Source organism: Argopecten irradians, chromosome 4 (assembly GCF_041381155.1).
Source record: "Argopecten irradians isolate NY chromosome 4, Ai_NY, whole genome shotgun sequence".
NCBI classification, from domain to species: Eukaryota; Metazoa; Mollusca; class Bivalvia; order Pectinida; family Pectinidae; genus Argopecten; species Argopecten irradians.
This window is the reverse complement of record NC_091137.1, coordinates 12,756,804-12,866,997: the sequence shown is the minus strand read 5'-3', so window position 1 is coordinate 12,866,997 and position 110,194 is coordinate 12,756,804. Positions and strand designations below refer to the sequence as shown.

Sequence of the window (110,194 nt, the reverse complement as noted above, 5' to 3'; positions counted from 1 at the left end):
ATGGCGCATGTAGCTAAAAATAGACATGATTTCAGGTGGCTCCTAATCTTAATTTACCTATAATATATTCTTTTCTTCAATCAGAAAACGGCAAAACTCAGTCATATTGTTTTTATTTCTATACTATCTAGAGCACTACCGCCACCTAATGACGTCAAGAGCAATAACTTCCTGATGAACCCTATTGAAAAGGGCCGTTTTCGATTTCACGGTTTAACTGGTTGGACCAAGTTGTTCGTTTATGAATTAAAGACGGACCTGGTGATTTTATACAGTTTTCAGACGAGCCTCTCACAGGCCTGTAGTAAAAACTGCAGGTCTGTCAGGATTTATACAGGAAATAATGTCTTTAACAAACGGTCGAACCGGTTGTTCCGAATAAACGAAAACGGCCAAGATCATATTCATAATGAAAAGTGATATTCAGTCAGTGTTCGGTTGTTCTGTATAATCTGATTCTGCCATATCGAGGTGTGTCAGGCAGGATAAGAATATAGTAACCTTTCGAAGAACTTTTGTTTACGAACACAAGGTCACTAAACTACACGTAACACATAGTGAAGGATTCTAACATACATAAGTTTAGTGGGACGATGAAAGGTATAAGTAAAGGAATTTCCACAACATCTAAATCGTTGATTCCTAATCTGTCCTTGGATTCATCTGCTAGTTCTCACGCGTCATACCCACGTGATTTACAGATAAGGAAGGAAGAGTTTTAAAGCAACAATACGCGTTAAAACTTCAGTCGAGTTCTACGTTTTGTGAACCAAATCATAAGAGAGAAAATGTTGAAGTATTTAATATGTGTTTCTTTGTCGGTGGTAGTGAGTGAGGCCATCCAATGTCTACCTAACGCGTGCGCCACAGTCAGGTGTGCGGCAGTCACCGAGGACACCTGTAACGGACTTTTTGTGCCAAAGGGTGGATTCTGCGGTTGCTGTGATTCGTGTAAAGAAGTCCTCAGTAAGTACACATTTACTTTTGTTTTTGTGAAACTGTTTTTCTAACCTATAAGTAAGTGTCAAATACCGTTCCCAATCAATAGGCGGAACTACACATGCACAGGAGATGGCTGGTAAAGAGGGACCTAAAGACTGTGTTATAATTTAATAGTCAGACGAACCTAGGGTTACTATCACCGTTGTTATATCCACCCCTGGACTGTCTCTGTAAAAACCTAAAGACAGTTCAGGAGGAAAAATGATCAATAACAATCCCTAACAGAAACTTCTTTTAAAGAGTACGACGCCCAACTTCAAAGCGGCAAAGTCAACCACATTGTAACGTTTTTCAAATCTTTTGAAAGTATTGAGAATGGTGATAGGTTTTCTGAACCAATGGTATTGTGTCGCCCTTTACCCCAACCTAACCATTCACTCTTTGACGCACCCCAGCCAAAGCATATAACACATCCCTGCTGTCAAAGGTGCGATTTTCTACACTGTCACACAAAGAACAATCCTAATACCAGAATGCAAAACAAAAAATTGTTGATCAGAAGATTTTTTAGTTTTTTTCTTCTCGCGCATTGTTGCGTTTAAAAGTCATTGGAAAAGCTTAGCGCCCTTGTTTAGAAGGATGAAAGGGTTTTTTGGGAAAGAAAGACTGTTCGTTTATATGTATTTGTTGATAAAGGCAACGAGTGAAAAGAAAGGTAATTGTTGAGAGCAATAGAGTTGTAATATGCAGGAGCTATTGTTGTATAGGAAAAAACATCACTATCAGTTTCAGACTGAAAAGTCTGACTAAAAAGATAGCCAGAACATATCTTCCGCTTCAACAGTAGCTACAATGTACAGATGTTAGGGACGTCTGTACTGTTAACCTGTCAGCTGGGACACTTCAACGATAACATGTCAGTAGATAAGATAAAAATGACTCAGAAGGAAAAAAATACTCCACAGGAAAGTAGTTTTACGTAAGATAAAAAATGACTCAGAAGGGAAAAATACTCCACAGGAAAGTGGTTTTTCGTAGACTAAATGATACATGTTAAGATGTTCATAACAAAGCGCCTCACAACCAGTATGAATATCAATCAGAGGTCATACTTTTATATAATAACTATATGGTATATTTGTCATTAAAGTGGTGTTCTTGATTTTAAGTTTTTTAGAACACTGAACTTTTTCGCATGTCGGTGGGGAAGAAAGATCTATCGTGCTGTTACCATCATTTAAACAGTTACACATGTGGAATAATTTTTTGATTAAATTATGAAATAGACATCAGATTGTTTCTAGAGAATGGCGCTGCCAATGATAAAATGCAATTTCAAATGTTGTTAGTTACGTTACTGATGCATATAAAACACATATATATAACGGATAGAATACTTAATAACAATAGTATATTAACCCAGTGTTTTGTCCGCAGTTGAGGGGGCGTACTGTGGCTCCGGGTTCCTGTTGGGATTCCCCAGTAAATCTCAGTGTGGTGACGGACTCGAATGCGACATCCACACCATGAGATGTGTTTCAAGTAAGTAACTATATTAATGTAGCAAACAATGACTTTTGAAGTTCGTAAAAGTTATCAGAGAGTGACTGATTTGGAAATTTGCCATGAATGGAACAATGACAAAAATTACCCCATAATTGAAGTTTTTCGTGTATGTATGTGATACTGCTCCACGAAACCATACTAATTGGAGAAAACCCCTTGTAAAAGTGCACAACATAATGTCGACGAAATTGATAATTAAGAGACAAATTGTTATTGAAATTGTTGTTAAAGGTAACTCTGGCCAGAGAGTCATTACACTTTTGATAACCTTCTATTTCCAGAAAGTGTTAAAGATTAAGTCTTATCCAAATATTGGAATTTCTAACCGATTTCTTTATGATATCTTAAACGAAAAGTTGCAATTAACTGAAAGTTAAACTAAGATCTGATATACTCGACGATCACGTATTATATCAACGTTAGTGAAACATTGCTATAACTATTACATACGTTGGCCATAATACGTTTTCTTTCTTCCAGAAACTCGTGTAGCTCGCGAAACACGTAAGTCCATGTTTGATTCTGGTTTAACGAATAATAAGTTTACTCTGTGATCGAAGTCAAGCTTGGATTATATTATTATTTTGGAACTACTAGATTTGATGAATAAATATAACTCTATGGGCGCTAAAGTGTCAATTGGATTACTGTCAAATAATAGAAGTCTGACAAGTTTGTGAAAACAAACATTAACTAGTTCAATATAAATATACGCTTACATTTCTTTTTACTGAATTCATGTCTCACCAGAAACATATTACAATTGAAAATAATACAATATGGGTCGGAGTAAATTCCATTCTTGGGGTTCTCAACATCATATCCGCTAACTATTTGCTACCATGTCTGATTGCTCAGAAAAATCAATGTACTTTTTATGCAAAGCTAGCAGCTCTAATACATCATCAACATATGAAAACCTACTTGATATATATATGCCGTTCAAAGAATGAGCCCACAAGCGGTAATTTGATTTTGTATCTCGTTTACCAAAGAAACTGCTACTTGTGCCGAGGCCCACCAGCAGTACCTAGCCACCCAACAGCAGAATGGCGGGTTTGGACTTCTTGGAGCCGTGGAACCCAAATGCGACAATGATGGTTTCTACCAGGCCAAACAGTGCGAGGGATCAGTGTAGGTTTATACTCGATATCTTAGATTAGATTTGTTTTCAAATTGAAGAAGAAAAGATTTAGGTTAAAAATTAGGTTTACTATATTTTAAGAAAACCCAAATGATACAAATTCAAGAGGAGAACGTGGTTTGTAAGGTTTTTATGAATCATCTTCGCTAGCTAAGTTTTACGTTCGCTCACTCCCCTTAAGGAAAGAAACATGTCTTCTACTGCTATTCAAGAGAGAAGCCGGTCTTCTACTGCTATTCAAGAGAGAGGCCGGTCTTCTACTGCTCTTCAAGAGAGAAGTCGGTCTTCTACTGTTATTTAAGAGAGAAGCCGGTCTTCTACTCTACTGCTATTCTAGAGAGCAGCCGGTTTTCTACTGCTATTCACTAGAGAAGCCGGTATTCTACTGCTTTTGAAATTGATCTGAAATATGCGGATTGCAGAGGATTGTGGGTAATTAGAGTCATTGCAATACTACGACTGAAGCGCTTCTTTACACATTCACATTTTGATCACATAAACGATTTCTGAATGGCACGTCACTGAAAAGCTCCGGCGAACATTGTTCACTGGTTGTACTAAATGTTACACGATTGGTATACCAAGTTAATTTTCCAGCTGATCCAACTATTTTGTCTCTCCACGTGTAGATGTACCTGTGTATCCAAGGAAGGCAAAGACATCCTCGATTATCGTGCTGATATTTGGATGTCACAGGACATGGATTGTCGTAAGTTAAACAAACCACAACTTTGGTTTAATTTTCAATCTTTTAAATTAACAGCATCCTCTAGGAGTCAAATTGTCACCTTGAATCGCATCATGGCTTAATTAAGCAGTCAGCAACATATTCCCCGGTATATCCTTGTTAAACTGATACAATAACAGGAGTTATAGCGTACTGTGAACCGCTTAATATTTATGAGATACAAATTTTCGCGTAACATTGCGGGAGACAGGTATACATAATACACAGTTACACACAATACACAGGTATACACAATGCAAAGGTATATAAAATACACAGGTATACACAATACAAAGGTATACACAATACACAGGTATACACAATACAAAGGTATACAAAATACACAGGTATACACAATACAAAGGTATACAAAATACACAGGTATACACAATACACAGGTATACACAATACACAGGTATACACAATACACATGTATACACAATACACATGTATACACAATACACAGGTATACACAATACACAGGTATTCACAATGCACGGGTATACACAATACACAGGTATACACAATACACAGGTATACACAATACACAGGTATACACAATACAAAGGTATACACAATACACAGGTATACACAATACACAGGTATACACAATACACAGGTATACACAATACACATGTATACACAATACACATGTATACACAATACACAGGTATACACAATACACAGGTATACACAATACACAGGTATACACAATACACAGGTATACACAATGCACAGGTATACACAATACACAGGTATACACAATACACAGGTATACACAATACACATGTATACACAATACACAGGTATACACAATACACAGGTATTCACAATGCACGGGTATACACAATACACATGTATACACAATACACAGGTATACACAATACACATGTATACACAATACACATGTATACACAATACACAGGTATTCACAATGCACAGGTATACACAATACACATGTATACACAATACACAGGTATACACAATACACAGGTATTCACAATACACATGTATACACAATACACATGTATACACAATACACAGGTATACACAATACACATGTATACACAATACACAGGTATACACAATACACAGGTATACACAATACACAGGTATACACAATACACAGGTATACACAATACACAGGTATACACAATACACAGGTATACACAATACACATGTATACACAATGCACAGGTATACACAATACACAGGTATACACAATACACAGGTATACACAATACACATGTATACACAATACACAGGTATACACAATACACAGGTATACACAATACACAGGTATTCACAATGCACAGGTATACACAGGTATTCACAATACACAGGTATACACAATACACATGTATACACAATACACAGGTATACACAGGTATTCACAATACACAGGTATACACAATACACAGGTATACACAATACACATGTATACACAATACACAGGTATACACAGGTATTCACAATGCACAGGTATACACAATACACATGTATACACAATACACAGGTATACACAGGTATTCACAATACACAGGTATACACAATACACAGGTATACACAATACACATGTATACACAATACACAGGTATACACAGGTATACACAATACACAGGTATACACAATACACATGTATACACAATACACAGGTATACACAGGTATTCACAATACACAGGTATTCACAATACACAGGTATACACAATACAAAGGTATACACAATACAAAGGTATACACAATGCACAGGTATACACAATACACAGGTATACACAATACACAGGTATACACAATACACAGGTATACACAATACACATGTATACACAATACACAGGTATACACAATACACAGGTATACACAATACACAGGTATTCACAATGCACAGGTATTCACAATACACAGGTATACACAATGCACAGGTATTCACAATGCACAGGTATTCACAATGCACAGGCTTTTGAAAATAAAATGAAATTACTCTTTGTTCTCTGTTATACATGCACATATATCGACAACAAATCTTTGAGTCATTCCATAAGGTCTTAACATCATATGGGAATTTAATGCATTACTTTAATTTCATTACAAAGGTAATTTAATTATTTGATTGGCTACAGAATGTGCACGTGACCAACATGAGTACATGGAAACCGGTTTGATTGGTCGCTTCTTCTACTGCACATCTAATGGTAATTACCAGAAACATCAATGTCTTGGATCTGTCTGTCACTGTATCGACAACCACGGACAGATGGTCGGAACACAGACCGTCAGCATTGGGGACCTGGACAAACTACAGTGCTGATTTAATCATCAGTGACCCTCACTACCAAATGTTATGTAAAAGTTTTGTTATAAAGTGAATGGTAATAAATTGGTAACACCAGGAATCCTTTTGTGTTGTTGCTATTTTATATTAGAAAATTATAATAAGAAAGAAAGTTCAAAGCAATGAAGGTTTTTCAATTTGCAAGAGTTCTCTCTACTATAGACTGTATTTCTTCTGTGACATACCCTATGAAGTCACCTCACTAGTAACACCCATGTATTCTTCGCATTTCCAAATCGATTTGAATTTATATATGAATTTACACATTTTACATAAAAAATAAGATTGAACAAATCTTTTAAGTATATCCCGTTTTCCAATATGAAATGAAGTAAAACTGAAGGTACGATTAAGACTTTCAAGCTAAAAAAAAGAAATACTTTCAGCGGTCACTTGCTGCTTGTCATTGGAACAAACTTGGAATTCCCCAGATATGTAGTTCGACTATAGACAATGAACCATCACAATAAAGGCTCAGTGTTATATTTTATCGTTTTGGTATTCATTATTACATTTTAAATTCTGACTAAACTGAAAAAAATTAGAACTATCTTCAAGGAAGCCAACCCCGCTCCTTCGCTCAATTAGTTTTAGAAAAGGGGCATAACTCTGAAAATGGGAGGCATCTTCAATACATCTTCATTGTATAAGCCACAGACTTTCGTCGATATCACTTCGGTGGTCTATCATTGAAATTAATAGCAAGAACTCATAAGATAAATAACCAATTGACACACAAAGAACAACAACAATATGTTAGCAATATGAAAATATACTTTATTTCTGATGTAATATAGCGTTAGGATTTTGTATCAAACTGATGATGGATGCTACTCTATGACAATATCACATTTATAGATTGGCATCTTATACAACATTCTAGGTTAGGAAGCTATGGCAAGCATTTTACCTTTAATGACTTAAGCAAACGTGCAATATTCTGACAGGTAAACATCAATTACTTTAAACATAAAAAAATTTACTTGTGATATTTTGCAAGTAAACGTCGTTTACTTTGGGCTCTCATGTATTTAACCTGCCAATCGTCGGTATATAAAGCAAAAATACAAAAATTAAAATATCTTTCGACTTCAGAAACGTCAATATAAAACTTCGTATTATTGACCAATTGTAATGTAACAAAGGTTTTGCGTTGAGCATAACATGAGTGTAAATTGTCAATATTTTTTAAACTAAAGAATTCACCACCTTTTTTACAAACATTGCAGAGGAATCTTTGAATAAAAATAAAACTGTACTAGTTAATCCAGTAATAACACAAAAATCTTTAATTTTCCCCAATAAATATTTTTGTCAAAGAAGGAGTTATAATTGATTAAGTAAATTTCAAGTGTATATTCTACTGTAAAAACGAAGAACAGACATATTCATCTGCATGTGTGTATATGGTGTGATCTACGAGAGAGATAAAAAATTTATCTAAAATTTCGACAAATCATCATTTTATAAGCGCGCACGTAACGTCTGTAAATGGTCAGATGTTGATCTCTAAAAACTCCTACACGTGAGCGCGTGAGCTTACGCCAGAATCAAACACGCATTTATGTGAAATTAAAATGATTTTTCTTTCTTTTCCAGGCAACCCATTTTGCTGTGATTATGAATAATGAGCTATATTATCTCAATCAATTTCTGATGAATTATACAGTATTTAAAAATCATTTGGCACAATCAATGCATTACCATATATAGGTTTATCAATTGCAATATATTAATATATATTTATATATCTTCTAATGATATAAAATGTACAACTTTAGTATTCATATATATATAGTATATATTATATAACTTTGTTATATATACACAAAACATTATATACAGTATGATAAACAAATTTGTATCAGGACTTGTAATAGTATATATAAAGAACAATTACAATAAGTAGCCTTCTCTGAAAGCATTACCAACGTAATATTTCATAACAGTATAGATGAATATATGATGATAAAAATGATAATTCTTGGTACCTCAACGTATATGACGGGGGGATTGAAAAACTATTGGTATATATCTATAAGCACTTTTGAAGACATTTTCAAGAATAACATTATAATGTTATATCACATACATTGCAGGAATAACATTTCAACAATGATAACCACATAGCTGAATTTCAAGTATATAGAAAATAATTGAATTTGGAATTTAATGTGAAAGTCGAAATTGCAAAGACTTTCCAGTTTTCTGGAAGCTCAATTTGTGTTCTGTCCACATAAAAAACTGCTTCCATTTACTTTGATCGATGTCCAACTTGTCTACGATATGATTACGCACATTACCCATTGGGTACCTCCTCAAGCACATCCAAACATCGTCTATAGTATTTTATCACAATAACCACACAATGTTACGGATACTGTTCCATGAATTCTAAAGATTTTCAGGGAGCTTATGCCATCCTTCACGTATATCCTGAAGATAATTACGGCTGGATAACCATCTTTTAGGTGTAACGCAATGTCGTAATTAACAGGTTGTCTTGGCGTGGTATTTGGTCTTGTCTCATTTCGATAAATGACCTCGGTCAAAGGCCAGGCCAATGACACTGTGTCTGGTTTTATATTTAGTAACTATCGTCAGGTAACTGAAATGATAAACCAATGCGGTCATTAGCTTGTAATATTTGGTATTATACAATCATATTTCGTAAAAATAGTAATACTTTTAGATCATTCAAATAACCGTCTTCCTATAATCCAACAAATAAAAATCAAATACTTTTTATACACCATAAAAACTGAAACATCCAATTCCTTTCAAGGAAAATATATACGAGACCTTTTCACTAAAGGAAGACCTGCCGACAGTATTTAACATTTGGTAATTATGTTTACTTACATGTGGGTAGATTCTTTCCGTTTTGTAGATAGGTCTCCCGATGTTGAACTGGAAAGTAAAGCGAGTTTGTTAGTCTAAAATCAGTTAATACTACGTCTGTTCTTCGCGAACGATACATACTACTTAGTGGTATACTATTAATTTCACACAGCGTAGATCTAGAATTGGGATCTTATTGGGAAGAACTATATGTCCAATAATATTTCTTTAACGTCGCATATTATAATCAAGACAGAAAAAAATGTAGTATTATACATGTATTACCCTAGTGTGAAGGAGACATGAAGATTTGTTTCCCCGAGATAAATCATGTTACCCTAGGGACACATGGATTATCAAGTGTGAGGGAGAAACAAAGATTAGTATCCTGAGAGAAACATGAATTATCAAGGAGAAACAAATCTTCATGTCTCCCTAACACCTGACTCCGATTTCTCGAAACAAAAGTACAGACTTAAGTCAAAACTTAATTTATGTGAATAAATGTGAATAAAATTGACTTAAGTCAGTTTTTGACTTAAGTTTGTTTCGAGAAATCGGGGCCAGGGCAATAAATGTTTTATTATTCCGAAACTATAACTGTAATAGTGGAGCGGCTAAGCATAAACATCGCTCAAATTTTGAAGAAAGCATGAAACTTTGCATATGGCTTCTTTAGGACATAAGGTTTCAGGAAAAAATGGACCTCCAAAAATCACGGCCTCTGGAGGCCGCCATATTGGTTTTCAAAATGGCCGCCAAAAACCACCTTCTGTGACCCATATCTCACGTTCTATAACAGCTACACCCATACTTTAAACGTCTACACCTATATTATTGATACTTAGGAACATTCTGGTAGTGTTAAACGTCAAGTTGAACGACGCCATTTTGTATTTCAAGATGGCCGCCAACTTTGCGAGCTATATCTGTATATGATTCATTTAAATGATCAATCTGACCTCAAGCAAATAATCATCTGCAAATATAATGAGAGCTAGTATTTACATTTTGATAGTGTTTGTTACATGAATATTTTTTTCTTATTTTAATATCTGCCAATGACCGCCATTTTGAAATCCCAGATGGCTGTTTATGTCAAGTTGTTTCCGAATTTCACTCTGTAAGCGATCGAGCAAAAAATTAAGTTCCCATTCTTAAACGTCTACACCGATATTATTGACATTTATTTTTATTGATACTTAGGATCATTCTTGTAGTGTTTAGACCACCATTTTACATTCCAAGATGGTCGCCAAATTTACTACATGTACCTATATCTATATATAATAATAATAATATAATGAATGGCTTAGCTTACTATAAGCAAATAAAATACCTGCAAATACTGTGAGATTTTATATTTTTAACGTTTGATACAAAATAATTAAATTCTGAAATTCAAGATGTCCGGCAGCATTAGATTAACCGAAACGGCTAATAATTTCTGAAACATTACTTTAAAACATGAGTCCTAGATGGTATTAACTTCTGTAAATATTACACTTAGCATTATCCTCTGAACCAATCTGAATAGATGAATCAAATGCAAACGTTAATTTCCATAAAGCGGGTCGTTTGTGATCACAGACGTCGTCCTTATAAACACACCGTGCTTGACTTTCACTTCGGTTATTTAAAAGTAAATTTAAATCATTTCATCCTTTCGGACACGTAATGGACAATTAGCTCTTTCAATGTGCAGCAGCTTGAAAACATTCCTGTTTCACATATATTTTTATGCCTAAAAGATAATTTCAGCACTAGAATCAAATTTTACATGACACCAATATTGGTCATTCTGGAAAGAAAACTCATGCAAGAACTCAGTGGTGATGTTTTAACTCTAAAAAGAGGCATTGGCAGAGACTTTTTAACATAAAATGTAAGTTCTTATTAAATAGAGAGAAAATACAAATTGCTCAATGAAATGGTCTATACCTATCCCGAGGGAGATTTTCACTACATCAGCACAATGACCTATTGGTATACCTTACACTGTCTACAAATGTAAGATGTGCAAAAACCATATAAAAGATATTGGGGAGACTCATTAATGTCATCTGTCATTTCCGAAAGATAGAAACTGTAAACATTAAAGCAATTGAGGATAATCACGTTTTTGAATATGGAGTGTAAGATATTATTTGCCCGAAGAATGGAAATATTTATAACTGCTAACGAATATTTTTTGCTAAAGCAAGAAGCATTTAAAGCTTCAAATGTTTTTTATTACTGCAACTAAATAATGTATATGGATGATATCACACCTCTTTTTCTGACCACAGCAAGGAAATTATGAGAAAGATATCTAAAAGAAATCACTAAGGCAGTCATCCGAGAGAAACTTTGTATGATGGAGATTCATTTTAATATCAGACCTGCAGACAGAAGTACTAAATGCAAGAATATTATTTGGCATTCGTCTCCCAAGGGAGGCTTTATGGAAGAGATGGCCGATCTTATATTGCATAACCACGTTCATGCCCGGCCATCAACCGCATCTCAGAAAATTTGATGTGAATTCAGGGGAAGATATTCCCTCTATTGTCAATAATCAGATAAAATGTCAGGGAAATTGGTTCGATGCAATCCTGAACGTCTCCAACAACATCAGGAGACTCCACTTAACGAAGGACTTCGAGTAAGTTCATCGCAAGGTTTTGCCGCCAAAGCGTGGATGTCTACCTCGCCTGATATGAACTCTTGTGGTACGTGTATTAAACAAGTCCTTGAGAAGATAGTCATAAGTACCTCTACAAAATTTAGCTGAGCCTTCGTAGAACTTCCAATCACAGGGCATGAAGATGGCGATAACAAGACAGATTATAGTGTTGAATTAAACAGAGATGAAGCTTTATGCTTGCAGTGAAGTATATGCAAAATAACTCCACCTAAACACATAACCACCGCCAGTAAAACATGCATACGGCACCATGGACTGGGCGGAAATAAATTGCAGCGATGGAGAACAGAAGAACCGTAAGCCTTCAAACTAAGTGCGAACAATGGAGATGATAGAGAGTATAAACAATATTGGGACCACATAGACAGAAACTAACTTAGTCAGATATTGGTCATCCGGAACCTTGCCTATGACAAAAAGTGGGACCGATAGTGCAAGCTGCTGATTGTACCACCAGGAACTCTTGCCCACTAACCTAGCTCATTAAAAAAGTTGCAATGAAAAAGTGTTAAGTAAACTGGCAGAGAACCTAGCCACTAAAAGAAAATTGTTTAATCAGCTTTGTCAAAGGCAAATAGGGATGACAGACGTCAATATCATCTGAAGAAGGAATGCATACATACACACGAGAAATAAGATGGATTTGTTCTTAGACATTATAAGGTGATATGCGTCTAGATGTTCTGAATTATATTGATGACTTGACATTTCAAAAGGAGTTTCACTGTGAGGAGAAATTTGAAAGGAAGAAGAATAATAGAATCTAGAAGATTTAGGAATTATTTTTGTAGTGTTGACAATTAATGGCATCCTCGACAATAATCTACGCATGTATCGATGGCGTCATTGTCAAGCACGTGTGAGCTGTCTTTTCCCTACCTCGGTAAAAGACAGAGTTATCTTTTCCATAGCAACCGCGGGATAACCCTGTCAGGTATGGGAGAAATATAAGGTTTGGTAGAAGATACCAATACCCTAAAATGTAGGAATTGGTGTTCCCGTTCCTGCACGTTCCAGCAATGGAAGTAATGGTTAGTGACAAGAAATCAACTGTGGATTTACTGTCGTAACACAGGCGAGAAGGCGCCCTATTGGTCGCAGTAGAAGTGACAATGTATGAGTTGGGTGTTATCTGCAAATGGGCAGTGATTTGGTCAATCGCTGTTGACTTGCAACTTTGCAGATGTTCTAGTTGAGAGGTCGATAAAGCCCATGAAAGATGATCCTTCAATGACGCATGCAGAGTTATAACCCAGGACATCATTCCAATATAATTCAAGGCATGTCATATATATCAACATTTTAAAAGTTTTAGCTTGACTTTTTGCTCACTACAGAGTGAAATGCAGAAACAACTTGAATTTAAACGGCCATCTTGGGTTTCAAAGCGGCGGTCATGTTGAAATTAAAATAAGAATCAAATTATTTATGTATCAAACACTGCAACAGTATAAGTCCTCTCTCTCTATTTACTTAAAGTCAGCTTAGCCAAAAAGATGCGTTGTATATAAAGATATAGCGCACAAATTTGGCGGCTATCTTGAAATACAAAATGATGGCCCTTCTACGTGAAGTTTAACATTACCAGAATGTTCCTAGGTAGCAATGATATGGGTGTAGACGTTTAAAGTTTGGGTCTAGCTTGTATAGAACTTGAGTTATGGGTCGTTAAAGTGTTTTTGCGGCCATTTTGAAAACCAATATGGCGGCCGGCAAGCGCCGTGATTTTTTGGGGTCCATTTTTTTCCTGTAACCTTATGTCACAAAGAAGCCATATGCAAAGTTTCATGCTTTCTTCAAACTTTGAACGATTTGGCCGAAAAATCGACCTTAGCCTGAGCCAAAGAATGCATAAAACTATATAGACTACCTGTGTACAAAGAGTAGACTTAATGGACAGTAGTAATATTGAACAAAAAGGGGGAAATACAACATAAAGATTCTTCAATTATTTATTTTCAACAATTCCAAATATGATAAAAAGTTTTCAACAACTCCTAATCTATAACAGCACATTTCTTTTTGTCTGATATTAATCATTATGAAAACACCCGAGAGGTTCCGATAGGGATACTCGACAGGGAAAACGAAGGAAGTGGGTTCCGAGAGGGGTACTTGATTGGATTGTCTACCGTAAATTTTCTACTCCCCACTAGGCTTCGCTCCGAAAACACAATTACTGTTGTTATATTAGTATTTATGAGCGTAGCCTAGCGGAGAGAATTAATACTAAGGCACCTAATCCAGTCTGTACTCGATATTTGTTTCCCAGACACGTGACACTGATAAACCAATCACCGTTACTGTTGTATCGATGTGGAATAATAATGCTATTCATGATAATGTCCTACTGAAAATACTGATGGTTTGATTGTGTCGAGTATGCTGGTAAAGTAGAATTATAAAAAGTCACAAAGATATTTTAGCGCATCAAAATGAATACCTGCTCAAAGATCGATATACATTTTTTGGCTTTGTCTCTTACCTCCTCTTCCTGTAGAAGAACATTGTTGCACCATTCGGGAGTCGTATCTAAACCTGAAATTCATATATTTTAAATCAAATCACTGTCTTAATATATAGATAAGTTTATATGGCATATTAAAACACTCGAAATATAGGAAACTTTTATGAATTGTGGTTACCCTAGAAATCTCATATTTTTCATGTTGATGATAATAAAATGTATATATAGATCTACATATATGTGTGTTAATATAAGTTATTATGGAGAAATTCTATGTTTGTAAATAACTTAGGAAATGCTTAGAATTATCATTACTTTGTAAACCAGGGAATGCAAATGCAATTAGTTTTCGGCAGTGTTAGTGCAGTGCTTTAGGTATGGTGCCTGGTGCCATTTCTATCAGATGAAGGTGCACAATCTCCAGGTAACATATAGGTAGGAATGTTAGATTAACCCCCTAATGCTCAAATTGAATGTTTTCAATTAATGACACGATTTCTTTTCTCAAACCAGAATTAGTAACATAAAAAAAGTTAATGTCACATGTATTGCACATTTAAGACATAGATAAATCTTTAAAGCGGACAAAACATGACACATAGACCTATTAATCGTACATAAACAGCGAGAGCACATTCCGTTCTTCCCTTGTCAATATTAGTAAACATGCATTTTGTGTTTAGTCATCACAAACCCGGGACCTATACTATCATAGAACAGATGTCAACACGGACCCGAATATCGTATTTAACATGAATTATTTACTTACCCGTCTGTACACAAATAATACTAAATAAATAAAAATAAATATGTGTAAAAAGTTAATACAAGATAAAGAAAATGTTTTAACGCTCGAGTTTCTCTTAATAGTATCTGTCATTATGAGACGAGTATTAAAGAAAACATGATTTCACGGATACAGGGAAACACGTACTCGGATCGTCGAAAGAGTTGCCTGGATCACTGGAGTTGGTCTCGTTATCGTATGGATAGGATATCGGAAACTGTAGGGGGCGATCCCTGTGGACAGTGGGCGCTGTATCATTCCAGGTACTAGGGGAGCCATAAAATTGTCGCCAGTTGGTGTTAAACCGAGGCAGGAATATCGATGACGGTACTGCGTACGATCCTCGTATCCCGTAACTGAAAAACAAAAGTAAAATGATCTTTGTTTTGTTACAGGTTGATTGACTCCGAGGAATCAACTCACATAGGTAAACGTTGATCTACATGCATCATATTTTGAATTCGTTTAAAAAGAAACAAAAAAAGAACAAACGAACACATAAATAACATTACAACGGACAAGTCCATTTTACATCTACTTTGAAGGAGAAAACGTAATGAATTACCTATCCTGGTCGGATTCCTCGTCCAGACTTCGTTTCTTGCGTCTGCGTCTGACCACGGCCATAATACAACATAAAGCTGCCGCAGCGATTGCTAGGGCTGCTGCTGCTGGCAAGAGAATCTCCACCACCCAGTCTCCGTCTGTCGCTTTCGTTGCTGCCGATAGCTCGCACAGATCACCATAGTAACCAGAGGTACATCTGATTAAGTGTAAAAGTAATTCTGAATCAGGTCATGTCTTAGCTTTTAATACTTTCCTTCTAACATGTCGCTTTATTGTCATATTGCCAATCTGAACATGTAAAAGGCATAGATGTAACAAGGGTACGTTAAATACATCAAGCATGCGTTTTTAATCTTAATAGGATTTCGGTATCACCAATTTCTCTCTACTACAAATTGATCGTGATATGATCTCTCTTTTACTTACACGCAGATCGAGTCGTTGGTGTTCTGAAGTTGGCATGTTCCATTGTTCTGACACAATTGTGTGCCATTGTGATATCCACATATGTCAACTAGAAAAAAGACACACAGAATAATAAGATTTCTATGATAACACCATTTAGTGCACGACAGCTAACAACAACAAGCTTCACGTGTTAAACTTTTCGCGATTCAGACTAGAAACGAGGATATTCAATTATAGCGTTTTTTGATTTATTATTCATAAATTTTGTGACAATAGCAATATCCCTCGACACCGCGGACATTTCTACCCAGCTGTTCGGCTTTAAAGTGATAAGACCTGATCAATATATACAAAATATTGTACTAAAAACTGCTATTTTAGTGTAATATATTTTAATTTCTTTAAATCAGTGTACATTGTAATTCTTAATAGGACGCTAAACTAATCAACCAAATATAAAACATTGTAAACAGGTTCATTTTTATCATTTCATATTCATTGATACTACCTTGACTCCGTTCAGTGGTGGATGCTGGGATTAATGTTGTCGGTTTTGGAACTGAAAATGAAGAAATGAATGGTTTGTTACTGCAGAGGTTTTATTAACTAATTACATTATTCACAAAGCTGCATTTATTTATCAGCTCTTTACTTTATTCACCACTGAAACAATCAATAAACCACTTGAAAAATGACTATATTAACAACAAAATGTTAATTACACAATTGCAACAATCAATAAAATCATTTTGAACATGACAACTTACTTTTTACCAACCACAATGTGTTTTACATAACTGCTACAGCCAATCAAGCCAACATTTCAAATAACTACTTCACGCTTACAACCAGTCCGTTACAGGCAGTATAAGATTATCAAATCTAAACCAAGCCGAGAATGTAACATTCTTACCTGGATTACAAACGGATCCGTTCCATACAGTCGAGCGTGGACATTGACAGGTATAGTTACCGTTTGTATTGATACATATGCCTGGCTCGTTATCACAGATAGTCGTGTTCTCTAAACATTCGTTTATGTCTAAAACATATAACACAAAAATCAAAATGAACAAAAAAAAGCAATTTAAGAATAAAAATCTAATCATGAATAGAGCTGTTATTTTTCTGTAAGGATTAGTATGATGAGGATCAAAACTGTTGCTAGGTGACGAATTTTAACACAACGGAAATGGAAATAAAGCGACAGAAACTTTCGGATAAAGGTGACTTTAATTGGGTATCACGCACACATGTAATTATAAACGACGCTTTCTGTGCTCAAAGTTATTAAAAACAAACCTACATGCAATAATTTTTAAAAACTCTAAGGAGTAACCTAACACTAGTTTTGGCTCTAATGTATGTGAGCGGTAAAACAGTTATTCGTCGTAATGGCATGTTCAACTCATTACTTCTCTTTATGTGCACGATTTGCTACAATATTAATAATATGGAATAATATTCGAAATAGCATAAATTTCACGAAAACATAAACTGATATTTATCATGATTCAGTCGAGAAATTATCATCAACTAATTATGGTCAGGTGATCTGTCTAAATTTGGTAAAACATACCGAAACAACCGCCGAGAGATGATGTTCGGTACCCTTCGGGACAGTAGCTACACATGTATGGGTGTTTCTGATTCCTCTGCTCCAATGGGGATAAGTCAGTACAGTTCGAACCCCAGCTTACACAAGGAGCTCCTTGGCATCCATCGAAATCAAGCTCACAATGTTGGCCTAGAAGCAGATTACATATTTGTTGAAAAACTATGTGCATGTACAACTGACGTGTGAGTTATATATGTGTGGATGTGTTTTGATATTGTCAAACCTTTTGATAATTGACAAACTATATAACAAAACACACGCTTTTAGAGATACTACACAGAAACGAATAGGAAAGTAAAATAGTTCATACAAATAAGTCAAAACATAGCAGTTTACTACATTATGTTAATCAGTTTTCCTAGTTAGTCTAAGCTCGTATGAAATTATTTTGGGCGGTGCGTAAAAAGCTCTAATATAACAGTGCGCGATTGGATTCATTAATTGGATTGTATACATTGAATGAAAGTTCAGAAATAACCCAAGATTTCAAGATTTTAATTTTATCTCTCAGACACATAAAAATGTGTTACACGAGGACATCATAATATACTATAAGACTCTTTCAAAAGTGGATATGAAGGATAGGGATATTCTACCCGAGGGTCACAAAATATAGTAAAACCAGAGGCTTGCCGAGGGGTTTGCAACATTTTGTGACCCCGGGGGTAGAATATCCCTATCCTTCATATCCATTTATGAAAGAGTATTTTTCTTTCATATCTCGATGTTTTATTGCAATATCCCGCCATTTTGAAATAAATTCGAAGAAATCGACGACTGGAAGTCAATTTTCCATACATGGAAAATTACGTGTTATTTTCATAGCAAATTCCGTTGTTTGCATCCTTTATAGTAAAACCAGTCATATTTGTGAAAAAAATGTTAAACATTTTACCGGGGAAATAGAGATTTTGTTGACGCCGTGACGTCACGAGGCTTTATTGCATGGGAAGCCATGCAATACAGCCTCAGGAGACATGAGTGTATTGCCCTGGACCAGCCAGTATTACACTCGTAGGTATGAAAGAAATAAACATATACATGACAAGATAGATACAAAATCTACATGTACAAGGTATAGAAATACAGAAAGTTATAATTGTAAAGTAATATTATTACCTTTCTTAGAAAAATAGCAAACTTGTTCATAACTTTGATATAGCAAACATTCAATAGACGCTCTAATTTTAAAAAAAAGTAGGATATTTGGTGTAGTACTGAGCAAAATATTTTCCCTAATAGTTTTAATTTACCGTTTTTTTACATTTGAAAAGATAGTGAAATTCATCTCCGATATCAACATGACATAAATTACATATTCTATTCTCCTTTGGGATACCAAGCCATCGCCCAGTTTCAATAGGGAACTTTATATTTGAGGTACGAAATTTTGTAATAGTAATTCTGTTTTATTCCGATAACAGAACTAGTAAATATAAATCAATGATAATAGCGAGACATCTAATTTAATGATAATGATGTCATTCCCAGAAATATCATTGCCAAAAAAACGATTAAAATAATTTCTATATCATTAATTATTGATGATATTTCCCCCAACTTACCTGTCCATCCTATATCACATTGACATGAAGCCAAACGAAAGTTATCTGTGGGCTGTACGCTTGGGAGAAGTCGATCAAACCTGCATTTACCATTACCGGAGCAATCACAGATTTGTATCTCATACTCCAGAGTTTCCGATACAAGACCTGTATTATTCTCCACACCAGTGAAACTAAAACAAAAATCAAAACGTTGATTTCAATGACGACGTTTTCACCATTAGTTTTGATAATAAAGCCGCATTTTATTCAAAATGTTACAAATCGCAAAGAACAACGAGCGCGAAATTCCAATTGCTGCAAAAAATTAGGAATGCAAAAGAAGAACTAAAGCATTGTAACATAATTTGGTTAAGTTTTACGCTATATATATAATTCATTGTGATACCTACCAATGCAATTTGAATTTGAACCTTTGGTAATTATTACCATAATTGTTTTTTTGTTCATGAGATTGTCAAATGTCTTGGGCGTGTTGACCATGCAAATAAAGCGTACTAATCCGGAAACAATGAGTCTATTAAAATATATTTTATCTATATCGTAACGATTTGGAGTTCCGATTACGTTTTCGTATATAAATTATATCATCATTTTGGATATTCTTAGCATCACCAGTTGCTAATATTATATTGCGGTTCCCGCATGCGTGAACAACGTGAGGTGGATGACTGACCTGAGATGCACGGTTTCCAAGGAGACAGGAGTCCAAGTGAAGATTGCAAAAGTACCATTGTTTATACAGGTGGCGTTAACTTCAGTGTTACATCTCACGGTGACACTAGGCACGTGTCTCAGATAAAGCGTCACTTCCGTACCAACCGTCATATTTACGATTCTACTACCGCTTGCTTCCAAAGGTGGAATTTGTGTCTCTACAAAGAAGGAAAATTATCTTTCACTATGAAGTTTCATTTCTTATACAACTTACATTTTTTTTTAAATATTCTATAAAAAATGTATAATATTGAAAAGAAATCTTTAATTTTTCTTACTTAAAACATGCTTTTGGTCGGCGATTGTGTTTGCCAGCACTAATGCTTGGTTAGCTGCCGTTTCATCCTTAAGAACAAGCCTTTGATACAGGCAAGCTTTAGACAACGTGGAATCGGCCATCACACAGGCGTTGTACTCTGTTGAGTTCATGTCGTTATAGATGTTGGGATAAAGTTCGTCCAGGAAAAATGGCGTGGTATAAGTTACGTTTATGGTTAGGTTCTGGGGCATGGACGTGGTGTTGTCAGGTGAAACCCTCCCTATGGCAAAAATAAGAAAACTGTTAGCTTCCCTTTGTAACATAAGCCAACAATGATATCAGATATCTTTGTAAGAAATATAAATCAATTAGAATCAATTTTGAAAACATTGCACATTTGCAAGTACATGAATTATAGATTGTTGATTTATCCTTTTTATAGCTTTTTATGATTTAAAACCAAGAGGATGTCTTCTTAATTTGGCGTTTTCATATTGAAATATAAGCCTAATGCCTGAAGAATAACATAGAATATCCGTTATCGCTATTCAGCTTCAGTTATAAAAAAGACACTGAAGGGTTACATTTGCATCATCATTACAAATAAAGCCACTAAACGTCCCTTCTATCATGTTAATTAATAAAACGCAAATGACTTTAATTATATGACCTATACTTACAACTATGCATCTGTGTAAATATTTCTCTGTCGGTAGAATTTAACGGAAGTGGCTGCACAATTTTACCGCGCATGCTAAAATCGTCCGATGTGTTGTTGTTCGCTGTTCCTAGTAACCCGCTGGTGTTGCGAACAACTTCCGGAGGGGTGACAACAACGGCGGAAATGGATCCATCCGTATCACAGAATGTTGTCGAAAAGCCTACGAACAGAATTTGTCAACATGGAAACATTCACAGCATTATTATATCTATTAATTACAAGCGCTGTATCAAATGGGATATAATTATCAAAACAATACACGGGAAAATAGTTTACCCAACCTATGATTTACCTGATCTTCGTCTATTGATAAGCCATTGGCTTCTAGATCAACTTTACTTTCGACTTCTGTCGTGTAGAATTCATCGAGTTCACCCAATACAACGTTTTAATGGACCTAAGATATTCCAGTATCATCCCTGTAAACACTATATCACGTATCCTCTATAGGCGCTTAATCGAGGTCTCAGAACGAAAACGTACATGGTGTACTTATGTACTTATACAACAATGTTCAGATAGAGTATTTAAATCAGTTTCAGAATACAATCAAGACTTTTCAACGAAGCATGGATCATGTACTTTCATATCGTAATATGAAGCCAATTCTACACCGTACAATAATAAGATTAGCTCCTCCAGAATGCTGCAAAGATAAGATAGCGATACTAGTGCCTTATTTTTTATTAGGAACAGGGAATATCTTCTCATTATCAATCAAATTACTATTATCATAGTCTGATCTCGATATGCTATAAATTTTGATAACCACCAAAACAGTAAGAGGAAACAGAAAACCAAATTACAGAAAAATATTACAGACCACCGCTATACTTACCCGAAGTCTCTACTAGAGCCACACAATCTTCATTGTCCCTGTAGATAGTCAAATTTTTGCGTCTCTCCCGAAATCTAGAGTTTCTCTTAAAACGTTTAGTAATTGATACGCCACCAACAGATATTTCGAGACCTGAAACAAAGTGATAAAGTTTAAATGATTTCTGTATAATTTGTTTTAAATTCAGTTTCAAAACATATCTGAATTGACAACTATATAATTTTTCTCATTCACACTAAGTGCACATCAACCCTACCCCTAACACTTCATATGTGTTTCAAACAAAACATTTTGTATACTCTACAACTGCTTATCCCACTTGTCACGTTAGTGTCGCTGGTGTACTGACCAGTTTGAAGGCTAAGCTCCTATCTACCTGTTCGTTTGTCGTTCTGAGACACTGTCACGTTAGTGTCGCTGGTGTACTGACCAGTTTGAAGGCTAAGCTCCTATCTACCTGTTCGTTTGTCGTTCTGAGACACTGTCACGTTAGTGTCGCTGGTGTACTGACCAGTTTGAAGGCTAAGCTCCTATCTACCTGTTCGTTTGTCGTTCTGAGACACTGTCACGTTAGTGTCGCTGGTGTACTGACCAGTTTGAAGGCTAAGCTCCTATCTACCTGTTCGTTTGTCGTTCTGAGACACTGTCACGTTAGTGTCGCTGGTGTACTGACCAGTTTGAAGGCTAAGCTCCTATCTACCTGTTCGTTTGTCGTTCTGAGACACTGTCACGTTAGTGTCGCTGGTGTACTGACCAGTTTGAAGGCTAAGCTCCTATCTACCTGTTCGTTTGTCGTTCTGAGACACTGTCACGTTAGTGTCGCGGTGTACTGACCAGTTTGAAGGCTAAGCTCCTATCTACCTGTTCGTTTGTCGTTCTGAGACACTGTCACGTTAGTGTCGCGGTTACTGACAGTTTGAAGGCTAAGCTCCTATCTACTGTTCGTTTGTCGTTCTGAGACACTGTCACGTTAGTGTCGCGGTGTACTGACCAGTTTGAAGGCTAAGCTCCTATCTACCTGTTCGTTTGTCGTTCTGAGACACGTCACGTTGTGCGCGGTGTACTGATTAGTGTCGCGGTGTACTGACCAGTTTGAAGGCTAAGCTCCTATCTACCTGTTCGTTTGTCGTTCTGAGACACTGTCACGTTAGTGTCGCGGTGTACTGACCAGTTTGAAGGCTAAGCTCCTATCTACCTGTTCGTTTGTCGTTCTGAGACACTGTCACGTTAGTGTCGCCTGTACTGACCAGTTTGAAGGCTAAGCTCCTATCTACCTGTTCGTTTGTCGTTCTGAGACACTGTCACGTTGTGCGCGTACTGACTTGAGGCTGACCTGCAGTGTGTCGGGTGTATGACAGTTTGAAGGCTAAGCTCCTATCTACCTGTTCGTTTGTCGTTCTGAGACACTGTCACGTTAGTGTCGCTGGTGTACTGACCAGTTTGAAGGCTAAGCTCCTATCTACCTGTTCGTTTGTCGTTCTGAGACACTGTCACGTTAGTGTCGCTGGTGTACTGACCAGTTTGAAGGCTAAGCTCCTATCTACCTGTTCGTTTGTCGTTCTGAGACACTGTCACGTTAGTGTCGCCGGTGTACTGACCAGTTTGAAGGCTAAGCTCCTATCTACCTGTTCGTTTGTCGTTCTGAGACACTGTCACGTTAGTGTCGCCGGTGTACTGACCAGTTTGAAGGCTAAGCTCCTATCTACCTGTTCGTTTGTCGTTCTGAGACACTGTCACGTTAGTGTCGCTGGTGTACTGACCAGTTTGAAGGCTAAGCTCCTATCTACCTGTTCGTTTGTCGTTCTGAGACACTGTCACGTTAGTGTCGCGTGTATGACGTTGAGCTAGTCTATTCTGTTCGTTTGTCGTCTAGACACTGTCACGTGTCGCGTTACTGACAGTTTGAAGGCTAAGCTCCTATCACCTTTCGTTTGTCGTTCTGAGACACTGTCACGTTAGTGTCGCGGTGTACTGACCAGTTTGAAGGCTAAGCTCCTATCTACCTGTTCGTTTGTCGTTCTGAGACACTGTCACGTTAGTGTCGCTGGTGTACTGACCAGTTTGAAGGCTAAGCTCCTATCTACCTGTTCGTTTGTCGTTCTGAGACACTGTCACGTTAGTGTCGCCGGTGTACTGACCAGTTTGAAGGCTAAGCTCCTATCTACCTGTTCGTTTGTCGTTCTGAGACACTGTCACGTTAGTGTCGCCGGTGTACTGACCAGTTTGAAGGCTAAGCTCCTATCTACCTGTTCGTTTGTCGTTCTGAGACACTGTCACGTTAGTGTCGCCGGTGTACTGACCAGTTTGAAGGCTAAGCTCCTATCTACCTGTTCGTTTGTCGTTCTGAGACACTGTCACGTTGGTGTCGCCGATGAATCTATAAGATGTGAAGGTTGTCAGACTGCTGTTGGCCTGGTTTGGATCACCTCCTAACCAGATCGGTTCCATCTGGCTGTGTAACACGGACCCAGTGGTTGTCTCCGCCAACAAGTATGTTCCATTTCCACTAAACGTATATTCAAGTCCATCAAACGTCTGTAGATTTGGAGATCCGAAAACTGAAGCTGTAATATAAAATCGTGTCTCTTTATTATTTCTCACGATACATGATCGTACAATGTATCTAGGAATTATGATTACATCCACCATATTCTCAAGGATAGCATGTGTGGTTGTTAATATTGGAGTAATAAAAAAGGAGAAACTGTTAAGATGGATCAACGTAAATACAGTATCAAAGACAGAACGACTTGAAGTAATGCCAACAGAAACCGACCTATTTATAAGCAAAATATGAATCTTTTTAAAGTATCATTACTTACCAATGATGGGAGGGTTGTACTTGGAGCAAGAGGAAACAGCGCGCAGCGCGTAATACTGTTGGCATGTATACTCATCCGAACAGCACGCGTCACGTGCGCCAATATCACGTGATTGATGAAGGGCGGGAAAACTCTCTGGATGGTAACGGTAGAATGCGGTGGGGCCACGTGGCCCGGTCAGTAACGACCCTTTCACAGGCGTGTCTGTAGGGTTGTAGCAACAGTGCTAAAATAAACCGTAAAGGGTGGTATTAGATGCGCATCTCGTATAATGATCAAACTGGCCACAAAAGTTAGACCAACACAAGAAAATATAACACAGTCTCGTTGTTTTGTTCAATTATATTAACGTTTGATACAATGAAGTTTAACAAATCCTATATTGTAAGTTACAATCGATATATAATGATTTAAAAATGCTTCGACTGATTAAAATGTCCAGTAAACCTACCAATCCGTGTCCGTTTATCGTCGGAGATACGAGGTCAGCACAGAAGGTGGCGTTATCGAAATAGAAATTAGGGTCTGCAAATATCTGAGCTGTCGAACAAGGGCATGCTGGGATAGAGCTTGTGACGTTATCACGTGACTCCCGAGTCAGCCAATCACGACATGTTGCGGTGTCGTTACTCACTGTCGACTCGTTGTATAGTTTGAATAACCATTTGCCAATAAGACCTGAAACGTATAAAGAAACACTTTTGTATGTGAGATTCCGTTTGTGTATACAGAATGAAGGCTGTGCGGATGTTGAAATACAGATTCATTTGGTCTTTTTTCTACTATGGAATTAGCATTTCACTGATTCCGTGATGTTATGGTTAATATTGATTCATTATCAACATTCAATGCTTAAAATGATTATAAATTTCAATATCTTGGTAGAATACAACGCTCAAAGATGCATTTCTGCAATTGTCGTGTTAAAGTGACTTCAAAACAAAAGTTCGGGATTAGTTGTTGGAAAAAGTCTCATAGAAGAGGTATTAAATAACTACAGTATATATATATATGTTATTTCTCTATACCTATGTTCCCTAGAGTCGTGGATACGTCCACAGCCTGTGGTGTTCCGGAGCTATTGAAGAACGCGTTATATCCGTCTGAGCCGAAATCGAGGCCAATGACAGGCGTCCTTGCTAGGCTGTAAGGTAAGGTGTTGTTTTGGTCGTAATCGTAAACAGCCACGGTTCGGTCTCCGTCGGAAAACAAGACCAGTCGGAATGATGTGTTCTGGAACACGAGTATGTAGCAAATAAAGATGGCAAGTAGACATTGTTACTGGTCCTATAGATACTGGAGATAGTGTTACCACACACTCACGTTATTCTCAGTCAAATAGCAATGTATAACCAGTAGAAAAGCTACTGATCTTTGGAAACGTGCTTTACATTGATACTAATTCAGTAATGGAGATATCATACTTCTTGAATTGGTTTAAGTTTTACAGGCTATTGTCATTGAGAAAAATGAGTACCAAGATTTAATCTTTCCACTGACGTGTGTTGAAATTAGAAAAATGCAGAACATTGCAAAAGGGATAAAAAGTGTTATCATTTCGACTTTTTCCCGCCTGTTTTAAAACTCACTTCTTTTCCGTGGTAAATTTCTGCCGGGTACGGAGTGACGTGATTCCAATGCACATCTATCGCCCATGTTGGATTAAATCCGGGTTCAAAATGTGACAGCCACTCTTGTGTGATGTTCGTGCTATTCTGGACATTTTCGTACACAGTTGCGTAAACAGAAGAATCTGTCGTGTTCCGAATATCAAAGTCAGTCCAAAATGGCGCTAACAAGACAGTGTTGCTTGCTCCGATCGGTAAAGGCCTTGGGTTGTACCCAACCGTGTTGTTACCAAGGGATACAAGTCCATTAACACTTACCTACGGACACAAACAATGCTTCATATATCAAGTGTTCCAATATATGTATTCAGAGGATGAAGATTTACTCAATACCAACTTAAATGAATATCTTGATTATGACAATATACCAAAATTAATTTTTTCAGAATCCATTAGTTTAGAGGGCAATATAACTTATGAAGAAGCAGGTATTACCTTAAAAGAAAATGAAAAATAATAAAAGCCCAGGCTCAGATGGCTTCACCGTTGAGTTTTAAAAATGTTTCTGGAAACAGCTTTCAAAAACACAAAGGCAGGGAATCATAACTTGTTTACCAAAGTGAGATAATTCAAGGCAATACTTGAAAAATTGGAGACCTATTTCACTTTTAAATACTATATATAAAATCGCTTCAGGCATTATCACAAACAGAATAAGAAAAGCATTAGTCACCATAATCAATATTGATCAGTCTGGATTTATATTGTGTAGGTATATTGGGGGAAATACTAGAATCATTAACAATATAATGAATTGTGCAGATGAAATTACATACCAGGCATATTGTTAAATGTTGATATTGAAAAAAAACCTTTAGAGTCAGTCAGCTGGGATTTTATTGACAAAGTACTTGCATTTTTTCATTTTTGGAAATGATATACGTAAATGGGTTAATGTTTTTCAAAATGGTTCTAACTATGCAGTTAATCAGGGAGAAAATTTGTCTTAATTTTTTCTTATAAATCGAGGTTGTCGTCAAGGAGATCCTGATATTTATTTATACTTTGTGCAGAAGTGTTAGGAATTAGAATTCGAAATAATGTTAATATTAAGGGTATTAATATTGAAAACACCCCTATATTACTACCCCAGTATGCCGATGTCAATTATTCTAGATGGGTCAAAACAATCATTGAATGAATCAATGAGTGAATTAAAAAAAAAAATATGTAGAAATATCTGGCTTGAAAATAAACAAAAATAAGACTGAAGTAATTTTGATAGGGAGTAAAAATATAATGAGCAACACTTTTGTTCGGAGTGGAACTTGAATTGGGGAAAAACAACATTTACAATGATTTCAATGTAGATCTACATAGAATATTTAAATTAAATAATTGATTTCAATGTAGATCTACATAGAATATTTAAAGTGAATTATGCCAAAGAACTAGTCAAAATTTAAACACTTGAATAATTGGAATAAAAGAATATACTTACACCTATTGGTAAATTACAAGTTGTCAAATCACTACTTATTTCACAACTTAATCACCTATTCATTGCATAACCGAACCCGGAAATTTCATTTTTAAAAGCACTAAACTCAGAAATATATCATTTTTCTCTGGAACAGTAAAGTGGACAAAATTAAGAGAGACATTGTTATAAAAGAATATAATGATGGTGGTCTTAAAATGATAGATATATTGTCTTTTATCAAAGCTCTAAAGTTAACATGGATAAAAAGATTATATACAAGGTCAAGTAAATGGCAAAGGATTTTAGGTAAAAATATTGACATAGGCAAGCTTGCTAATTGTGGAGAAGGATATATTAAAGAATGTGAATCTAAATGTAACAATCAATTTTGGAAAGATGTTTTTCATTCTTGGAACTACTTTATTGAGAAAAAAACAAAGTTAAAATATACTCCTGAAATATTGAAAACACCAATTTGGTACAATAATGATACTAAGATGTACTAATTGACAGAAAAAGGGTATTCTACAAAGGCTGGTATCAAAAAGGTGTTATTTTTCTTAATGACATTTTGAAATATCCATACTAATTAAGTTTTTACAATTTTCAAGAATTCACTGATAAATTTAATGTAAATACTAACTTTATAACTTACCAAGGAATTATCAACTCTAATAGAGAATACCTAACACACAATCAACTTGACAATGTCAATTTGCCATATCCAATTATACCAAATAATTTCGAAATTTTTATTAAACATAAAAAAGGATCTAAAGAATTCTACCGTATACTTTGTCAAAAAAAACCACTATGTTCGCTGGCAAAAGAAAATGGAATAACTTATTTGAAATCAATGTTGAAACCTGGAAAAAAATATATTCTACTCCTTTCCCGAGTTAATATAACTTCAAAACTGCAATGGCTGCAATGCAGAGTCAACTAACACATCCTTACAACAAACTCATATTTATTTAAAAATTTTTTATCTAAAAACCTACACTGCTTTTTTGTGAGACAGAGATAGAAACAATAGCACATTTATTTTGAGAATGCAGCGAAGTATAACTATTTTTTGAGCACTTTGAATTTTTAGTTGATGCGTTACTTATTCCTTTTTTGTTCAATAAAGAAGTAATTCTCTTCGGTGTAACAAACAATAAAAACATGTCTTATATAATTGATAATCTGATTTTACTAATCATGAAACAGTACATTTATAGATCTAGGTGTCTTCAACAAAACCTGTCTGTAGCATCATTAAAATCTATTATAAAAGAAAATTATGATATTCAGAAATAAATTAGTACTGGTAAAGGTAATAAATACATAGAAAAAATTAACCATGATTGGAAAAAATGGATTAAACTTATAGAAACTTCACTAAATCCTGACAGTACGAGATAAAATATACTCGATTACAAAATTGTTTTAACACACTTGTCTATTATTATTGAATGCATGTTTTTTGGATGGGTGTGTGAATGTGTGAATATAGATGAGTATGTTAAATGAAAAAAAAATGAGACATGACAATAATGTGGCTGATGATGAAGAGGATGATGATGATTGAGATGAGGGCAATAATGAGTTTAATGACTATGATGATGATGATGGTGATGATGATGATGATGATGATGATGTAATATCACATTATTACATTTGTGTATATGAACACGTATTTTTGAAAACTTAAAAAGTTACAAAAAAGTGTTCCCACATACAAACACTGTAAATAGGTTTCAGTACAAAGTAATTTCAATCCTTCTTTACGATAATATACAATATGTACCTTATCTAATTCTAAATTGAAATCTCTTTTGCATAGTTTGTTTTTCAAATGTATTAAAAAATGATTTTATTGATTCAGGTGTTTTTCATTTCTTTAATACGGTAAAATACTCTGTTTTCGCGTATACAGTTAATCGCCTATTTGTAATTTTTGATATGTTCGGGAATACATAAATTTGCGGCCTAGCGCTCTAACTTTCAATCATGCATTCATATATATTTTATACAATAATTCGCGAAACGTTTAAATTACCGTCCGAGCTATTTCGTGAAATTACGCGAAATTTTATTTCACGAAAATGAAGTGGTTTACAGTATTTTCTGAGAAGTCTATAAACTAAATAAATTTATACCATTAGGTCGACATCATTGTTTTTTATATCGTTTTCGCGACATACCCAAAGTCTTCTAACGTTTATCCAATTATAATACAAGGGCGTTCGAACCTTTGTATACGTGAACATGTGATGTATGTAACTGTACGTACGTGAATCAATTTGAATCTGCTTCCGTACACTGGGATGCTGCCGCTCACAGGAATTTCTACAGACGTTCCATCATCCGTCTTATCCAGTAGAATGGTGAAAATGTTGGACAATATGGCTGTAAAACAAGTTACGATATATGTTTAACCATTACACATTGTAAAGTCAAAAATCTAATTTGGATGATTTTTTCCTAACCACACAGTTTGAAAGTACCTTTCCAACGATAACGTTTAGTATGCTAGCACTATATACTCGGGATTATTTTCCTGCTATTGCACGAAGTTCAACACGAACATACACTGATGCATTTTACAAACAAGGCATTCCAACGCAAATGGAAATGGATCTGTCTAAGACGCATTTAATTCAATCATACACACTTACCGGATGTTGTTGTCGCTGACATTGTTGTACCTGGTGAGGTTAATCTGGCGCTTGTTTGGTTACCTATAAATGAAAAGAAAACATATCGTTACTATTCAGCCATGTTTTATTTGGCATTTTCCTGAGATAAGAGTTTTGATATTAACTAATGCTTATTTAAACTTTACGTTTTTTTCTGACATTAAGATTAAATCTTGATGAATATTGACAATGATAATACATTTAACATATATTGAATGCATAATATAAACTTTAATTTGAGAAAGCAAATATTAAAAGTCAGTGATTTAGACATATAATTAGTAGCGCGTATTACTTTGATTATATCGAAAGCAGCTAGGTTATAATGTATACTGGGTTATGGAGTGGGACTATCACCACTGATAATGTATGACATCGTCCTGGCGTGCATTGGTTATATAGAACACATAAATGCCTTTATCCCATACCAGTCTCCATCTCTGATCAGGTTAAATACGGCGAGCAGCAACACATTATTGTAAAAAAAAAACCAACAACAATATGTATTGTGTAATACATTGTTATACAGTTATATACCATCACAATACTATTGCTTTATTTGTTATAAATATCGTCTCTGATGTTTCGTTATACAAAGTTACAGTGGTATACTGTATATATCATTATAATGCTACCATATTGCTTTATTGGAACAATTTACTGCAATGGTATTCTTTGTTACGTTGTTGTATATTGTTACGTTATTGTACATTGTTACGTTGTTGTACATTGTTACGTTGTTGTACATTGTTACGTTGTTGTACATTGTTACGTTGTTATTTATGGTTACGTTGTTGTACATTGTTACGTTGTTGTATATTGTTACGTTGTTGTACATTGTTACGTTGTTGTATATTGTTACGTTGTTGTACATTGTTACGTTATTGTACATTGTTACGTTGTTGTACATTGCTACATTGCTGTACATTGTTACGTTGTTACACATGGTTTTGTACATTGTTACGTTGTTGTACATTGTTGTACATTGTTACGTTGTTGTATATTGTTACGTTGTTGTATATTGTTACGTTGTTGTATATTGTTACGTTGTTTTACATTGCTACATTGCTGTACATTGTTACGTTGTTGTACATTGTTACGTTGTTGTACATTGTTGTACATTGTTACGTTGTTGTATATTGTTACGTTGTTGTATATTGTTACGTTATTGTACATTGCTACATTGCTGTACATTGTTACGTTGTTGTACATTGTTACGTTGTTGTACATTGTTGTTACGTTGTTACATTGTTACGTTGTTGCATATTGTTACGTTGTTGTACATTGTTACGTTACTTGTACATTGTTACGTTATTGTACATTGTTACGTTTTGTCTGTTGTGTTACATGTTACGTTGTTGTACATTGTTACTTGTTACATGTTACGTTGTTGTACATTGTTACGTTGTTGTCCATTGTTACGTTTGTTGTACATTGTTACGTTATTGTTGTCATTGTTACGTTGTTACATTGTTGTCATGTTATTGTTACATTGTTACGTTGTTGTACATTGTTACGTTGTTGTCATGTTACGTTTTGTACATTGTTACTTGTTGTCTGTACATTGTGTACGTTACATTGTTGTACATTGTTACGTTGTTGTACATTGTTGTTCATTGTTACGTTGTTGTACATTGTTACGTTGTTGTACATTGTTGTTCTTTGTTGTACATTGTTACGTTGTTGTACATTGTTACGTTGTTGTACATTGTTACGTTGTTGTACATTGTTACGTTGTTGTACTTGTTACGTTGTTGTTACATTGTTACGTTGTTGTACATTGTTACGTTGTTGTACATTGTTACGTTGTTGTACATTGTTACGTTGTTGTACATTGTTACGTTGTTGTTACATTGTTACGTTGTATGTACATTGTTACGTTGTTGTACATTGTTACGTTGTTAATTGTTACGTTTTGTACATTGTTACGTTGTTGTACATTGTTACGTTGTTGTACATTGTTACGTTGTTGTACATTGTTACGTTGTTGTACATTGTTACGTTGTTGTACATTGTTACGTTGTTGTAAATCGTTACGTTGTTGTATATTGTTACGTTGTTGTACATTGTTACGTTGTTGTACATTGTTACGTTGTTGTACATTGTTACATTGTTGTACATTGTTACGTTGTTGACATTGTTTACGTTTTGTACATTGTTACTTGTTGTACATTGTTACGTTTTGTACATTGTTACGTTGTTGTACATTGTTACGTTGTTGTACATTGTTAATTCGTTGTTGTACATTGTTACGTTGTTGTACATTGTTACGTTTTGTACATTGTTACGTTGTTGTACATTGTTACGTTGTTGTACATTGTTACGTTGTTGTACATTGTTACGTTGTTGTACATTGTTACGTTATTGTACATTGTTACGTTGTTGTACATTGTTACGTTGTTGTACATTGTTACGTTGTTGTACATTGTTACGTTGTTGTACATTGTTACGTTGTTGTACATTGTTACGTTATTGTACATTGTTACGTTGTTGTACATTGTTGTACATTGTTACGTTGTTGTATATTGTTACGTTGTTGTACATTGTTACGTTATTGTACATTGTTACGTTATTGTACATTGTTACGTTATTGTACATTGTTACGTTGTTGTACATTGTTGTTCATTGTTACGTTGTTGTACATTGTTACGTTGTTGTACATTGTTGTTCATTGTTACGTTGTTGTACATTGTTACGTTGTTGTACATTGTTACGTTGTTGTACATTGTTACGTTGTTGTACATTGTTACGTTGTTGTACATTGTTACGTTGTTGTACATTGTTACGTTGTTGTACATTGTTACGTTGTTGTACATTGTTACGTTGTTGTACATTGTTACGTTGTTGTATATTGTTACGTTGTTGTACATTGTTACGTTGTTGTAAATTGTTACGTTGTTGTACATTGTTACGTTATTGTACATTATTACATTGTTGTACATTGTTACGTTATTGTACATTGTTACGTTGTTGTACATTGTAACGATATTGTATATTGTTACGTTATTGTACATTGTTACGTTGTTGTACATTGCTACGTTGTTGTACATTGTTGTTCATTGTTACGTTGTTGTACATTGTTACGTTGTTGTACATTGTTGTACATTGTTACGTTATTGTACATTGTTACGTTGTTGTACATTGTTACGTTGTTGTACATTGTTACGTTGTTGTACATTGTTACGTTATTGTACATTGTTACGTTGTTGTATATTGTTACGTTGTTGTACATTGTTACGTTGTTGTACATTGTTACGTTGTTGTACATTGTTACGTTGTTGTACATTGTTACGTTGTTGTACATTGTTACGTTATTGTACATTGTTACGTTATTGTACATTGTTACGTTATTGTACATTGTTACGTTGTTGTACATTGTTACGTTGTTGTAAATCGTTACGTTGTTGTACATTGTTACGTTGTTGTACATTGTTACGTTATTGTACATTGTTACGTTGTTGTACATTGTTACGTTATTGTACATTGTTACGTTGTTGTACATTGTTACGTTGTTGTATATTGTTACGTTATTGTACATTGTTACATTGTTGTACATTGTTACGTTATTGTACATTGTTACGTTGTTGTACATTGTTACGTTGTTGTATATTGTTACGTTATTGTACATTGTTACGTTGTTGTACATCGTTACGTTATTGTACATTGTTACATTATTGTACATTGTTACACATAGTTACGTTGTTGTATATTGTTACGTTTTTGTACATTGTTGTACATTGTTACATTGCTACATTATTGTACACTGTTTTGTTACGATGTTGTACATTGTTACATTGTTGTGCATTGTTGCAATTGTTGCTGATTTATAGATATGACTACAGTTTTGTGATACATTGTTACAATGACTGTCACACACCCTGTTTAAAATTCATGATGTTATTTTGGTTTCTTACGTTTTGGAAATGTGTATGCTTAATCCTCATACTTATTTTTGGATTGTATTTGAATGATGATTCTATTGTTGTCTTTCCTAAAACTTTTAATCAGTATATTCTTTGATTGTATTTAAACAGGTATGTGGTTTTGATTGATTTTGTTTGGAATACCTTAAGAAAACTGATTGATTTTGTTTGGAGAACCTTAAGATAACTGATTGATTTTGTTTGGAGTATCTTAGGAAAACTGATTGATTTTGTTTGGAGTACCTTAAGAAAACTGATTGATTTTGTTTGGAGTACCTTAAGAAAACTGATTGATTTTGTTTGGAGTACCTTAAGTAAACTGATTGATTTTGTTTGGAGTATCTTAGGAAAACTAATTGATTCTGTTTGGAGTATCTTAGGAAAACTGATTGATTTTGTTTGGATTACCTCAAGAAAACTACTTATGATGTAGTATAACACATTGACATAAAGCGGTATTATTTCATTAGTACAATTAATTTCTTTTACACAATACAATCTGATTAAAACATCAGTTCATGGCTTTATGTTGCCTGGATATTTGTGGATACCATAATTAGGATAAAGTTCAGATGACCATACAGTCATAAATAAACATTTGATTTTGACTAATGAGATGCGAGATTTAAAAAAATGTATTTGACGTCACCTTTGAAACAAAAGAACGACATCGATTTCAATTTCAATTTCAATTTGTTAATCCTCCATGGCAAAGTAAGTTAGTTATGAAGTCATGAACAGGTTCTTTAATCAAATAAGTATAGTTATCAATTAAAACGACACATTGCAATAATTCTAGACACAGTATAGTAAGACAATTACAGAATATATCATATGAAATACAGTTACGCTACTTATTACAATTACAAAAAGAAAATTTGTAGCTGCAGCAACACTGTAATCATATAGGTTCATTGCAACAAAAAAACTAACTCATATTCTATATTTACTGAAAGCGCGCGCTATATTTTGCAGTTGTTTCGCTGATATACAGATTTTTGACAATATAGTTCCGTGTTTTTATTTGATCATCACAAACAAATACATGGGCAATGTGTTCTTTCCTTAAAAACTATCTAATTTTGTTATGTTTTTACTTAAAATGCTCATACAGCGCATACTCAGTTACAGCATGGACTTATGGCAAATGACAGGTGACACAAAGGACAATGCTGTAACACGATTAGTAATAAGGCGATACTTATACATTGCTACGCACAATTCTAACATTTACATTATGACAGAATAACAAGCGAGACTTTAAAACAAAAACCAAGCAAGCGTATTATTTCTAATGAAGAATCGGATATACCATAACTTGCTGGTTGATGGGTGCCTGGCAGTGGAGACAATGTAACACTGGCTGCTTCATTTGTTGTACTAGAAGAAATTGAACTCAGTGTCTTTGACAATAATGCCGTTGTTTCATCTGTTACAAGATAACTTGATAAGGAGCTAGATTCAGGACCAGGACTTGTTTTCATTGTACTAGTTGGAGTCGATACACTGCTGATGGAAGATTCACTTGATGGCTGTACTGCAGCCGTTGTTATTCCACCGTCAGTGCTATGAACAAAGGGTTCATCTGTAACATTTGTAGTGATTCCACTAGTAGAAGGCACCATGCTTTCTTTCGTACTGCTGGCTGTATGTATAGCTGTAGTTACATTTCCACCGCCCATTGTGTTCATAGAGGGAATTGAAGCTGATGTTACAGCAGGATTGTTCGAGTGTGTAGTCGAATCAGTTATGGTTGAACTCGATGCAACGACAGTTCCAGGTGTAGCAGAGCTCCCGGCGGTTAAACCAGTTATTGGAGTTGTAGCATTTGAAGAGGAACTCTCCGATGGGGTTGTCGTGCTAGACTTTGATGAAGGACTGGTTGGGGATATGGAACTTCCAGGTTTGGAACTTGATTGCGACGTTCTTTCTGAGGAAAGTGTTGTCTTCATTGTTGGTGAAGAACCACTGCTTGTGTTCTCCATTACTGTTGAAGTTGGGGATGCGCTAGTAAATGTAGAGCCCATTCCCGGCGCAGTGGTGATAGTTGACGAATCTGTTCCTGTCGATATTGTTTGTGAAGTGGTCAAGTGTTCACCTGATCCGCCTGTTGACGCAGTTGTACCCTCACTCAATAAAGTTGTTGATGGCTGGCCGGTGGATTGAGTGACAGGCAAAGACGACATAGTTGATTCGGATGCTTCAATTGTTGTACTGGACGAAGCTGAAGTTGGTGTCTTTGACGATAATGTCGTTGTTTCATCTGTGACAAGATTACTTGATACGGAGCTAGACTCAGGACCAGTACTTGTTTTCATTGTACTAGTTGGAGTCGATCCACTGCTGCTGGAAGATTCACTTGATGGCTGCACTGCAAACGTTGTCATTCCACCGTCAGTGCTATGAACAAAGGGTTCATCTGTAACAGTTGTAGTGATTCCACTAGTAGAAGGCACCATGCTTTCTTTCGTACTGATGGCTATATGTGTAGCTGTAGTAGGAGAAGACGTAGATATATTTTCACCATCCATTGTGTTCATAGAGGGAGTTGAAGCTGATGTTACATCAGAATTGTTCGAGTGTGTAGTCGAATCGGTTATGGTTGAACTCGATGCAACTACAGTTCCAGGTGTAGCAGAGCTCCCGGCGGTTGAACCAGTTATTGGAGTTGTAGCATTTGAAGAGGAACTCTCCGATGGGGTTGTCGTGCTAGACTTTGATGAAGGACTGGTTGGGGATATGGAATTTCCAGGTGTGGAACTTGATTGCAACGTTCTTTCTGCGGAAAGTGTTGTCTTCATTGTTGGTGAAGAACCACTGCTTGTGTTCTCCATTGCTGTTGTAGTTGGGGATGCGCTAGTAAATGTAGAGCCCATTCCCGGCGCAGTGGTGATAGTTGACGAATCTGTTCCTGTCGATATTGTTTGTGAAGTGGTCAAGTGTTCACCTGATCCGCCTGTTGACGCAGTTGTAACCTCACTCAATAAAGTTGTTGATGGCTGGCCGGTGGATTGAGTGACAGGCAAAGACGACATAGTTGATTTGGATGCTTCATTTGATGTACTTGACGAAACTGAAGTCGCTGTCTTTGACGATAATGTCGTTATTTCATCTGTGACAAGATTACTTGATACGGAGCTAGACTCAGGACCAGTACTTGTTTTCATTGTACTAGTTGGAGTCGATCCACTGCTGCTGGAAGATTCACTTGATGGCTGCACTGCAGACGTTGTCATTCCACCGTCAGTGCTATGAACAGAGGGTCCATCTGTAACAGTTGTAGTGATTCCACTAGTAGAAGGCACCATGCTTTCGTTCGTACTGATGGTTATATGTGTAGTTGTAGTAGGAGAAGACGTAGATATATTTTCACCGCCCATTGTGTTCATAGAGGGAGTTGAAGCTGATGTTACATCAGGATTATTCGAGTGTGTAGTCGAATCGGTTATGGTTGAACTCGATGCAACTACAGTTCCAGGTGTAGCAGAGCTCCCGGCGGTTGAACCAGTTATTGGAAATGTAGCATTTGAAGGGAAATTCTCCGATGGGGTTGTCATGTTAGACTTTGATGAAGGACTGGTTGGGGATATGGAACCTCCAGGTGTGGAACTTGATTGCGACGTTCTTTCTGAGGAAAGTGGTGTCTCCATTGTTGGTGAAGAACCACTGCTTGTGTTCTCCATTGCTGTTGTAGTTTGGGATGCGCTAGTAAATGTAGAGCCCATTCCCGGTGCAGTGGATATACTTGACGAATCTGTTCCTGTCGATATTGTTTGTGAAGTAGTAAAATGTTCACCTGATCCGCCTGTTGACGCAGTTGTACCCTCACTCAATAAAGTTGTTGATGGCTGGCCGGTGGATTGAGTGACAGGCAAAGACGACATAGTTGATTCGGATGCTTCAATTGTTGTACTGGACGAAGCTGAAGTTGGTGTCTTTGACGATAATGTCGTTGTTTCATCTGTGACAAGATTACTTGATACGGAGCTAGACTCAGGACCAGTACTTGTTTTCATTGTACTAGTTGGAGTCGATCCACTGCTGCTGGAAGATTCACTTGATGGCTGCACTGCAGACGTTGTCATTCCACCGTCAGTGCTATGAACAGAGGGTCCATCTGTAACAGTTGTAATAATTCCACTAGTAGAAGGCACCATGCTTTCGTTCGTACTGATGGTTATATGTGTAGCTGTAGTAGGAGAAGACGTAGATATATTTTCACCACCCATTGTGTTCATAGAGGGAGTTGAAGCTGATGTTACATCAGAATTGTTCGAGTGTGTAGTCGAATCGGTTATGGTTGAACTCGATGCAACTACAGTTCCAGGTGTAGCAGAGCTCCCGGAGGTTGAACCAGTTATTGGAGTTGTAGCATTTGAAGAGGAACTCTCCGATGGGGTTGTCGTGTTAGACTTTGATGAAGGACTGGTTGGGGATATGAAATTTCCAGGTGTGGAACTTGATTGCAACGTTCTTTCTGCGGAAAGTGTTGTCTTCATTGTTGGTGAAGAACCACTGCTTGTGTTCTCTATTACTGTTGTAGTTGGGGATGCGCTAGTAAATATAGAGCCCATTCCCGGTGCAGTGGATATATTTGACGAATCTGTTCCTGTCGATATTGTTTGTGAAGTGGTCAAGTGTTCACCTGATCCGCCTGTTGACGCAGTTGTACCCTCACTCAATAAAGTTGTTGATGGCTGGCCGGTGGATTGAGTGACAGGCAAAGACGACATAGTTGATTTGGATGCTTCATTTGATGTACTTGACGAAACTGAAGTCGCTGTCTTTGACGATAATGTCGTTATTTCATCTGTGACAAGATTACTTGATACGGAGCTAGACTCAGGACCAGTACTTGTTTTCATTGTACTAGTTGGAGTCGATCCACTGCTGCTGGAAGATTCACTTGATGGCTGCACTGCAGACGTTGTCATTCCACCGTCAGTGCTATGAACAGAGGGTCCATCTGTAACAGTTGTAATAATTCCACTAGTAGAAGGCACCATGCTTTCTTTCGTACTGATGGTTATATGTGTAGTTGTAGTAGGAGAAGACGAGATATATTTTCACCGCCCATTGTGTTCATAGAGGGAGTTGAAGCTGATGTTACATCAGGATTATTCGAGTGTGTAGTCGAATCGGTTATGGTTGAACTCGATGCAACTACAGTTCCAGGTGTAGCAGAGCTCCCGGCGGTTGAACCAGTTATTGGAAATGTAGCATTTGAAGGGAAATTCTCCGATGGGGTTGTCATGTTAGACTTTGATGAAGGACTGGTTGGGGATATGGAACCTCCAGGTGTGGAACTTGATTGCGACGTTCTTTCTGAGGAAAGTGGTGTCTCCATTGTTGGTGAAGAACCACTGCTTGTGTTCTCCATTGCTGTTGTAGTTTGGGATGCGCTAGTAAATGTAGAGCCCATTCCCGGTGCAGTGGATATACTTGACGAATCTGTTCCTGTCGATATTGTTTGTGAAGTAGTAAAATGTTCACCTGATCCGCCTGTTGACGCAGTTGTACCCTCACTCAATAAAGTTGTTGATGGCTGGCCGGTGGATTGAGTGACAGGCAAAGACGACATAGTTGATTCGGATGCTTCAATTGATGTACTGGACGAAGCTGAAGTCGGTGTCTTTGACGATAATGTCGTTGTTTCATCTGTGACAAGATTACTTGATACGGAGCTAGACTCAGGACCAGTACTTGTTTTCATTGTACTAGTTGGAGTCGATCCACTGCTGCTGGAAGATTCACTTGATGGCTGCACTGCAGACGTTGTCATTCCACCGTCAGTGCTATGAACAGAGGGTCCATCTGTAACAGTTGTAGTGATTCCACTAGTAGAAGGCATCATGCTTTCGTTCGTACTGATGGTTATATGTGTAGCTGTAGTAGGAGAAGACGTAGATATATTTTCACCGCCCATTGTGTTCATAGAGGGAGTTGAAGCTGATGTTACATCAGAATTGTTCGAGTGTGTAGTCGAATCGGTTATGGTTGAACTCGATGCAACTACAGTTCCAGGTGTAGCAGAGCTCCCGGCGGTTGAACCAGTTATTGGAAATGTAGCATTTGAAGGGGAACTCTCCGATGGGGTTGTCGCGCTAGACTTTGATGAATGACTGGTTGGGGATATGGAACCTCCAGGTGTGGAACTTGATTGCGACGTTCTTTCTGCGGAAAGTGGTGTCTTCATTGTTGGTGAAGAACCACTGCTTGTGTTCACTATTACTGTTGTAGTTGGGGATGCGCTAGTAAATGTAGAGCCCATTCCCGGTGCAGTGGATATACTTGACGAATCTGTTCCTGTCGATATTGTTTGTGAAGTGGTCAAGTGTTCACCTGATCCGCCTGTTGACGCAGTTGTACCCTCACTCAATAAAGTTGTTGATGGCTGGCCGGTGGATTGAGTGACAGGCAAAGACGACACAGTTGATTCCGATGCTTCAATTGTTGTACTGGACGAAGCTGAAGTTGGTGTCTTTGACGATAATGTCGTTGTTTCATCTGTGACAAGATTACTTGATACGGAGCTAGACTCAGGACCAGTACTTGTTTTCATTGTACTAGTTGGAGTCGATCCACTGCTGCTGGAAGATTCACTTGATGGCTGCACTGCAGACGTTGTCATTCCACCGTCAGTGCTATGAACAGAGGGTCCATCTGTAACAGTTGTAATAATTCCACTAGTAGAAGGCACCATGCTTTCGTTCGTACTGATGGTTATATGTGTGTAGCTGTAGTAGGAGAAGACATAGATATATTTTCACCACCCATTGTGTTCATAGAGGGAGTTGAAGCTGATGTTACATCAGAATTGTTCGAGTGTGTAGTCGAATCAGTTATGGTTGAACTCGATGCAACTACAGTTCCAGGTGTAGCAGAGCTCCCGGCGGTTGAACCAGTTATTGGAAATGTAGCATTTGAAGGGGAACTCTCCGATGGGGTTGTCGCGCTAGACTTTGATGAAGGACTGGTTGGGGATATGGAACCTCCAGGTGTGGAACTTGATTGCGACGTTCTTTCTGAGGAAAGTGGTGTCTCCATTGTTGGTGAAGAACCACTGCTTGTGTTCTCCATTGCTGTTGTAGTTTGGGATGCGCTAGTAAATGTAGAGCCCATTCCCGGTGCAGTGGATATACTTGACGAATCTGTTCCTGTCGATATTGTTTGTGAAGTAGTAAAATGTTCACCTGATCCGCCTGTTGACGCAGTTGTAACCTCACTCAATAAAGTTGTTGATGGCTGGCCGGTGGATTGAGTGACAGGCAAAGACGACACAGTTGATTCGGATGCTTCATTTGATGTACTTGACGAAACTGAAGTCGCTGTCTTTGACGATAATGTCGTTATTTCATCTGTGACAAGATTACTTGATACGGAGCTAGACTCAGGACCAGTACTTGTTTTCATTGTACTAGTTGGAGTCGATCCACTGCTGCTGGAAGATTCACTTGATGGCTGCACTGCAGACGTTGTCATTCCACCGTCAGTGCTATGAACAGAGGGTTCATCTGTAACAGTTGTAGTGATTCCACTAGTAGAAGGCACCATGCTTTCGTTCGTACTGATGGTTATATGTGTAGTTGTAGTAGGAGAAGACATAGATATATTTTCACCGCCCATTGTGTTCATAGAGGGAGTTGAAGCTGATGTTACATCAGGATTATTCGAGTGTGTAGTCGAATCGGTTATGGTTGAACTCGATGGCAACAACTACAGTTCCAGGTGTAGCAGAGCTCCCGGCGGTTGAACCAGTTATTGGAAATGTAGCATTTGAAGGGAAATCTCCGATGGGGTTGTCGTGTTAGACTTTGATGAAGGACTGGTTGGGGATATGGAACCTCCAGGTGTGGAACTTGATTGCGACGTTCTTTCTGAGGAAAGTGGTGTCTCCATTGTTGGTGAAGAACCACTGCTTGTGTTCTCCATTGCTGTTGTAGTTTGGGATGCGCTAGTAAATGTAGAGCCCATTCCCGGTGCAGTGGATATACTTGACGAATCTGTTCCTGTCGATATTGTTTGTGAAGTAGTAAAATGTTCACCTGATCCGCCTGTTGACGCAGTTGTACGAAACACGTACAGAAGAGCTTGTAGCGACATTGCTTCCGGGTGTAGTAGACCCTGCCGTGGTTGAACGCCGACCGAAGTTGTTGCAGTTGGTGAGGTACTCGCCGAAGGAAGAGTACTTGTTGAGGTAGAAATACCTGCTGGAGAAGTGGAACTTCCGGTGACAGTGGTCGACTGCGATGTTGTGCACAGAAGACCCAGAAGAACCTGTTGTCGCTGTTGGCCCAGATGAACCACTAGTAAAGCTTCCGGTCGATGTAGTGGACACTGGTGACGTGTTTTGACCTGTTGAGCCTGTAGATGAAGAAGTAGAAAACGGTCGACGACTCAGTTGCTTGACCAGTTGAATGTGAACTTACAGGTACATTTGTACTAGTAGTTACAGCTGGTATTGTTGTACTGCCACCAACTGTACTTACAGACGTTTTTGCCGGTTGATTGTGTGGTTGGAGAAGACAACAGTGTCGATGATGATGTTTCACTAACTGTATTAGACGAGGTGGTAATCGGTGTCATCGTTTCAGAATGTGAGGTTTCTGTCGTAACAACCGTGCTTGGTGCGGAACTGGAAATCGTGCCTGTGCTAGCAGCGACTGTGCTCTTCGTTGTCGCGGGAGCTTTGCTTGTAGACTCACTAGTAGACTGCATTGTAACAGTTGTGCTACCAGCTGTGCTACTTTGTACAGAAGAACTTTCCGTTACAGGTGCTGTACTTTCCGCTCGATGATGTTGACAGCGTACTTCCCTTTGTACTTGTGTCGGTCTGTGATGTCGACGGCTGGAAGGATATTGTAGCACCGCTAGCTGCCATTGTGTTTATAGCTGGAGTCGAAGATGTTACGACAGGACTTGTAGATTGTGTTGATGAAATACGTACAGAAGAGCTTGTAGCGACATTGCTTCGGGTGTAGTAGACCCTGCCGTGGTTGAAGTGCCGACCGAAGTTGTTGCAGTTGGTGAGGTACTCGCCGAAGGAAGAGTACTTGTCGAGGTAGAAATACCTGAAGGAGAAGTGGAACTTCCGGTGACAGTGGTCGACTGCGATGTTGTCACAGAAGACCCTGTTGTCGCTGTTAGCCCGGATGAACCACTAGTAAAGCTTCCGGTCGATGTAGACACTGGTGACGTGTTTTGACCTGTTGAGCCTGTAGATGAAGAAGTAGAAATGGTCGACGACTCAGTTGTTTGACCAGTTGAATGTGAACTTACAGGTACATTTGTACTAGTAGTTACAGCTGGTGTTGTTGTACTGCCACCAACTGTACTTACAGACGTTTTGCCGGTTGATTGTGTGGTTGGAGAAGACAACAGTGTCGATGATGATGTTTCACTAACTGTATTAGACGAGGTGGTAATCGGTGTCATCGTTTCAGAATGTGAGGTTTCTGTCGTAACAACTGTGCTTGGTGCGGAACTGGAAATCGTGCCAGTGCTAGCAGCAACTGTGCTCTTCGTTGTCGCGGGAGCTTTGCTGGTAGACTCACTAGTAGACTGCATTGTAACAGTTGTTCTACCAGCTGTGCTACTTTGTACAGAAGAACTTTCCGTTACAGGTGCTGTACTTTCACTCGATGATGTTGACAGCGTACTTCCATTTGTACTTGTGTCGGTCTGTGATGTCGACGGCTGGAAGGATATTGTAGCACCGCTAGCTGCCATTGTGTTTATAGCTGGAGTCGAAGATGTTACGACAGGACTTGTAGATTGTGTTGATGAAACACGTACAGAAGAGCTTGTAGCGACATTGCTTCCGGGTGTAGTAGACCCTGCCGTGGTTGAAGTGCCGACCGAAGTTGTTGTTGCAGTTGGTGAGGTACTCGCCGAAGGAAGAGTACTTGTCGAGGTAGAAGTACCTGCTGGAGAAGTGGAACTTCCGGAGACAGTGGTCGACTGCGATGTTGTCACAGAAGACCCTGCTGTTGCTGTTGGCCCAGATGAACCACTAGTAAAGCTTCCGGTCGATGTGGACACTGGTGACGTGTTTTGACCTGTTGAGCCTGTAGATGAAGAAGTAGAAACGGTCGACGACTCAGTTGCTTGACCAGTGGAATGTGAACTTACAGGTACATTTGTACTAGTAGTTACAGCTGGTGTTGTTGTACTGCCACCAACTGTACTTACAGACGTTTTGCCGGTTGATTGTGTGGTTGGAGAAGACAACAGTGTCGATGATGATGTTTCACTAACTGTATTAGACGAGGTGGTAATCGGTGTCATCGTTTCAGAATGTGAGGTTTCTGTCGTAACAACTGTGCTTGGTGCGGAACTGGAAATCGTGCCAGTGCTAGCAGCAACTGTGCTCTTCGTTGTCGCGGGAGCTTTGCTTGAAGACTCACTAGTAGACTGCATTGTAACAGTTGTGCTACCAGCTGTGCTACTTTGTACAGAAGAACTTTCCGTTACAGGTGCTGTACTTCCGCTCGATGATGTTGACAGCGTACTTCCCTTTGTACTTGTGTCGGTCTGTGATGTCGACGGCTGGAAGGATATTGTAGCACCGCTAGCAGCCATTGTGTTTATAGCTGGAGTCGAAGATGTTACGACAGGACTTGTAGATTGTGTTGATGAAACACGTACAGAAGAGCTTGTAGCGACATTGCTTCTGGGTGTAGTAGACCCTGCCGTGGTTGAAGTGCCGACCGAAGTTGTTGCAGTTGGTGAGGTACTCGCCGAAGGAAGAGTACTTGTCGAGGTCGAAATACCTGAAGGAGAAGTGGAACTTCCGGTGACAGTGGTCGACTGCGATGTTGTCACAGAAGACCCTGTTGTCGCTGTTGGCCCAGATGAACCACTAGTAAAGCTTCCGGTCGATGTAGACACTGGTGACGTGTTTTGACCTGTTGAGCCTGTAGATGAAGAAGTAGAAATGGTCGACGACTCAGTTGTTTGACCAGTTGAATGTGAACTTACAGGTACATTTGTACTAGTAGTTACAGCTGGTATTGTTGTACTTCCACCAACTGTACTTACAGACGTTTTGCCGGTTGATTGTGTGGTTGGAGAAGACAACAGTGTCGATGATGATGTTTCACTAACTGTATTAGACGAGGTGGTAATCGGTGTCATCGTTTCAGAATGTGAGGTTTCTGTCGTAACAACTGTGCTTGGTGCGGAACTGGAAATCGTGCCAGTGCTAGCAGCAACTGTGCTCTTCGTTGTCGCGGGAGCTTTGCTTGTAGACTCACTAGTAGACTGCATTGTAACAGTTGTGCTACCAGCTGTGCTACTTTGTACAGAAGAACTTTCCGTTACAGGTGCTGTACTTTCACTCGATGATGTTGACAGCGTACTTCCATTTGTACTTGTGTCGGTCTGTGATGTCGACGGCTGGAAGGATATTGTAGCACCGCTAGCAGCCATTGTGTTTATAGCTGGAGTCGAAGATGTTACGACAGGACTTGTAGATTGTGTTGATGAAACACGTACAGAAGAGCTTGTAGCGACATTGCTTCCGGGTGTAGTAGACCCTGCCGTGGTTGAAGTGCCGACCGAAGTTGTTGCAGTTGGTGAGGTACTCGCCGAAGGAAGAGTACTTGTCGAGGTAGAAGTACCTGCTGGAGAAGTGGAACTTCCGGAGACAGTGGTCGACTGCGATGTTGTCACAGAAGACCCTGCTGTTGCTGTTGGCCCAGATGAACCACTAGTAAAGCTTCCGGTCGATGTGGACACTGGTGACGTGTTTTGACCTGTTGAGCCTGTAGATGAAGAAGTAGAAACGGTCGACGACTCAGTTGCTTGACCAGGTGAATGTGAACTTACAGGTACATTTGTACTAGTAGTTACAGCTGGTGTTGTTGTACTGCCACCAACTGTACTTACAGACGTTTTGCCGGTTGATTGTGTGGTTGGAGAAGACAACAGTGTCGATGATGATGTTTCACTAACTGTATTAGACGAGTTAGACGAGGTGGTAATCGTGCCAGTGCTAGCAGCAACTGTGCTCTTCGTTGTCGCGGGAGCTTTGCTTGAAGACTCACTAGTAGACTGCATTGTAACAGTTGTGCTACCAGCTGTGCTACTTTGTACAGAAGAACTTTCCGTTACAGTTGCTGTACTTCCGCTCGATGATGTTGACAGCGTACTTCCCTTTGTACTTGTGTCGGTCTGTGATGTCGACGGCTGGAAGGATATTGTAGCACCGCTAGCTGCACATTGTGTTTATAGATGGAAGTCGGAATGTGATGTATACAGACAGGGATCTTGTAGAGTTGATGAAATACGTATACAGAAGAGATTGTATGTCGAACATTGCTTCTGGGTGTTTAGTAGTCACTGGCCGTGGTTTGAAGTGTCGAGTGCGCGAAGTTGTAGCCGAAGTTGTTGCAGTTGGTGAGGTACTCGCCGCGCAGATGAAGAGTACTATGTGTTCGAGGTCGATTATACCCTGAGAGCGAGAAGTGGAACTTCCCGGTGACCAGTGGTCGAACTGCGATAGTTGCTAACAGAGACCCTGTTTGTCCGCTGTTTTAGCTCAGGGTATGAAACCATGTAGGTAAAGACCTTCCCGGTCGTTTGTAGTCAAATCGGTGTACTGTGTTTTGTACCTGTTGAGCCTGTCAGAGATGAAGATGTTAAAAGGGCCGACGACTCCAGTTGTTTTGAGCCAGTTTGATGTGAGAAGCGTTTACAGTTTGAATTTTGTACTTAGTTGTTTACAGCATGGTTTTGTTTGTTACTGTATTCCACCTCACTAATGTACTCTACAGGACGGTTTCTTCGACCGTTGTGTCTGTTCGTGGTTGGAAGATAGACAACCGTGTTCGAAGGATGATAATTTAACTAACTGTATGTTAGTACCGATGTTGGGGTTAATTCCGGTTTTGTCTTCGTTTCAGAATGTTTGATGCTGTTTTTCCTGATAGTAATATCTAACTAGTGCGTTGGTGCCGCGTAAATTGGTAAATCGTGACAGTTGCGAGCAGCAACTGTGCTTTTTCTGTTGTTCGCGGGAGCGTTAGATTGTAGAATCCATATAGTAGGACTGCCTCATTGTTTGTAACTGTCTTTGTTCTTTTTTTTTTACCAGCTGTTGTGGCTACTTTGTACAGAAGAAACTGTTTTCCCTGGTTAATGGTTGAGTTGACCTTTCGCTCCGATGTTGTTGGACCTGCCGTACTTCCATTTGTAAACTTGTGTCGGTCTGTGATGTCGACGTTTGGAAGGATATTGTAGCACCGCTAGCTAGCCATTGTGTTTATATTAGCTGGAGTCGAAGATGTTACGACAGGACTAGTAGATTGTGTTGATGAAACACGTACAGAAGAGAGCGTTGTAGCGACATTGCTTCCGGGGTGTAGTAGACCCTGCCGTGGTTTTGAAGTTGCCGACCGAAGTTGTTGCAGTTGGTGTTTGGTACTCGCCGAAGGAAGAGTACTTGTCGAGGTAGAAGTACCATGCTGGAGAAGTGGAACTTCCGGAGACAGTGGTCGACTGCGATGTTGTCACAGATAGACCCTGCTGTTGCTGTTGGCCCAGATGAACCACTAGTAAAGCTTCCGGTCGATGTGGACACTGGGTGACGTGTTTTGACCTGTTGAGCCTGTAGATGAAGAAGTAGAAACGGTCGACGACTCAGTTGCTTGACCAGTGGAATGTGAACTTACAGGTACATTTGTACTAGTAGTTACAGCTGGTGTTGTTGTACTGCCACCCAACTGTACTTACAGACGTTTTGCCGGTTGATTGTGTGGTTGGAGAAGACAACAGTGTCCGATGATGATGTTTCACTAACTGTATTAGACGAGGTGGTAATCGTGCCAGTGCTAGCAGCAACTGTGCTCTTCGTTGTCGCGGGAGCTTTGCTTGAAGACTCACTAGTAGACTGCATTGTAACAGTTGTGCTACCAGCTGTGCTACTTTGTACAGAAGAACTTTCCGTTGCAGTTGCTGTACTTCCGCTCGATGATGTTGACAGCGTACTTCCCTTTGTACTTGTGTCGGTCTGTGATGTCGACGGCTGGAAGGATATTGTAGCACCGCTAGCAGCCATTGTGTTTATAGCTGGAGTCGAAGATGTTACGACAGGACTTGTAGATTGTGTTGATGAAACACGTACAGAAGAGCTTGTAGCGACATTGCTTCTGGGTGTAGTAGACCCTGCCGTGGTTGAAGTGCCGACCGAAGTTGTTGCAGTTGGTGAGGTACTCGCCGAAGGAAGAGTACTTGTCGAGGTCGAAATACCTGAAGGAGAAGTGGAACTTCCGGTGACAGTGGTCGACTGCGATGTTGTCACAGAAGACCCTGTTGTCGCTGTTAGCCCAGATGAACCACTAGTAAAGCTTCCGGTCGATGTAGACACTGGTGACGTGTTTTGACCTGTTGAGCCTGTAGATGAAGAAGTAGAAATGGTCGACGACTCAGTTGTTTGACCAGTTGAATGTGAACTTACAGGTACATTTGTACTAGTAGTTACAGCTGGTATTGTTGTACTTCCACCAACTGTACTTACAGACGTTTTGCCGGTTGATTGTGTGGTTGGAGAAGACAACAGTGTCGATGATGATGTTTCACTAACTGTATTAGACGAGGTGGTAATCGGTGTCATCGTTTCAGAATGTGAGGTTTCTGTCGTAACAACTGTGCTTGGTGCGGAACTGGAAATCGTGCCAGTGCTAGCAGCAACTGTGCTCTTCGTTGTCGCGGGAGCTTTGCTTGTAGACTCACTAGTAGACTGCATTGTAACAGTTGTGCTACCAGCTGTGCTACTTTGTACAGAAGAACTTTCCGTTACAGGTGCTGTACTTTCACTCGATGATGTTGACAGCGTACTTCCATTTGTACTTGTGTCGGTCTGTGATGTCGACGGCTGGAAGGATATTGTAGCACCGCTAGCAGCCATTGTGTTTATAGCTGGAGTCGAAGATAGTTACGACAGGACTAGTAGATTGTGTTGATGAAACACGTACAGAAGAGCTTGTAGCGACATTGCTTCCGGGTGTAGTAGACCCTGCCGTGGTTGAAGTGCCGACCGAAGTTGTTGCAGTTGGTGAGGTACTCGCCGAAGGAAGAGTACTTGTCGAGGTAGAAGTACCTGCTGGAGAAGTGGAACTTCCGGAGACAGTGGTCGACTGCGATGTTGTCACAGCGCTACTTCAGACCATTCTGTTCTTGTGTGATCTGTTGTTAGTGCGTCTGCAGTGTGGGTGGGCTATTGAAGCACTGTCTAGCTGCAACACAAGTGTAACTTAAGCGCGTTTTTGGATGTCGAAGCGGTGGTATCGACAGGTAGCGGGTAGAATGTGTTTGCATGTGTTAGGGCGTGCCTTTGGCGGTTGTAGCGACATTGCTTGTCGGGCGTGTAGTTGGGGGAGCCCATTTCCGGGGTTGCAGGTGGGGGGTCGGCGCGAAGTGGGTTTGCAGTTGGGAGTTACCGGTTGCGCCCCGCAGGGGAAGAGCTTGTTGTCGAGTTGCGAAATACCTGGCGGGTGGTGGCGGGGGGGGGTTTTGGATCGGGGCTGTGTTGGTGCGACTTGCGATGTCTGTAGCTTTTGGGTCTGCTGTGCTTAAAGTCAGTTAGGCCGGTGCGTGGGAACATTTAGCTAAAGTCTATTCCGGTCTCTGAAGTAGAACTAAAGCTCGCGCTTTCGGACCTAATTTGTGAGCCATCGGTAGATGAAGCTTTGAAATGCTTTCTGTGGACTGACTCGGTTTTGCCTGCGACCGGGTTTTGAAGGGAACTGTGTACAGGTTACATTTGTTACTTAGAAGTTTAACTGCTGGTATTTTGTAAACTGTCGCATTAAGAGCGAACACTGCAGACAATTTGCACCGCGTCGCCGCGGTGTGAACGTAGACAGACAACCGTGTCGATGAAGACACTGTGCGCCCTCGTTGTCGTTAGTAGGGGCAGGTGTAGGGCCGGCCCTGAACAAAACTGAATGTGTAGGTTTTAGTCGTAACAACTGTGCTTGGTGCGAACAGGAAATTCGTGCCAGTGCTAGCAGCAACTGTGCTCTTCCGTTTTCTCGGAGCTTTGCTTGTAGACCTCACTCAAAGTAGACTGCATTGTAACATTTGTTCTAACCAGCTGTGCTACTTTGGGAACAGAAGAAATACCTTTCCGTTACAGGTGCTGTACTTTCACTCGCTGATGTTGACTAAGCGTACTTCCATTTGTACATGTGATTCGGTCTGTGATGTCGATCGGCTGGAATTGAAATGTGTAGCACACCGCTATCTGCCATTGTGTTTATAGCTGGAGTCGGAAGAGAGGTACGACAGGTACTTTAGATTGTGTTTATGAAACACTACAGAAGAGCTTGTGAGCGACATTGCTTCCGGGTGTAGTAGACCCTGCCGTGGATGAAGTTGCCGACAGAAGAGTTGTTGGCATTTGTTATGTCGCTTTTTTTAAGTTTTTTGTTATGCAGGATTTTGTAAGGTTTTTTCCACTGTTTTGTTACCTTGTGTTTTGGGTGTGCTTTTTTGTTGCTGTTTTTTGTACTACTAGCGTCTATTTTGGTGATGTTGTTTGTTGTATTTACTATGCCTCTCTACTTGTTTGTTGTCGGTAACTGTAGATTTCACTTGTTTTGTTAGCTCTTGTTTTTTGTTGTTTTTTTTTGGTTCGATCTGTTGTGGTCTGGTATCTGGTTTTGCGATCTTGTATGTGTAGTAGTGTTTTTGGCTGCTTTTCTGGGTTTGGTGTGACTATGGCGCTGAGTCATGTGGTTATAGAGAGTTTTTCTTTGTTTTGTTGGATATATTGTGTTTTTGTTTTATTTTGCTATCTGGTTTTGAATTTGAGCAATCTTCGCTATGCGCTGTTTCCATTGTTTGTTGTTTGATTATAGTTGGGTTGTTAACAGTGTCAAGAGATAGTTTTTTTTATAGACAGGACTTTGTTCTTGTAGATATCAGTTGGTGAGGTACTCGCCGAAGGAAGAGTACTTGTCGAGGTAGAAGTACCTGCTGGAGAAGTGGAACTTCCGGTGACAGTGGTCGACTGCGATGTTGTCACAGAAGACCCTGTTGTCGCTGTTGGCCCAGATGAACCACTAGTAAAGCTTCCGGTCGATGTAGACACTGGTGACGTGTTTTGGTACCTGTTGAGCCTGTAGATGAAGAAGTAGAAAGGTCGACGACTCAGTTGCTTGACCAGTTGAATGTGAACTTACAGGTACATTTGTACTAGTAGTTACAGCTGGTATTGTTGTACTGCCACCAACTGTACTTACAGACGTTTTGCCGGTTGATTGTGTGGTTGGAGAAGACAACAGTGTCGATGATGATGTTTCACTAACTGTATTAGACGAGGTGGTAATCGGTGTCATCGTTCAGAATGTGAGGTTTCTGTCGTAACAACGTGCTTGGTGCGGAACTGGAAATCGTGCCAGTGCTAGCAGCAACTGTGCTCTTCGTTGTCGCGGGAGCTTTGCTTGTAGACTCACTAGTAGACTGCATTGTAACAGTTGTGCTACCAGCTGTGCTACTTTGTACAGAAGAACTTTCCGTTACAGGTGCTGTACTTCCGCTCGATGATGTTGACAGCGTACTTCCCTTTGTACTTGTGTCGGTCTGTGATGTTCGACGTCTGGAAGGATATTGTAGCACCGCTAGCAGCCTTTGTGTTTATAGCTGGAGTCGAAGATGTTACGACATGACTTGTAGATTGTGTTAATGAAACACGTACAGAAGAGCTTGTAGCGACATTGCTTCCGGGTGTAGTAGACCCTGCCGTGGTTGAAGTGCCGACCGAAGTTGTTGCAGTTGATGAGGTACTCGCCGAAGGAAGAGCACTTGTCGAGGTAGAAGTACCTGAAGGAGAAGTGGAACTTCCGGTGACAGCGGTCGACTGCGATGTTGTCACAGAAGACCCTGTTGTCGCTGTTGGCCCAGATGAACCACTAGTAAAGCTTCCGGTCGATGTAGACACTGGTGACGTGTTTTGACCTGTTGAGCCTGTAGATGAAGAAGTAGAAATGGTCGACGACTCAGTTGCTTGACCAGTTGAATGTGAACTTACAGGTACATTTGTACTAGTAGTTACAGCTGGTATTGTTGTACTGCCACCAACTGTACTTACAGACGTTTTGCCGGTTGATTGTGTGGTTGGAGAAGACAACAGTGTCGATGATGATGTTTCACTAACTGTATTAGACGAGGTGGTAATCGGTGTCATCGTTTCAGAATGTGAGGTTTCTGTCGTAACAACTGTGCTTGGTGCGGAACTGGAAATCGTGCCAGTGCTAGCAGCAACTGTGCTCTTCGTTGTCGCGGGAGCTTTGCTTGTAGACTCACTAGTAGACTGCATTGTAACAGTTGTGCTACCAGCTGTGCTACTTTGTACAGAAGAACTTTCCCTTACAGGTGTTGTACTTCCGCTCGATGATGTTGACAGCGTACTTCCCTTTGTACTTGTGTCGGTCTGTGATGTCGACGGCTGGAAGGATATTGTAGCACCGCTAGCAGCCATTGTGTTTATAGCTGGAGTCGAAGATGTTACGACAGGACTAGTAGATTGTGTTGATGAAACACGTACAGAAGAGCTTGTAGCGACATTGCTTCCGGGTGTAGTAGACCCTGCCGTGGTTGAAGTGCCGACCGAAGTTGTTGCAGTTGGTGAGGTACTCGCCGAAGGAAGAGTACTTGTCGAGGTAGAAGTACCTGCTGGAGAAGTGGAACTTCCGGAGACAGTGGTCGACTGCGATGTTGTCACAGAAGACCCTGCTGTTGCTGTTGGCCCAGATGAACCACTAGTAAAGCTTCCGGTCGATGTGGACACTGGTGACGTGTTTTGACCTGTTGAGCCTGTAGATGAAGAAGTAGAAACGGTCGACGACTCAGTTGCTTGACCAGGTGAATGTGAACTTACAGGTACATTTGTACTAGTAGTTACAGCTGGTGTTGTTGTACTGCCACCAACTGTACTTACAGACGTTTTGCCGGTTGATTGTGTGGTTGGAGAAGACAACAGTGTCGATGATGATGTTTCACTAACTGTATTAGACGAGGTGGTAATCGTGTCATCGTCAGAATGTGAGGTTTCTGTCGTAACAACTGTGTAGACGAGGTGGTAATCGTGCCAGTGCTAGCAGCAACTGTGCTCTTCGTTGTCGCGGGAGCTTTGCTTGTAGACTCACTAGTAGACTGCATTGTAACAGTTGTGCTACCAGCTGTGCTACTTTGTACAGAAGAACTTTCCGTTGCAGTTGCTGTACTTCCGCTCGATGATGTTGACAGCGTACTTCCCTTTGTACTTGTGTCGGTCTGTGATGTCGACGTCTGGAAGGATATTGTAGCACCGCTAGCAGCCATTGTGTTTATAGCTGGAGTCGAAGATGTTACGACAGGACTAGTAGATTGTGTTGATGAAACACGTAAAGAAGAGCTTGTAGCGACATTGCTTCCGGGTGTAGTAGACCCTGCCGTGGTTGAACTGCCGACCGAAGTTGTTGCAGTTGGTGAGGTACTCGCCGAAGGAAAAGTACTTGTCGAGGTAGAAGTACCTGAAGGAGAAGTGGAACTTCCGGTGACAGTGGTCGACTGCGATGTTGTCACAGAAGACCCTGTTGTCGCTGTTGGCCCAGATGAACCACTAGTAAAGCTTCCGGTCGATGTAGACACTGGTGACGTGTTTTGACCTGTTGAGCCTGTAGATGAAGAAGTAGAAACGGTCGACGACTCAGTTGCTTGACCAGTTGAATGTGAACTTACAGGTACATTTGTACTAGTAGTTACAGCTGGTATTGTTGTACTTCCACCAACTGTACTTACAGACGTTATGCCGGTTGATTGTGTGGTTGGAGAAGACAACCGTGTCGATGATGATATTTCACTAACTGTATTAGACGAGGTGGTAATCGGTGTCATCGTTTCAGAATGTGAGGTTTCTGTCGTAACAACTGTGCTTGGTGCGGAACTGGAAATCGTGCCAGTGCTAGCAGCAACTGTGCTCTTCGTTGTCGCGGGAGCTTTGCTTGTAGACTCACTAGTAGACTGCATTGTAACAGTTGTGCTACCAGCTGTGCTACTTTGTACAGAAGAACTTTCCGTTACAGGTGCTGTACTTTCACTCGATGATGTTGACAGCGTACTTCCATTTGTACTTGTGTCGGTCTGTGATGTCGACGGCTGGAAGGATATTGTAGCACCGCTAGCAGCCATTGTGTTTATAGCTGGAGTCGAAGATGTTACGACAGGACTAGTAGATTGTGTTGATGAAACACGTACAGAAGAGCTTGTAGCGACATTGCTTCCGGGTGTAGTAGACCCTGCCGTGGTTGAAGTGCCGACCGAAGTTGTTGCAGTTGGTGAGGTACTCGCCGAAGGAAGAGTACTTGTCGAGGTAGAAGTACCTGCTGGAGAAGTGGAACTTCCGGAGACAGTGGTCGACTGCGATGTTGTCACAGAAGACCCTGCTGTCGCTGTTGGCCCAGATGAACCACTAGTAAAGCTTCCGGTCGATGTGGACACTGGTGACGTGTTTTGACCTGTTGAGCCTGTAGATGAAGAAGTAGAAACGGTCGACGACTCAGTTGCTTGACCAGTGGAATGTGAACTTACAGGTACATTTGTACTAGTAGTTACAGCTGGTGTTGTTGTACTGCCACCAACTGTACTTACAGACGTTTTGCCGGTTGATTGTGTGGTTGGAGAAGACAACAGTGTCGATGATGATGTTTCACTAACTGTATTAGACGAGGTGGTAATCCGAGGTGGTCACTAACTGTATTAGACGAGGTGGTAATCGTGCCAGTGCTAGCAGCAACTGTGCTCTTCGTTGTCGCGGGAGCTTTGCTTGAAGACTCACTAGTAGACTGCATTGTAACAGTTGTGCTACCAGCTGTGCTACTTTGTACAGAAGAACTTTCCGTTACAGTTGCTGTACTTCCGCTCGATGATGTTGACAGCGTACTTCCCTTTGTACTTGTGTCGGTCTGTGATGTCGACGGCTGGAAGGATATTGTAGCACCGCTAGCAGCCATTGTGTTTATAGCTGGAGTCGAAGATGTTACGACAGGACTTGTAGATTGTGTTGATGAAACACGTACAGAAGAGCTTGTAGCGACATTGCTTCTGGGTGTAGTAGACCCTGCCGTGGTTGAAGTGCCGACCGAAGTTGTTGCAGTTGGTGAGGTACTCGCCGAAGGAAGAGTACTTATCGATGTAGAAGTACCTGCTGGAGAAGTGGAACTTCCGGTGACAGTGGTCGACTGCGATGTTGTCACAGAAGACCCTGTTGTCGCTGTTGGCCCAGATGAACCACTAGTAAAGCTTCCGGTCGATGTAGACACTGGTGACGTGTTTTGACCTGTTGAGCCTGTAGATGAAGAAGTAGAAATGGTCGACGACTCAGTTGTTTGACCAGTTGAATGTGAACTTACAGGTACATTTGTACTAGTAGTTACAGCTGGTATTGTTGTACTTCCACCAACTGTACTTACAGACGTTTTGCCGGTTGATTGTGTGGTTGGAGAAGACAACAGTGTCGATGATGATGTTTCACTAACTGTATTAGACGAGGTGGTAATCGGTGTGATCGTTTCAGAATGTGAGGTTTCTGTCGTAACAACTGTGCTTGGTGCGGAACTGGAAATCGTGCCAGTGCTAGCAGCAACTGTGCTCTTCGTTGTCGCGGGAGCTTTGCTTGTAGACTCACTAGTAGACTGCATTGTAACAGTTGTGCTACCAGCTGTGCTACTTTGTACAGAAGAACTTTCCGTTACAGGTGCTGTACTTTCACTCGATGATGTTGACAGCGTACTTCCCTTTGTACTTGTGTCGGTCTGTGATGTCGACGGCTGGAAGGATATTGTAGCACCGCTAGCAGCCATTGTGTTTATAGCTGGAGTCGAAGATGTTACGACAGGACTAGTAGATTGTGTTGATGAAACACGTACAGAAGAGCTTGTAGCGACATTGCTTCCGGGTGTAGTAGACCCTGCCGTGGTTGAACTGCCGACCGAAGTTGTTGCAGTTGGTGAGGTACTCGCCGAAGGAAGAGTACTTGTCGAGGTAGAAGTACCTGCTGGAGAAGTGGAACTTCCGGTGACAGTGGTCGACTGCGATGTTGTCACAGAAGACCCTGCTGTCGCTGTTGGCCCAGATGAACCACTAGTAAAGCTTCCGGTCGATGTGGACACTGGTGACGTGTTTTGACCTGTTGAGCCTGTAGATGAAGAAGTAGAAACGGTCGACGACTCAGTTGCTTGACCAGGTGAATGTGAACTTACAGGTACATTTGTACTAGTAGTTACAGCTGGTATTGTTGTACTGCCACCAACTGTACTTACAGACGTTTTGCCGGTTGATTGTGTGGTTGGAGAAGACAACAGTGTCGATGATGATGTTTCACTAACTGTATTAGACGAGGTGATGATGTTTCACTAACTGTATTAGACGAGGTGGTAATCGTGCCAGTGCTAGCAGCAACTGTGCTCTTCGTTGTCGCGGGAGCTTTGCTTGAAGACTCACTAGTAGACTGCATTGTAACAGTTGTGCTACCAGCTGTGCTACTTTGTACAGAAGAACTTTCCGTTACAGGTGCTGTACTTCCGCTCGATGATGTTGACAGCGTACTTCCCTTTGTACTTGTGTCGGTCTGTGATGTCGACGGCTGGAAGGATATTGTAGCACCGCTAGCAGCCATTGTGTTTATAGCTGGAGTCGAAGATGTTACGACAGGACTTGTAGATTGTGTTGATGAAACACGTACAGAAGAGCTTGTAGCGACATTGCTTCCGGGTGTAGTAGACCCTGCCGTGGTTGAAGTGCCGACCGAAGTTGTTGCAGTTGGTGAGGTACTCGCCGAAGGAAGAGTACTTGTCGAGGTAGAAGTACCTGCTGGAGAAGTGGAACTTCCGGTGACAGTGGTCGACTGCGATGTTGTCACAGAAGACCCTGTTGTCGCTGTTGGCCCAGATGAACCACTAGTAAAGCTTCCGGTCGATGTAGACACTGGTGACGTGTTTTGACCTGTTGAGCCTGTAGATGAAGAAGTAGAAACGGTCGACGACTCAGTTGCTTGACCAGTTGAATGTGAACTTACAGGTACATTTGTACTAGTAGTTACAGCTGGTGTTGTTGTACTGCCACCAACTGTACTTACAGACGTTTTGCCGGTTGATTGTGTGGTTGGAGAAGACAACAGTGTCGATGATGATGTTTCACTAACTGTATTAGACGAGGTGGTAATCGTGCCAGTGCTAGCAGCAACTGTGATGATGATGTTTCACTAACTGTATTAGACGAGGTGGTAATCGTGCCAGTGCTAGCAGCAACTGTGCTCTTCGTTGTCGCGGGAGCTTTGCTTGAAGACTCACTAGTAGACTGCATTGTAACAGTTGTGCTACCAGCTGTGCTACTTTGTACAGAAGAACTTTTTCCGTTACAGGTGCTGTACTTTCACTCGATGATGTTGACAGCGTACTTCCATTTGTACTTGTGTCGGTCTGTGATGTCGACGGCTGGAAGGATATTGTAGCACCGCTAGCAGCCATTGTGTTTATAGCTGGAGTCGAAGATGTTACGACAGGACTAGTAGATTGTGTTGATGAAACACGTACAGAAGAGCTTGTAGCGACATTGCTTCCGGGTGTAGTAGACCCTGCCGTGGTTGAAGTGCCGACCGAAGTTGTTGCAGTTGGTGAGGTACTCGCCGAAGGAAGAGTACTTGTCGAGGTAGAAGTACCTGCTGGAGAAGTGGAACTTCCGGTGACAGTGGTCGACTGCGATGTTGTCACAGAAGACCCTGCTGTCGCTGTTGGCCCAGATGAACCACTAGTAAAGCTTCCGGTCGATGTAGACACTGGTGACGTGTTTTGACCTGTTGAGCCTGTAGATGAAGAAGTAGAAACGGTCGACGACTCAGTTGCTTGACCAGTTGAATGTGAACTTACAGGTACATTTGTACTAGTAGTTACAGCTGGTATTGTTGTACTGCCACCAACTGTACTTACAGACGTTTTGCCGGTTGATTGTGTGGTTGGAGAAGACAACAGTGTCGATGATGATGTTTCACTAACTGTATTAGACGAGGTGGTAATCGGTGTCATCGTTTCAGAATGTGAGGTTTCTGTCGTAACAACTGTGCTTGGTGCGGAACTGGAAATCGTGCCAGTGCTAGCAGCAACTGTGCTCTTCGTTGTCGCGGGAGCTTTGCTTGTAGACTCACTAGTAGACTGCATTGTAACAGTTGTGCTACCAGCTGTGCTACTTTGTACAGAAGAACTTTCCGTTACAGGTGCTGTACTTTCACTCGATGATGTTGACAGCGTACTTCCATTTGTACTTGTGTCGGTCTGTGATGTCGACGGCTGGAAGGATATTGTAGCACCGCTAGCAGCCATTGTGTTTATAGCTGGAGTCGAAGATGTTACGACAGGACTAGTAGATTGTGTTGATGAAACACGTACAGAAGAGCTTGTAGCGACATTGCTTCCGGGTGTAGTAGACCCTGCCGTGGTTGAACTGCCGACCGAAGTTGTTGCAGTTGGTGAGGTACTCCCGAAGGAAGAGTACTTGTCGAGGTAGAAGTACCTGCTGGAGAAGTGGAACTTCCGGTGACAGTGGTCGACTGCGATGTTGTCACAGAAGACCCTGTTGTCGCTGTTGGCCCAGATGAACCACTAGTAAAGCTTCCGGTCGATGTAGACACTGGTGACGTGTTTTGACCTGTTGAGCCTGTAGATGAAGAAGTAGAAACGGTCGACGACTCAGTTGCTTGACCAGTTGAATGTGAACTTACAGGTACATTTGTACTAGTAGTTACAGCTGGTATTGTTGTACTGCCACCAACTGTACTTACAGACGTTTTGCCGGTTGATTGTGTGGTTGGAGAAGACAACAGTGTCGATGATGATGTTTCACTAACTGTATTAGACGAGGTGGTAATCGGTGTCATCGTTTCAGAATGTGAGGTTTCTGTCGTAACAACTGTGCTTGGTGCGGAACTGGAAATCGTGCCAGTGCTAGCAGCAACTGTGCTCTTCGTTGTCGCGGGAGCTTTGCTTGTAGACTCACTAGTAGACTGCATTGTAACAGTTGTGCTACCAGCTGTGCTACTTTGTACAGAAGAACTTTCCGTTACAGGTGCTGTACTTCCGCTCGATGATGTTGACAGCGTACTTCCCTTTGTACTTGTGTCGGTCTGTGATGTCGACGGCTGGAAGGATATTGTAGCACCGCTAGCAGCCATTGTGTTTATAGCTGGAGTCGAAGATGTTACGACAGGACTTGTAGATTGTGTTGATGAAACACGTACAGAAGAGCTTGTAGCGACATTGCTTCCGGGTGTAGTAGACCCTGCCGTGGTTGAACTGCCGACCGAAGTTGTTGCAGTTGGTGAGGTACTCGCCGAAGGAAGAGTACTTGTCGAGGTAGAAGTACCTGCTGGAGAAGTGGAACTTCCGGTGACAGTGGTCGACTGCGATGTTGTCACAGAAGACCCTGTTGTCGCTGTTGGCCCAGATGAACCACTAGTAAAGCTTCCGGTCGATGTAGACACTGGTGACGTGTTTTGACCTGTTGAGCCTGTAGATGAAGAAGTAGAAACGGTCGACGACTCAGTTGCTTGACCAGGTGAATGTGAACTTACAGGTACATTTGTACTAGTAGTTACAGCTGGTGTTGTTGTACTGCCACCAACTGTACTTACAGACGTTTTGCCGGTTGATTGTGTGGTTGGAGAAGACAACAGTGTCGATGATGATGTTTCACTAACTGTATTAGACGAGGTGGTAATCGTGCCAGTGCTAGCAGCAACTGTGCTCTTTCTGTCGTAACAACTGTATTAGACGAGGTGGTAATCGTGCCAGTGCTAGCAGCAACTGTGCTCTTCGTTGTCGCGGGAGCTTTGCTTGTAGACTCACTAGTAGACTGCATTGTAACAGTTGTGCTACCAGCTGTGCTACTTTGTACAGAAGAACTTTCCGTTACAGGTGCTGTACTTTCACTCGATGATGTTGACAGCGTACTTCCATTTGTACTTGTGTCGGTCTGTGATGTCGACGTCTGGAAGGATATTGTAGCACCGCTAGCAGCCATTGTGTTTATAGCTGGAGTCGAAGATGTTACGACAGGACTAGTAGATTGTGTTGATGAAACACGTACAGAAGAGCTTGTAGCGACATTGCTTCCGGGTGTAGTAGACCCTGCCGTGGTTGAACTGCCGACCGAAGTTGTTGCAGTTGGTGAGGTACTCGCCGAAGGAAGAGTACTTGTCGAGGTAGAAGTACCTGCTGGAGAAGTGGAACTTCCGGTGACAGTGGTCGACTGCGATGTTGTCACAGAAGACCCTGTTGTCGCTGTTGGCCCAGATGAACCACTAGTAAAGCTTCCGGTCGATGTAGACACTGGTGACGTGTTTTGACCTGTTGAGCCTGTAGATGAAGAAGTAGAAATGGTCGACGACTCAGTTGCTTGACCAGTTGAATGTGAACTTACAGGTACATTTGTACTAGTAGTTACAGCTGGTATTGTTGTACTGCCACCAACTGTACTTACAGACGTTTTGCCGGTTGATTGTGTGGTTGGAGAAGACAACAGTGTCGATGATGATGTTTCACTAACTGTATTAGACGAGGTGGTAATCGGTGTCATCGTTTCAGAATGTGAGGTTTCTGTCGTAACAACTGTGCTTGGTGCGGAACTGGAAATCGTGCCAGTGCTAGCAGCAACTGTGCTCTTCGTTGTCGCGGGAGCTTTGCTTGTAGACTCACTAGTAGACTGCATTGTAACAGTTGTGCTACCAGCTGTGCTACTTTGTACAGAAGAACTTTCCGTTACAGGTGTTGTACTTCCGCTCGATGATGTTGACAGCGTACTTCCATTTGTACTTGTGTCGGTCTGTGATGTCGACGGCTGGAAGGATATTGTAGCACCGCTAGCAGCCATTGTGTTTATAGCTGGAGTCGAAGATGTTACGACAGGACTAGTAGATTGTGTTGATGAAACACGTACAGAAGAGCTTGTAGCGACATTGCTTCCGGGTGTAGTAGACCCTGCCGTAGTTGAACTGCCGACCGAAGTTGTTGCAGTTGGTGAGGTACTTGACGAAGGAAGAGTACTTGTCGAGGTAGAAGTACCTGCTGGAGAAGTGGAACTTCCGGTGACAGTGGTCGACTGCGATGTTGTCACAGAAGACCCTGTTGTCGCTGTTGGCCCAGATGAACCACTAGTAAAGCTTCCGGTCGATGTAGACACTGGTGACGTGTTTTGACCTGTTGAGCCTGTAGATGAAGAAGTAGAAACGGTCGACGACTCAGTTGCTTGACCAGTTGAATGTGAACTTACAGGTACATTTGTACTAGTAGTTACAGCTGGTATTGTTGTACTGCCACCAACTGTACTTACAGACGTTTTGCCGGTTGATTGTGTGGTTGGAGAAGACAACAGTGTCGATGATGATGTTTCACTAACTGTATTAGACGAGGTGGTAATCGTGCCAGTGCTAGCAGAATGTGAGGTTTCTGTCATAACAACCGTGCTTGATGCGGAACTGGAAATCGTGCCAGTGCTAGCAGCAACTGTGCTCTTCGTTGTCGCGGGAGCTTTGCTTGTAGACTCACTAGTAGACTGCATTGTAACAGTTGTGCTACCAGCTGTGCTACTTTGTACAGAAGAACTTTCCCTTACAGGTGTTGTACTTCCGCTCGATGATGTTGACAGCGTACTTCCCTTTGTACTTGTGTCGGTCTGTGATGTCGACGGCTGGAAGGATATTGTAGCACCGCTAGCAGCCATTGTGTTTATAGCTGGAGTCGAAGATGTTACGACAGGACTAGTAGATTGTGTTGATGAAACACGTACAGAAGAGCTTGTAGCGACATTGCTTCCGGGTGTAGTAGACCCTGCCGTGGTTGAACTGCCGACCGAAGTTGTTGCAGTTGGTGAGGAACTCGCCGAAGGAAGAGTACTTGTCGAGGTCGAAATACCTGCTGGAGAAGTGGAACTTCCGGTGACAGTGGTCGACTGCGATGTTGTCACAGAAGACCCTGCTGTCGCTGTTGGCCCAGATGAACCACTAGTAAAGCTTCCGGTCGATGTAGACACTGGTGACGTGTTTTGACCTGTTGAATCTGTAGATGAAGAAGTAGAAACGTTCGACGACTCAGTTGCTTGACCAGTTAAATTCGAACTTACAGGTACATTTGTACTAGTAGTTACAGCTGGTATCGTTGTACTGCCACCAACTGTACTTACAGACGTTTTGCCGGTTGATTGTGTGGTTGGAGAAGACAACAGTGTCGATGATGATGTTTCACTAACTGTATTAGACGAGGTGGTAATCGGTGTCATCTTTTCAGAATGTGAGGTTTCTGTCGTAACAACAGTGCTTGGTGCGGAACTGGAAATCGTGCCAGTGCTAGCAGCAACTGTGCTCTTCGTTGTCCCGGGAGCTTTGCTTGTAGACTCACTAGTAGACTGCATTGTAACAGTTGTGCCACCAACTGTGCTACTTTGTACAGAAGATCTTTCCGTTACAGGTGTTGTACTTCCGCTCGATGATGTTGACAGCGTACTTCCCTTTGTACTTGTGTCGGTCTGTGATGTCGACGGCTGGAAGGATATTGTAGCACCGCTAGCAGCCATTGTGTTTATAGCTGGAGTCGAAGATGTTACGACAGGACTAGTAGATTGTGCTGATGAAACACGTACAGAAGAGCTTTTAGCGACATTGCTTCCCGGTGTAGTAGACCCAGCCGTGGTTGAACCGGTGACGGAAGTTGGTGCAAGTTGTGAGGTACTCGCCGGAGGAAGAGAGCTTGACGAGGTCGAAATACCTGCAGGAGAAGTGGAACTTCCGGTGACAGTGGTCGACTGCGATGTTGTCAAATAACCTGTTGTCGCCGTTGACCCAGATAAACCACTAGTAAAACTTCCGGTCGATGTAGATACTGGTGTCGTGTTGTGATTTGATGAGCCTGTAGATGAAGAAGTAGAAACGGTCGACGACTCAGTTGCTTGACCAGTTGAATGTGAATTTACAGGTACACTTGTACTAGTTGTTACAGCTGGTATTGTTGTGCTGCCACCAACTGTACTTTCAGACGTTTTGCCGGTTGACTGTGTGGTTGGAGAAGACAACAGTGTCGATGATGATGTTTCACCAACTGTATTAGACAAGGTGGTAATCGGTTTCATCGATGCTGAATGTGAGGTTTCTGTTTTAACATCTGTGTTTGATATCGTACTCGATTGCGATGAATTATTAGTAATCTTTGATTGTATAGAAGTTAAAGTCGTTTGGTCGCCTGATTTCGTTTGATATGTAGTTGATCCAGAGCTTTTTGCGCTAGACAGAGTTGAGTCCTGAGGAGAAGCATTTTCTGTTGGTGTATGTGTACTTTGCACCACCGGATCTATTGTTTTCAATGTAATTGGCGATTGTGAGTTTAGATCAGTTGACGATGTCGTTTGATGACTTTGGTTAGTTACGGAGCTCGCAATAGGCACTAGAGGGCTGGAAGACGAAGATGAATCTCTGGAGGAGGATGGCGTTGATGACGTTGATTTTAAATCTTTAAGAAACACGAACAGAATATCATGCATTTTAAAAATTAAGATATAGCATTCCGCGTCAGAAGCAACTCTGCCTATTTCAGAAAATGTCGAAATATCTTTTTTTAAACATCACAATTCTTATTTCATTCCCGTATGTTTAATTGCACCTAGTCTAGTAACTATTACACAATTACTGCAATCGCATTGTAGGATTGATTCATGATTTTTTTTTTATATAGACTATACTTAAAATTGGATCTTTCGCTTAAATATAAACAACTGAATAATAATTTTAAGTTTACAATCTGAGTTTGTTTTAAAATGTCGAATGAAACACTAACATTAAGCGTTTGATCATTACAACATAATCGTTCTTATGTATCCGAGTTACTTCCCTTCGTTTCACTCTGAAATTCTTATATATTCGAGTTATTTCCCTTCGTTTCACTAGGCCTCTTAGTTATTCACAAGAAGTCGTTTGAAGATTTTAGCTTTTTTTGACCCCGGTGACCCTGCATGAATGCCAAGGTCATTCATTTGAACAAAAAGTTATCGAGCGGAAACCACGGATTTATCTGTTTTGGGGATTTTAAAGTCCCGTAACTCTTGCAAATATTGACGCATTTTGATCATTGTCGAACTCATTCGAGATCTCATTTATATAAAGCAATATACTGAATTTGGTTGAAATCAGACAATAAATACTAAAGTCATCGCACCGGAAACCATTACCCGGACGCCGATGACAACACCGATACCGACGCCAACATAGTGATACCTAAGGGCGAGTTCACGTGAAACTCTAGAGTTTACACGAGCGTTGCGTGTTTCAACAAAACGGCGATAGTTTTAACTCGAGTTTCGTAATTTGAACAATGAACTCTACCCGTGTCTAACCCAGCTCAGACCCAGGGTTACGAGAGTTTCTCTTGGAGTAGGCCAACATGTTTTGTTCACGACTCTCGAACTAGGCTCTATAAATAGGCCAAGAGTTGTTTCACGTGACCTCGCCCTACGTGTCTCCCTTACGTTGCGACACAAAAATGCATTCATTACGTTCTTAGATATGGTGGCCACAAAAACAACAAATGCCACTATCACATATAGAAACCTGTCAGCCATGTCCAATCAATCCCTAAGTTACCAGGGGGCAACAAGAATCGTTTACAGACAGACGGCGGACAAAGCACAGATTAATGTTTATTAGAACAAAATTTACTTCTGGTATGATAATAAACAGAGTAATTTATCCGGTTTCTGCGGAATATCATTTTCATTAAATTCTCGCCAGTTTATTTTATACATGAGCATGTAAATTTCTAAGTGCCTGTCCTGTATCTTACACCAATCAGTAAAATTACTACATTATTAGTATAAGGATTATCTCGATAAAATGCACTATGAGCCAGGTAGTTTCTCAGTTAACAGAAAACATCTGATCTATAAACGCAAAGACACCGCGCAGCTCATACGAGTTATGCCCCTTCGTGCATTACCCTAGGCCTCACAGTCGCCTTACCTGTTAACGTTGAGGTAGTTGAGGATGATGATGACGTCAATGTAGATGATGATGAAGAAGGTGGAGTACTATGAACATTTGTCAGGTAGGCTGGGGTTTGTCCTGTGGTGAAGCCGGTTGCCGGCGCTCCACTACTTGTAACGGTAATAGTACCATTTTGTGCAACAGTTAGTTTCGCATTATCTGGGAACAGAACAGTATAGTATATTTTCAATAAGTTAAGCATTATCTGGAAGAGAACAGAAGAGTATATAATTAAAATAGATATTTTAGCATTACGGTTGGCATTATCCATGTATCTTTGATAAAAGTTAATCGGTAGTTGTCGCCTGAATGTTTTGCTTCACCTAACATAACCAAGACTAAGATTTAGTTGATTTTAAAAAGGTCAGCTTACACTCAACAGAAATCGGATTAAAATACAGATTCTTATCATCACTCCGTTTGATAAAGGATGTGACAACATGCTGTTTCTGATCTTTCGAATTGCTTCCAGAATCTTGGAAGTGAATTTCAGGAGACGAAAGATTCTCTTCATCCTAACAACTTTCTTCTTCCTTATGTCTCCATTGTCAACGCTTAACTTTTTTCCCGTTTAGAAAGGGTGAAGGTTCTGAATAAAGTGGTAGTTTCTGCACCTGTTTAGCAGTCAGCTTAAATGAAGCGTAATTATTCAATAAAAGTCGGTCAAAAGTGGGGGAAGCTTACTCAATTGAACGGCGAATGATGACTCTTCGCGTAAGGTAGAATTTATCCGCGACGACAAAAAAGTTAAATATTTTATTGTAAAATAAACATGACAAACAAAGTAAATTTCAGAGAATTTTTTTTATCAGATCAGAACTTTAAATATATATTCAATTTTGCTAAAAGTTGATATAAAGCGTATTAACATAAAGAATTCGTACTCGGCCACATGTGTGAACTCGCTGACCGTTTTTGTGCAGCGAGGCGATTACATTCGGAGTTTGCCGAAGTTGTCAAAACACTGGTGTTCAAGTAGCCTAGCTCAACGTGTTTGAGATTGTCGTCGGACTTGACGATATTATGTCCTTGGGAGCCATGTGATTATATAATCTAGGCTTAGATCCATCGCCATCTACATACGGAACAATTTCACTCGTGTTCGATTGGTACAATGTATTTGTGGGGATGCGTAACTGTCAACACGTGGATTACTAGCAGTGCATGTTTTATAATACACATGATTAAATTCTCAAAGAACAAAGACAAGAGGGTAAGTTTATAACTGACCTCTGTCAGAGGGTCTCACGCCCGTCCACCCCTAAGACGCGATCGTAGGATGAACACAGACACAGGGGTAATGTTTACATTTGACAGCACTGCACGTCGCCCCGGTCGGGATATTTTTCCCGTTTCTTTATACAATTGTTAATTTAAAAAATGTTGGTATCATATATGAATATAAAACATATATGTATTGTTTACATTTTTCCGAAATTCTATGAAAAACAACAATATACACGTAATGTTGCGTCAAAATGTAAACAAAGCCATGTGTTTCTTTATAAAAAAGTAGTCCCTTTAAGTTGAATAGAACATTTTCATACGCAAGTTCAAAGTTCAATGTTACCATGCAGTTATGGTAAACAAAATCGGCTAGTATTTGCGTATAGTGAACAAGCCTAGCAAGTGTAAATATGAAAACATGCATAGTGTGAATCAGTAGTTTACTATGGACACATCCTGCTATGAAAATTGGTATGACAAAATATAAATTCACGGAAAAATCACACATTTTATAGGTGACCCATAGCAATCATGTCCAGCGTTGTATAATCTAGGTTAATTCTTTCAGGATGTGAAAGGTAAGTGTAAAAACAACGTTTTGAATTTATATCGAGCCCATTTCTGCGCCATGTGAGTCCTGCCTCGATTATTAGAGGTTAGACACGACGTAATGTTCAAAAGTGTCTCGTAGTGCTATACCTATGACGTTGTTGGAGTAGTTTGTCCGTTGTCAGTATAATTTGACTAGTCGGGGAGTGTTGTCCGTTGTCAGTATAATTTGACTAGCCGGGGGTGTTGTCCGTTGTCAGTATAATTTGACTAGTCGGGGAGTGTTGTCCGTTGTCAGTATAATTTGACTAGCCGGGGGTGTTGTCCGTTGTCAGTATAATTTGACTAGTCGGGGTGTGTTGTCCGTTGTCAGTATGTCCGTTGTCAGTATAATTTGACTAGTCGGTTTGTGTTGTCCGTTGTCAGTATAATTTGACTAGTCGGTTTGTGTTGTCCGTTGTCAGTATATTTTGACTAGTCGGGGTGTGTTGTCCGTTGTCAGTATAATTTGACTAGTCGGGGTGTGTTGTCCGTTGTCAGTATAATTTGACTAGTCGGGGTGTGTTGTCCGTTGTCAGTATAATTTGACTAGTCGGTTTGTGTTGTCCGTTGTCAGTATAATTTGACTAGTCGGTTTGTGTTGTCCGTTGTCAGTATATTTTGACTAGTCGGGGTGTGTTGTCCGTTGTCAGTATAATTTGACTAGTCGGGGTGTGTTGTCCGTTGTCAGTATAATTTGACTAGTCGGGGTGTGTTGTCCGTTGTCAGTATAATTTGGCTAGTCGGGGTGTGTTGTCCGTTGTCAGTATAATTTGACTAGTCGGGGTGTGTTGTCCGTTGTCAGTATAATTTGACTAGTCGGGGTGTGTTGTCCGTTGTCAGTATAATTTGACTAGTCGGGGTGTGTTGTCCGTTGTCAGTATAATTTGACTAGTCGGGGTGTGTTGTCCGTTGTCAGTATAATTTGACTAGTCGGGGTGTGTTGTCCGTTGTCAGTATAATTTGACTAGTCGGTTTGTGTTGTCCGTTGTCAGTATAATTTGACTAGTCGGGGTGTGTTGTCCGTTGTCAGTATAATTTGACTAGTCGGGGTGTGTTGTCCGTTGTCAGTATAATTTGACTAGTCGGGGTGTGTTGTCCGTTGTCAGTATAACTTGACTAGTCGGGGTGTGTTGTCCGTTGTCAGTATAACTTGACTAGTCGGGGTGTGCTTGTTCGGTGTCTTCGGCGGAATGTTTAAGTGAAAAAGCTGATTGCAAGCGTTCCACTATACAAGGAGAAGCAACACGATCATACCCAAACAAACAGTCACGTGGATGGCCGTCCTCAAATGGCTTTGGCTGTTAATAGAACTAACAAATACATAACACTGGGTGAGTGACAGGGCCACGTTGACATCCCATTTTTTTTTTTTTTTTTAATTTTAATAATGAGCTGACATTTTTGTTAATATTATGCTTGAATGTGTCACTCAAAATTTTACAATATGTAGTACTTTTTAGCTACACATTTTTAATTCTCATCCACAATATATATTTTAGTGTTACCTTGCTGGACATTTGTGCCTGTTGTGTTTACATCAAAAACGACTTGGTGTACACTGGTATCTGAATGAATCTACACAAGTATAATTTCCAAGATATTTTAAGGATTTCTCCTGCTGGTCCTAAGGACCGGCTGACCCTAAAAGTTACTGGTTCTGACTGAAAGTTACTGGTCCTTAAAAAGTTACAATTTGTCCTTCATCCTTGTAGTTTATATAATTACAAAATGTACTAGCTAAGCAATAGTTTTACTTATTAGTAAAATATATCCGCATATCCGGATTTTTGTGCTATTTTTGTTTTGTATATTCTCTATCTGGACCAAAAGTTGCAGGTCAAAGGATCAGCAACATGGCAATAATTGTCTTCCCAACTAAGAATCTGTCGGTCATGGGCAGACGGACAGGCTTTAAGTTCGTACCCTGGATATTTTGTTCGAAGAATGTTGTTACACATTGTTAGACTGCAGAGAGACTGAACAAGCCAACTGAGCCACTTAATCTGATGCAGCGGTTTGTACAGGTTTTCATTATCACTGTCCGTTTATAAGTTTATTTATAAATTACCAAGATTACCTTAGTTCTGCCGAAAACATTTAGTTAACATTTAGAATTAATGCAATTTTGACCATGATGTTTTTTTTTGTCATTATTAAGAATAATCATGTAAATCAGGTCATTATCTAGAATAAGCAAGTTACTATCACTCGTTATATACTCCCCTGGAATATGTCTTAACAAAACTGAAGGATATGTGAGCACAATAGATAAGACAGGTAGTTTGGTTCTCTGATATACAACAACAAAATTGAATAGCGGCACACTGTAGGTGATGTATGACTTTGACATTGTAAATGTTCAAAATAAGACTGAACAAGCCAACTGAGCCACTTAATCTGATGCAGCGGTTTGTACAGGTTTTCATTATCACTGTCCGTTTATAAGTTTATTTATAAATTACCAAGATTACCTTAGTTCTGCCGAAAACATTTAGTTAACATTTAGAATTAATGCAATTTTGACCATGATGTTTTTTTTTGTCATTATTAAGAATAATCATGTAAATCAGGTCATTATCTAGAATAAGCAAGTTACTATCACTCGTTATATACTCCCCTGGAATATGTCTTAACAAAACTGAAGGATATGTGAGCACAATAGATAAGACAGGTAGTTTGGTTCTCTGATATACAACAACAAAATTGAATAGCGGCACACTGTAGGTGATGTATGACTTTGACATTGTAAATGTTCAAAATAAGTCTCTGTAGGCATGTGATTGGTCAGTTGTTTTTCACCTGAACTTCCTTCAGTATTGCTATGACATATTCAAGGGACGGATATAACGACAGTGAGAGTAACCACTAAAGAATTGAGAATGTGATTATATTAGAAGCAAAAATAAATTGATTGAGACGGAATGACCAACAGACTTGTATATTGTGTAGAGATGTCGCAACTCAAGAATTTCGGAAGATTCCGAACTCTAAACTATAGTAATGTACTTACAAGATACGATGAGAAGAAGAAAGATCAGTTTCACTGCCATTCCATGTCGATCTAAAGTGTGCCGAGCATTCTCTAGCATCACACTCTAACCTTCCCGCGCTAGATCTGAAACAGTGGTCAACATTGCTAATTACATTGGTAAATATATCTAGTAAAATACATGGGTAAACATGTCTAATTACGTAAAATACATCTGTAAAAATATCTAGTTAAGTGGTGAAAATGTAAAATAACGTAAAATACATTTGTAAATATCTAGTAACATAAAAAATATATAGGGGAAAATGTAACATGTATTGATAATACGTATCATAGTATGGTGAAAGTTTCTAAAATATACACTGGTAATGTGAAATATTTACTTACGTTAAATACATTACAGAAATATCTAGTTATGCTAAATACATCACAGAAATATCTAGTTACGTTAAATACATCACAGAAATAACCAGTTACGTTAAATACATCACAGAAATATCTAGTTAAGTTGAATACGTTACAGAAATATCTAGTTGCGTTAAATACATCAAAAAATATCTAGTTACGTTAAATACATTACAGAAATATCTAGTTACGTTAAATACACCATAGAAATATCTAGTTACGTTAAATACATCACAGAAATATCTAGTTACGTTAAATACATTACAGAAATATCTAGTTACGTTAAATACATCACAGAAATATCTAGTTACGTTAAATACATCACAGAAATATCTAGTTACGTTAAATACATTACAGAAATATCTAGTTACGTTAAATACACCATAGAAATATTTACTTACGTTAAATACATCACAGAAATAACCAGTTACGTTAAATACATTACAGAAATATCGAGTTACGTTAAATACATTACAGAAATATCTAGTTAAGTTGAATACGTTACATAAATATCTAGTTACGTTAAATACACCACGGAAATATCTAGTTACGTTGAATACGTTACAGAAATATCTAGTTACGTTAAATGCACCGCAGAAATATTTACTTACGTTAAATACATCACAGAAATATCGAGTTACGTTAAATACACCACGGAAATATCTAGTTACGTTAAATACATCACAGAAATAACCAGTACGCTAAAATTACATATATATCTAGTTACGTTAAATACAATATGGAAGTATCTAGTTAAATTAAGCATACACACTTGTGAAAATATGTTTAGTTAGATAAAATGCATAATTATGTAACAAAAATAAATACTGACTCCCTCTTTTAGAAGTGGTTGTGAGTTTTATTTATTTATTTATTTATTTTTTTAATTATTTCAAAATTTAAACAAAAAATGTTAAACAAGTTGTTTGAAATTCCGGAAAGGTGAGCGAAAGTGTTTTGTACAGTTCGTGTGGACTACTAGATTATATAGGAAAAGAGACTAGATTTGATTTACGAGCTTATCACAGATGATAAAGTTATATAATGACCCTTTACATCACTTCATAACTTTAAAATTTATTTAAATTTTCAGTTCACATGATTTGATGATAAAGTTTAACAATTAAGAATGTTAACAATGAATAAGGTAAACGTCATCAATATTTCACGCAGAAATTAATTAGTACTTTTAGAGCCGAAGGAAAAAAAACTTAACAACGAGATCTGCATTATTCACCATCTAGTTTGAATACTTAAGTTACAAATCGGTATATCTACTCTGTATATTGGAACAAATACTAAATTATTTCTTCATTTTGACTATGTCAGCGACTAAATGTCCAAATGTATTCGTGCATGTTAGACTACATATCGTGATGTCGTTATCCCGAATACCAGCGGCGACTTAGAACACCTTCTCCGAATCGATATTACTGCCTTGTTAATCCGAACATCCGAAATATATCAGAATCAGAGGATGTTGTTACCTGTGTATAATTATCGATTGTGTAGGACAGGGAACGACTCCCCAGGTAATATCACGGTGTCATCAATATAAAAGTTTCATTCATTCATGCTCTCTTACCACTACACAACTATGGGGATTAACATGTATCATTATTTCTTTATGCAGTATGATCCGTGAATATGCATGATAAATACCATAATGTGACAATTTAATACGCTCTTACTGGCAGTATTCAAGCTGATATAAAGCAGGTACCAGTAAAAGAAACTCCCGATGGAATCCGTACCTATAAATATAGGGTAACGCATTTCTTGTGTGAATGGGTATTTCGTGGTCAAATGTTTGCTTGATGTTGGATTATTTCTGAGCTAGTAAGTGAACTAAAGTCAGTTTTTTTTTTAATTTTTTATTTGCAAATCCTCCCGAGACCAAAATGCCCCCAAAACAGGTGTATGAGGGATTACGTGAACAGTTATATATGAATCATTTTTAATGTTCACATACATCCACATTATAATTTATGAAATTCCAAACCCAGATTTGTCTCGTCAACGATACCCATTGTTCATCAAAATGAATGGACACAATGCCAGTCTGACTGAAACCAGATCACTGAAGAGGATGACCTTTTTAACTGAACCTCTGTATTGACAGGGATTAACGAGAATGGAGTAAAGCAATCAATGACAGCTTTGAGAGCCATTTGATTTGCATGACGGCTTATTACTAGCAACAAACATTATTAGCAAAATATTGGATGGGTTTTTTTTTGCTTTTTTGCAGTAAAACCTGGCTGTTGAAACGAAGAATAACCGGCACTTTGATCATTACATAAATAAGTCATAAACTATAAGTATAAGAATGATGCAGAGTGAGACGTGTATTTTACACACGTTACACAGTAGGTAACTTAAAACGCCTTGAGATTCTGTGCGTTCACATTAACCTTTCGGGGCATATAGACTGGTTACATATAAAGCCCAGTCTAACGTGATCAGTATTATTGACTTTGCGTGCACTGGCCGTAAGCTTACACAACGTATTATGTGTAGGACATCTATTCAGATTTGTTAATAAGGGAAGCCGGTGGTAGTAATATAGGCCATGTCTACATAACCTTACCGTGACCAAATATATAAAATTCCATATGTAAATTAAGACTTTGATAAAGATGTCATTTGTAACTTATTTCACGAAACAGAGGGCGACTGACACAAAAATGGATTCTGTTAGACTGTCTACCTAATCAGAGTTCTCAATAGATGTCACTACACCGCAAGACAAAGTGGCCATGGGTGTGGACTGCGCCGGACTTTGATTAAATTCGTTGACCGGAAGACAGGCTGGGTTTTATGTAGAATTATGCGTTTGAAGATAACTATAGCACAAAGGAAGTCAATGTAATAAAGCTACCGTATAGACCACCATAAACGTCGTCAGGGCGACATTACATCTAGGTATCATTAGCATACCCAAAGAGGAGTATACAGCATGCTCCTCATCACAGGATCACCTGTCCACAATCATTTACACTAGCATAGAGTAGTGTGGGAAAATGAGATTAATGGACAGTTATAAGTCATTTAAAGAATATAACAATATAGCGATAGTTTCTTTCAGTACAAGCAGCTGTCCATTTTATTCCATGCTGTAGGTGTAGACAAGATTTACTTATTTCCCTTATCAAAATTGACTTATAAGTCATGGTTAACACTACATGTAAATCCGTAAGGTGCGGAACATTTTGCTGTGATAGTTTTGTACTGTTTTGAAAAGCTACTTAAGAAAACTAACTCCGTTGAAATTGAGATAAATTATCCATTCTAGGATAAGATGGTCATTTGTGCCTCTGGTTAAACACAGAAACATATTGATTCTTTGCCTTTGAATTCGTTGCTGAGAACCACTGCTCCGGATGCCATGCGCAGAGACTATGGAATGATAGCACGAGATAATGCGAGATGATGATCCAGTTTCTTCACAAAATAATGACTTGAAGCCAATGAATACCTAGTTTGATAAATGTATGTCTTGTTTATAAAGCGCTTGTAAGGTTATGTTTAAAATAAGAAGGCTGTATTGGAACTCATATCTACAGAAGTCACATAAACGGACTAGGAAGCGCACAAAGAAAGCAACAAAGCAAATACAAACAGACCTAGAATTCTGATATTATCCCTGCATTAACGTATACAAGGTGTAGAGGCGATATGAATTAATACATACGATCACATCTTTATAATGAATGTGTAACAAAATGACAAGAGGAAATAACGTTGACAAAGTTGATAACACGATGAGGAAGTTCGAAAATATAGAAATACTCGATTAATAAGCATATTGTCAAATTCTTCCAGATTACTGCTGTAACAACAAAATCTGCGCAATAGTCCGTTTGGATAAAAGTAGGGGACAACTTGAATGTTAATAGTATTTAAACCATGGAATAGTTTATAATAAACAGGTTAGTTTTCTAAAACGATCGTCTTGTTCAAAACATTCAAAGAGGCATTGGACGCCGCTATATTGCATCTAAATGATCCCGCCTTTTCATTTCACTGACTGATAAACGATTACATAACTTATAAACTGAAAAATCATTAATCTGTTAAATATCCATCATTACATTGACCCCTACAGTTTATAATTACAGTTTGAATATGAAGTGCATGGTAAATTTCGGTGCTTTATGCAATGGGCAGACAGCAGCGTATTCCATTGAAATAGGTCATTGATATGTGAACAAAGTAAAAAGATTAGTAAAATAACCAATAAAACAATAATCAAAACGCTATAAAATATTATCTTCTTTTTTAGAGTGAATCGGAAAAGAGTTAAATCAGACCAAGAGAAACACATCATAAAGGTGTGTCCAGAGATCGAGGTAACGCGTGGGCAGGTGTGTCCAGCTCGGCTGATTCCTCACATGAAGGTGTAAGGGAATGATCAGGCTTTCTCATATCTACAATAAACAGTAACAAAATAAAGCTAGCTGGATATATTTGAATTGTGAGTGGATTAATTGAGTTTGACCCACCCAGTGGGTGATAGTAACCGAGGAACCCTGACCTTATCCACGCCAGGCATTGTGACGGTTTTTGGGGAGAGTAAGGTCTGTACACCGTCTGTCAATCACACCTATCCTTACAACACCCATAATATACACAACTACACCTTTACGTACTTCAGTCTGACTTTAAAGTAGAAACAATTAATGCTGAAAATTAATAAAATACAAAATACAACCCATTGTTTCAATAACAACTTAACAATAAAATGTTCTTAATTATAGCGGTTTTAAAGTTGGTCAAACCATTTCAAAATTGTTTCATACAATGAGACACGAGTAATAGAAAGGGTTTTAACAGTGATATACGGAATTCCATTCCAGTACTTAAAGCAATGGAGGAAGAAATGAAATAACATGAATACATGTGAAATACATTTTAGTCAGTTTAACCTATAAAATGTAAAAAGTCGCATTTACCATGCTACCAACTACAAAACTAACAGACACACCGTCAATAAATGGAAATTTGTTGTCATGCAAATCTAGAACTCTACAAACGCACTTCCGTGTAGAATTTATCTTTTAGTATTAGGTTGGATAACTAATACATAGAGTAATTGTTCTGTCGGTAATCACCATTACTGCATGATAAGGCTTCTCCTTACTGGAGGACATTCTAAAGGTTATTCTCTAAATAGTTCGTAAGAAAAGTTCCATCCAGAATTCATTAAAGTCATAATACGAATAATATATATCATTTACATAGTTTCCAGTGAATAAATGATTTCCCATTTGCCTCCTTAAGTAGTCATAAATTTAAGTTTTCTTCTATAAAATAAAATTAAGTGAAAAATTGGGTGCAATTTTGAAGTCACTCACTGAAAGACGAATTATGTGATGTTGGGATAATGCACATTTCAATGTAGGATAAACTATATTATATAAGGGATCTACCAAATCTATGTCTGATTCTGATTATATTGAACTGTATATATTTTTACAGTTGAAGTATAGAGAAAGTATCATTTCTGTGACCCCTCCACGATATGTGTAATATTTGGTAGAAAGGTCCAACCTTAGGCTCAGGGATGCACACTGTATAGCTATTCTCCTTATCATAATCGCTGAGTTGAATTACCAGATGCACAGAAAAACTAATTTTTTGAATATCTATAGTAGCATAAGGTGTGCAGCTAATAGCACAACATTCCTGTAAGTTAGTGTATGTGTGTGTATTGTGCAGTCCTTGTCAAAAGATATTTAAAAACTCTTCTTTATCAGCTGACTAAATGACAGATTTATTTATACTGACTAACTCTGCCTATGAGTGAGTCATTTTTATGGTTGTCATATGCAAAGTTTCGCTGTCAAATCAAAAGTTTTTACCTTTTTTGTTCATACAGTCATAATTAACCTTGACAAAGCAAGAGTGAAGAAACATATATTTAGATACTAGGCATAGGGCACGCGATAAAATTATGCAAAAAAAGGTAAGATTGTATTTAAATATCAATTTACGGCTCAATTAAAGATGAATTCATCTTAGAATGTCAGATCAACGGGAACTTGACAAGTTAATTGTCATAAGGTTTAAATATAGCCCAATGTAAAAAAAAAACAACTAACGAGAAATAGCGTCAACAAATAACTAACAATTCCCTTCTTTATACTTTAAAAAGTAATGTCTGAATCACCGTTATTTTAACAAGTCACATCAGTCTTATGATGTCTCTACGACAACTATAGATGAGATAGACGGACCACTGGTGTAACGTCTCTAGCACTGAACCATCGGAATAGGTTACGTTGTCCTAGTCACCGAAAGGACAAAGACAGAGATAGAAGGATGAAGAGGATGTATGTTTTGCTGTGTTTGAAGATAACAATTAAGATTGTGGATTAAACGAATAACTAAATAGTCATTATTTATGTATCATTTAGTCGGTGATTATATTTCAAATGCATACAAGTACTTTTTTCCAGAAAAGGTCAAATCTACCATAAAATTTAATTGTATGATGATTAATGAAGAAATGTTTTTATTAACAATTAAATTATTAAACCTTCTTATTCCATGTGTTTGAAATTTCTTTTTGCATATTTGAAAAAATGACCGCATCACGTCATTGTTGAACTTATCAAATGTGACTGGTCAAAACAGCTATACGACGTAAAAATGTATGTACCATAAGCGGGAAAAAACTGACATGTTAATTTTTCATTAGGTTGTGAAAATAATACAATTCTAAGGTACAGACTAAACTGTATGATGCCTTATAAATATTAACACAGAATTTTGTAAAAATGTGAAATGAAATTGCAGACGCAATTTAGCGTCATTGTCTGACCATATGTACTCATTTCACTGCTCTGTATGTTTTGCAGTACTGCGAAAATTTATCTTGAGCCCTTATTTGTCTGAGTAAAATTTAAACGTAGGCATTGTAAGCATTGATTCTCCGAATGTTGGTAACTTTTGGTTGTGAATAACATATTAAAAGCTCTACTTGATTCGTCAGAATGAAATTTACGGTACACGTAACTTTAATTAGACTTTCTCAGCTGACAAACCTCGATGGCGCCACACTCCTCCGACAGTGCCTACCACATAGAAAAGTTATACATATTCCGAATGGTGTACCTTTTGCATTGACATTGTCTCATAATGTATGGTGAGTTCAGGAAGAAAGAAACAGCTGTGTGGTGCAGTGCATTGTAAAATGCTGATTACCTAGTTGTGTATTACATTGCGACAATGCACTCATATTAAGGATGTTTATTTATTGCGAGTTAATTATCTTTTGAGATGCGGAAGTGACACTCATGTGTACAGCTAACACAGTTGTAGTGTCTCTTTACCACGGCTAACTGACTACCATATAAGGTTATAAATCAGCACACACAGACCCAGATTACTGTTCATGTTTTAGGGATTTGTATACATCGTGTAATATAATTAGCAGCCTGTCCGTCCGATAACATTAACATTAATTTGTTTGTTTATTATTCATTATTATTCATTTAGTAATGTATTTATAAATTCTTTCCGTTGTTTTAACCATTTAAACATTGATTTATTACAACATACATTCCTCTCTCTCTCTCTCTCTCTCTCTCTCTGTGTGTGTGTCTGTGTGTGTGTGTGTGTTGTGTGTGTGGTGTTTGTTTTTAATGGTGTTCTGTTTTTTCTTGTCATAGAGACATGTCATAACTATCGAATGATATGTGTGATGACATGTTTGTGAAGGGAAAGAGCCATTAGAGTCGATTACTTTGATACAGAGATAAGCTTTCGCTTTCCTTAAAATCACTTGATTATGACTTTTCAACGCGTGGCTTTTAATCTTTTAATCTGTTTCGTCTATCTCGAGTTAGTTATGCAATTCAATACATTTTATCAAATAAGGTTGTATCAATTTATATATATTCTCGAAACAAGGACGCTTCCTCTTGCGGACCATCTGGCTTCATTAACCTTGAAATTGTTATTTTGCGTTTAATTCACACTGACCTAAGATAGTAGTTATCTTTAAAATGTTCTGGTATTCTTTCGTGTATAACATATCTATATACATTGAAGTAATTTTTGTATCCTATATAACATATCGTGTGTGGTAATAAGTTTTTTTACCAATTCATCATGCGTTCATCAAAAACAAAGCCCGCGTCAAATTGATAATCAAACTGTCATTAATTCTTTTGATCAAGTTTGTTTTAAACACCTACAGAAAAATGCGAATGTTGATATCATATTACGATGTGAAATTCCATGGAAAGATAAGACACCATGCACGTTCAATCGGGGAACCCAGCTATAGTGCATTATTTAGGGAAACGTGTTCCATCCAAAGATTAATTGTTCATGTTTCATTATCATTTAGCTTAGAGCTTGCATCCTTTGAAGAACTGAACATCATAAACGATTCCAAAATTTGATTATATTCTATACATATTGTTATATTAGATATATTAAGATACATAATTGGGTTAATAGCGTGGTCATATTGAAATACAGTGTTAGCCAGCTTACTATGAGAAGAGGGTAAGCGAAACCATTTACCAACGTAAACTAAATGTAAATAAAACAGACAGGCATATTGATAAATGCTGTACATATTTGTATCCACCACAATCACAGGTGTGAAACTGTAGCGACCGGTCAGGTCCGATCGACCCGCCGAACATCCAAGTTGGCATGAATTACTTTGTTCACAGGATACAACAATACAAATTCCACTGTGTGTCTTTCCCATCACCCACCATCAGATCGACCTATTAACTATCAGAGTTTACATAAGGATATATTTTTCTATCAAAACCTGGGTGGGGTGTGTTGACCGTAAGCCGGCCTTAGTCAGGATCATGGAGCCACCTTTCCCAGAAGAACGCTATTGTTGCCCCTATCGCGTTATATACTTCCTTTGTCTTCCTTTGGCGGGTGGAAATAGTCCACCCTGACAATTAATCTTTGTTGTGCCGCTCATATCACGTTAGTAAAAGGAATTTGAACAAAATTGATATACCTAATGATTGGGGGAGGGGGTGGGGGTTACGTTGCATATCAGTTTAAGCATTGAATGGTTAGTTCATAGGAACTTAATGGTGTTCTACTGAGAACAGGAAGTTTTTGTGACAACTATGAGTAGAACCATGAGATTCATTGGAAAGGGGGTGTGCATACACAGAATCTGCTTGTAAACAGTATGTTTATTACCAAGTTTGGCACAGAATGGTCCAAACTGAGTCCTCCTATCTTTTTTAAAGAAACGGAATGGTTGGTAATTACGGGAAAAAGTATGTAGATTTTGCAGTTTAAAAGGGCCAGAAAAACAACGGCATGTGTGTAAAATATCGATCAGCTTCTTTACATATGATGTATGTCACTTGGCACGTTCCTTTATAATTTTAGATTTGGTTTTGCTTGCAGCCACCTGAAATCAAGTAGAACGGGCAGTGAAATCAATGTTAAATGTTAGAATAAAATAAAACGGGATTAAAATTAATTATAAAAGAACGGTAACTAAGGGAAATTATAAGTATAATTGTACTAAGATTCGATGTAATTTATCAGAACAACAGAACCAGGTTCTCCGGAAAAGCGATCGTTTCTCTGCTTCATATAATTGATGACGCCGACCATAAAATCAAGGTGAGATTTTATCAAAATGACTGTTTAAGATTACATCTAGGTGATAATGATGAATTATAAGCATTGTTACCTAACGCGCTGTGTTTATGTGAGTATTGTCGGCTACACCTCCCAGAAACATTTCTTTGAGTTAGTCCATCAGGAAAACTAGTCTTAAGAGTTGACTGATAAAGCATGAAACAACTGTATACCAAACACTGTTATCATATGATCATGATATAAAGAGGTGTTTTTTTTTTTGTTTTATTTCTTGAGGGTTTTTTTTTCAAAAAAAAAATCAATATATGCATGTAATGAAATCAATTGGAGGAAGTTCTGGTCGGAAGTGATGGACGGAAGCAATCAAATTTAAATTGCCTGTTCCACATGCTAGTCTTAATGGTCTTTCGATTATAAGTAAAGTCAGTAAAACATGTCAAGTAGTAGCGTTGTAAGAAAATCACTAAATAGAAAAATATGTCATGAAATTTTCAGGAAACTATTAAAGATCGCCAACTCAAAATTTTAGTTGCAAACTTATTGATTGTACTAAAGGTTGATTTAAGTTTTATTCGATAATAGACGATTTTTGTTACACTAAGTGTCGTACTTATATAAATAATTCTCTAATCTTAAAACAAACATCTTGCAGTCGACGGGCAGGTCTTGAAAACTTGGAATATGTCATCAGAAAATCGAAGGACTGCGGATCGTTTGTTGTGTAATCTTGTGTAATCACCTTTAAGCTCCCTTGTGATTCATTTTCTTCGTTTAAAGAAGAGCAATTGAGCTTGGATAATCTGCTTCCTTGTTTGGTATGGATTCGGAAATGCTTCGTAATGTTTGTTGGTTTCAATATCAACAGACTGACCCTCGTTATAGATCGTGGCTCATCAATTGACATGATGGCAATTAGACAGGAGACGTTTATTACTGTGGAACTGCTGGTCGTACTTTTATAATAAATGTTAAAGGCTCTTTGTTATTGTATAATTTTGTTAATAGGTAACCATCTTGAGTTAAGCCTAAAACACACTGAGGTACCGAACCAATAAATTTCCTATAGCTTTAACACACCAACTTATTTATCATAAATAATAGGGCTATTATCTTCGGTACCACTTCCACATTTACACCATTATTATAAGAAAGGTAAACTATACAATGTGTTATAATGTGTTTTACGATTGTATTTCTCCTGACATTAGTGTAGTCGGTGAGTAAGGCGTATTAAAATACAATTAGTCACATTGAGACGATCTAATTATATATATATATTGACGCTAAATATAAACTAGCTGCTTCGTAATTATGTAATTGTTTTCCCGTAGTCTACTCATTAACAGATACAGGGTTGATTTTAAGAACACTGGAAATGATTGTGTAGTGTATGAAGTGAAATCAAACTTAACTAAACGGACATGGCTAAACAGCTCTATACGACTGTGGTCTACCGTGTTAAATCTCAATATTAATCATGATAATTCCATGATGCTCTGACCCTCTCCCACTTAAACCACAACCCGAGCCAGACGGAAATACATTTTTATCTATAAATGATTTAATTAATTCTTAGTCTGAACAAATGAACCTTAAGCAAGCCCAAACTTTAAATCAATCTTGTTACATAATTGGGACCCGTTTGAGGGGTTATCTCTGACATGTAGCCATAGACAAAACAAAAGATATTATATGTAATGATATATATAAATCAGTAAGGTTTCGATTGGCCGCGTCAGGTCGTGTAAAATAATACAGGATTGGCATACGCAAGGGATATGTGATGAATACATCCCTCGTAATTCACTTAAGGTCGTCAGAAAAATGTGTCTTCAAAACAAAATATTTATAACTTACGATGTTGATGAAAGAGAAAGGGCGTCGCAGCTATTCAGAAATTCAAAAGGATGAATATTAAATATGTATTATGGTACAAAGCGTGACCCTTTCCTGCTACTTTTCAAAGAGAATACTGCTACAGATGTAAAGTACATCGCCAATTGAATAAAAATCTGGTCACTGATATACTTCTTAAAATGGTCGCCACCCTTCTTTTAAAACTACGATTTGGTACGGTCCAAACACGTCATATTTACTTTCAGAAGTGTTAAAGAAACCCAAATGAAAATTGCCTAACGACACATCAGGGTAGAATTCCAAAGCTTAGGGGTTTGTGTCAGCTGACAGCTGATGTTTGTTCACGACTTTGTTTTTATCGTAATGATTAAGGTATATGAAAACTACCCGTTGATGTCTGGGTCACTGAGGACAATTTTAAATCGATATCATATCCGGTCATACATTATCGAAAACTGGCAAGATAAAATAGAATCGAAGAAATGAAATAAAATCTGAGAAATATTATAAATACTACTGTATCATGAATATAGTTCAGGATGCTAAATACGACATAAAACTAATATTAAAATTACATTGGGGATATGTAATTGCAATGATAAATTTCTATATTTGGTGAGGTGCCATGGTCCCCAGCTGAAATACATGTATGCATACATTAAACAAAGGACTATGTATGACTTGGGTACTTTTAGGTCCCCAAATTGATAATTTTTTTAAACTAAGTATTAAGAAATGAAATTGTTGCATTTGAAATAGTTAGTATACCTCTGAGTTAATTATTATAAAAAATTCTAATTTTACAGCTTTAAGTTACCATGGTAACCATACGAAATCTGAATAAATAACTGAGTTTGAAAATTTTGTCATTTTTGCTTACTTTTTGCTAGTTTTTGTCTAAGAAACAATAGAGCACAATCTTGATTTATTCAAAATATGTAGTTAGCTAAGATACATCCTTAGGATAAATATAAAATTTGTTCAAGGATGCGCTCTTTGGTTCTAGATGAAAATCCTAGCAAAAAAATAGCCAAAATTAACTAAATTTACACATTTTCATAAATGCTGCATGTTTAGGATAGTTACCTTAGCAACAACAGATGCAATGATACATAACTATCGTACCATTTCTATCAAAGATGAACTCAATTATTTTATATTCAACAATTTAATCACAAACAACATTTTTGAAAAATTGATGGATTTGGGGGTGCAAAATGCTGAAACCATATACATAGTCGTTTGAAGAAAATTATTTCAATAGTCTAGATTAGAGCGCATTGTTAACAAACTTGATATTTGAACATTGAGATTATGTAAATTCTAAAGATACATCATAATGTACATTTACATACATTTTAAAGATTGTACTCCATGAACGTAAACGTAAAATGGAATATATTGACAAAGTATGGATACATAGGATGATTAAGTGCTGTAGCAACTACAGCTGCAAAGTACACAACAAGGGATATACTCTATATGGAATCCATCTAGTTAAACACTAAACAACATAAAACATAATAAAACAGCTTTGTCACTAAACGGCACACGCCATTGTGCAAACAGTAATTAACACAGTAATGGCCATAATCAAGTAACGAAACATTTACATAAGAGTTATAAATTGTTTATATTTCATGTAGTAATGAGCACGAAGTGTGCAAACAACATTCACTTAGTATTACATACTAAATTAACAAATTATGTCATACTTAGTAAAAACATCAAAAGTTAAAAGTTCTTTCCTGGAAGGGAACACCGACAGCTCTGACAGTATTGATAACGAGGTGTAACAACTTACTAGTCAATATAGACAAGAAACCCGTGTAAACAATATTTTAACATTGGAAGAGGATCAGCGAAGCAACCTATTTTCACATTGTTTAGGTACATCAACTAAGTCGCCAATTGTTTGTATGGTAATAGGTGCAAACTTAGATTGATATCTTCTAAACGTGTTATATCATCTTGTAATATAGTGGAAGTCAGTGTCTATTTTAAAGTGCTATTTCACTGAACAGTACTGCCGTGTACTGTGACATGCAACTATTTGTCTGCAATAACATTAAACATACAACAGTAAAGGACACCAACTTTGATACCAATGCTTCTCAAGGTAAGTGATATATATCCAAATTATTGTGTAACTTTTCATTCCCAGTTCATTTAACTTTCATTTCATTTTTGTGTGTTTGAGGTTTATTATGGACAGTTATTTCGTCATCAGTACATAATAAGTAATAATTAATAAATAGATCACGTTTAACTCTACACTAAGATAATTCACAGATCAGATTTAACTCTACGCTCAGATAATTCACAGATCACGTTTAACTCTACACTCAGATAATTCACAGATCAGGTTTTACTCTACACTCAGATAATTCACAGATCAGATTTAACTCTACACTCAGATAATTCACAGATCAGATTTAACTCTACACTCAAATAATTTACAGATCAGATTTAACTCTACACTCAAATAATTTACAGATCAGATTTGACTCTACACTCAGACAATTCACAGATCATGTTTTACTCTACACTCAGATAATTCACAGATCAGATTTAACTCTACACTCAGAAAATCCACATTTCAGATTTACTCTACCCTCAGCCAATTCACAGATCAGGTTTGACTTTACACTCAGATGGTTCACAGATCACGTTTTACTCTACACTCAGATGGTTCACAGATCAGGGTTTACTCTACAATCAGATGGTTCACAGATCAGGTTTTACTCCACACTCAGCCAATTCACAGATCAGGTTTAATTCTACACTCAGATAATTCACATATAAGGTTTAACTCTTTATTCAGATAATTCACAGATCAGATTTGACTATAAACTCAGATAATTCACATATCAAATTTAACTCTACACTAAGATAATTCACAAATCAGATTTAACTCTACACTCAGATAATTCACAGATCAGGGTTTACTCTACACTCAGATAATTCACAGATCAGATTTAACTCTACACTCAGATAATTAACAGATCACGTTTAACTCTACACTAAGATAATTCACAGATCAGATTTAACTCTACACTAAGATAATTCACAGATCAGATTTCACTCTACACTCAGATAATTCACAGATCAGGTTTTACTCTACACTCAGATAATTCACAGATCAGATTTAACTCTACACTCAGATAATTAACAGATCACGTTTAACTCTACACTAAGATAATTCACAGATCAGATTTAACTCTACACTCAGATAATTCACAGATCAGATTTAACTCTACACTCAGATAATTCACAGATCAGGTTTTACTCTACACTCAGATAATTCACAGATCAGATTTAACTTTTTTTTAAATTTTTTAAATTTTTTTTTTTTTTGCATAATTACATTACAACACAATGTACACAGTAACATAAAACAATATACAGGTACACATATATATGTATTCACAATCACATATCACTCGCGAGCACACATAAAAACACACATACACACACCCACACATCCTCACACCCACACACTCCCACCCACACACTCACCCTTACACACACCCACATTCGTGCAAGAATGTACACACAAATATTTCATTTTAAGGGAAAATTTTAGAATTGAATTCTATAATTGTTATAAATAGCACAATATTAATATCAAGTGTATTGTTGTACTAGTTTAAAATACGTATTTGAACAGGCAATGTATTTTCAATCACAATTTACAAAATCAGTTATCCAGTAATAAAAAGATTATAATGATTTATCTTGAAATATCTTATATATTTTACTCAAATGACTTGGTAAATATCTAATCAGATCAGATTTAACTCTACACTCAGATAATTAACAGATCACGTTTAACTCTACACTAAGATAATTCACAGATCAGATTTAACTCTACACTCAGATAATTCACAGATCAGATTTAACTCTACACTCAGATAATTCACAGATCGGGTGTAACTTTACACTCAAATAATTCACAGATCAGATTTGACTCTACATTCAGATAATTCACAGATTAGATTTAACTCTTCACTAAGATAATTCACAGATCAGATTCGACTCTATACTCAGACATTTCACAGATCACGTTTTACTCTACACTCAGATAATTCACAGATCATATTTTTACTCTACACTCAGATAATTCACAGATCAGATTTGACTCTAAATTCAGATAATTCACAGATCAGATTTGACTCTACACTCAGATAATTCTTAGATCAGGTTTTACTTTTCACTCAGATGGTTCACAGATCAGATTTGACTCTGCACTCGGATAATTCACAGATCAGGTGTAACTTTACACCCAGATAATTCACAGATCAGGTTTGACTCTACATTCAGATAATTCATAGATCAGATATACTCTACACTCAGCCAATTCACAGATCAGATTTGACTCTACACTCAGATGGTTGGATTTTGGTTGATTAATTGACAGTCATGAACATTTAAGGACGGTCCCCCTATATGCGGTGTGGTGTGTGTGTTGGTTGTATGTTTTGGAGACTGGGGCAGTATATATGGTGATGTTGTGTCCTCTTTTGTCCATTTAAAAGTGCTATCTCATTGAATAATAGAAACTTTCTTTGTAAACAGCGAAGCGCTTGACGAAAAGACAGAGGTTTTTTTATCACCAATAGGAACAACCCTGTCAGTTTCTGGTTTTTGAAATTATATGCGTCTAGTAAACAGCCTTAAACTCACATGATGCCACGTAAAAATGTACATTTGAAATAGAAAATCCAGCTACATTACGTAACTTTTGAATGATGTAAATTTTAAAGTGGATTTACGCATTGATATAAAAGGGGATTACAAAATCAGGGGGTTTATGTTCGTTTATAGATGTCCAATGAATTTAGTGCCACGGACATAAATCCTCTACCTTGTCATAGCTTAATTAAACCCCGTCTACCATCCACACTTATTTCTGATTGATGTTTTTAACATTAGGGCGTGTTCGTTTCGCCAACAATACTATCTGATCATGTAAACAACCAAATCAATAGAACCGTTTTTACTTTGCTGCCACCAGACTTGGTGATAATTTTTGGTTCGAACACACCTTTAAATCTTCCGTTCAAAGCGTAACCTGTTGATCTCCAGAGTTTGTGTATCACAAAGTTCTGTGAAAGATTAAATACTGTATTTAATTCGTCGATGTAGACTTAATGGAACATGTATTTATCTCTTATCTCCTTTAATGTATATAGTACTCGATTTCAAATGTTACATTTATTTATATAAATAAGCTCAACTTTGACGACTGAAACGCTACGGAATTGTTGTTCGATTCCTTGGGTTATTATACACAATTTTATGCCTTGTGTAATGCATGCTTTGTGTTGACTTAAGTAGGTATATAGTTTACAGCCATAGTGCAGAATGACAGCAGTTTCTTGTGAAATAAAATGGTTGTTCAATCACAATGATGGAAGATGCTTGTCCATTCCCATGTCACGGTTTGTCATTATCAATTACAATGTACCAATAATGTAATTTTTACTAAAATAAATGGATGAATGTTGCATGGAAAATCAATTTCTTCCCAATGTATTTCCTGGGTTGAGCAGTTCAAATTCTCAAGCATGTGCAATAAACCAATGGCAGATAACTACATGTATCTATAACAATCAATCAGAACAATTCATGTCGATTTCTTATCATTCAAATTAATAATTTTAAAAGGGCGTCGACTTCACAAGTTTTTTATGTAAATTTTGGCATGATTCATTTCAAATTAAATCTTTTCTAAATTTGTAAATTATGCCGTCAAGTTCTGTGATACAATTGTAAGAGCGCAGCTCCCTGCGCGGCCTCCCTGCGCGGCCAAAGGCCGCGTTGAGCGAAATTCCACTAACTATAACACGTGTGTGATAACCATAACACGTGTGTGAGTATATAGATTCCAATACATTCCAGTACCCCTTGGACTTTGAAATTGTGTCCCGCGGGAAAAGTCTCGCGCCTCCATGTAGGCAGCCATATTTTAATTCTCGTTATCAGCACGACGAGATTTGAAATTTTTGTACTAGACTAAATGTGTTATCAGTATACGTTTTAAAATTACACAGTAATTTTTATTTACACATATACAAGAACAACGCAATAAATGTACTTGTACAATATATACTGTGTATGTTCTCAAGCGCACGGCACCGTCGGCAGTGACGTCACAAAACCTGACGCCAAAGATAACGGCACAGATTCGCGCGTATTTTTGATAGCATGGCATGTTGCCAAGATTTCTCTGCATCTGATAAAAATAAGATTGAAGAATATTGAACTATTCCATTTGGATTATTTTGAATTCTTTCTAACTATAGATAGTATGTGCATGTCAGTAAAATATTTCATCAATAATTTCGTAGAAAAATATAGACAATATAAAGTTATGATGTTATAATCTTTTATATGTAGCTGCGCTCTTCTGAGGCTTTGCCTTAAATTCATATTATATTACAATTTAATATAAGCATGTATGCTTAATCAATTATTGTGTTTGATGAGAAATTACTATTCACCAAATGAAATCGCGGTCATCTCTTCTTACACGATCAGAAGAAGTTAAGGATGTTTTCTTCTGAGGTTTCAGTCCCGTTGAAGTCTCGTTTCGTAAAAGATCAAAGAAGTTATGAGATTTTCAAATACAATTTATCAATATCTGTAGCAAGTTGCCAGATGCAAATTTTGTCAAAAAATTACATTTCTATTTCTAGTAGATTTTTTATACAGGAATTTTAAGAAATGGCCCATTTGGCGGCCATTTTGAAATTGTGTCTTTTTTTCGCTTTGAGTTGAGAAACAGTTTTACCATTTTTTACTGAAATTGTTTTTACTTAAATCATCACCGCGCCAGTATTTTTAGCTGTATCGAGCTCATTTGTGCTGTAAATCTTTACTTGGTTCGTGTTAATAAAAATATTGAGCACTAATGTGTGAAATGATGCACTTTTGTCTCTTTATTTTTTTTACATTTAATAGTAATTTGAGCACTTTTATTTTTTACCCTTAAATTTCAAAAAAATAACAAATATTCAAATAAGGAAAAAAGTAAGCACAATGACCCCCTATTTTTCTGCCTGATTTAGAAAGAACAACCCTTTCCCAATTGATATGCAAAATATTAACAAAAGTTTAATACCAGAACTTTTTCTATAAAGGGTCAAATTTGGCAAAAATGGCTGAAAATGGTGCATTTTGTAGCTCAAAATTAAGGGGTAGGGGTAGCATATGTTGTTATTCTGAGGAAAAATTTGAGTCTTATTAATCACAACTGGTATATTTTAAAGAAGACCACTGGGAAGTAAATTCTACAAACATCCATACATATCAAACACCTCATTGGGAAATTATTGCTTTCATCTCTTGTGTATATGATCATAACGGCAAAATTCATATAAAATCCAATAGTTTGTCAACTAAGTATCTCTGAGTGACAATAGCACAAAAACGAGCACACGGACATATGTTTTTTCTTCCATTTTCTTTTATGGTTTGAACTTCTCTTTGCAAAAATCTATATGAGAAAAAAAGTTTGATATAAGAACATTTCGACTTCTCAGGGGAGTATATCCTTAATACAATGTAGTAGTATAGCTGCAGTCTAAATGGAGAAACATTTTCGAATATCTGAGGCCTTACAAAAGTAATGATATTACCAACCATTCGGGACGTGTTCCAACATTCTAGAGTTGCTTTATCACAATTTTTTCACAATTTCGCCTTATTGTTTGTACGTATTTTGAATACAATGTTTATGATCTCGTAAATGAATATAAATGTTTAATATCATTAAAATATTTGCGGTATGTACATTTGTTCAAAACCATGGTTGTTATATGTATGAAATTAATGTGGTTTGTCACATTTGCATTATATCATTATACAGTTATACAAACTAGTTTATATAAAAGGCCACCCAAACGCCACGAATGGCTATTATAGCGCAATGAACTTTGGTCAAATTATGTAGAAATCGGCCATTTTGAGGCAAAAAAGGTCCTATGCATGTTTTATTGTACTGCAGTAACGTTGTAGGAGACAACCCTTGCGTGTGAGGATATATTGAACTGTTGCTGTAGCCTTAGTGTGGGAGACAGGCCCTGCGTGTGAGGAAATATTGAACTGTCGCTGTAGTCTTGGTGTGGGAGACCGGCCCTACGTGTGAGGATATATTGAACTGTTGCTGTAGCCTTTTGTGTGGGCGACAGGCCCTACGTGTGAGGATATATTGAACTGTTGCTGTAGCCTTTTGTGTGGGCGACAGGCCCTACGTGTGAGGATATATTGAACTGTTGCTGTAGCCTTGGTGTGGGAGACAGGCCCTATGTGTGAGGGATATATCGAACTGTTGCTGTAGCCTTGGTGTGGGAGACAGGCCCTACGTGTGAGGATATATTGAACTGTTACTGTAGCCTTGGTGTGGGAGACAGGCCCTACGTGTGAGGATATATTGAACTGTTGCTGTAGACTTGGTGTGGGAGACAGGCCCTACGTGTGAGGATATATTGAACTGTTGCTGTAGCCTTTTGTGTGGGCGACAGGCCCTACGTGTGAGGATATATTGAACTGTTGCTGTAGCCTTGGTGTGGGAGACAGGCCCTACGTGTGAGGATATATTGAACTGTTACTATAGCCTTGGTGTGGGAGACAGGCCCTACGTGTGAGGATATATTGAACTGTTGCTGTAGCCTTGGTGTGGGAGACAGGCCCTATGTGTGAGGGATATATCGAACTGTTGCTGTAGCCTTGGTGTGGGAGACAGGCCCTACGTGTGAGGATATATTGAACTGTTACTATAGCCTTGGTGTGGGAGACAGGCCCTACGTGTGAGGATATATTGAACTGTTGCTGTAGACTCGGTGTGGGAGACAGGTCCTACGTGTGAGGATATATTGAACTGTTGATGTAGCCTTGGTGTGGAAGACAGGCCCTACGTGTGAGGATATATTGAACTGTTACTGTAGCCTCGGTGTGGGAGACAGGCCCTGTGTGTGAGGATATATTGAACTGTTGCTGTAGCCTTGGTGTCGGAGACAGGCCCTACGTGTGAGGATATATTGAACTGTTGATGTAGCCTTGGTGTGGGAGACAGACCCTACGGGTAAGGATATATTGAACTGTTGCTGTAGCATTTTGTGTGGGAGACAGGCCCTACGTGTGAGGGATATATTGAACTGTTGCCTTGGTGTGGGAGACAGGCCCTGCGTGTGTGGGATATATTGAACTGTTGCTGTAGCCTTGGTGTGGGAGACCGGCTTACGTGTGAGGATATATTGAACTGTTGATGTAGCCTTGGTGTGGGAGACAGGCCCTGTGTGTGAGGGATATATTGAACTGTTGCTGTAGTCTTGATGTGGGAGACAGACCCTACGGGTGAGGGATTAATAGAATCTTACATGGGTCTGTGAAGGGGACAGGGATATTTCAACTCGTGAGAGATTTTGGCCGTCAACCCTCGGCAAGCCGCGGGTTGACTGGCCAAAATCTTTCACTCGGGTTGAGATATCCATGTCCACTTCACAGACCCATGTAAGATCCTATTAAACTGTTTCTGTAGCCTTGGTGTGGGAGACAGGCCCTGCGTGTGAGGGATATATTAAACTGTAGCTGTAGTCTTGGTTTGGAAGACAAACCCTGCGTGTGAGGGATATATTGAACTGTTGCTGTAGCCTTGATGTTAATTGAGACGTCCTTCGTACTTATTTTAAATCATTGTGTTCTTGTCAATAAGGGCGTGCCATCGTAAAGAATAGCTAATCAAGGATGACAAACGTGGGCATGAATATTCATGAATCTGTCGAGCGTATATTTCAATCACCACTGCACATATAGCGAGACAGATATGATTACTCTCGTCTGGTGTGCACATGGAGGTATAAATGTTGTCAATAGATCGTCATATCAGGTCAGTGTTCACATCTAGATTAAACTTACCGCCTCTCCCTTAAATAAAGATCTAAATCCTGATAGGACCTTATAACATGTTAACTGATGTCTTAATATCAAAATAAGTCATCATTTCAGATAAGTCTATAGCTCAGACTAAGTTATACCAAAATAAGTCAATAGCTCAGACAAGGTTATACCAAAATAAGTCTATAGCTCAGACTAAGTTATACCAAAATAAGTCAATAGCTCAGACAAGGTTATACCAAAATAAGTCTATAGCTCAGACTAAGTTATACCAAAATAAGTCAATAGCTCAGACAAGGTTATACCAAAATAAGTCTATAGCTCAGACTAAGTTATACCAAAATAAGTCTATAGCTCAGACTAAGTTATACCAAAATAAGTCAATAGCTCAGACTAAGTTATACCAAAATAAGTCAATAGCTCAGACAAGGTTATACCAAAATAAGTCTATAGCTCAGACTAAGTTATACCAAAATAAGTCAATAGCTCCGACAATGTTGTACCAAAAAAGTCAACACTTCAGACTAAATAATACTAAAATAAACTAGGTTTACTCAACATTTAAGAAGATTATAACTTTCTATTTAGACTAGGTTAACATTTAAACGTTAATATGACGTAATATTTACACTAGGTTAACTCAATATTTAACAAGCTATAACTTCGATTTAGACTAGTTTAACATTTAAACGTGAAGATGACGTAATATAACACTAGGTTAACTCGACATTTAATTATTTTTAATTCTAGGTTGAGGGAGCATCTTGCATTAAGTTATCAATATAATCTAGAGTATTAAACTGAATGTAAATCTAGGTAAAAAATTGTTTTTGCTCTCATATAGAGACAGTTATCCTTGCGTGTAGAAAACATTGTTACTACTGATGTCAGATTTTATGGAATATTAGAGTATGGTTTTATAGATTGTATATCTTCTCTTATTTCCCTCGGAGTTCCCTGTTAGGTACTCTCTACAGTTAATTATTAATGCAATCAAGAGTAGTATATTTCATGCCAGGGACGAGGAATCATTGATATGTAGTAGTTTAAAAAGGATATAGTAAAATCAATAGATTCTAAACTTTGGTTGCCAGTTCTCGAATCCATTAAAATTCGCTCTTAAGGCTAGCCTCACCAGGCCATATAAAGTCACAAGTCTTATGTCAGCACTATAAATACCAATAGGTGATGGGATGATTTTGTTATTGTTATTCTCTTTGTCGCTTTCTTTATCATATTTAATATCAAGCGTTCATGTAGACGATGTTAGCAGAGGGACAGAACTTATCTGGTGACCCTACCACATACTAAAATGGCAACTAAATCAGTATCTTGACATTGGTTTTCTGTCCACTTAGTTTCAGTGAGATTGTTCTAGATGTTCTCCGCTGTATACTGCAGCGAGATTGTTCTAGATGTTCTCCGCTGTATACTGCAGCGAGATTGTTCTAGATGTTCTCCACAGTACACTTTAGTGAGATTGTTCTAGATGTTCTCCGCAGTTTACTTCAGTGAGATTGTTCTAGATGTTCTTCACAGTACACTTCAGTGAGATTGTTCTAGATGTTCTCCGCAGTTTATTTCAGTGAGATTGTTCTAGATGTTCTCCACGGTACACTTCAGTGAGATTGTTCTAGATGTTCTCCGCTGTATACTTCAGTGAGATTGTTCTAGATATTCTCCAAGGTATACTTCAGTGAGATTGCTCTAGATGTTCTCTACAGTATACTTCAGTGAGATTGTTCTAGATGTTCTCCGCTGTATACTTCAGTGATATTGTTCTAGATGTTCTCTACAGTATACTTCAGTGAGATTGTTCTATATGTTCTCTACAGTATACTTCAGTGAGATTGTTCTAGATGTTCTCCGCAGTATATTTCAGTGTGATTATTCTAGATGTTCTCCACTGTATACTTCAGTGAGATTGTTCTAGATGTTCTCTACAGTATACTTCAGTGAGATTGTTCTAGATGTTCTCTACAGCATACTTTAGTGAGATTGTTCTAGATGTTCTCCGCTGTATACTTCAGTGTGATTATTCTAGATGTTCTCCGCTGCATACTTCAGTGATATTGTTCTAAATGTTCTCCACAGTACACTTTAGTGAGATTGTTCTAGATGTTCTCCACGGTACACTTCAGTGAGATTGTTCTAGATGTTCTCCGCTGTATACTTCAGTGAGATTGTTCTAGATATTCTCCAAGGTATACTTCAGTGAGATTGCTCTAGATGTTCTCTACAGTATACTTCAGTGAGATTGTTCTAGATGTTCTCCGCTGTATACTTCAGTGATATTGTTCTAGATGTTCTCTACAGTATACTTCAGTGAGATTGTTCTATATGTTCTCTACAGTATACTTCAGTGAGATTGTTCTAGATGTTCTCCGCAGTATATTTCAGTGTGATTATTCTAGATGTTCTCCACTGTATACTTCAGTGAGATTGTTCTAGATGTTCTCTACAGTATACTTCAGTGAGATTGTTCTAGATGTTCTCTACAGTATACTTCAGTGAGATTGTCCTAGATGTTCTCCGCTGTATACTTCAGTGAGATTATTCTAGATGTTCTCCGCAGTATACTTCAGTGATATTGTTCTAAATGTTCTCTACAGTATACTTCAGTGAGATTGTCCTAGATGTTCTCCGCTGTATACTTCAGTGAGATTGTTCTAGATGTTCTCCGCAGTATACTTCAGTGAGATTGTCCTAGATGTTCTCCGCTGTATACTTCAGTGAGATTGTCCTAGATGTTCTCCGCTGTATACTTCAATGAGATTGTCCTAGATGTTCTCCGCTGTATACTTCAGTGAGATTGTCCTAGATGTTCTCCGCTGTATACTTCAGTGAGATTGTCCTAGATGTTCTCCGCTGTATACTTCAATGAGATTGTTCTAGATGTTCTCCGCTGTATACTTCAGTGAGATTGTTCTAGATGTTCTCCGCTGCATACTTCAGTGATATTGTTCTAAATGTTCTCTACAGTATACTTCAGTGAGATTGTCCTAGATGTTCTCCGCTGTATACTTCAGTGAGGTTGTTCTAGATGTTCTCCACAGTATACTTCAGTGAGATTGTTCTAGATGTTCTCCACAGTATACTTCAGTGAGATTGTTCTATAGTGAGATTGTTCTAGATGTTCTCCGCAGTATACTTCAGTGAGATTGTTCTAGATGTTCTCCACAGTATACTTCAGTGAGATTGTTCTAGATGTTCTCTACAGTATACTTCAGTGAGATTGTTCTAGATGTTCTCCGCTGTATACTTCAGTGAGATTGTTCTAGATGTTCTCCGCTGTATACTTCAGTGAGATTGTTCTAGATGTTCTCCACAGTATACTTCAGTGAGATTGTTCTAGATGTTCTCCACAGTATACTTCAGTGAGATTGTTCTAGATGTTCTCCACAGTATACTTCAGTGAGATTGTTCTATATGTTTTCCGTTGTATACTTCAGTGAGATTGTTATAGATGTTCTCTACAGCATACTTCAGTGAGATTGTTCTAGATGTTCTCTACAGCATACTTCAGTGAGATTGTTCTATATGTTCTCTACAGTATACTTGAGTGAGATTGTTCTAGATGTTCTCTAAAGCATACTTCAGTGAGATTGTTCTAGATGTTCTCCGCTGTATACTTCAGTGAGATTGTTCTAGATGTTCTCCACAGTATACTTCAGTGAGATTGTTCTAGATGTTCTCCACAGTATACTTCAGTGAGATTGTTCTAGATGTTCTCCACGGTAAATTACAGTGAGATTGGTCTAGATGTTCTCCACGGTAAATTACAGTGAGATTGTTCTAGATGTTCTCCGCTGTATACTTCAGTGTGATTGTTCTAGATGTTCTCCACAGTATACTTCAGTGTGATTGTTCTAGATGTTCTCCGCTGTATACTACAGTGAGATTGTTCTAGATGTTCTCCGCTGTATACTTCAATGAGATTGTTCTAGATGTTCTCCGCTGTATACTTCAGTGAGATTGTTCTAGATGTTCTCCACAGTATACTTCAGTGTGATTGTTCTAGATGTTCTCCACAGTATACTTCAGTGTGATTGTTCTAGATGTTCTCCGCTGTAAACTACAGTGAGATTGTTCTAGATGTTCTCCGCTGTATACTTCAATGAGATTGTTCTAGATGTTCTCCGCTGTATACTTCAGTGAGATTGTTCTAGATGTTCTCCAAGGTATACTTCAGTGAGATTGTTCTAGATGTTCTCTACAGTATACTTCAGTGAATTGTTCTAGATGTTCTCCACAGTACACTTCAGTGAGATTGTTCTAGATGTTCTCCACAGTACACTTCAGTGAGATTGTTCTAGATGTTCTCTACAGTATACTTCAGTGAGATTGTTCTATATGTTCTCTACAGTATACTTCAGTGAGGTTGTTCTAGATGTTCTCCGCAGTATACTTCAGTGTGATTATTCTAGATGTTCTCCTCTGTATACTTCAGTGAGATTGTTCTAAATGTTCTCTACAGTATACTTCAGTGAGATTGTTCTAGATGTTCTCCTCTGTATACTTCAGTGAGATTGTTCTAGATGTTCTCTACAGTATACTTCAGTGAGATTGTTCTAGATGTTTTCCGCTGTATACTTCAGTGTAATTATTCTAGATGTTCTCTACAGTATACTTCAGTGAGATTGTTCTACATGTTTTCCGTTGTATACTTCAGTGAGATTGTTATAGATGTTCTCTGCAGTTTACTTCAGTGAGATTGTTCTAGATGTTCTCCACAGTACACTTCAGTGAGATTGTTCTAGATGTTCTCCGCTGTATACTTCAGTGAGATTGTTCTAGATGTTCTCTACAGTTTACTTCAGTGAGATTGTTCTACATGTTCTGCTCTGTATACTTCAGTGAGATTGTTCTAGATGTTCTCTACAATATACTTCAGTGAGATTGTTCTAGATGTTCTCTACATTATACTTCAGTGAGATTGTTCTAGATGTTTTCCGCTGTATACTTCAGTGAGATTGTTCTAGATGTTCTTCCCTGTATACTTCAATGAGATTGTTCTAGATGTTCTTTACAATTTACTTCAGTGAGATTGTTCTAGATGTTCTCCGCAATTTACTTCAGTGAGATTGTTCTAGATGTTCTCTACAGTATACTTGAGTGAGATTGTTCAAGATGTTCTCCTCTATATACTTCAGTGAGATTGTTCTAGATGTTCTCTACAGTATACTTCAGTGAGATTGTTCTAGATGTTCTCCGCTACATACTTCAGTGAGATTGTTCTAGATGTTCTCCGCTGCATACTTCAGTGAGATTGTTCTAGATGTTCTTCGCAGTATACTTCAGTGAGATTGTTCTAGATGTTCTCCGCTGTATACTTCAGTGTATTTTTTCTAGATGTTCTCCACAGTATACTTTAATGAGATAACGCTAGGAAGTTTGCTTCAATATATCGGAAGGATACGCAATACAACCAAAACTTTGACATTTGTTAATTCAACCTCAATACATCCCCATCTTCCATGGAGATATGTAAACATCGCATATAACATAAAATCATATCTTTCAGTTTTTCGTGGTATATTAGATATCAACTTGTTGTTGACCTAGACATATTTACTATTGGACCACTACATACTATACTATGAGCAGGTAGACTAACAGGTATGTTTTCCAACAGATGGTAGTGAAGATCATTATGGGTAATTTATACTTTATGTTACATATTATAGTATCGATGTCCCCGTCGGTGATGTGGTATTGGTGGTTCTGCTGATGTTTGTGTTGCTGCTGGTGTTGTTCTTCATTGATGCAAGCGGCTTAATCGTCGTCGTCGGTATTATTGAGTTGATGTTGTCGTCGTTGCTTTTATTGTTGTTGTTATGGTCGTTGTTGTTGTTATAAAGCTATTTCTGTTTAGATTATACATGTTCAACCTAGCATCAAATTTTAATGATATCACTACGATTTCCGCCAAAGGTCTCCTGGGTCGGATTACTGTGGCTCTAAGTTCAGGAAAAATAGTCGTTATTTATTCTGTCAGAAATAATGCAGACATCCCAACAGACAAATAATCAATGTTTATATGCATGTTTGGATCTGTTTGGACGGGAAACTAATAAACCTGTGGCTGCAGCAATAAGTTAACATAATACATGCATACCTTTTGCATGTTTAATTTAGTAAACACATCACTCTGCCTCAAGGTGCATGGTTGAAGTATCGCCTAATCTTCGCTCTATGTCGAAGTATCTTGGTGAAGCATTTCTCGATCTCAATGTACTCTTGATAATGAATAGGTCTCTGTGCAATGGTAATACAACATTATATTGCCTTGAAGTTTAACGCTCGCTATCGGAGTATCATGGTGAAGTATCCTTTTTTCTCACACAATCCTAGCATTTTTCAATATCAGAGTAAGGACTACCCTTGTCAGTTGCCATCTTTACATCGATCTTGAGGTACCATGGAAATTAATCGTTCTATCTCGAAGTATTTCGGTACTTTATCACTCTATCCAGAGGTATACCAGATATCCATCGCTTTATCCCGAATAACAAATGGGTTTTTTATCGATCATTCTGGTAAAGTGCCTATCTGCCCCAACTATTGTTCCGATCGACATATCCCTGGTTCGACTAATCTGCCTCTATAACCATACTTCTTTGTTAAATGATATTGTTCTGTCTCGATCCTTACCCTGGCTGGTCATTCTGCCTCGACTGATATCTGTGTCTCGACTGAAATCTTTCTGTCTCGGCATTTATAAAGCTGTCTTAATTCATACTCGTTTGTCTCGACTTATCTTCTATTTAGAAATATAGCTCTCGGCTATTCATATCTCTCTATCTCGACTTCTGATAAAACAGTGACGCACTCAATTTTGACCGATTCTTATGGATTAAACTATCGATCGATTTTGAATGTCTGATTATCACCCAGACTTACATGACAAAACTTGTTACTGATAGTACAACTCTCAACTTTCAGTGCTCAAATCCTCGATAGTTAATTGATAATGATAACTTTTTTAGTAGCTAAATGATACGGTATTTCAGTGGTTAAGTCCAGTCTCTATTAAAATTCACAACAATAAATACCCGGTAATACTATGAATACTCGGTAAAAACGGGTTCGATCTCGACTGAAATAATTGTCAACCTACAGTTTTAAACCTAGCCGCGTCTCAACTTTAAAACATTTCAAACTCTTTCTCAGCGAAAAAATCCACTTTTCTCTGAATCAATCTACAATACTCTGCTTTTCATAACTTAACTAAGAGTAAAAGTTGAAACTGACAATTGAAAAACACAGCTTAAAAAAACCCACTACTTTTCTCACAGTTTTTAAAGTTAAAACTTTCTCATGTCGACGGGAGTTTTTACAATTGTAAAAACTCCACTTCTCTCACGACTTCAAAAGCTTTTGATAACCAACACCACTTCTCTCACGACGTTTTAATAATCTAAAACTTGCTCTACATTGTATGTGAAGTAACAATTATAAAAACGTTTTCTCTCTCACACAACTCATTAAGCTTCAGTTTGCTCTTCGTGGATTTAAACTCCAAACAACGATCCTTCACAAGTTTCAGTATTAAGACATTTCCCCGTCAACTGTAAGAACCATCTCCCAACTTTCAATGGAAAGAATATTTTTGCTACAACTTAAGACTTGAACAACTTGCTATGTGTCTGAAATAATTAGCTAAATGATGTCCATGTCTAGACTATCCAACTTACAGTGGTGAAAGTCTCTGTGCTCCACCTTATTCTGTTATAATGGTATGAATATCTCTGTGTAGCAGGATAATAGTATGTATTGTCTATATATCTTCATTGCTAGTTCAGGTTTGGCATATCCATAAATCACTCATGCGAGATATTTTTGTGCTCTATAAATTACGAATTATCCTGATCTAAATACAAACCACACATACTTGATCTAAACCAACAGGACATACAGGGAATAAGAGGGGCGATGCGTAGTTATATAATTATGTAATCAAGCATTATACAATTTATGGCGAATATAATGAAAATATTATACAAAATTAAATTTCGCTGGTGTGATTTCAATGTTGTGGTTTAGGGCATCGTATACGTAGTAACCGTTACTCTCGATCGTTTGTTTTCTCGGATAACTTGATCGAGTTTCGGGACTAATACGGACAGATGTAAAGTCGGTAACTACACAGGTGCTCATTAATTTGTCACGGTTCAGTTAACCTCTTTATGCTGATGGGACAGTGTTAGATATAGTATACGATGCTCTTACATTATTGAGATGTCACACCGTTCACATTCATCAGGCGGCTGCTTGAATTAAAGTCAACGTTTGACATTTACTCGCATCACAAAAATTTTAATTGCTTTCTTTTAATGTTAATGATATTGATTAAAACATTTAAGTTAGACTTGGACACATGTCGTTACACGGTATTGAAAACGTGTAATAGATACGGCGTGAACAGTTCAAAATATCCTAACACAATACTGAAAAAATAATAATAATAAATCTAAATATAAAAACATAACTTACCTTGAATTGAAAAATGACGGAAATTTTTCGAAATCCCACAGATGATTTACGTCGGCGATTGTACGGCTGACACAAAGTTATGTAATTATCCAATAAAAATCACTTCTCCTGTTCGAAACACGAAAAAACAAAATCTGTAAAATATCTGTTTACAGGTGAGAGAAATAAAATCCAGGAATTTTCACCACTGTATCAGAAGCCGCCAGCTTTCTCACATTTTACACCTGTATAGTATAGATTTTCCTTCGCTCCGACTGAGGATGTCTACCTGGGCAGGTTGTTACTTCTACCTGTGTCGATCAACAGGTGAGAATAGGTTCTACATATAGGGGTGTGGCATGCACAATGTCGCTAACACTGCTATTTAATTATACATAGGTAAAACAGATGTCATAATTAACTGATGAATCAATAGCCTATTCTTATCAAATCATTATCATTTTATTTCGAGAATATTTGAATAAAAATTTAAAAAGATAAAGGAGGTTTTGGTATGAATCTCCGAGAACTGAGTTAGTATGATTGAGACTGTGACAGATAAGGTTCTTTGTACGCGTGGTTAGTAATCTGTTCACACCTATGTTCTGATGATAATTCTCTAAAGCTAGACGTATATTAGCGTGTCAGAACCTCCCCAAAGCCCAGGTAGGGAAACTAGTATCGCTTTGATTAAATATCAAACCGTCTGACCACGACGAAAACCACATTGTGTGAGCATTGAATGGAATTTGCTTTGATATTGTGATACCAAAATTTTAACACCAAATAGTTAACTTTCTAACTAATTAAATTAAGTAATTAAACCAAACTATTAATTTACTCACATTCACTCACCCAAACATACGGAAACCTCTATATGTGTAATACCGGATCACATATATATATAGAGGTAATTATATAACCGTATATATATATATATAACCAAAAGCCTATGAACCAACCAATCCACACACTAACCATCCATCCAACTAAAACAAAATAAGTAACTTTCTCCACGTCTCGTTCCTCCTCCCATCTCCCCATCACTCACTGATCACGAATTAGCTAATAGGGCGAATGTTTAACCATTTTCACCAGGAAAATGTAACATTACCGTAACGTTTTGACAATATAGATACAGTAATGATAAAGACCAACTGATTTACCTGGTATGCTGTTGTAATTTGCCACAATCATTTAACCCAACAGTCCGTATCCGTGTATATATGCCATGATTTCTGAATTAGAAACAATGTCCTGTAGCCAGATTACCAGAAGATGGAATTATAGCATGTTAACGATTTAATGTATTCTAACATTTACCTCTCTGTGACACACAGGGCCTATTTCACAGCTTAAGTTCATTAATTGTCTAAAATTGAGTAAGATGTGTCATCCTTAGTTAGAATTGGCTTCATTAGCATGATTGCTAATAAATGTAATTTAATAATTAACATCCTTCGTAAGCTCTCCGGAATTACGAACAAGCGAGTTAAAAATAATTAAAGGGACAATTCACTCAGGCTAATTCTTTAACATAACCAAAAAACAAAATATGACATAAATGTATTGTTTTACATTTCTTATGAAAAATGTAACATAAAATATTGACAAATTACACGTCATTGTTTAGTATTTTAATTGATACCGTTGTAATTATAAATCGTTGGTCGATACGATTAAGCAGGTACAATATGTTCGCTGTACCCATACCCGAGCCAATGTCACGCACGTTAAACAAATGAACTACATAACCACTGAAGAGGTGATAAAATGATTTTTAGGCAAGACAATTCATCTAATAAGGTAAACACACTACTGTCATAGCGATTTGAGCAGTTCTAGACAAAAGTTGCATTACTCTACGAGCAAGGGACAGGGTTCGGCATACATGATGTTTGACCACAATGTGTAATGGCGGACAGCGAGCGAGTTTGAACATTTCACACGCATTTCACCACCATGGGCTTCTCTGGCATATCACAGTAAAACCGACTGATCTAATTTCCATTAGAACTGTTTTTTTTCCGATATATGTACAAATTTTAATGTTCTCTTAGACTGAATTGTCCCTTTAATAGTTTGATAAAGGATATCAACCTTGAAATACATTGGTCAAGATTTCAGTTAAAAATCTGTTCTTTCGCAATTCAAACTAGTGGTCACTATATGATATCGGAATACGGTGTATTACTTACATCCGATATACTGTGATATGTGGCAAGGCTGTCGATGGCATAACAGAGATACAATTTACAGTTAATTTTGATGACATGCTATGATATAAATTACATTTTGTGTTGATATCGATGACAAGAAATGATGGTAATGCTAAATGATAAATAATATGTATTTTAATGACATATGATGATATTGATGACATAATATGATGATATTGATGGCACAATATGATGATATTGACGAATTAATATGGTGATAATGATGACATAATATGATGATATTGATTACATAATATGATGATACTGATTACATAATATGATGATATTGATGGCAAAATATGGCGATATTAACGGAATAGCATGATGATATTAATAGCTTAGTATGATGGTAACGTTAACATAATATATGATATTAATGGCATAATACATGTATGATGATATTGATGACATGATATGATGATATCGATAGCATAATATGATGTATGTATGGCATAAAACATATATGAAGATATAAATAGCATAATATGATGATATTGCTGACATAATATGATGATATTGATGGCATAATATGATGATATTGATGACATAATATGATGATGTTAATGGCATATATTATGATATTGATGGAATAATAATATGATGATATCGATGCCATAATATAATTATATTGATGACATAAGATAATGATATTGATGGCATAATAAAGAAATGATGATATTGATGACATGATATGATGATATTGATGACATAATATGATGAAATTGATTGATGACACAATTTGATGATATTAATGGCATAATATGATTATATTGATGGAATAATATGATGATATCAATGACATTTTATGATTATGTAAATGACATAATATGATGATATTGATGATATTTACATGATTATATTGATGGCATATTATGGTGATATTGATTACATAGTATGATGATATTGATGACATAATATGGTGGTATTGATGACATATTATGATGCTGTTGATGGAATAATATTTAAGGAATAGTTTGTTTTTTTAAGGAATAGTTTGGGTTTTTTTTGGGTTTTTTTTTAAGGTTATGAGGGTATAATGATAATGTCAATTAAGCCGGTTTACATAAAATTTACACGGTCTCCATTATCATTATACCCTCATAACCTCAACAAAATAAAAATCTATTCCTTATATTTACAGCTTTTCACGTAATTGAACATTATTTATTCTCGCGACGGTTACATATTTTTATCAAAATACCCATATTTTTCCTCTCCCGTCATCGTCAGCGAAAAGTGGGGTCATGACCCCACGTTGCTTCGCCAGCGACTATTCCCGTAACAATAGAATCGGCGCACGTGTTGTACTATCAGTATACACTGATAATGATAATACTAGAAAGCATAGTCCATGTCAGTGCAAACTGTAAATATAATGATATTGATGACAATACATGTACATGTTTGATGATATTGATGACATATAATATGATGACATAAATGGCATAAAATATTGATATTAATGACATAATATACTGATTGCATAATTTGATGATGATTGATTGCATGATCTGATGATATTAATGACATATTATGATGACATTTATGGCATGATATAATTATATTGTAGGCATAATATGATATTTATCAACAATTCTGTAGCAGCAGGTAGTAAAAACAGGTATTACAACTTTACAGAAACAAATGTCCTCGTGTGTGGATTAGAACACGAACATATGAATATGTATTTACGTATGAGGTATAATCAGACAATAGGTGACCTTAATAACATCGGACGATGAAGGAGCTCTAGAGAACAGACGTTAATGTTACGCTAATTTAAAGTTTGTTTTATCTCATTAACTGGCTCTCGCCAATCTTAGAGCGCAGTTTAATTAAAACAAAACCCGTCGTTATACAATATATCTAGGACCTGCATGTTGTACGAGAAAAAATATAGACAGGAGACTATTACATAATATTGGACGATCGATAACTGCATCCCATGCTAATTAATCCACGTTTACATTGTATCTTCATGTTTAAAATTAACCATTAAGTTGCCTCACTATATCGATGTTTGTCCGTTACCCTAGTATCTTGTCCAAAACAGTATTGGAAAACAATATTGATTGTCAATCCATGGTTGGTTTATTGCTGTTGCAGGTCGACACAACTTGTTTGTGTTTAAACCTGTCCAACAATGATACATCTTCAACTGATCAACTTATAACTGCTGAATATTTCATTGGTCGTAATTGTTGTGTTGGTAGACCGAAGAACATTTATCATGGTAAATAAACCAACGCCCTTTCCGAGAAGTAAACACCCATAGAAAGAATCCTACGTCAGTCCACACGTTAAGGAATTGCCAATAACACATTTTGGATTGGCCCTTTTCGCAACATGAAAACAAGCAAACATTAAATTACTGTCTTTATGACAAAGAAACACAAAAGACTTGCCCCTTTAGGTAACATAATGGTAATGCTCAAAGCGCTACAAGCATACAAGTGTTCCAATAATTCGAACGGGATCAGAAACTGATATTTGTCAGTTCAAGACGTGGCAACGGTATATACATTAAAAGTTACGAATAATATATAAACCAACCAGTACTTATCATATGGAAATACCATTCCCTTCTTCTTATTATATATATTGTCCCTAACCGACCTTTCTGTCTTCCAATCTTGGCAATGTCTCACTTTGGACCTTTATGTGGGCTTTTTCCCCGAGGAGGAATGCCTTATAACTCTATCCAATGCGTGACTGACGACTTTCTCCTCGTATCGTCATTCACGTTTGGTTGGTCAATTGTTGTGTTGCAATATAATTGGATGGGGTTCCTTGCTCAATGTCTTCGGACTCAATCTGCTAAATAAGACCGAGGGATTCCTGAAGGCAACGAATGCAATAAGTGTATCTCCTTCTGATGACGATATTCTTGACTTCATTATAGTGTCATCACACTGAAAGGACTGCCAAAGATAAAGTAGGACACTTTCTTGAAAGCTAGTATCTTTTTTCAGGGGTGAGCGTTCAACACAAAGACCAAAACAGTGCAACGTTCAGGGAAACCTTAAGAAGTATACATTCATTTAGGAAACAGAGAAAGATCATATCCAAAATTTAGTCGCCTTTATCATATCATGCGGTGAGACAGCAGATTCGTAGACTTTACATATGACATCAGACTACCCCGGTATTGGTTCAAGACTTCGCCCGTGTGTTTCACATAATTGATATTGCTGATGTTGGCTGTTTAGTCATAAGACACAGATCACATTTAAGAATTTTTGTTTTTAATGCATCATGAAAAAATGTTACATCGTTACCAAATAAAACAGTATGACGGCGTTTTTCCGATGTGCGGACACACCTACGAGTCTGGTATCCTGTGAATTGTGTAGCCAATAGCTGATTAGGCGTGACCGTTAATCTATCATCGCCAGACGCATCAAATCATTACTGTGGCTTTGAAATGGAAAATTGAAACTATTAAATGCTTTAAAGTTTTCCCTGAAAGTTCGCCAATCGACAGCGCATGCTCAGAGTCTAGAATCGGGTGTTGTCAATATCGATATCCATGTCAATTTCCCTACAGACACATCACATGAGTTTAATGTATCAATAAAACTCTTGGGAGATGTTGATGTGAATCAAAACTCTAACGATTTATGTAAATTATTTAGTCGTATCCTCTGTTAGTACGTAATAATGGCCATGTGGAGCCAAACAAACTCAACTACTGTGAACATGTATATCACCTTTCTTGACAACACATCCGGGTTATTATCAATAACAATAGCGAACCCGGTTATATCAAAGTCATCAGGGAATCGATGATAATGCAAATTATTTTCTTATTGTATAACAGGGATATAACAATAACAATATGGGTAAAGAATTTAAGTATTTCATGCTATAGTCCGAATCAATCCTCGTCTCTCCTAACCTTGGCAACCAGTAATTAGCAGCAACACAACATGTTCACCTAATTTAACATAAGTGTGAAGCCAACAACACAACATGCTCACCAAATTTTACATAAGTGTGTAGCCAACAACACTACAAGTTCACCAAATTTTACATAAGTGTGTAGCCAACAACACAACATGCTCACCAAATTTTACATAAGTGTGTAGCCAACAACACAACATGTTCACCAAATTTTACATAAGTATGTAGCTAACAACACAACAAGCTTAACGTATTTTGCATAAGTGTGTAGCCAACAACACAATATGCTCACCAAATTTTACATAAGTGTGTAGCCAACAATACAACATGTTCACCAAATTTTACATAAGTGTGTAGCCAACAACACAACATGTTCACCTAATTTAACATAAGTGTGAAGCCAACAACACAACATGCTCACCAAATTTTACATAAGTGTGAAGCCAACAACACAACATGTTCACCAAATTTTACATAAGTGTGTAGCCAACAACACAACATGTTCACCAAATTTTACATAAGTGTGTAGCCAACAACACAACATGTTTACCAAATTTTACATAAGTGTGTAGCCAACAACACAACATGCTCATCAATTTTTACATAAGTGTGTAGCCAACAACACAACATGCTCATCAATTTTTACATAAGTGTGAAGCCAACAACACAACATGTTCACCAAATTTTACATAAGTGTGTAGCCAACAACACAATATGTTCACCAAATTTTACATAAGTGTGTAGCCAACAACACAACATGTTCACCAAATTTTACATAAGTATGGTGCCGACAACACAACATGCTCATCAAATTTTACATAAGTGTGTAGCCAACAACACAACATGCTCAACAAATTTTACATAAGTGTGTAGCCAACAATACAACATGTTCACCAAATTTTACATAAGTGTGTAGCCAACAATACAACATGTTCACCAAATTTTACATAAGTGTATAGCTAACAATACAACATTCTCACCAAATTTCACATAAGTGTGGTGCCAACAATACAACATGTTCACCAAATTTTACATAAGTGTGTAGCCAACAACACAACATGTTCACCAAATTTTACATAAGTGTATAGCTAACAATACAACATTCTCACCAAATTTTACATAAGAGTGTAGCCAACAACACAACATGCTCACCAAATTTTACATAATTGTGTAGCCAACAAAACAATATGCTCACCAAATTTTACATAAGTGTGTAGCCAACAACACAACATGTTCACCAAATTTTACATAAGTGTGTAGCCAACAACACAACAAGCTCAACACATTTTACATAAGTGTGTAGCCAACAATACAACATGTTCACCAAATTTTACATACGTGTGTAGCCAACAATACAACATGTTCACCAAATTTTACATAAGTGTATAGCTAACAATACAACATTCTCACCAAATTTTACATAAGTGTGGTGCCGACAACACACCATGCTCATCAATTTTTACATAAGTGTGTAGCCAACAACACAATATGCTCACCAAATTTTACATAAGTGTGTAGCCAACAACACAACATGTTCACCAAATTTTACATAAGCGTGTAGCCAACAACACAACAAGCTCAACACATTTTACATAAGTGTGTAGCCAACAATACAACATGTTCACCAAATCTTACATAAGTGTGTAGCCAACAACACAACATGCTCACCAAATTTTACATAAGTGTGTAGCCAACAACACAACACGCTCACCAAACATTACATAAGTGTGTAGCCAACAACACAACATGCTCACCAAATTTTACATAAGTGTGTAGCCAACAACACAACATGTTCACCAAATTTTACATAAGTGTATAGCTAACAGTACAACATTCTCACCAAATTTTACATAAGAGTGTAGCCAACAATACAACATGTTCACCAAATTTTACATAAGTGTGTAGCAAATAACACAACATGCTCACCAAATTTTACATAAGTGTGTAGCCAACAACACAACACGCTCACCAAATTTTACATAAGTGTGTAGCCAACAACACAACATGCTCACCAAATTTTACATAAGTGTGTAGCCAACAATACAACATGCTCACCAAACATTACATAAGTGTGTAGCCAACAACACAACATGCTCACCAAATTTTACATAAGTGTGTAGCCGACAACACAACATGTTCACCTAATTTTACATAAGTGTGTAGCCAACAGCACAACATGCTCACCAAATTTTACATAAGTGTGTAGCCAGCAACACATCATGCTCACCAAATTTTACATAATTGTGTAGCCAACAACACAACATGTTCACCAAATTTTACATAAGTGTGTAGCCAACAATACAACATGTTCACCAAATTTTACATAAGTGTGTAGCCAACAACACAACATGCTCACCAAATTTTACATAATTGTGTAGCCAACAACACAACATGCTCACCAAATTTTACATAAGTGTGTAGCCAACAACACAACATGCTCACCAAATATTACATAATTGTGTAGCCAACAACACAACATGCTCACCAAATTTTACATAAGTGTGTAGCCAACAACACAACATGTTCACCAAATATTACATAAGTGTGTAGCCAACAACACAACATGTTCAACAAATTTTACATAAGTGTGTAGCCAACAACACAACAAGTTCACCAAATTTTACATAAATGTGAAGCCAACAATACAATATGTTCACCAAATGTTACATAAGTGTGTAGCCAACAACACAACATGCTCACCAAATTTTACATAAGTGTGTGTAGCCAACAACACAACATGCTCACCAAATTTTACATAAGTGTGTAGCCAACAACACAACATGCTCACCAAATTTTACATAAGTGTGTAGCTAACAACACAACATGCTCACCAAATTTTGCATAAGTGCATAGCCAACAACATAACATGTTCACCAAATATTACATAAATTACATAAGTGTGTAGCCAACAACACAACATGTTCACCAAATATTACATAAGTGTGTAGCCAACAACACAAAATGCTCAACACATTTTACATAAGTGTGTAGCCAACAACACAACATGTTCACCAAATTTTACATAAGTGTGTAGCCAACAACACAAGATGCTCACCTACACGTGTACTAGTATCGAGTTGAGATTGACCTCTGATTACTTTATTATTTTTCAATACAGAAGATTCTATATGAGGTAACCCTTAATGCCTTATATAATCCTATGAACGAAGTAATTTTGTGTGCGCACAATAGTATTACGTTAACACTCAAAGGTAAATGCGTTTAAACGTAAAAACTTTTTATTTTCAAGTTGCAAATATGGACGTCAGTTTTTACGTTATAAGATGGAAATGTTCATTACA

The 110,194-nt window shown here is 38.1% G+C and overlaps 3 protein-coding genes across 3 annotated transcripts; 1 reads left to right on the top strand and 2 right to left on the bottom strand.

Annotated features, from left to right (window-relative positions):
• The first annotated feature begins 728 nt into the window (after positions 1-728).
• Positions 729-6,770, top strand: LOC138320651 (uncharacterized). Its single transcript, XM_069263786.1, has 6 exons — positions 729-966; positions 2,380-2,484; positions 2,989-3,012; positions 3,504-3,642; positions 4,282-4,361; positions 6,498-6,770. Exons 1-6 carry the CDS (start codon positions 789-791, stop codon positions 6,683-6,685), a joined length of 714 nt encoding a protein of 237 aa, XP_069119887.1. The 5' UTR covers positions 729-788; the 3' UTR covers positions 6,686-6,770.
• Positions 6,771-7,465: 695 nt separating this feature from the next.
• LOC138322105 (pneumococcal serine-rich repeat protein-like) lies at positions 7,466-59,949 on the bottom strand. Its single transcript, XM_069266163.1, has 36 exons — positions 59,195-59,949; positions 58,077-59,033; positions 57,149-57,889; positions 55,485-57,056; positions 53,815-55,362; positions 52,165-53,731; positions 51,641-51,786; positions 48,361-49,582; positions 47,992-48,272; positions 43,611-46,878; positions 43,220-43,511; positions 42,508-43,027; positions 41,625-42,312; positions 39,734-41,400; positions 35,976-39,674; positions 30,720-30,782; positions 30,335-30,450; positions 26,595-26,891; positions 26,034-26,238; positions 25,457-25,683; positions 25,006-25,231; positions 24,511-24,747; positions 22,184-22,315; positions 21,305-21,505; positions 20,644-20,904; positions 20,325-20,523; positions 19,649-19,821; positions 18,045-18,212; positions 17,379-17,507; positions 16,974-17,024; positions 16,484-16,571; positions 16,056-16,253; positions 15,638-15,846; positions 14,722-14,774; positions 9,572-9,619; positions 7,466-9,317 (listed from the first exon to the last, which is right to left on the bottom strand). The coding sequence occupies exons 1-36, from the start codon at positions 59,868-59,870 to the stop codon at positions 9,297-9,299; spliced, it is 22,146 nt and encodes a 7,381-aa protein (XP_069122264.1). The 5' UTR covers positions 59,871-59,949; the 3' UTR covers positions 7,466-9,296.
• Positions 59,950-60,325: 376 nt separating this feature from the next.
• Positions 60,326-64,225, bottom strand: LOC138322104 (mucin-2-like). Its single transcript, XM_069266161.1, has one exon. The coding sequence runs from the start codon at positions 64,223-64,225 to the stop codon at positions 60,326-60,328; it is 3,900 nt and encodes a 1,299-aa protein (XP_069122262.1).
• Between the last annotated feature and the right edge of the window lie 45,969 nt (positions 64,226-110,194).

What these genes read in the sequence shown, in the direction of transcription:
- LOC138320651 (XM_069263786.1), top strand. Translation starts at nt 789, where the DNA reads ATGTTGAAGTATTTAATATGTGTTTCTTTGTCGGTGGTAGTGAGTGAG. An exon ending in TTCGTGTAAAGAAGTCCTCA is followed by an intron (nt 967 to 2,379) that starts GTAAGTACACAT and finishes TTTTGTCCGCAG; the next exon opens with TTGAGGGGGCGTACTGTGGC. An exon ending in TCGTGTAGCTCGCGAAACAC is followed by an intron (nt 3,013 to 3,503) that starts GTAAGTCCATGT and finishes CGTTTACCAAAG; the next exon opens with AAACTGCTACTTGTGCCGAG.
- LOC138322105 (XM_069266163.1), bottom strand. Translation starts at nt 59,870, where the DNA reads ATGGCTGCTAGCGGTGCTACAATATCCTTCCAGCCGTCGACATCACAG. An exon ending in TCGCTACAACGCTCTCTTCT is followed by an intron (nt 46,879 to 47,991) that starts GTACGTGTTTCA and finishes CACAATGTGCAG; the next exon opens with CTAGCGGTGCTACAATATCC. An exon ending in GGCTCTAGTAGAGACTTCGG is followed by an intron (nt 21,506 to 22,183) that starts GTAAGTATAGCG and finishes TTCTGTTCGTAG; the next exon opens with GCTTTTCGACAACATTCTGT.
- LOC138322104 (XM_069266161.1), bottom strand. Translation starts at nt 64,225, where the DNA reads ATGCATGATATTCTGTTCGTGTTTCTTAAAGATTTAAAATCAACGTCA.